At 45.7% G+C, this 121,851-nt stretch overlaps 11 protein-coding genes and 4 long non-coding RNA genes across 19 annotated transcripts; 8 read left to right on the top strand and 7 right to left on the bottom strand.

The window, feature by feature from the left end:
* Positions 1-3,868: 3,868 nt before the first annotated feature.
* On the top strand, positions 3,869-9,658 carry LOC100834119. Of its 2 annotated transcripts, XM_014901406.2 has the most exons (7): positions 3,869-4,340; positions 5,291-5,436; positions 6,823-6,906; positions 7,263-7,431; positions 7,568-7,666; positions 8,856-8,938; positions 9,064-9,658. In XM_014901406.2, the coding sequence occupies exons 1-7, from the start codon at positions 3,963-3,965 to the stop codon at positions 9,194-9,196; spliced, it is 1,092 nt and encodes a 363-aa protein (XP_014756892.1). In that variant the 5' UTR covers positions 3,869-3,962; the 3' UTR covers positions 9,197-9,658. The 2 variants fall into 2 exon arrangements, with proteins under 2 accessions (XP_014756892.1, XP_003573794.1); XM_003573746.3 differs by lacking the exon at positions 6,823-6,906 and having other exon boundaries at positions 3,872-4,340.
* Positions 9,659-9,811: 153 nt separating this feature from the next.
* LOC100833601 (cellulose synthase-like protein D3) lies at positions 9,812-13,725 on the bottom strand. Its single transcript, XM_003573744.4, has 3 exons — positions 11,167-13,725; positions 10,745-11,075; positions 9,812-10,645 (listed from the first exon to the last, which is right to left on the bottom strand). Exons 1-3 carry the CDS (start codon positions 13,723-13,725, stop codon positions 10,185-10,187), a joined length of 3,351 nt encoding a protein of 1,116 aa, XP_003573792.1. The 3' UTR covers positions 9,812-10,184.
* A 976-nt stretch (positions 13,726-14,701) lies between these two features.
* LOC104584105 (proline-rich receptor-like protein kinase PERK9) lies at positions 14,702-15,202 on the top strand. The gene has a single exon (XM_010238241.1). The coding sequence runs from the start codon at positions 14,702-14,704 to the stop codon at positions 15,200-15,202; it is 501 nt and encodes a 166-aa protein (XP_010236543.1).
* A 271-nt stretch (positions 15,203-15,473) lies between these two features.
* On the top strand, positions 15,474-16,414 carry LOC112272035. The gene is made up of 2 exons (XR_002965714.1): positions 15,474-15,542; positions 16,034-16,414. It is a non-coding gene; the product is annotated as an uncharacterized LOC112272035 (long non-coding RNA).
* Positions 16,415-22,002: 5,588 nt separating this feature from the next.
* LOC100833293 (pyrophosphate--fructose 6-phosphate 1-phosphotransferase subunit alpha) lies at positions 22,003-26,934 on the top strand. The gene is made up of 19 exons (XM_003573743.4): positions 22,003-22,234; positions 22,354-22,514; positions 22,601-22,713; positions 22,882-22,956; positions 23,053-23,166; positions 23,420-23,487; positions 23,576-23,659; positions 23,887-23,940; positions 24,158-24,238; positions 24,342-24,435; positions 24,584-24,657; positions 24,747-24,857; positions 24,944-24,988; positions 25,072-25,128; positions 25,206-25,310; positions 25,412-25,528; positions 25,848-25,951; positions 26,286-26,451; positions 26,541-26,934. Exons 1-19 carry the CDS (start codon positions 22,142-22,144, stop codon positions 26,676-26,678), a joined length of 1,854 nt encoding a protein of 617 aa, XP_003573791.1. The 5' UTR covers positions 22,003-22,141; the 3' UTR covers positions 26,679-26,934.
* A 56-nt stretch (positions 26,935-26,990) lies between these two features.
* LOC104583616 lies at positions 26,991-31,050 on the bottom strand. The gene is made up of 2 exons (XR_002965434.1): positions 30,631-31,050; positions 26,991-27,754 (listed from the first exon to the last, which is right to left on the bottom strand). It is a non-coding gene; the product is annotated as an uncharacterized LOC104583616 (long non-coding RNA).
* A 5,242-nt stretch (positions 31,051-36,292) lies between these two features.
* Positions 36,293-40,957, bottom strand: LOC100832788 (glucose-1-phosphate adenylyltransferase small subunit, chloroplastic/amyloplastic). Its single transcript, XM_003573741.4, has 10 exons — positions 40,586-40,957; positions 39,586-39,882; positions 38,605-38,874; positions 38,142-38,321; positions 37,846-37,949; positions 37,616-37,727; positions 37,296-37,394; positions 37,101-37,220; positions 36,747-36,864; positions 36,293-36,552 (listed from the first exon to the last, which is right to left on the bottom strand). The coding sequence occupies exons 1-9, from the start codon at positions 40,838-40,840 to the stop codon at positions 36,748-36,750; spliced, it is 1,554 nt and encodes a 517-aa protein (XP_003573789.1). The 5' UTR covers positions 40,841-40,957; the 3' UTR covers positions 36,293-36,552; position 36,747.
* Positions 40,958-43,623: 2,666 nt separating this feature from the next.
* On the bottom strand, positions 43,624-46,239 carry LOC100830831 (laccase-15). Its single transcript, XM_003571652.4, has 4 exons — positions 46,027-46,239; positions 45,268-45,661; positions 45,054-45,170; positions 43,624-44,946 (listed from the first exon to the last, which is right to left on the bottom strand). The coding sequence occupies exons 1-4, from the start codon at positions 46,126-46,128 to the stop codon at positions 43,760-43,762; spliced, it is 1,800 nt and encodes a 599-aa protein (XP_003571700.3). The 5' UTR covers positions 46,129-46,239; the 3' UTR covers positions 43,624-43,759.
* Positions 46,240-52,364: 6,125 nt separating this feature from the next.
* Positions 52,365-59,685, bottom strand: LOC100832475 (KH domain-containing protein At5g56140). Of its 3 annotated transcripts, XR_731468.3 has the most exons (8): positions 59,456-59,679; positions 57,198-57,283; positions 55,749-55,894; positions 54,634-54,753; positions 54,437-54,553; positions 53,363-53,506; positions 52,902-53,246; positions 52,365-52,800 (listed from the first exon to the last, which is right to left on the bottom strand). XR_731468.3 is itself a non-coding variant. In XM_003573740.4 (7 exons), the coding sequence occupies exons 1-7, from the start codon at positions 59,542-59,544 to the stop codon at positions 53,097-53,099; spliced, it is 852 nt and encodes a 283-aa protein (XP_003573788.1). In that variant the 5' UTR covers positions 59,545-59,679; the 3' UTR covers positions 52,822-53,096. The 3 variants fall into 3 exon arrangements, 2 of the variants coding, with proteins under 2 accessions (XP_003573788.1, XP_010234630.1); XM_003573740.4 differs by lacking the exon at positions 52,365-52,800 and having other exon boundaries at positions 52,822-53,246; XM_010236328.2 differs by lacking the exons at positions 52,365-52,800; positions 52,902-53,246 and adding an exon at positions 54,158-54,337 and having other exon boundaries at positions 53,357-53,506; positions 59,456-59,685.
* A 16,851-nt stretch (positions 59,686-76,536) lies between these two features.
* LOC100831869 (protein PHR1-LIKE 2) lies at positions 76,537-81,901 on the top strand. Its single transcript, XM_003573738.3, has 6 exons — positions 76,537-76,878; positions 78,860-78,936; positions 79,024-79,078; positions 80,057-80,126; positions 80,250-80,319; positions 81,402-81,901. The coding sequence occupies exons 1-6, from the start codon at positions 76,698-76,700 to the stop codon at positions 81,558-81,560; spliced, it is 612 nt and encodes a 203-aa protein (XP_003573786.1). The 5' UTR covers positions 76,537-76,697; the 3' UTR covers positions 81,561-81,901.
* An 873-nt stretch (positions 81,902-82,774) lies between these two features.
* Positions 82,775-88,911, top strand: LOC100832165 (myb family transcription factor PHL7). Of its 2 annotated transcripts, none has more exons than XM_003573739.4 (7): positions 82,775-82,935; positions 84,167-84,396; positions 85,633-85,709; positions 85,799-85,844; positions 85,938-85,995; positions 86,673-86,742; positions 88,169-88,911. In XM_003573739.4, the coding sequence occupies exons 2-7, from the start codon at positions 84,183-84,185 to the stop codon at positions 88,625-88,627; spliced, it is 924 nt and encodes a 307-aa protein (XP_003573787.1). In that variant the 5' UTR covers positions 82,775-82,935; positions 84,167-84,182; the 3' UTR covers positions 88,628-88,911. The 2 variants fall into 2 exon arrangements, with proteins under 2 accessions (XP_003573787.1, XP_024317461.1); XM_024461693.1 differs by having other exon boundaries at positions 82,930-83,044.
* Positions 88,912-90,228: 1,317 nt separating this feature from the next.
* Positions 90,229-91,416, bottom strand: LOC112271909 (translation initiation factor IF-2-like). Its single transcript, XM_024462156.1, has 4 exons — positions 91,316-91,416; positions 90,973-91,104; positions 90,752-90,827; positions 90,229-90,639 (listed from the first exon to the last, which is right to left on the bottom strand). The coding sequence occupies exons 1-4, from the start codon at positions 91,323-91,325 to the stop codon at positions 90,633-90,635; spliced, it is 225 nt and encodes a 74-aa protein (XP_024317924.1). The 5' UTR covers positions 91,326-91,416; the 3' UTR covers positions 90,229-90,632.
* Positions 91,417-99,827: 8,411 nt separating this feature from the next.
* LOC104584104 (leucine zipper putative tumor suppressor 2-like) lies at positions 99,828-105,555 on the top strand. The gene is made up of 4 exons (XM_010238240.1): positions 99,828-99,912; positions 104,051-104,394; positions 104,577-105,077; positions 105,463-105,555. Exons 1-4 carry the CDS (start codon positions 99,828-99,830, stop codon positions 105,553-105,555), a joined length of 1,023 nt encoding a protein of 340 aa, XP_010236542.1.
* Positions 105,556-116,342: 10,787 nt separating this feature from the next.
* Positions 116,343-117,325, bottom strand: LOC100830523. The gene is made up of 4 exons (XR_731467.3): positions 117,236-117,325; positions 117,044-117,148; positions 116,806-116,868; positions 116,343-116,674 (listed from the first exon to the last, which is right to left on the bottom strand). It is a non-coding gene; the product is annotated as an uncharacterized LOC100830523 (long non-coding RNA).
* Positions 117,326-120,074: 2,749 nt separating this feature from the next.
* LOC106866439 lies at positions 120,075-120,979 on the top strand. Its single transcript, XR_001406800.2, has 2 exons — positions 120,075-120,480; positions 120,576-120,979. It is a non-coding gene; the product is annotated as an uncharacterized LOC106866439 (long non-coding RNA).
* Positions 120,980-121,851: the final 872 nt, after the last annotated feature.

Below are 121,851 nucleotides of genomic sequence, written 5' to 3'. Positions count from 1 at the left end.
GGCAATGAAGGCAAAAGAGCCGATGATGGCAAGGAAGGGGATCCACAAAATGATGTTTGAACTATGTTTTGTTCTATGTTTGAACTATGCCTTTGTGATATGTTTGAACTATGTGTTGTGCTTGTGTGAACTACGTTTGTGAGTCGTTGATCTTTCATATGTGCTTCGGATGATGAAGCTATGATCTTGATTATGCTATTCATATGCTTGTGTGATTATTTGTCAACTATCTAGGTTCTTGTATGTGTGCGAATTTGCAAAGTGTCAAGTGTTGCCATATGTGGTGCCCTATTTTACATCATCTTGATTTTTGTGAGTGTCCTATTTTACATCATCTGAAATGGCTTTCCTATTTTAGGGCACGAAAAACTGCAAAAGTGGTGCCCTGTCCTAATTTTTCAGTGTCCTATTTTACATCATCTGTTGGAGATGCTCTAAAACTGGTGGTGTTGAATACTCTCCCTTGATTGTGAAAGAGTAAAATGCACCGGAAGTCCCAATTCTTTCGTAAATGTCCTAAGTTAGTCAGAATTTTTTGAAGCTAAACGTTTGAGTTCCAATTGTTTCATAAATGGTTCAGCACAGATCCTAATGTGGGTTGGACGCGTGCCTGCTGCCGACGTGGCTACTTGAGCCCACATGTCAGGTCACAAGGTTAACTCCCTTTTGTAAGAAACCCCTTGCCTCCTTCTCTTCTCTCCCCTGTGACCCCCCTCCTCTTTCTCCGCTGCTCCACCTTCTTCGGTCCTCCTCACCACCATTTCCCATCAGCTGCCAAGTCATGTCGAAGCAACTGGCGAGCCCCGTCGGGATGGCACCCGTGAAGTTGTTGACTCAGAGGTTGAGGTACACGAGCCCGCAGTGCCCGTTCCCGTCCCCGGCACCGGCGGACAAGATCCCGTCGAGGCGGTCAGCCATGGCTACGGAGAGCGAGTTGTTGCAGAGGTTGAGAACGCGTAGCCTGGTGTAGAGCGAGAGAGTCATGGGGAGCTAGCCGGCAAGGAGGTTGCTGGCGGCTGAGAAGTAGAGAAAGAGGAGAGAGGTTACGTGGGAGAGAAGAGAAGAAGTCAGGTTTTCTTTTTTTTTAAAAGAGTCCACCTTCTCACCAGCCATGTGGAACTAAATAGTCACGTCGGCAGCAGACACGTGCCTGAGCCACATTAGAACCTGTGCTGAACGACTTATGAAACAACTATGACTTAAACGTGCAGTTTCAAAAAATTAGAACTAACTTGAAACATTTACGAAAGAATTGGAACCTCGATGCATTTTACTCATTGTGAAATTCTGTGGAAAATAAAAGAACTAAATCTCCTGAAAACTGTAAGAGCAAATCCAGGAGAACCCCCGATAGCTAAATATATGGAATATGGGCTAAAAAAGCCCTCCAGCAGAGCCCCCATCTAGTTCCCTAACTTCAGCCACGACCCAAATCGCGCTCGGGATCCCCGAACTTCAGCAGAGCGCTCGTGATCCCGCATCGAGCAATCGCCGACGCTGAAGACTCCCTCGCGCCAAATCCTGCGCCCGGCACACCCCTGCCCTCGCCGTCGGCTGCCGCAATTGGAGGGATGGAGCCGCCACGGATCTCGAAAAAGGCGTCGCCGATCTGTTTGTTGGCGGTGCTAGACCAGCTGCCGTCGTCGATTGAGAGGGAGGGAGAGGTAGTGGGAGGGGGAGACGGAGGCGGCGTTGTGCCTGGGGCGAAGGAAGCGGCACGGTGCAGGGGAAGGGCAGCGGCGTAGGCGGTGCTGAGCATGGGGATGGGCGCAGACAGCGTCGATGTGCAGGAGCAGGGACGACGACTGTGGACGGGGATTGGAGCAGGGGGAGATGGCGTCGGCGCTAGGAAGGGGATGGGGGAGCAGAGGGCCGCGCTGGCAGGGCTCGGCCATGGGTGGCGGCGTTGCTTTGCTGGAGAGTTGGAGAGAATAAAAAGAGCCTAAGAGGTTCTGGAGTTGAGAGAGACAGGAAGCTGAGAAAATAGTGCAGAAGATGGTGCGCCCCCTGTCTCTGCTCAGGCGTGTGGAGATAGAGATGGAGAAGAGTGTACCGGCATTTGTTATTGATGCATATGATTTTGCAAATTGAGGCAAATTTTTGTAAAACTAGCTCTCAGGTTTGTTTTTATACCATAGAGAGATGTTGTGATGGATTTTTCTACTATTATAGTTTACTAGCAGGTGTGTCCGTGCGTTGCTACGGAACTTGGTAGCTGGAATCGGCTGCAAGGGGTGCGCAGGTGGTTGGTGGACGTTGGGAAGGCCGGGATGCTTAGGGTGTCGGGGGATGCGGTCATGCGGTTGCACCGGGTCGCGAGGTCTAGCGAGGAGTTGACGCGGCGGGCAGAAAGGGGTAGGAATCTCATGGTGCCGTCAAGGTCGGCCATCTCCCACGAGTCCGGCGGCGGCGTGGCGTCTTTCTCGGAGGCGGGCTGTCCCACGCATCGGGCTTGTGTGTGGAGTGGGGGGGGGGGGGAGAGAGAGACTCGGGCATGGGCTCATGCGGGCGCAGTGGCGTCGGTTGTAAGACGGATGAGGAATAGAGAATAAGATGGGAGGAAGAGAAAATAACGGGCAGTGGCATATTGATTGAAATTTTAACGAAATTGACCCACGGCGCCCAACCATCACCACCAACTCCAATTTGATAGATTGTACTCCCTCCGTTCCTAAATACTTGTCGTGGTTTTAGTGCAAAGTATTTAGGAACGGAGGAAGTAATAGATTAACTATAATAGTTTATTAACTATAATAATATGAATAAAATTAAACATTTTGATTTCAGTTATAAGTGTTCAAATATACGATTTCAAATCAACTCATTTGAAATATTGAAGTTTAGAAAGTCGGTTGAAAGATATGAGTATAATATAGTCAAGTGAATTATGGGGAAAATGATTTAGGAAATCTGTCGAAAAGAGTTGAGATTTGGGGGATATATGAGATAAGGGCCTCATATATGAGATTTTGGGATGAAATTTGGGGGCATCTTCTGTTGTTGCTCTAACGGTAGTCACCTTCTGCTGTCGGAGTATATTAAAATCTTCTGCGGAGAGCACGTGCAGGACGGCAAGAGTGGCCTGCCCTTGTATATCTGAATACTTTTTTTTTCTTTTGAGCGTGCCCTACTGGCAGTGTTTGGTTGGAGAACAAGGTAGAACGGAATCGAACGGTTCTATTCCTATAGGAATGAAATGTAATGGAATAGTTCTAGTTTGTTTTTTGGTTGTTGTTTGGTTCACGTAGAATACTGAAATGGAACCGTTTCATTTTGTGTTTGGTTTAAGAGATACAATGAGATGCCAATGATATAATCACCTATGGAGAGATGGCCAAGATCCGGTCAGGGCTATCAGCCGCGCCAGCAGCATGGCGAGATGAGATGATTTCTCGAAGAGAGCGGTGAGACTGCTTTCACGTGACGAGCGATTAGGAACAGGAACCGAGTGATACCTTGTTTTTCGAGGAATCGGTTGGTTTCGCATATGAGACGAATATTCCTCTTGGTGGAATCACTTCGTTCCATTCCAGATATCTAGATTTCACCGACCAAACACTGAAATGATGCCAATATGTGGAACCATTCCATTACATTCAACTTTGTTCCCTCAACCAAACAGAGCCTAAAAGTCATCTGTCATCAATATCCAAACACTAAACGCTCAAGTTTGCATTGATGGAAAACCTGCCATCAACTTCAGGCACTAGACGTTCAAGTTCCTGTAACAGCATATTGCATATTTGCATTGTGGGGATGCCATTATAGACAGTGACACATGGAATAAGGAGGTCAAGAAATCCCCTCTCTAATCACTAAACAGGCAAAGTCCTGCTGCTTAACTGCAACGTGCGTCCATCCTGACCGCTCGATTCCTAATCCAAAGAACGGGAAACGAGACCATATCCTCTCTCCCACCCTTGGCACTCCCTCCCTCTCGCGGGAGCTCGAACCTCACCACCATGGCTCTCGTGCTCACCTGCGCCCAAGCTCCCCTCCCCACGCTGCGCAAACCACCACGCCTCCTAATCGCGAGAATTGCCACCTTTACCAGAGCCAATGCCCCTCTCTTCGGCTCCGCGCGCGGGTGCGAAGGAGGAGCGGCGCGGCGTCGGGGCTGGGCCCAAATCTGCCGGGACTCCTCCCTCCAGGAACCGCCGGGCGTCGGTCCCCCGGAGCAGGAGAAAGAGAGCAAGGACGACATGGCAGCGGCGACCGTCCCCCAGATCGGAGGTGGCGGCGGCGGGCGGCTTAGCGACTGGACGACGTCGGTGCTGCTCTTCGGGTTCTGGGCGGGGATTATTTACTACGTCTTCCAGCTCGCGCCCAACCAGACGCCGGTACGTATGGCTGGGTGGGTATATTCACAATCCTTTGTTCCTCCATGGGAATTTATCGAGTGTCTGAGTGTCAGTTGCTTGCTTTACACTTTGGTGAATTTGAGTCCTTGGTTGTAGTGGCATCGGTGACAATCCTAGGCGACAGTCGCACGTGTTGTGACATCTTTACTCGTTAGGATCCTGTGCTGAGTCTTGACCACAGTATGCTAATTTGTCCAGTCGCACAACCTTTGGAGTTCGGAGTTAATTTTGAACCCAGTCACAATGTTTTTTTGGAAAACAAATCCTGGTGAATCACTGAACGTCTTTATCAATCACTTATACTTTCGTCAAATTACTGACGCCTGATGCCATAGTTGGCTTTCTAAATTGTGCCTTCTTCAGGAAGGGTCTCACTCTCAAGTTGTTATAGATAACTAGCACAATTCTGGTGTGTTGCTGCGGATTAGAGGAAAAATCATACCCGTCTAAGAAGAGTATATTATGATTTGTGCGATCAAATCACTCATACACGCTCTAATCCAAACATTTGTGTGAGATCCAGCATTTAGCTTGTCTCGGATTTGACGGACTGTCGCCACCAATTTACATTTTTATAGTATTAACGACCCGCATAGTACCCGTGCATGCGTTGCTATGGAGTAAAAAAAAATACACTGCATGTTTAAAGAGGACACCTCTAAATATGCTGTAATATCATTTATTACCTCAGATCAAATAATCCATATCAGCTCTCGTCTCAATGATTTGTGCAAAATCAATGAGTGACATAGTCTGAAGTTGATGGACCGCTACCACAAATTTAGATCTTTATAGGAGTAAAGAAAATCTCCCATTTCATTCGGTGACTGCTTGTGTTTTCAGCTCGAGGAACACAGGCACTCTTTGCATGACTAGTGTTACAGCACGTGACAATGGCTCACTAGTTCTTCACCCCATTTTGGTTGCAGTACAGAGACACATACTTCTTGCAAAAGCTTCTTTCTCTTAAAGGTGATGATGGCTTCCGAATGAATGGAGTTCTTGTGTCTCTATGGTACATAATGGGACTCTGGCCACTAGTGTACAGCATGTTGCTTCTTCCTACTGGCAGAAGGTAAATGGATCAGCAAATTTCTTTTCACGCACTTCCTTTTTGTTACCTCTACAGTTGCAGCAAAGAACCACATCATGTTTCATGTGCAGATTGATTTAAGCACCTTCTTAATGTATGTTTTAGCACATGTGTCTGTTTTATGATTAAACAAGAGTTGTCTTGAGGAACTTAAATGGTTATCTATGGACTTTCGTCAAGATGTACTGTACACATGGTGCTCATTATGCCTACATAATCATCTTCTAGTTCTCTTTAGATTTGAAGGTACACATAGGGTTGGAGAAAACTCAAATCTCACGAGCTTGAAGAGTATCGTTAGGTCTCGGCTTGAACTTGTGCCCTTAACAAGCCCACCTGAGCTGAGCATGATTTTTTTCTTGTTACACTAGCTAAAATACCTGTGACGATGCTACGGACAAAACAAATTAGACTACTCGGTGTAGACAAATTAAATTGAAAAACAATATTATAAGTTAGCGGAACTTGCTAACAATCTTATCTCAATTATCTTAATCATTTAATGGATTTAATTTTTTTTCTCGAAATCGCCAAGCAGCGTGTCATTTTCATTGAGAAGAAAGCGCAAGAAGCGCAGGCACAACGAGGCAACAAAAAACGGGACCCAACGGATCCCCAAACAAAAAAAGGACGAAAGAGAAACAAAGGCCAAAGGCAGAAATCGAAACCAAGTCCGGGGAACGCGCATGTAGGGGGAGGTGGTCTAGTGCCCGTGCGCCTGCGCACGCCACAAGTCCGCCTCGACAAGGATATCCTCGGCAAGCCGAGCCCCTACCGGTCTAACACCCTCGAAGATGCACGCATTCCGCAGCTTTCAAATGGATTTAATTGTATTAGAAGGCGGTGAGAAGTTTTTTACAATAAAAAAAGGTAGTGAAGTGACGGACCACCGTCAACAATTGCCTCTTTTATGAGTAAAGATAATGAGCCGAGCTGAGCTATTAGAATAGCTCGTAGAAAATGTGAGCCCCATGCCCCAGCACGGCAATGAAGCCCACTCACTAAGCCTACTCGGTGGCCCAAGGCCCACCGACCACATCACAAGCTCAAGCTCATTATAGAGTAGATTGTTCTCATCTCTCAAGATTGAGTCTGCCAGGTTCTGTTTTGTAGATTCAGTCGAGTAGCAATGGAGCATGTAATTGGCGGTTATTTACAGGTTTTGGTGCATTTTTGTCCATGTGAATTGTCTCATAGAGCATGAAGCTGTCCTTACAAGCTAACTCTAGTTTCTGCGTAAGCTAAGTCAAGCAATGAGGTTTGCTTTTTAAGCTAACAATCTGAGCCGATCATGGCCGAGCTGATTTGTTACGCACCCTATGTACACAAGTACACAACAGTCCATTTTCTGATAGAAAAACCTGGCAGGCACAACATTCACAGACCAACACAAGCGTGCTGGGCTCATGGATCACAGTTCAGTCTTTCAGTGAATCGCATCCAATACAATTAGTATGTTTTATAATCTTGGTATTTGTTATCTTCTTTATCTTTTGGAGTTACTGTAATCACAAACATGAGATATTTCTTTGTCAAAGAGAAGTGTTTCCTTCCTCGTTACGGTGGTTTTCAAAGACTACTATATGGACTGATTTCTTGAATTTTAAGAACTTACTAAACATATTTGCAAAACATAAGAAGTGCTTCTTCCTCTTTATATGTTCTAGTAATGACTTTGGACTAGCAATGATTTCTTGATCAACGTATCAAAACAAACATAACTAACATCATCTTTTCTCCTATGTACTGTATTGTTCTTTAGAATTACATGACTGTATTATTTATGTTACAGTAAAAACTTATTGCAGTTCACAAAGCAAGATTCCTGTCTGGCCATTTCTGGTTCTTTCATGCTTTGGAGGAGCATATGCTTTGATTCCTTACTTTGTTCTATGGAAACCTCCTCCACCTGCCATCGATGAAGACGAAATTGGACAATGGCCATTAAAATTTCTTGAATCAAAATTAACAGCAGGAGTATGTTCTAGTTTTACTGTTCTTTGCATTCTCAAACTCTTGATTTAGTATCTTGTGGTATCAGTTAGCCATCTTCAAACGCTAGCTAGTCCACTTTTGTAATTATTGAGAAGATTTCCTTCCAATTGTGTTACAGGTAATGTTTGCTGTGGGCCTTGGACTGATTATATATGCAGGCAAAGCTGGTGGTGATGATTGGCGCGAATTCTTTCAGTACTTTAGAGAGAGCAAGTTTGTAAGTTCTGCATTATTCAAATCTTGGCAAAATATGATTTTAAAAAGTTCACGTGGAAAATTAAGGGCCCCATTTAATAAATAACCATCAGTAACTACTAGTTAAAGTTGGTATTACCGTATTAGCAATACTAAGTGAGTGGTCATTTTTATTCAGTAGTCTGGGAAATTCTTACTGATTCACATACACTCTACATTCTCCTCATTTTCTTTTAGTTGCCACACAACTTTCAAACCCCACTTTTCTCCTCTATTGTTGTGAAATTAACTCATCCTTGATCTAGCTACAAAAACACATCTCTGTCGCTTCTACCTGAAAAAAACTGATCCCCTCATCTACCTAAATAGAAATCACCTATCTGAGACGGTGATGGTAAATTAGTACTCCAAGAATTCATTCGTATGAAAAACGTGGTCACCTACATATTCTAAAGATATCAAACAGTGAGATTTATTTTCGCAATACAACTACTGCATATAGAATCTTGTGGACTGTTGTAACAAATGTTTTTGAATAACATTAGAAGAATGGTGTTTTCTTATGTAAGCTAGAACTTGTATATTCCTCCGTCCAACAAAAGATGTCTTAACTTTGTCCAAATTTGAATGCATCTATACACTAAGTCATGTCTAGATACATTCAAATTTTGACAAACTTGAGACATCTTTTGTTGGACGGAGGGAGTACTTTATTTTCGGTAATCCTATTTTAATAGAACTTGCGAAATGATATTTTCATAATTAACCTCTTAAATGTACTTGAATCAACCAGATTTAGCACAGGGCCTCCGAAATGTCAGGTGCAGCCCTGTCATATTTCTAATTATATTAAATGCATTATACAATCTCAACACATGGAGTGATGTAGGCACATTAGAAAATGTAGAATATAGACAGGTTTAAAGTGGAGAAAGCACATATGGACATATGCAAAAAAAACAAGTAAAAATTAGCCCCTCATTGGGTTTTCTCAGTTTTCCACCATAGCTTGTGGAACATTTGTTCACTTGACCATGTCATGGTTTGACTTGATATGGTTGGTCCCTTGGTGGTTGCCATATATTGAAATGGAATGAATATCTGTTGTTTTAGAATTTTTTGTGGCCAAACTAATTTCCTGTCTGTTGTTTTTAAAAGTATGAAAGTTTTGAGGCCGAACTAATTTCCAGTGTTTCCATGAAATCTATCAGATCCATGCCACATGCCTTGATTTTTGTTTGCTCTCGACCTTCTCACCATTCTGGGTCTACAATGACATGACAGCAAGGCGATGGTAAGGGAGCTCGTTCCATTGCTCAACTTTATGTTAAAATCACAATAATAAAATTACACCTTGGCTGATGCAAACTTAACAAATACATGCATCAAATGTCATTTCTATTATCATTCTGTTTGCAGGAAAAATGGTTCCTGGGTTCTTCCGCTAGCACTTATCCCATTTCTGGGACCCTCATTGTATCTTCTGCTGCGTCCATCTCTCTCTTCTCTACTGGGAGCAAGTGCTGCATCATCTGATAAACCACAGAAATAACTGGAATCTAGCTAAGGACTAATTTTGGCCATGAGCAAACGATATAGATAAGAAGACCGGTTAAGAACTGATCCTGGAAATCGCATGCACCAGTTTGATCAGGAAAATTTCGCAGAGTTGGCCTTTAAGTACGGAGTTCGACTTGAAAAGGATTTCTGGGGAATGACACTGCATCGATTCAGCATGTGAACACCACAAAATGTTTTCAACAATTAAGTCAGATAATTAGCAGCATTTATAAACAAAAAAATATAAGGATATTATGCTGTGATATTCTGTCTCTGTATAAACAATTTTGATCTTTGTAAATAATATAGGTTACCATTCGTGGTTATGACCAAAGGAAGTGCTAATAGAAAGGCCTTTCCGGAGCAACTGCACAGCAGGGGTTTAATGTTCTCTACTTTAGTTTGTATTATACAAAGTTAACAATAGTAATGCCAAATTACTAAGATGGATGTATGGATTAACATTGCACCGCCAACTTTTTTGTTTCGCCCAAATGCTTGGGTTACTTACAATCAGTTAAGTTGCAGAGTTCCACTGGACACCAAAAGTTACTTTCTATTGTTCTAATCCCAACAACCAACAAGAAACATCTCAGAACTTTCAACATGAGTTCAAGGTCAAGCAGAATTAAATATACACTGAATGTTATATGATTATATCCAGGGGCACCAGGAGGATATAACTTATATCCTCTGTTCTTCAGTTCAGTTTGAGCTGTACAAAAGCCCATTTCTGTACAGAAACACTGACCAAATCCTTTGAAGCATTCAGAGCTTCAGTCTACGAGAGAACATCTGTTCAGAAGTCGACACCATCAACTTTCCTAACTCATCTATTGCACCGCACCATCTGGATCCCAGTTAAGCTTAATGGTAGCATGCCTGTATATGCATGCAGCACGTACCGACTTCGGACGGCACATACACCAACAACACCAGTAAGGAGGTAACATGTGAAGACTCTTCTAATATGTGGATCATCAAGGGAACTGGAAGCCGCCGCCGCTACGAACACCACCGCTGGAGTTGGCGTCCGGCGGGCTGATGGCGACCCAGAGGAGGGAGACGGTGATGGAGATGAGGCCTGACCAGACGAAGACGATGGTGGGTGTCTTGCCGCGGCGTCCCATGAGCCCCTTGGCGAACGGGTAGAGGTGCACCAGCACCCAGAAGCTGAAGAAGCCGCCGCCGATGAACTTGCCCCACCGCGGGTTGTCGCTGTAGACGGTGCGCGCGAAGGCGAAGGCGATGGCGATGATGTTGACCATGCCGATGGTGATGGGCGGGATGAGCAGTGAGGACCACTTGACGACGTAGAGGTCGGCATAGATGTCCTCGTTGTCCTCCGCGGCCGCCTTGGCCGTGAGCGTGAAGGAGATCTCGATCCCGGCCATCACCTTGAGCAGGCCCTGCACGACCGCGTACAGGTGCGCGCTTGTGCCTGCCATGGATCACCCACATATACATATCACGTTCATGTGTCCAAATTAACAACACATTTGAAACATGAGATGTAGCTTATAGATTGATGGAGTAGTGCCTGAGATGAGCCAGAACTGCTCGTTGCGCCACCAGTCCTCGAGCTCGATGCCGGACCACTTGACCTCGAGGACGCCGAGCGCGATGAGTGTGATGGTGATGGTGAGGAGGTAGAAGAGGAAAGCCACGTTGAGCGTCTGCACGATGAAGAAGCCGGAGAAGAGGGAGAGCGCCGGGATGAAGCAGTAGGTGAGCAGGAAGATGGATGTGAATGGGTAGATGCCCACGTTGAGGTACGCCACCCGCTGCAGGAACATGAGCTTCCGCGAAGCCAGGAACGCGTTGTTCCTCGAGAAGAAGATCTCCACCGACCCCGTCGCCCAACGCAGCACCTGCAGATCGTTGATCACCACCTCTAATCAACAAACAATTCTTTGTCGTTGATGAATCACACGGCTGGGAAAGGAATGATGAATGGTGAACCTGGTGGAGGCGGTCGGTCATGTTGATGGGGGCCGTGCCGAGAAATGCGTCGCGCTTGCTGATCCAGTAAACTGAGCGCCAGCCGCGGTTGTGCATCCGGTAGCCCGTCACCACATCCTCCGTGACGGAGCCATAGATCCAGCCCACTCGGTCGCCCCACTCGGTCTTGTCCTCGTACCAGCACGAGATGACTGACACGGCCTCGGCCACCGTGGGCGGGTCCAACGGCGGCCGCGGCACGGTGAGCGATCCCGGCGGCCGCCCGTGCAGCACGGCCGGGTGGTCGGCGATGGGCCGCGCCTGGAACTCTGCCACGGGGATCGACGCCAGCATCGCAGATGAGTTCCCAAAGCGCCGGGGCACCAGCTGCGCTGTAAGCTCGGTGTCGAAGTCCTCCGTCTTGAGCGACTGCGTGTCTGACTCCGGGTCCGCCCTGAACATGGTCACCTTCTTCTTCTTGAACAGCCACCCCGTGTATTCGGAGGTGCGCGGCGGGTCGAAGCCGTAGAGCGCAAACCGCCGGAACATGCAGCCCGTGCCGACATACATGGGCCCCTGGAGCCCATCCAAGGCGCGCATGTTGCCGTCGAAGAAGACGGTGTTGTGGTTGGCGTAGCGGTCCGAGGGGTCGATGCCCTCGAACCGCTGCGGGAACTGGATGTAGCAGATCCGTTCGCCACCACGGTCCATCATGAAGCACATGGCCTCCCGAACCGCCTGCGCGTTGTTGATGTAGTGGTCACAGTCGAAGTTGAGGATGAAGGGCCCGTTGGACATGACCGCCGAGCATCGCACCAGTGCGTTCATGGCCCCAGCTTTCTTGTTGTGGTCGTACCCCGGCCGCTTCTCTCTCGACATGTACACCAGCATCGGCAGCCGGATGTCCACGTCGCTGTAGTCAATCAACTGCTCCTCGTCGTGCAGCCCGTACAATGGGTCCGGCGAAGGCGGCCTCAGCATCACCTGCAGGATGCCGGCGTGGTTTCCTTTGGCGTGGTCGGGGGCGGACGCGGCCCAGGTGCCCGGCCAGTGTGTGCCGTCAGCCATCCAGGTCGCCTTCTTCACCTTGGGCTGCTCGGACGGGTCGGCACCTGTCTCGCGGAGGTGCTTGAGCATCTTCATGTCCTCGCGGGCGTTGAATGCGTCCGAGCGCCGGCGGATGGAGTCTGGGAGGCCATTCATGCGCACCTTGAACTCATCGTACTCCCGCTTCACCTTGCGCCGGTCCTTGACGAAGTCCGACCGTCGTTTCCCCTTGGTCGGGTCTCCCTTGATGCTGAAGTAGCTGTCCGGGTTGCGGGGCTCAATGTCATGCTTCTTGCAGAAGGGCACCCAGATGTTTGCGAAGCTCGCCGCCTCCGCCATGGCCTCGAAGGTGAGCAGCGCGCCGCCATCGTCAGAAACGTAGCACGCGAGCTTCTCCACCGGGTAGTCCACGGCCAAGATGGAGAGGATGGTGTTGGCCGTGGTGAGCACGGGCTCCTTCTCCGGGTCGGCCGTGGACACGAACACGTCGAGGCCGGGCAGGTCGGACCTGCCATGCGGGTTGGAAGGGGACGGCGTCTCGAACTTCTCCTTGAGCACGGCAAGGTCGGTGCTCCGGTTGATGGGGTTCACCTTGGGGAGAATGTCGAGCAGCCAGGAGAAGGCGAACCAGAGCTCGCAGACGATTGACATGCCCCACAGCCAGAGCGCCTCCATGTTTGGGTTGCGGATACGCCACGTGAGGTAGAAGAGGAGCACGAACATCCGGATGACGATGAAGATCCGGTAAGGGCTGATGATCGACATCGGCATGGGCATCTTACGTGTCAACGGCTTGAACGGCTTCTGGTTCAGGTCAGGGAGCCCGCCATCACCACCGCCGCCGCCGATGCCGTCTTCGTCAAGGTCGTCATCATACATCCCCCCCTTGGGCATGTAAGCGTTGCCATAGCCGTAGGTGCCAGAGCTCTCGAAGAGCCATCGGTTGTGGTCAAACTCCCCGTTCTGGTTCCGGGCAAGAAGTGACTTGTTATTATTGCTGTTGTGGCTCCCGGGCGCCGGGAGGTGGAGCTTGTTCATCCCGTCGCTAGGGTCGTCGTCGGCGTAGTCGCCGATCTTGTAGTGCTCCTTGCAACCCGGGCAGACGCAGCCGTCCTTCTGCGCGTCGATGTAGCAGTCGCGGCAGATCTTGAAGCGGCACTCGCAGGGGTCGATCTCGTCGCCGCGCTCGTCACGCATGGCCTTGCCGTCGCAGGCCGGCATGGCGCAGCCGGACGCCCTGGAGCCTGCCATCTGCGGGTGGGTGACCTCGGAGTCGATGACCTTGTCCATGAGGTGGGCGCGGGTGACGCTGTTGAAGCCGCCCGTGAAGAGCGAGCTGGACACGTACTGCTCCTCGGCCTTCATGGCCACGGAGGACGGATCGTTGTCGGCCATGCCGGGCTGGTTGTCGGGCGTCGGCGGGATGTGCACTGTGTAGTTGCCATATTCCGCCGCCAGCTCGCCCTCCATGTCGATGTCCTCACGGGACAGGCTCAGGTAACGCCCGCTCGCCGTCCGACGCGCGAACTTCATCCCGCCCTGCCCCTGCCCTTGCCCTTGCCCCTGCCCCGCTGCCGACCGGGGCGGCGCGCCGGCGCCGGAGCTCCTCATCCCTTTCTTCCCCTGGGTGTTCGACATCTTCTTCTTCTCCTAGCTAGCTCCTCTCACGCTCTCGGTAGATCCTCGGCGTTTTTACCTGTTAATTACGTGCATTGCTTATTTGGATGGGTCAATTGGGCGACGGCGCCACACATGCGCGTCCATGTCGAAACGGCGGTTTGCAAACCAGGAATGGAGGCGACAAGGGGGAGGAAGGATATGCACGGGCGTGCGGTGGTCGTTGCGAGGGAGACCTGGTCTCCTGCATGGAACGAGAGCTGCCTATATTAAGAGTCCAGGGGAGGGGAGCCGGGTTTAGTGGACAGCGTGCGGTGAAGGAGACCGGTGCGTGTGGTAGCTCAATTGTCTCAAGGCATAGCCAAAACATGCGAGTTTCCGTATGTCGTTGATAAATCAGGGAAACGGTGTAACAGGCCGAGAGCAATCCTTTTCCTTTTAAATCTTTTTGTACTGTTTTGTAATTTATTTATCATTATCGTGTTGTTATGCTCATGTCATCATTAACACGTTGTCATGTCATTAGCATCATTCCACATTTCGTTTGCATGAAACGTCACTTCTTTTGTGTTGTCGTGTGCTTGTCTTTTTGCTGTGTTTCTAAAAGCCTAAAATTATTTTATAAAAAAACTAATTGGGTTTGACAAATTAGTTCCGGTTTTAATTAGACATCACTCTTGTCTCTTATTTTTATTGTGAAAGCTAATCTTGCAAAATGTGTATTTTGGTTTGAAACTTTTGTTGAGCCAAAGGCCCATTAAACCAAAACCCTAGTTTTCCCCTTAATCCCCTTTTTCCTTTCTTTTCTTCCTCTCTTCCTCCGAGCCGCCGCCGCAGCCTTCTTTCTCCTTCTTCCTTCTCCACCCGATCTCTCCCTTCCCCGAGCTCCTCCATGGCTGGCTCCCTCTCTCACCTGCTGCTCCCCGTCGCCGTGCCTCCCCTTGCTCCCTCCATCTCCCCTCTCCACCTCGGCCGAGCCGCCTCTCCCGTCGCCGCGCACCTCCCCTCACTCCACGCAACCACCGTGCCGCCCAAGCTCCCCGCGCGCCTCCCGCTCCCCTCGCCGGCCCGCTCCGCCTCCCCTGCTCCAGCGCCACCACCTCGCCGGCCCGCTCCGCCTCTCTCTTCCCCGTCGCCGAGCTCGCCCCTCACCCGCGCCTCTGCTCCGGCCGCCTCGCCGCGCGCCTCCCCTCGCTCCCCGCGCAGCTTCGCCGCCGAGCCCGCTCTGTCTCCCCTTCTCCTTGCTGCCGCGCGCCTCCAGTGCACCGTGCCGCCCGAGCTCCCTGCTCCGCTCCACCTCCGCGCGAGCTCCGCCGCCAGCACCCACCTGCAGCGCTCCCCACCAGCCTCCTCTGCCTCCAGCGCGCTGCTGCCGCCCGGCGTGTTGGCCTAGCCCAGCCCGGACCAGGCCCGAGCAAGCCCGGCACGCCCAAGCCCAAGCCAGATCCAAGCCCAGGCCCGTGCTCTCTTTTCCTTTTTCTTCTTTTCCTGAAATTGTTAAACCTTGACGTGTGGGCCCTGCTTGTCAGTCTGTGTGCTACTGTTTGTTGCCGCTGCCTGCTACTGTGTTGCCGCTGCTCCGCGTCGAGCCGCCTTGCTGCTGCACTTCGTCGATGCCCACGAAAAACCACATCGCCTTGGAGATGAAGCCGCGCGACTACATCGCCTACGTGTACAACTACTTCCTCTACGACGACTACTTCGTCTACATCGCGACGCCGCACGTGTCCAAGGTATAACGTGCGACCGTTCCGTGAAGCTCACCGTTTCGTGTCATAGACCCGTACGTTGCGAATAGTGAAATGCATGTGTTGTATGAGATGCCGTGTATGTACCGATAATATCGATAGTTGCAGGTACCTCGTTGGTGTGTGCAACCCCGACCGAGTTGTTTGTTTGGTGTGTTGTTCTTGTTTTAAAGCATGCATCGCACTTATCCATGCCATTGTCATGCATCTTAATACAACTATAAGATTATTGTGTGTAATTAATCAATTAAACTCTATTCCTTGCATATGGAGTTGTATATGTGCTATGTGTAGTATTTTCGGACTCCATTTAACTTGGTGATCGTATATCGGATGATTTACTTTCGGAATCCTTAATATGTCATGCATCATCCCTATGTCACGCATCATTCCTTGATTGTGCATATTAATTACCATGTGTATCTTATATGCTTATACTTTTCTTTTATGTGGTGTATTTGCTTCTTCCTCGCTAGTCTTCGAGTCCTACGACGACGACTACGCTTGTGTTCTTTTTCTAGGATTCTTTCTCAATTCCGGGCAATTGAGTACTCCAGGCAAGCAGCCCTTCCGTGACCATGTTGACTTTACCTATTGCTTCTCCTTCAATCTTGCATTAAGTTATGATCTCAGTCTTGTCACGATGCTTCTAGGTTGCATAGCTTTTTAGTCAGCTCTACTTATTGCCCTATGTCTTGTTACTTGTCCTAATACCATGTCACATGTTTGCTTGTTGCCCTAGTTGGTCATTAGATGTCATGCTTAGACTGCTAGTCTAGTGTCCTTACTTGGGGTTAAACAATTGCTACATCCACATGCTACTTTCTGTATTTAAATACAATTATTAATCTGTGACATGTTATTACCTGCAAGGCAACGATGGGAGGCCGTGCTAACGCATTGCTGTTTTGTTCCATTGGCGCCGACCTAACGACTGAGTTTTCGTTTTCGCCGACCCAAGAAACTTCACGCTAACCGCTCGTGGGAGAATATATGAGTTCTCCCTCGGCTTAGTACTCGTTTCATAGCTCTTCCAGGGGCCACATAGTTCGGGCGTTTCATTTGGCATATCACATATACACTGGTGTTGTGTTTGGAGATTTGTTGGTACTTTACATACATATAGGATTGCGGCACTAGTCTGGAGTGGTCATTTTGCGAGCACTGAACCACTATCAGCTGTCCATGCAACTCTTAAGTCCGTACGACGCTTCGGCCGGGCTCTCGTTTCGGATTAGACTCAGTTGGGTGGTTCCCTGGATTAGTTGTGGGGCTTGGAAACGCCGTGTCCCCCAATCCTGCCGACACACATTCTTGTGTGTTCCTACTTGAGTGGCAATAAGGGTTGGACGAACGTGTACGGGTAAATTGGCACACCCTGCAGGGATAAATCTTTCGGAAAGCCGTGTCCGCGGTTATGGACGACTTGGTTGGTCATTACTTGATCATAGAGAACTTAATCACTTTAATTAACTTAATCTCATAAGCTTAAGTAGTAATTAGCCTTAATCATGGATATGCTCAAAACTGCTTAAGTGTGAGTGTTCTTTGGATTGCTTCCTCACGGGGTGTTGAGGGGGTGATATGAAGATTGTGTTGTTTGGTGTTTACTAAATAGGTTAATCACCTCACTTAGCAGACGCTTCTCATGCTCTCATTAGATGTGGTTATTAGAGTGTCTCCAGATATCTGCTGCTGCATAACCCCACTTTACCCTCCTTTGAGACTTGTTGCATAATTAGTTTAGTTCTCCCCGTAAGTCTTGCGAGTACTTTGTACTCAATTGCTTTGCAACGTTGTTTTCTTCAGAGGTTCCAGCAGAGTAGGTGAGCCGCTAGCTTCTTCGTGGAGCACGACGTTGGATTCGATGTTTAGCCAGGAGATCCAGATCAGGGTTCTGAGACTTGTGGCGGGTTTCCTTTTAGCTTCCAGCCTTTTCAGGCCATGCTGTATTCTTGTCCGTACTCGGGCATAATTCGACTTCCACTGATGTAATGTTGGGACATGTGTCCTCTCTTTGTAATATTTGATATTCTGCTCCCTGTATGAGCTTTCTAATTGCTCTCTTTTGTTTGGTAATGATATTCATGTTGCAAAATCCTGCGATGAGCACATTAATGCGTGTATGTATTAAGGTGTTTATCGTAGGTTAAGAACATGAGGCTTGAATTATGCAAAGGTTAGCAATTTGGGGCTAAATTGTATAATTCCGGTCTCGAGGTCTTACAAATGGCCAAATCGAATTTCTCTATTGCGTCCTAGAGAGATATATCTATCCTAGCTAGACCTAGCTAAATACCTATATATGCTCGTACATCGCTAAGGATAAAACAAATTATATTTTAGTGGTACTAGATAGTAATTTGACTTTAATGGCAAGCATTTTTACCATCTCAATGTTTTCAATAATTTAATTGTTTGTATTTGAAGGAGAGAGTTTTTTTAACAAGGTGAGGAGGTGACGGATCACTCCCACCGATTGGCTCCTTTTAGAAGTAAAGATATATGCCTCACATGCCTAATGGACATTGCTAAATTGTGGGCCTAAGCTATACATACAAGATATTCACATAATTAATCCGATGTATTTTAACACCCCCTTCAAACTGAAGGTGGATATGATACATTGAGTTTGAGGACATGAGCTTACGCTATTTATCATGTTTTATACTTGTTCCGATACATAATAAGTGTCTCAGATTTTGTACAAACTTAGTATTCCCTCCGTCCAACAAAAGATGTCTCAAGTTTGTTAAAATTTGGATGTATCTAGACATGACTTAGTGTATAGTTGCATTCGAATTTGATCAAAGTTGAGACATCCTTTGTTGGACGGAGAGAGTACAAAGTTTACTAAACCTGAGACACTTATTATGGATCGGAAGGAGTAGCTAGTTTGAACTTTTGTGAACAAATTTGCATGTTAAAGCTCTCGTGGAACATGTTTGAGCTGAATTGTTGATCAATTAATGGTGTTGGGTAATAATAATTCTCTTATATGATTTGTGCCGTAAATCTTATGTGTCAAAGATCGAGTCAATCATGAGGCTTCATCCCATCAAGGCGCCAATGAAGAGTGGGCAAGACACCTAAGCAAGTCAGCAAGACAAGAGAAGGGCCAATGTGAAAGAAAATTAATGGTCAAGCACAAGGGAAATGACCCCCCAAACATCAAAAGAAGAGGGATCCTTAAGTAATTTAGGAAATCTTCTCTTTCTACCCATCCAACAAAGAACACCCACGGTCATTTATCATGCACTATAGGCTATAAATACCCTCCAGTGGGTGTGTAACTTACTCATCATATCTTGAATCCATTCAAGGAGAGAGTTCCTTCTCTCGAGACCTTAGCTGGGTTTTGGGAAGGTTCCTTGTAAGAGATCTTGGGCGACTTCTGAGGACTCGCTCTTTGTCTGGAAACCTCGTTCGGGTCTCAGGAAAGTACCCTCTATGGTACCTTGATGGGTCCTGAGGGGTCGAGAGTCGCAGTCTCGCAAGGGCTTTGTGTCCTCCTCTTCATGTTCTCCTTACATCCCCGCTCTAAAAGACGACTAAGCCTATTTGAAAACCATCGACGCGTCTCTCTTATAGTGTACAACGACCGTCGCTAATAAGAATGGCATAAACACCCAATGAACATTTACATCTTAGTCCATTGACACCCCCTGATTCTAGTGTTGCCCATCAACAACCAAATTAGCACTGACCGTGGTGAACTCTCGCCATGCTTGAAGCCAAGGCTCTAGCTTTGATTCGTCCACTCAAATGGGCAAGCATGACACGGACCTTCAGAGAGAAGGATGGCGAGGGGATTCTCTTCCCTCATGATGAACCGCTATTTGTCACGTCCACCACCGCCGACTAGAAGTTAACTCAGATCCTCGTGGATGGAGAGAGCTCGACAGGTGGAGACACGAGGACACTATAAGGGTGGCCCTTTGGTGCCATCTCTCTATCCTCTCATTAGGTTCGTGCCTGGCAAATCCATCAAGCCTCTTGGACACGTAGAGATCCTCGTGACCTTTAGTGGCAAGGGCAACCATCGCATGGAGCTTGTGCGCTTCTAGTTGACATAGGATGCCTGTCATGGAATCAGATTATTGTACCATGAGTTATACTAAGCTTAACTTTATTTAGTTCTCCAGCTAAGGGAAAAAAACACAACGATGTACTCCCGCCGTCTCATAGTAAGTGATTTTCTATTATACATGTATTTAAACATATTTTAGTATATAGATACATCCATATTTAGACAAATGTGAATCACTTAATATGGGAAGGAGGGAGTACTCACTTTCCTAGGATCAAGCAAGTAAGTAACGCATATCCACTTGGAATCACATTGCAAGCATACATACATAAATACAAGCTTTAGGCTGGTCACATTGGGGAGTAACATAAGCTAATAACATGCATATGCTACTAGTCTATGTTACTACTTCAATAGTGGGTAGTAACATATTTTTGGTAACATAGAAGACTCATTTATTAGCTTTATAGACTCATTGTATCTTGGAAGTGTGATGTGATGGTAACATATCTAGTTACCCCAACCCTCTCTTTCTTCATTAATAATATGACACATCACCAAAATTGTTTAGTTGGCACTTTAGTTACCACCTTTGTTACTCCCACTATGACTAGTCTTAAGGTACCCACAGAGTTGAGTACATACCGAAGTAATACATCACAAAGTCATTGTAGCGACTAAGAAAAATGCACCACAAAACTTCGAGCTGACGTGGATAATTTTTTTCCCCACGACTAGAAGGCCGGATTCCATTGTCGAAATAACAGAACAACATTGTTCAAACCCACATAGTTTAGCACACACTTGCCGCCTAGAAGGCTAACAAGAACTCACACCAGGTTCCGAAACGTAAAACGATTACAGATATAGCGATATAACAGAGAACTAAAAGCAGTGTCTTCAGCCCACTCCTGTAGCCGGGAATAGACATTCGCGATCAACAACTAGCCGTTCTGCATCTTCGGGTTTTTTTGTTATCATCCGAGCTTGACTTGTCCATGATTCTTGCCACATCAGTCTTGACTTGCGTTGGATGCAGCCCCAGAGCTTCTTCCTGTAGCAGTGCAGCACCCTGTCTGAGCAGATCTCCCTCTCCCCCTTGTTGAAGTTCTGCCCAATAGTTCAGAAACGAACAAGCATAGCACACAATCTCAGCTGGTGATCGAATCAATTTATGTTCAAAGCATGCACGATTGCGGAGTTTCCAGATTGCCCAGCATACAGCTGCCAGGGCAACCACCTGAATGTTTCTACTCAAAGTAGTAAACTGTGCCATCCACCAGAAATATTTGGAAAAGTTCGTAGGCCTGGTATACACTCCTAGTGCTATGCCCACAACACTCCAGATATATTTTGCTGCCACACAAGTAAAGAAAAGATGATGAATAGTCTCAGGTTCCTGACAAAAACGACAAGTATAATCCTCTTCCCAATTCCTACGTTTCATATTATCTTTGGTAGCTATCGCATTATGCCAGATCAACCAAAGCCAGATCTTAATTTTCAAAGGAATCCTAGTTTTCCAGAGATGTTAAAAGGATCTATTAGGGCCAGTATTGGCTAGCATGTCATACATGGATTTTACAGTGAATCTTTCTGATTTAGACCACTTCCAGATGGATTTATCATGTTGATCATTTAGCCCCACCCCGATCAACTTATCTCTCATTCTCCTCCATTCTTCCTGGTATTGTTCATCCAGCCATTTTCGGAATGTAAGTTGCCAGCGTCTGTTTGCAAGAGCAGCAACCGTTGCCCCCACATCATTAGATATTTCAAATAGTCTGGGAAACTGTTGTGAGAAAGATATATGTCCACACCAAACATCACCCCAAAAGTCAGTGATACATCCATTACCAATCACAATTATTTTCCCCTGCAAGCATAGGTCTCTAATATGAAGCAAATCTTTCCAACAAAAGGAGTCAGAGGCCTTGCCAGGGATCCTGAAAATGCCCCCAGCTGACGTGGATAAACCGACTATTTTACTTGTCACAACACTTCCGGTCAGGATCGCCCTCCTGTAGAAGATGCGCCCAAATCACACGTTGGCACATGTAATATTCCCTGTGTTACATTCGGATTCCAACCCATTTGTGATAGTCCAATCACGGCAGTCCAACGGAACACTGGAATTATAGACGCTGTTATGAGCCAGCAGAAATATCTATATGCGACCCAAAAGCAAACCTTAATTACTATAGCCGCAGTCAAATCAACCCTACGGAAGTGGGTGTCACTTTCTGGCTGCCCCCTCGGTTAAGAAAGAGGCAGGCAAAATTTCAAGTTACAAAAAACAGCCCTCCCAGACTCCAGTGGGGGCCCGCCCACAGTGTCGAGAAAAAAAAGCACCGGTGGGTCACACACTTTTCCCTCCGTTTGACAAAACAGAGAGCCAAGAAAGCATGTCAAACCGCAGGCGCCGCAGCAAAGCATGCGAGAGTCGAGACTCATATATATTCCCTTTCTCCTCCTCCTTGAGCAGCAGAAGACAGAACTGCGACAAGTAATCTTATAGCTCTTGAAGAGAACCAGTAATCTTAGAGGAAGGAAGATGAACGCGGACTACGGCGCGAGCACGGAGCTCGAAGGGCCCCTGCAGCAGAGGAGGGCGCTCTACCAGCCCCGCCTCCCACCCTGCCTCCAGGTAGACAGTAAGCTGTAGCTTGGTTAATCAGTGGTTTCTGTTCTTGTAATAATACCAACACGGATGATTCAGTTGGTAATCTCTGGAAATTTGTTCATCTTCCTAATTTGTTGATCCAGGGAGCGACGGTGAGAGTGGAGTACGGCGATGCGACCACCACCATCGACCCAGCCGGCGCACCCGAGGTCGCCAGGGCCTTTCCCCGCACCTACGGCCAGCCGCTCGTCAACTTCCTCGCCGCTGCCGCTGACAAGGCAGCCGGCGAGCGCCCGCCGATCAGGTCAAGCTCGATTGCCCGGATCGTTTCATTCAATCCCAGGAATCTGCAGAGCTAGTTGTAAATGTAAAATGCTCTGCGTTTTGCAGGGTGGGTGTGGTGTTCTCCGGGAGGCAGTCACCTGGAGGGCACAACCTGGTCTGGGGCCTCCATGACGCTCTCAAGGCTCACAATCCTCACTGTGCTCTCTACGGATTCATCGGTACTCAATTTGATCGCCGGAGCCCTTTTACAGTGTTTATTTCCTTTTGATCAAGTGCGGCAAGCATCTGGATAGGAATAATTTTTATTCTCTACTATATAAAAGAACAAAGGAATGCCTTTTCTGTTTATTTATATAATCCTTTCATCCTTTGTGGTTTGTGTATAGGTGGGACTGAAGGGCTGTTTGCAAACAAGACATTGGAGATCACAAACGATGTTCTTGCTTCATACAAGAACCAAGGTGGGTAGTTTTTTTTGTTCCAATCGACTCTTGACACGCTTTTGTGGTTCTTAAGGCTGAAAGCCAAATTAATTTTGCCCCTGTTTTGCTTCCAAGGTGGTTTCGATTTACTTGGCAGGAGTATCGATCAGATCCGCACGTCTAAGCAACTGAGTGCTGCAATGACTACGTGCACCAATCTTAACTTGGATGGTCTGGTCATTGTTGGAGGTACTGATACGAAAATCTGACCAAAAAAAAAATGAAAGCCCATTCCCAAAATGCATTGTCATATTTGAGCATGCTCATAAGACATATGTGGTACTAATGTATGCTGTAATAAGACATATGTGGTACTAATCTATGTTGTAATAATGCAAGATATATTTTGAATCGTAATTTTGTATGGTCTAGTAATTTCAAACCATCAAATATGAAGCAAATATCTGGTTCAGTTAATATTTCTCTTATTCTTTATTCCTAGGAGTGACTTCCAATTCGGATGCTGCACAGCTTGCAGAGACCCTTGTCCAGAATAACTGTAAGACTAAGGTACCGTGTTACTTTAATCTGTTATTTCAGATGCTCGTATTCTTCATGGGTATCAGCAATCTCAGGAGCTGATATCTTTATTGAGCAGGTGGTTGGTGTCCCTGTTTCACTGAATGGCGATCTCAAAAACCAGTTTGTTGAGACAACTGTTGGATTCGATACCGTGTGCAAGGTAAACCACCAGTGGCCGTGAGAGTTTTTTGGTGAATGAATCAACTCTGTGGACACCTAAAAATGTCATCAGATTCTATGTACTCCCTCCGATCCATAAAAAGTATCGCCCATTTTAATTTAAATTAGTAAAAAAATGTACTAAGTGGGCGGCATTTTTTATGGATCGGAAAGAATACCATGCTTAGTCTGTTACTGATGCCTTTCTGTATGGGAATACCTTCACAGGTAAATTCTCAGCTTATAAGCAATGTTTGCCTGGATGCAATCTCAGCTGGAAAGGTACTGTATTGTCACCCATTTAAATTAATACTCCCTCCGTTTCATAATTCTTGTCGAAATATTGCATGTATCTAGACATTTTTTAGGAATAGATATATCCATTTTCGGTCAAATTTGAGACAATAATTATGGAACGGAGGAAGTATAAATTAAACAAGTGGGAATCCTAAATGCACATCACTGATACAGCTCTCGCTGATGTGTTGTTTCCTGACAGTATTACTATTTTGTCCGTTTGATGGGTCGAAAAGCATCGCATGTCGCCTTCGAATGTGCACTTCAGTCGCACCCAAACATGGTATGGATTATCAATCTTGTCATCACAACTCTTCTATATACGAAATAATTACATCATAATCATCTTTGTTTTTAATTTATTTGTTCAATTTATATCCATGTAGCTTATCATGGGAGAGGAGGTGGCATTGTCAAAACTCACTCTGATGGAAATTATAAACAAGATATGTGACGGGGTAGTAGCACGGGCAGAATTAGGTAAAACTATCCTTTTCGGCAAGGCAATGTTTACATTCCTTTGGTTGGTTCGTTGGCAGAACTTAATTCACGAACACATAGTAGATGGTTTTTAGGCCAGGTTTATATATTGTGAGTAATAGACTGACGCTCTGGTATCCATGTTCAGGAAAATACCATGGTGTGCTCCTCATTCCAGAAGGACTGATACAGAGCATTCCAGAAATGTACGCTCTCATTCAGGTATGATGGTTCTGGACCTTCTGGTTACCTGACAAGATGAACAACATAATTTTGGTTCCACCTTATTGGTTTCTGTTCAACCATTCCAGGAAATCAGTATCCTTCACAACAACAATGTTCCTGTAGCGGAGATGTCATCACAACTGTCTCCGTGGGCTGCTGCGTTATTTCAGTTCCTGCCACCATTTATCAGAAGAGAGGTGCTGCATTTCCTGCAAAGATGTTTTGCTCAATGTTTATGACATTAACATAGACTAAGTTCGAAATACTTCCATTTTGTACTCAGCTACTGCTCCATCAAGAATCCGACAACTCTGCCCAGTTGTCCCAGGTTTGTTACTCAGGATTCTCAAAACTATTAGTTGAAACCTATAGCATGCAAGTGCTGATATCACAATGTCCTTCTATCGACAGATCGACACCGAGCAACTGTTAGCTCATTTGGTAGAAACAGAAATGACAAAGAGAACAGTGAGTTTCTCTACTGCTTTTTTCTTGGAGTTGAATTTCTTGACCAGTCTCTTCTGATCATGTTGCTTAATTTTCAGAAAGAAGGCAGATACAAGGGAAGGAAGTTCAGTTCAGTCTGTCATTTCTTTGGATATCAAGCACGAGGGTCCCTACCGTCAAACTTTGACTGTGACTATGCCTATGTAAGGATGGTAAATTGTATGTTGAAGGTTTGAATGATCTGATGACAATCCTATGAATATTAGGCTCAAAAAGATAATCCTTTGAACATCGAACGACGCAGGCTCTTGGTCATATCTCTCTGCATATCATAGCAGCTGGTTTGACTGGTTACATGGCAACGGTGGCTAATTTGAAGGATTCTGTAGACAAGTGGCGATGTGCTGCAGCTCCACTAACTGTAAGATCTTTATTACCTTTCCTTTCTCTTTCCGGAACTTCTCTGCTTAAACTTGTATAAAAACATGGTCTCCACCAAAAACAAATCGTTTGTTTAACTTTTCCTTATGTTTATCCCCTGGCAGTCACTGTGATGAAATGAGAAATTCCTTTGATCAAATTTATTCTGGACCACTAGTCAACTAGACAACTCCTTCCAGTTCTCTAAAACTTAATGTTGTGTCAATGTGCTATCTGTTTCAAGTGCCAAAAGATTAGTATATTTTCTAATTATACTCCTACTGATCATTGACCCGGTAATATTTTGTTGTCATCACCAGGCAATGATGAGCGTCAAGAGGCATTTACGTGGCCCTGGTGCAATCCCTGTAGGAAAGCCTGCCATTCATCCGTCTCCTATCGACCTGAAAGGAAAGGCATACGAGTAAGTCTATGTGGTTATCATTTGCTTTTTTAAGGCAAAAAAGCAGTATCATGGAGGATAAAAGGTCGAGCCTGTTACACCAAAATATGCAATTTGGATATTTTACTACAGAAACCATTATACTTATTGGGAGAAACCTTTATACCCGTCTTTGTGGAACTTCTTAATTTATGAGATCACAGATATAACTTGATAAGAAAAAACGAAGGCATGGATTCATGTATTGAAATATCATTAAATTTGCAACCGAGTAGTAGTAACACTTAAGGGTGTTATTTTTATGTGGTTAGAATCTTATATATCATATAAACCGAACTGTTTCCTGTTGACTCAGGTTGCTGCGCGAGAAAGCCTCAAGCTTTCTCCTCGACGACTTCTACAGGACCCCTGGAGGTATTCAATATGAAGGACCTGGTTCGGACGCAAAGCCCATCACACTGACCATTGAAGACCAGGACTACATAGGAGACATTGAAATCCTAAAACAATATCTCGACAAGGTTCATGCCTGAAACCCAGTGCATTTTGGTTGCCTGACAGCAATTCATGTTCCTAACATTGCCAAACCTGTCGATGAATGTAAATTCAGGTGAAGGTAATTGTGAAGCCCGGGTGCTCGAGAGATATCCTCAAAGCGGCGATAAGCTCCATGGTCTCGGTGACGGACGTGCTGACAGTGATGTCCCACCCTCTCAATTGTGAGATGCCTCTCTTCCATTTCAACTGAGTGTGAAGCACTGCGTCGGAATTGTTGTAGGATGAATGAGCCCAGTTTTGTTAAGAGTACAGGAGGCAGGATTCTTGATCTATTCTGTTTTCCTTTCTGTTCCTTTTCTGAAGGACAGGCATGTGAAAGCTCTGCAGTTTATGTCAATAAACAATGCAATACCAGTTAATCCTGGGCAGTACTTACTGCAGGATTTGTGCCAAACCTTGTGTGACTGGATATGTTTGTGATGAGTAATCGGATACAGTTTGAATGAGCCAGAACGAGTTGTAGATGTTGTGTTGATAGATTTTTCTATAAATTTGGTCAGACTTTAAGAAGTTGACTTGGGAGCTAGAACATCTTATAAAAAGGAACATAGGGAGTAGTAGTTAAAACTTGTTCTTAGATTAATAGCTTGCCAAACACTATTAACGGAGAGTGGCTGCTCGGGGTCAGCTAGCACTTGATTGCTCTCTACCATCAACACCATCGTCTTGTTCGCTTTCTCCATCTTCAGCTTTGCCTCAGCTGCCTTCTCCTTCATAACATCTGCCTTCTTCTCCGCCTCAATCGCAACCACCTCAAAGATGGCGGTAGTATCTTGCTTCATCTCCGAGCTGTTCTATGGTACCCTGTATTGAATACAGGCCATCCATTTGTGAAAATCCAAAGGTCCACATTGGCACGCCGCAGTATACTACTGTAATCAAGGAAACACTATATGTGCACTGATGGGTCGGGTAGAACAGCATGAAGGGTAGTGTGGGAATATAATAATTTTTTGAGCCCATCCCTGTTCCTGCACGGGCCGCATGGCAGACCTACACATAACACTCACTGAGCTGCCGTCCCATGTCGTTCTCCTTCGTCTTATTTCCAGAGCAACCGCCACTAGGTCTAGGGTTCTGACCACCGCCGTAGAGCCAGTAGTTAGAATCTGAACATGTTAATATCGAACTACATAATATGGTAGAGTTAGTCTCATAGTCATACAAATAGGAATTAATCTTCATGTGGATGGCAGAGTTGTGTGTAATGCTTTGATAACCCGTCACCTGTCCATAGCTCCAGATAGAGAGAGCTCGCATGACTTGCTGCGATTGAAAAATAGCTCGTATCGTTATTCATATTCCAAATACCAATCCACGACGTATAGTGATGTGTATCATACCCATCTCGTTGTTGTGGTGCACTTTGTACAACTTCGAGTGTCCAATTATTGACATTATAAGAGGGACAATGTAGTAAAGGACATTACAATACAAATGTGTGTATCTCTTTAGCTTCACGACCATGCTTACCTAAAACAACACAGACTTTGTTCGCCTTCATTCCAATGTTGGACGAGGGGTTACTCGTGCCGACTGTAGTCTATGGTTCTATCTAGTCTGTCCACTCGAAACTTCTCTCAAAACTAAAGCTGCAACATGTAAATATTGGCAAGACGGTAGAATGTACATAGCTACAAGTCTAAAACCATGCGAACCAGTGTCATCCAACCTGAAGAAGTAGGAGGTTGCCCTGGAAGTTTATGTTCCCTTGAAAAAAATGTTCCACGGTATCATTTTACACCATATTGTATTGTTGTATGGCATGGATCAAATGATCACGTGTAAGTTTTGCGAAGTTTGTTCTTTATTGGTTCCTTTGCTGCAAACAATTCTCAAATATTCTTAGAAGACATATTGCTGCGTTGTTGGGCACAACAGACAGCCAATTTTATACAGAACAAAAGACCTAGGCATCATTGTTGTGAACACAACACTTCAAAAGTAACTCTTGGAAAACCTTTATCTTCAAACATGCTTCTCAATTTTGCTTTCGGAGGTTCGTGGATAACATATTTGTTCTGCATGTTAGTAGATGAGCCTCCAAAGCGTCAAAACATTGTAAACAATAATGATGCTCTTGGGTCTTTTGTTTTGTACACAATTGGTTGTCTGTTGTGCCCAACAATGCAGCTTTATGTCACTATGTCTCCTCAGAATATTTGAGAATTGTTGACAACAAAGAAAACAATAAGGCAAATTTTGCAAAGCTTACATGTGATCATTTGATCCATGCCATACAACGGTACAATATGGCGTAAAAAGATACTGAAGGAGCATTCTCTCAAAGAAACTTAAAGGTCCAGGGAAACCTCCAATTACTCCAGGTTGGGCGACACTTGTTCACATGGTTGTAAACATGTAGCTATGTACACTACACTTACTTGCCAATATTTACATGTTGTAGCTTCAGTTTTGGGAGGTGCTTTTAGTGGACATACTAGATAGAACCATAAACTATAGTGAGCATGACAAACCCCTGATGAAACACTGGAATGACGCGAAGGCAGTCTGTGTTGTTTTAGATAAGCATGGTTGTGAAGCTAGAGAGGTACACACATTAGTATTTGTAATGATCTTTACAACCTCTTATAAGTCCAATAGTTGGACTCAAAATTGTACAAAATGCACCACAACAACAAGATGGGTATGATACACATCACTATACATCGTAGATTGGGTATTGAATATGAATAAGAATAAATGGTTTTTTCAATTGCATCAAGTCATGCAACTCTGTGCGCTGCTGAACATGAAGTTATGGACACGCGACGGGTTATCAAAACAGTACACATAGGCATGCCATCCACACTAATTTCAACCACACAAAGATTCCTACTTGTACAACTATGAGGCTAACTCTACCATATTATGCAAGCGGATATTGACATGGTGTTTAGACAACAACTAACGACTCTCCTAGTAGAATTGTCGATGAACTCCATTGTGCGGGGTAACAAAAAAGAAATCAGTGCAATAGAAGAGACACAAATACAAACACATGGGGCACCATAAATAATTGATTCAAAAATATTGTTATAGTTTTCTGAAAGTCCAAATTTTATAATACGACATACTTTTTTTTTCTAAGTTGGCACTTTGCGAGTTTGCAACAAAAGAAAATCTCAGATTCATATAGTTGACATCCATGATTTCTCAAAGTTCATCTTTTCAGCACTTATGAGTAGATATTTCCCTTCTATTATTCTATTTCACTTTAGGAAGAGAAACATCCATCCAATGGTCCTAATATATTGTCTAGAAAATGAGATCATAGGATTTCGACAGTAACATTGATTAGAACTAACAATTTGTCCATTCCCATTGTTTTACATAGTAATGCTTGTAATCAATCGAAAGCCTTTCAATCAGATAAGTGTGTTCCTTTGTCTTGCACAGTTGCAGATATTATGTTTAACTGCCCTAATATCATTGCCATAGAATCTATAAGCTGGTAAAAGCATAATTTCTAGAGCACACAGCTCTGCCAGGTGCATAGAATTACTATCTGAAGACAAGTAAGCCCCAGAGCGTAGATAAATGCTAAGCTAAGCTAAGAGGAGTCAGCCTGAATAGGATGGATTTTACCACTAGTTTACATATATAAGCATATTAGGGAGCTATTTCTACTATCCCTACCAATGAATTATCATCATACTTGATGAATTGTGTAGACAACAACTTAGCACGCTTGGAACGTGATGTGATCCATTTAATTGTGGCTTATAAAAAAACGCCCTAGCTATTAGAATCATATGCAGAACTCTCCCAGTTCTTCAGATGCAAGGAAGAACAGAAAATTTGCTTTCGCACACTGGTTAAGACGTGTAGATGGATGGGGTTTCCGCTTGAGAATTCAATTCGTTCTGTTCATACTACTACTACTACTCCTCCCTCCGATCCTAAATTCTTGTTGTTGTTTTAGTTCAAGTTGTACTAAAACAACGACAACAATTTAAGATCGGAGCGAGCATTAACTATTAAATTGGCAACCAATTATCTCTTTTCTACCGCTGATTCAGCAATTTCCCCAAAAATATCTCAAGAACATGTCTAATCCTCACACTCCAAAAAAGAGAAAAGAATCAAAACTAAAATTAGGGACGCAAAAAAGAATAAGTGTCATCTCATCATGGACAGACCTGGCGATTGGACGTGGCGGGGTCGTGTTTGGCCAGAACGCCTCGCGCTGCTCCGCGCTGCAGCGGACGGCAGCGAATGTCCATGCGGCACCAGAGCTGGGCACGCCGCGCGCAGTGGAGCGTCCAGCGGAAGCTCCGTCCAGTCCGGGCACGCGCGTGGCGATGGCTGCCGGAAACCTGGCGAGGCCGCGAGGGGATGTGAGGGAGCAAGGAAGAAGAGGAAGGGGAAAAGAAAGCGGGTGGCGAGATGGCGGTGACAACTGGGGTGGGCGGCGACGGCCCGAAGCCTAGTGGCCACGCGCGCGGCGGCGGCTGCCGGAAACTTGACGCGGGAGCGAGAGCTATATGAGCCGGGGGTGTGCCGTGCGAAACAGGGGAACTCAAGCCGTGGGGGTGGTTTCAAACTGGAGTATTGTGTTTGGATTGAGCTCCAATTTGCACGACCCGAAAACTTCCGCTAACCAAAAGACTCCCTTATTCTCAATACGGAGTGTAGTTGTTTTCGCTAAAACAAGGAGTAGACCGGGAGTTATTTTATTAGGATGTGATTTTTAAGACATGAAATTTATATCAATAGATTCGTTATTAAATTTTTTGTTGATAATTAGTTTCCTCTCATATAAATACACTAATAAAGTTATTATTGTTCAAAGTCTTGTTTTAACGAAACTAAATAGACCAACTTATGGAAAGAAGGAAGTCTACTGTCTAAATCTTTTGCTTGGGGCTTACCAAGCCGAAAATCAAAGATTTTATGCCACTGCTTCCAACCCTTTTAGGTGATATCGTGCTACCAACGCATGGTACCGCTCCTAAAAAGTTTTCAAAAAATTCGAATTAAATTTAGTGTGGTCATAAGATATGTGTCCATCGCCTTGCAAAATTTCAAACCCAAATTCATTATATGCGTGGAGAAACAAAAAGGACAAATCCTGATGTGAATAGGTCGCAAAAACACAAAAACACAAAAGACAAAAATCTTGAGACTATTCATGATTGCATTTCTCTTTTTTTTTCTATATGCATATAATGAATTTGGGTTTGAAACTTTACAAGGTGATACACACACCTTATTATGAACACACTCAATTTGTTTTGAAATTTTTAAAAACTTTTTAAGAATGCTACCATGCGTTGATAGCAAGGTAGCACCTAAGGGGTTGGAAGCACCAGATATTCTCTTGAAAACAGGCTTACTTGCTTCTTAAATGTGCTCTCATATGGAGGTACCAATAAAACCCTCCCTTGATAGCATGGGAAATGGTTCGTAGACCTAACAAAGAGGGTGGATTGGGAGTTAGAACCTGAATTTTCAGAAGAAAACGCTTCTTCTACAAAACTTGCACAAGTTCTATAACAAACATGACATTCACTGGGTCAACTAGATCGGGGTTAGCATTATTTAGCAGGTCTACCACCCTCTTGCCGAGTCAACGCTTCATTCTGATGGAATGACATTTTAAAATTTCTTGAAAACTTCAAACAGCTGGCTATTTTTAGTCAGAACCGGGAGACACTGTGCTCTTCTGGAAAGACAATACGGAAGGCAATCTATAAACTCTATAAAGTTGAAGCCTACTGAGTGCAGTTAATTCACGTCGTCTCCTTCTGCATCCCCGCTAGATAATTTCTCTGAACAAATAGCGCCGGGTAGCACCAATTAACACACGTTCAGATTCTGAAACATCAACAGAAATTAACGCACATAACCCATCCACTTCCTAAGCCCCATTCATCTCCCTCCACTACACATTAATGCTCATGAAACCGAAGGAGGAATTCCAGGAATCAAGTAGTTGAGCAGCCAACTTGCCCCTTTAAAAGAAGGAGCTCGACGTTGCATCCTCGACTTCACCCGGAAGAGGGCCGACGATGAGAAGGCGCAACGGTCGGCGGTGGACGGAGGCGTTCCGGAGCGAGCGCGAGATCGCGAGGTCGGCGCGCTGGACCCCGTACGGCTCCTCCGGCCTCTCCGCCCAGACGCGCTGCTGCCCGCACCGACGACGTGCAGGCCCTTGCGGGAAGGAAGAAGAGGAGGCCACGACGCAGGACGCTCGGCAGTCTGAAGAGGCGGTCGTCGACCGTCACTCCTTGAAGAAGACGGGGGGAGCAGGACGCCCAAGAGGAGACCGTCGGCCGCCGGAAGCCCGCCGAGGCGGAGTCATGGAGAAGCAAAGGAGGTGGCGGTGATCTGGATTTAGGTAGAGCTTGTGGGATTTTTCTCTTTTCTTTTGGAAGCGACTGCGGGACTTGGGGAGAGAGATTCCTAGGAGATATGCGAGAGCTCGATTTCTGTCGATAGAAACGAGGAAACGGGATGAGATCATGAGAGAGGCCACGAGCGTAGTGGGCTGGGCTAGCTGGACCTTTTTTTTTTGCTACTCATTTTGACTCGGTTTGTTGATCTTTATGGTTAACCGAGATAAGAAAAACCGAGATAATAAACCTGTTTCGCTTAGGTTCTTTGGATCATTAAAAAACATAGGTTTTGGCTTTTGAAAACATGGGTCAGTAACTTTAACTATATATATTTAGTGTGTAAATAGTTTTCCACGGCAACGCGCCGGAATCTATAATATCTACACCCTCCATCCAAAAATAAGTGACGTCGATTTGTATAAGAATCTATACAGATTCACATCACTTATTTTGGGACGGAGGGTATAAAGTTCATCCCCACAAACATGCATTAAATATTTGCAAGCTTGGCTTCCATTTTCCTCATCCCTGATGATTTTTCAAATGCATTATTCTCTGAGAAATAACACGAGCACTAAATAATTATGCAAAGAATATGAAAAGCCAACCGATGGTTACTGTTCCGGCAGTAGTAAAATAAAAGTGGTTCCATTTTTTTAGTACATTATTGTTTGCTCTTGGAAGTCAAGATGGATACCATTTTGATGTGGATCGACACTGGCATTAGGTTTGAATGATAGTTTAGTTTATAATTTATTTATTTGAAAAAAAAGTGCAGCTGGAACATCTAAGAGTTGTACATTGGATTGTTCTTAAAAAATTTAGCTGTGCATTGCATCTGTTTGTCCATTTTGCATCGGTATTCTGTGGGTCTCTTTCACACGGTCATGCCAAGTGCATCAAATAAATATCATGAATGATTTTACTATAGCATCCAACGCAACGCGCGGGGTATCCACTAGTTCACTTGACACTCAATGGCCACAGCTCTTTTCATTTGTCAACGACCAGAATGTTTCATCCCAGAGGGTCTTTCGTACTGAGGATTTGACTGTCTCTTTCACTTGATGCAAGAGCTTTTGCCACTAACTCAACCCCTACCCAGATCAAAGATGTTTGGTCATATATATGGAACAAAGAGGTGTTCATACCTACTCAAGTATATCAAGCTCAGATCAACCACCTTGACATTCCAAACTCCATTAAATGGATGTGGGAAAGCTGCTCAGCTGATGCACAAATTTTTCTTCTGCCTCCTGCTCATTGATAGACTCAACACTAGAGGCATGCTACAAAAGAGTCAATTCCATGTTCCCATAACTGCATCACGTGTGATGATAATGTGCTGAAAAACCAGATATCATCTTTTCTTTCCCTGCAAATTTGCCAAGACTTGCTGGGAATACATCTGCCCTACTTTCTCTGCCAAGCACAATGTGCATGCTAATGTGATTCGTCTCGAAGAATAACTCAGGATCCCTTTCCATGTTGAAATTATGGTCCTGTGCACATGGAGTATCTGGAAAACCTGAAATGACTTCGTCTTCAACAATATAATTCCTAGCTTCTATCGATGCAGAAGGCTTTTCAAGGAGGAACTTAATCTTGTCTTTCATAAATCTAAGAGAAAGAAATATGTAAATTTTGAGAATTGGATCTCAACTTTTAGATAGCTTCTTTGAGGCTATTGCCTTTGTACATACATTTTACTTTTAATTTATGGCAGTAGATCTTTTGATCTACTGTCTTTTCCCTAAAAAAAAAATATCTTTCGCATTTCTATAAGTCGGTCAATTTTAACAGAAAAATATAGCAAAAGCGAAAATGGGAAGGAACAATTATCAGCTAGCTGATCTTTTTACAGATTTTTTTTTGTTGATAATTAGTTTCCTGTCATATGAATGACAAACCGGCTAGCTGACATTTAGCAAAAGTGTAATTCTTTCGTGCTTCACCCCAGGAGCTAGCGTCTACCTTATGTGAGTGCCATTAACCAAGCAGCCAACTCGGTGGACCCAAAAACTCGGTTAATGGCCTATTTGTACTACCTATTTTTCTGAACATGCAAATATGCCATCTTAGCAGGCCCATGACATTGTCGTGGTAAGCTACCTCATCAAGTCATGCATATCTTTTTTTCAAGCCATGTATGTATATATTCATTTATATTTTTTCATTAATCTATCAATTCAAACCCTACCATCTCATCAATTCAATCATGTCTTTTTTTTCCTGGACTTTTTTCTATTTTATAACTCCGATCCAAATTAATTGCTGCAGCTTTGTCTAAATACACATGTATCTAGACGTGTTTCGGTGTGTAGGTACATGTGTATCTAGTCAAAGCTGTGATAAATCAATTTGGATCAGAGGGTTTTTTCACATACTTCTTAGGTTTTATTATTTGTTTTTAATCCCCCAACTACCTATTTCTTTCAACATGCAAGCAGGCCCACCACATTGGCACACAAACAATGACACCTCATCAAGTCATGCATGTCTTTTTTCAAGTCATCATGTATTTATTTATATATTTGCATTAATTTATCAATTCAAACCATGCCATCTCATTAATTCAACCATGTTCTTTTTTATAAAAAAGTTTTTCTGTTTTCATCATTTTGTCACATACTCCCTCCATTCCTTAAATTAGGCGTATATTGTTTCCTTTGAACAAGCTTTTGATCAAGAATTAGTCTATTAATATATATTTTTGTGAATAAAATTGATATCATTACATTCGTATTCAGAAGTACTCGGTTATGGTTATGATTTGTATCACATAGTGACACGAGGATGGAGTAATCGTTGATCAAAGGCTCGGTCAAAGAAAACAATATACGCCCTAATTTAAGGAATGTAGGTAGTACTTCATAGGTTTTATTGTTTTTGAGTGTAAAAAAAGAGGAGAGATTGGTAAAACGGAAGCTAGAAAAGGTTGTTGGAATTTGAGGGCTACTGCTTCTACTTCTAGGCTTCTAGCTGAGTGATTAATGGTAAATTCACTCTGTTTTCACCATGTTTCTTCATGTTTAGAGTTTACTTTTGCTAAACCATATTTTGCTAGGAATAATCCTGATTTATGTTCCCTTTTCCAGCCAATCTTGAGGCCTGCGCATTAAAAAGAAGAAAAATGTCTCGAGCTGTTTACATGTGTGTGTAAGTGCTCTGGAGCATGAATTTCTTTGAACACCACATATGTATTCATTGTGAAGTAAAGTTTTCATGCGTCTGTATCAATGCACCTCTAAGTTTCTGAGCACATCTTTGAATTGTTCCGATTTTTCTTCACTGTAGCACTTAACAAAAATGACTGCAACCTTCATGAGGTGCTTATTATAATTTTGTTCGCAGATCTAACAGCTTTCTTCCATGTACTTTTCGTATACTGACCTTAATGCTCACCTTTCTTAGGTGATCTAAATTTAGGTGTTGACGAACAAAAACCGCATAACATATCCTCTAGAAAAACAGCGGCATAGCAAGTTGTTTACGCCTTTTGTTCCACATCGAAACATCCAAAATTTAAGCAGGTATTTCCGATTTCCACAACATCTGAAGGGAAGTTACTTGTACATTACAGATCCTAATACATCAAAGGAGAAAAAAAAGGAGGGGAAGGTGCCTTGCATGGCACTCCTTTTTATTGCTCTTATGGTCTCCTCGCGAGCTCATCGGTTGATTCCAGCTAACCCAGTGCCCGGTTACATACTGCGCATCATCCTGCAGGGCAACCCGAACAGAGTCAACTAACAAGGAAATGTGTGTTACAATCCAAGTGAATGTCAAGTGTATTAAGTTTATGGCTTCCAAGTTCCAGCTAATTTGCTGCATCTGGCCTATATGATTTACTATATGTTCCTATTTTCTGAAGCAAGGCTTTTTTATTCAACGTAGTTTAGGAGAAGAAAACTTACTTCATATGACTGTTCCACTAGGGAGCAAAGCATCCTTAATCACGGTAACGATGCCACTTTTGATGAAGTATCCATCTGTCTCCCTTGCGGCTTCTTGAACATTATCGACATTGATTATCTACAATACCAACGAGCAACTTAAGAAAGATCCTAAAACAATGTGGAGTATCATGTTTCCTGGAAATGGATATGCAATCATTGTAATGTGGTGGGCTAAAACGCAGAGAATGGAATCTGGATCACCATTTAATTTCCAATTGCATTCCCAGTATTATAATTTGTCACAAAAATAAAATAAAATACAAAAGTATACATGCTTAGCCATAACCATAACTCTGTATGTATTTGGAATACCTTCACATTGTCTCCAATACGAGCATTCTTGTCAATGATTGCTCTTTTGATGTGTGAGTTCTTTCCAATACCAATGGGAATCCCACCTTTTTCAGCAAGCAGTTGCTTGTCAGCTTCAGTCTGGCCAACATAAAACCGATGGATTAGTTCTCCCATTGCGCTACCAGCAGCATCTAACACCAGTACTTAATTTACCTCATAGTAGTCAGCACCCATGAGTAATGTGTCCTCTATTATTGCACCTTCAGATATGCAGGACCGGAGTCCAACTACTGAATGGTGTATCTTGCAGTTCTACACAGATGAAAAGGCAAGGCAGAGCGAACTTAGGAGCTTTTATTAGTTATTACAGCATGAAAAAAATACTTTAGAAGATATATAAAAATCATAGCACATAAAGGAGTATAGAAGGTTAGGAAACATGTTTGTGCAGCGGGGTTGTTAAATTTGTTACGATGAGACGAGACACTATGTACTCAATAAGAGTTCCGGATAGCCACCAAAAGGCTACTTACTTTAATAACACACCCTTCGCCGATGACACTGTCAGTCACGTCAGCATCAAGAACCTTTGAAGGAGGCAAGTGTCGAGGCTGTGTGTAAATTGGAGCAGAACGGTCATAGAAACTGCAACAATATTCAAGGTATACATTAAAGAGAACAGAGGGTAACTCTAATTCTAACACTTTGCATGCATTCAGTTTCATAATCTTCTGCCACGGCAAGGTGAAATGCGAAAGCATACCTGAAATCCGGAATTGGCTTTTTGGTAATTCCCAAATTTGCATTATAGAATGCCTCAATTGTACCAATATCTTCCCAGTAGCCATCATATAAGTAAGCTTGTACCTGCAGACAACAATACGACTCTTAAGCAGCATATATTGCAAATATCCATGCCAATGGACGTGCTCATATGGTAAATTATTATTGTATCGATGTGTCGAAGAAATATATGTATGGCTTGATATTTTGTAAGTTCAAATGATAAAAAGCAATAACTAAAGAAAACAAACTAGTAACTCAATGAGCTTTGCATACCCTCATTCCAGTACTTGTGGCACCAGGAATAACCTCACTTCCAAAGTCATTAGCTCCAGGAAATTGTTCACGGAGAAGCTGAAGCATTACATGTTTGCTAATAACGTAGATACCCATGCTAGCGATATAAGGCATTTCTTTTGCCCTCACATCATCAAGGCCAAGTATAGTTGTGTCAACCTGTAAGACAAAACAGCATTTTATAGAAATTTACTGGTGTAATAAATGATAGCTGGAGAACCAAGCATAGCTTGGGTGGTCAGCCAGCGAGGAAAAAAAATGCTGGCAGCCCACCAGAGTTCGATCCTCGAAGGTCACACTTTGGTGCCTCACTTTGTAAAATTATATATCTATATACTGTCGGACTACAATCGTGTAGCTCTTACAGTTTAACTTCAAAAAAAATGATATCTGACAACTGTATGTTGAAATTAGCTAGAAAGGCATAGTTAACAATGCATACCATCATTGCTTTCAACTGTTCTCCTTTAGGTTTCTCTGCGAATTCAATTATCCTCCCTTCTTCATCGATTTTCATAAGACCAAATGCAGTTGCACGTTCCTCATCCATCGGTAGGGCAGCAACAGTAATATCAGCATCTGTTTCTCTGTGTGCCTGAATAAACTTTTCATAGTCCATCCGGTACAGGTGATCTCCCGCAAGAATTAGATACTCCATAACATTATGCTCCTCAAATAGCCACAAGTACTGCCTTACAGCATCTGCAGTACCCTGAGATAAGATGAACGAAAATTAATACTCTACAAAACCTAGCAAGGAATCCTAGCAACACTTAATGCAGATGAGCATGGATTTGATAAACACTTTGTGATCATTTTTAGTAACCAACTGGAATGCCATGTATTAGATTAGGGTACAACAGTACAATCCGGAACAAATAAAATACAGATTTGAATGTGCAGTATAAAGTCAAATATATTATTTTTACAGATCATTACTGTAAAATTCTGGTGCAAAGAGTTGGACTTAACTTGTGAACATATTCTCTAGCAAAGTTAGCTATATAAAATTGGACAGGTCCGTGACAATTTGCTTATGTGCTCATGTCAATTGCCTGTATTTTCTATACTCTACGTAATTCATGGAAGGTTGGCCCTGACATTCATCCACAGTGACAAGAGAATATGATCACGAGTAATTTTACATAGGAATTATAAATTGGCCCTGTTTTAAATGCCAACATGAGACAATGAAATTAAAAGGAAATAAATGGGAACTACTATATTGAAGAATGAACACTACTCCCTCTGATCCTAAATTCTTGTCGTTGTTTAGGATCGGAGGGAGTACTACATAAATTTAATTGTATTCTTCTTATTATCGTAAGGGCTTTGAAGCGAATAATATAACCCAGATGTCCACAGGTAGATGAATGCCAATTTTCATGATTGATAAAACAAAAAGTAACATTGATCGAGATACCTGAAACCAGTTAGGATTATCTGGGCTCTGCTGTGCGGCAAGAACTTCAACAAATCCTTCGTTCTTATACCCTCCAATGTTGCTCCCGTAAGCTCGTGAAAGGTGACGATTAAGAGAAGCGGAGTTGAACTGTGTCAGCACATAGATCTTTGATATGTTGCTGTTCAGACAGTTGCTGACAGGAATATCAATAAGCCTGTAGTTGGCACCCAATGGCACTGCCGGCTTGGCACGCTTCTTTGTCAAGGGATACAGTCTAGTTCCCGCACCACCTCCAAGAATGATCCCAAGAACACTCTGCACAAACAAAAGAAGCACATCAATAGCTTATAGCGGAGTTAGTGCGACAAATAATGAGTAGAGCAAAGGAAGAAGACAGTTCTGAATTTTAAGTTAGGCACTCTCGAGAAAGGAACAGCATATGAAACCACAGAATGATTAAGTAACAAAGAACATTCAATAGCCATGATATGGATCATTGCAAACCATGAATCAAAAACCAACAACTAAAACAGTTTAAGGAAAAAAATTGAGTAAATGAGAAAGTATGATTCAAGTCTTCGATCTGATTGCCCGGTAGTGTTTAAGAGCCGCATGGCATGGACTGATGGACCATGACAAGTTCTTAATCATTTTCTTCCGGGCTCACACAATCACAGCCACAGCTAATTATTAAATGAGGCTCTAAACTATTCACACCCTGCAATTTCCATATTTATTGGATCCTAGTACAAAAAGAAAAGCCGAAACCATGAAAACGTCCAAATGATTCATGTCCCGTTCTCATTCCTTTTAATTGCCGACATGAAAACAGAAGGCACATTTGGGCGTCTAATCACCGACGAATCGGTAAAGGAGATAGCAATATTTTTCCCGCGCGTATCAGACTCTCATCAGGAAAGGCAAGGACACAACGGATCACGGGATCAGGCTAGCGAGCGTAAAGCGCCGCATTTCCCACTCCTGGCGCGAGGCGTGTCGGCGTTTGGCGCGTGCGTACCGTGCTAGCGTCGGGGTCGAGGCAGGTCTGGGAGCTCTTGGAGTCGGACACGGCGCGCGGGGAGAAGACGAACGGGCGCCGCGCCGGAGCCGGGGACGACGAAGCCACCCCGAGCGGCGTGCGCCTGCTGCTGCCCCGCGGCGCGCGGTGCAGGAGGAGGCGGAGGGAGTCGCAGGAGGTGGAAGCGGGCGCTGCGGAGGCGCGGTGCGGGGGGATCAGGGTCTTGGAAGGGGAACCGGCCGCGGCCATCGCCATTGGGGCGGTGGATGGCGAGCTCGGTTCACGGGGTCTCCGTGTCCGTGGCGAGAGAGATCAGAGAGGGGAGAGAATAGAGATAGTCTGCCACTGAGTGAGTGGCGCAGCCTCGTGTGGCTGTGTAAATTTAACTCATCTTTCCGGAGATCTTCTTTCCATTTCCCTTTCTTTGCCCTTTATTTTTGGAAGAGAAAGAGAGTGTGGGTGTCTGCAATGAGCAGGTGGCTCTTTTGGAATGATCTCCTTTGGGGGAGGACGTGGCCCTGATGGCTTTGGACGTTTTCGTTCAGACAAAGGCGTTAACTCATCAACTTCTGATCTTTTCACATAACTGAGCAGGCACACAGCCATGATGGTTCTGGCTTCTGGCAGTCTTACACTCCTCACTCGATCTCAAATGATTTTGCGGCAAAAAGGAAAAGTTTATGTTAATTTGATTTGATGATTGCATGGCACACAAAAAAAGGAATCCCAGTTGATTATTGTTATGCTAGATGATGCACTCTGCCAAGGAATTCTGTAAATATAATACGGAGTATTATAATTGAAATCGAAGCTTAGGAAGGAAAAAGGAAAGCATGATTAAGTATAGTAGCCGCTTACATCATTAGCATTGGGATTGAGATCTGCTGGCTTCGATAAGCGCTTCGGACCATCAACGGCGGGTTTTTCGGCCTTGGAATTGGAGGCAGGGGAGGGGAAGGCTTTGGATGCCAAAGGCACATCCATGGTTGATTGCAAACAATGGAATATTCTTGATATTTTCTGGCTGGCTCTGCGGGCTCACTTCGGTTCGGAGCGATGAATGATGGTTATGCAAACTCTTCTCCTCCTGATTTTATAGGCCAAGCAATGTACGTACGTCCAAATGAACTCACGCCTTGGCGTGACAAAATCAGTTTGCGGTTTGCGGTACAACAACCCCTTTGGCTGTAAAGTTTTTCTCTTGCTCAATGTCTTGTTGCCAAAAGGCTGTGCCTGTGCCGTGCCTTTACTGGCAAAAGCTTTTTAGCCTTTTTAAACAAGTGTACGTAGCCCGTTCCATGACGTGCCGAAATTAACAAGTGTTCTGTTCTCATGCAAAACTACATGCGGTTTGAGACGGTCGTACTGCGCGGCTCAACATGGCGAAGGTGGTTGTAGTACACTCCAAGGAAATACAGGCCATAAAGCATTTTTGGGACGATAGTAGCTAGGAAGCAAACGGACATGTGTTTAACACGTAACCAAATTAAACAATGTACGGTTATTGCTAAGCAAGGTGCCTTCACACATCTGGTTTTCTTGGTAATTGCGCCATCATCTTTGTACTCTCTATAGCTCGTCTGGCATCCATCCTTTCATTTCATTTGGTAAAAATAAAATAAAATTTAATTTTTTTATAAAAAATTTATTTGGTTGAATTTGAATTTCAGGTTCAAAAATCTTGTCTACCACATGAATTTGTAGAGTGAGAGACAATTTCAGAGAAATTATGGTTTTTAGAAAGTAATTGAAGTTAGTTATAGTGTGATTACATGAAATTTGAGATTGAATTCATGTGGTCAATTCCATGCCACCTAAATAAGTTGGTTTCTGAAATTCGAAATGAATTCCAGAATTTTAGACCCAAATGATGGGTGCCAAACGACAGAAAATAACTTATAATTTCCATAGATATAGTTTCGTGTAAAGTCCACAAAAACTAGCCAGCGTTTTGCACGTTGCATGGATCTGCAAATTTCGATCTTTAGATCTTGCCTCTATTTTTCAGCATTACCCGACAACGAATATTTGGAAACACGCTGTCCTGAAATAGACATTTCTAGTTTGTTGCCTGGATCAACTGCTACATGGTTCGAGTCAACGTATTAATTAGGCGCCCCAATCCAAGATTGACTTTTTAACTCAAATTTCTAGAGAGAAACATTTCTCGTTGGCTGCATAAATCAATTACCATGTGGTTCAAACAAACATCCGAGACACGCCAGACCTATGCAAGTAACCTACATTTTAGCAACGTCACTAGTCTTGTTCTGTTTTTTCTCCCTCCTGGCAGTGGAAGCCAGAACACTTCGGAAATATATATAGATGAAACAATTAAGGAATCAAGGCGGACACCTGAACCACATGGCGTCCCCGTGGCTCGGACGGTTGGCTTGATGCCCTGGTGAAGCATTTCCTGGCCGTGAGTTTTGCACGATATCTTCATCCTCGGACAGGAGGACAAGTGGTCAAGTCGGACAGAAGGGCAAGTGACTTGAAAAGCAAGTCGATGCATATGTTTTGCACAACTTTGTTGGATTCTTTCGTCACTGCATGTTAGAGATGATAGTATGAGTGGGGGTATCAATGCTATGCTTCAAATGTTTAAGTTTTCTAATTTTGTTTGTCCAAAAGAGTAGCTATCTCACCCTCTATCCTGGAGATGGCTATCACTGGGCAGAAAAAAGAAACCCGTCTCCCACGGTGTAGCCATTGAGATCTCCATATTTGTAGAACCTTCATATTATTCTCTCAATTCCTCTATACTCCGTATTTAGCTATTGTACTCCAAAAGAAACTAGTTGAAATTTGGCTAGTGAAATACTGAGGGTGAAATAATGATGTGCCATTTGGAGAGATGCCACTCAAGTTTGAATGGTCAAAACTTCCTGATATGACTACTCAAATTTGACTATTCTCTTGGACATGCTCTTGTGTTCTGATATCTTTGTTCTCAGTGGCATATTTTGTAATATTTGGGTTAAGTTTTAGCGGTTTCACTTGGATTGTGTAAAAGCTCAAAGTGCATTTCAGCGTTGTCTATGAAATTATTTCCACAATTCAAAAATGTTAATAACAAAACGAAACGTTGAACCCATAAAAAAACACATATACTCGCCTCGCAAATTCCAGAGTTATTCTATATAACCCTGGCTAGCTTTTTTTTAGGCTAGCTTATTCCTTGATATGTGAGCACTTTGGTAGATCCAAAGGCGGGGGTGGAAGAGTGGTGTCCAGTGTGGGCCCGTCGTCCACTTGGAACACCGTGGCCATGCCCGTGGCGATGTGGTACTCGAAGTGGCAATGCATGAACCACATCCCTGGATTGTCGGCGACGAAGCGTATGGCTGCCCACCCAAGCCTTGGCACCTGCACCGTGTTCTTCATCGGCGGGTCCACCAGGTTATACCTTCCGACGTCCCTAGCCGCGTCGTAGTTGCCCTTGCCCTGCGCAAGCACGAAGAAGTCGTGGCCATGGACGTGCATCGGGTTGGAGTCGCTCTGCAATGCCGCCGTGCTCTGGAAGACCACCTCCACGGTGGCGTTGTGCGCGAACCGCCGCACCGTCGTCGCCTTCCGCGTCGGCTCGAGCTCTTCCCCCTTCCCACCGGGGATCAGCGGGATCAGCGCCAGGTCCGTGAAGTTGAACACCCTCGCCGGCCTTCCGGGCAGCTCCTCCACCGTCACGTTTATCGTCGTCGTGTTCCGGCGGTGCCACCGTGCTTCGAGCAACGACACCGTCTTCTCCGAGAGGTGGAAGGACACGTTATTCATGTACGCCACTAGCATGGACTCGTTGCTCCCTCCTCTCTTGCACGATCCCTCTTGGTTTCCCCCTTTGCAGATGGAGCCCTGGCCAAGCGTGATGAACAGCCGCTCGTCGACACGGTCTCGGACTTGCCTCAACAATGATTGATGACCGGGCGGCAGGCTGCCGGTGAGGTTGCCGTGGAAGAAGAATGTCGTGGCCGTGTCGTGGCGGTCGGGCATCTTCGGCGTCAGAGCTTGTTCGCTGCAGACACGTGTCCTGTTGACGGCAACGTTCTTATACCGCACCAGGCCTCTGGACACGAACGTCTGGATCTGCGGGTCGGGCGCCGGCGCCTGGATTGACAGGGCGACCATGTTGTACCGGCACGGCGGCGCGTCGGCGACCATGAGGACGTCCATCGTCTCGCCCGGCGCGATCGCGAGGACGTCCGTGTCGTACGGCTTGACGTAGTTGGCGTCGACACCGACCACCGTGAACCTGTGGCCGGCGACCTTGTAGTAGTACTCGGAGAAGAGCGCGGCGTTCACCAGCCGCAGCATGTACGTCTTTCCCCGCTCCACTTCCAGAACGTAGCTGTTCTCTACTACACCTGCGTGCATTACATATATATGTGTGCAGATAGGTTTGATTCGTGAACTGATTACATGCCCACAATCTCTACAGAGATTAAAATTGTTCCCAAGATTAGTTACATACCGGAGCAGTTGTAGAGATCTCCAAGCTTCCCGTTGATGGCAGCCGCAGCAGGGTCGTTGTCGTTGCTGTTCAGGTACCCCTTCTCCACTTCTGTCAGGTCCTTCTGCCACCATTCACCTGGCAAGCAGCAGCATCGATTAGCTTAATTACATGATCAAAACATCGTGTTCTAGCAACGACGACGACAACAGAAGAAGGAAAAAAGAATCGGAACCTATGATGATGGGGACATCCATGTGAGGCTTTTGGAACGGGTAGGAGCCGGACTTTGGGCGGATGATGAGGATGCCGTGCAGGGTTGCACGGAGGCTGGCGACATGGGCGTGCCACCACAGGGTTCCTTCCTGCCCGGCCACCGTGAACCGGTACGTGAAGGCCGTGTTGGGCTGGATCGGGCACTGCGTGATCATCCCGGCCCCGTCGGCCCAGCAGGTTAACCGCTGTTTCACGCCGTGCCAGTGGATCGTGATTCCGTAGGGCGACTGGTTGATGACGTGGACAACCACGGTGTCCCCTTCCGTGGCCTCTACAGCTGGGCCTGGGAATTGCCCGTTCACCACCGTCACCAGCGTGTCCTTGCACAAGTGTTGCATATGCATCTGCCGTACCTGTAGTTTTTTTTTCGAAAAGGAAAAAAAAAGGAAAACACGGTTATTTTTGGCATAATTTTTTCTTCTAATTACATGTGCTCGGTTAATTCTTTTCTGTATGCCTTTGGGATCACTTAACAAAATACACATAATGCACAAGCATGACACTCATATAGCAATGATGCAATCTCGTGGTAAAACGTGTTTTCTTAGAGAGAGAGATCAACAAGGGGAAGAATCCCCGTCTGAATAAATTCTCAAAAGAAAGCCCGAGTGGCAACACATCTTGCCGGAGCAAGAAACAAAGAAAAAGAAAACAAAAAACCGAGTACAAAACATGTTTGTTGTCTCGGATAAAAAGGGAATCGATCGTTGTTACTCACAACAAATGTGTGCTCGACGATGGCCGCCAGGACTGTTGACACGGCCACGAGGAGGGCGAGGAAGAAGAAGGCGGTTGCTGCTGCCATGGGAAGCGTCATCATTCTTACCCACGCTGCTCGCTTGCTTAATTTCGCGTTCGCGTTGAGAGTGGAGCGCTCATTTTGCTGTTGTGCCGCCCAAGACCGGCCTTATATATTGCTAGCTATGTACACAGAGGTGACGCTATTGCATATATGCTGGGTGCCTGGATCCTTCCTTTGGTTCACTCGGTCGTGTAAAAAGGGACTCCCACAATCGAGACAGATCTGATCAGAAGCATACGTCCGCACTTGACAAACAGAGCACACGGTAAAAGATTTTCAGAGGCAAAGTCTAGAACAAAATACTGAAAAAAAAATTACGAAAAAAAATCATTGTTCAAGAAATCGGTAATCGGTAACTGCTCGGTCGGGTAGGGATTAGCGATTAATCGGTTTAATCGGTCGACCATTACACTATATAGTATATATAATTATATATTGGGCTACTTGCCGCACGAGAACCTTGGGAAGATGCAGCCATCTAAAACAAATCAAGAGAAGCAAAGGCATCAGTGAAAATGGGAGGAAGCAAAGGCATCATTGAAGCTCTTCAAGGCTTCAAGCAGGGGCTGGCCCGCGGATTAATCCCGATCAATAGGCCGATTAATCCCGATTAATCGGTTGTCAGACCGATTAATCGGCTTGGGTGATTAAGTGCGGCGATAAGTGTTAATCTGCACGGTGGTCTGCCGATCAGCGATTAATCGGCCGATTCCTGAATTGGCCGATGTCTTGAACAATGAAAAAAAATACTCCCTCCGATCGGTATTACTTGTCTCAAATTTGTTCAAATACGGATATATCCATGTATAAAAAACGTTTAGATACGTGTAATATTTCGAATAATTCTGACCGAAAGGAGTACTGTAATTTATTTCCGCATGGGTGTCGAACTAGGGATGCACGTTTGCCGACCGAATCCAGGAAGAAGAACAAATCTTCTGTCTGACTAGCTGCTTCAGTAGTAAAGCGAGCTAGGTCCATGATCCAGTTTTGGACTCTCTTTCATGAGCGGGGAGGCCACATATAGGAAATTTCATGGGAAGTCTGCAGGATTGACATTGCTGTGGAAGCTTAGACCAGCAGAACAACCGAGACACACGTCTGGCAAGTGGCAAGATTATGAGATAAAAATGAAGCAAGAGTGTGGCAACACAACGCCGTCCTTGACGCGTTTAAGAAAGTTGGCGTGCGGCAAACATACAGCCAAATTTACGATGCCACGTGGAGGAACATATAAAGGAAAGACAACGACTTGAGAAGAAAAAGAGAGGCTGGAAACTGCATGGAGTAACTTGGCGGTCAATGTGGGATGCGCACTCATCTTGACACGGCCAAAGTAAAACCTACGGCAGAGCAAAACTCCTTTTCCTCTTTTCGGAAAAAAGAACACGTCGAAACTATCTCCACTGTCCAGCACTGGTATATTAGGTCCAACGAGTCGCCGTCGCATCAAGGCTGAAACGGAGCGGAAATACCTCCGTCCTGAAATAAGTGTTGCAATTTCTTTTCAAAATGAATGGATCAACACACTACATGAAATTGTGACCATTACTTTGAGACGAAAGGAATATTATATTTATTTCTATGTTTTATTTCAGGAAAGTAGAGATGGAAACGGAAATCTCAAAAATGAATACGGAAGTAGATTATGCCACGAACCGATATGGGGCAAATATGGACATGATATAAAAGTGAATGTTTTATTTCCGGGGAAGAAAATGCATGTTTGTCAGAACACAAAAAAAGAGAAGAGGGTAGAGCGTCGTATCGTATGGGCGGGAGGACGGTGGCAGACAAAGAATACTAATGCTTTCTCGCCAGTGAAAATGCGTGGTCGTTGACAGTGGGTGCAACGGCGCCGCGGAACATGAAAGATGTAGGATCCGTTGATGGGGGTTTACTTTCTAGTTGACGTGGATGGACTTTTGGGTTGGCTAAACTAGATTGAACTATAAATGAAAATTCTGAAAATATGGATACCAAGTTCAGTTTCCGCAAGTGCTTCAGAAAACAGAATTCCTCCTCCGTTTCTGTTTCACAAAATCATGTTTGTATTTTCATGTTTTCACTTGTTTTCATTTTTCCTCTTCAAGAAACAATTTTTTTCTTTTCGGAAAGAAGGACATTTCCCCGGCCTCTGCATGCACCGATCGATGCGCGTAGCCATAATATTATGGAAATCGCATATGGAGAACAAATCTCAGTTATTACAACTCAAAATTGGCAACGAGCTAGGAAACCCTCCTAGCCTATCGCCCTCGAGCCACATGAGAACAAAGAGACCATCCTATGCCGCTTTCCCAACATGTCTTCATTGTCATACATCATAGCAGCAACAATGGTGATAGTAACATGCGGCATGACCATATCAGATGTGCCTCATTATCAGAAGCATCGTCAACAACAGATCCGCCTCAACACAAGTCGCTAATTGCAGTGCCATGACCTCTATGCCCGACCGCTGCAAACATCACCACCTCAACAGGCGTCTGGGACCGACTTGTAGCGGCTCCTCACCGGATAGACCGCTGCACCGCCCTCTCCTCCAACCGGATCCAAGCCGCATCTGCTCTTTCAGATAGATGAAACCTCAAGGGGACTGTCCTTGCCTACATGAGCCACCGGAGTCCCATACACCTGACAACGGCAACTCCGGCGCATCTTCCAATGGCGGCACCCTGCCCCAATCTCCGATGACGGTGGCAGCGGCCGCCTCTTCTCTGTCCCCGGCTAAGCAAGTCAGTGGCCTAGGGCGGCTCGTTTTCAGCCCTACTCATATCACATCTTCTGTACGTACACAGGTATGGTTGCTAACCAACCACTCATGTGGTAGCTAGTCATTGCACCCAGAAGCTTGGCCGTGATCATCTGGGCGCCATTATCATGATGGGATGGTGGCACATTTGGCTCGAGCGCAATCTCAGAGTTTTTCACTCCAAGCAGATATTTGTTGCTAATCTTTGTGAATTGTCTTTGGATGAGCTTCGATCCTGGCAGATGGCTGGATGTAAAGCAGTCGTCTCTTTTAGATAATTGATAGTATATGGTTTCATAGGATGTGCCCTCCGTAAAGGTGTTGTATTTCTTTCTCTCTTTGTTGGTTTCCTTTGTAAATTACATTTTTTTTTCTTAATATATGAAAGCAACGTTGTTGCGTTTCGTCTAAAAAATGTTAACTTCTCGCGTTTTATTTATTTACTTTTACTGCATTTGGCCATGGTGGCTGTGGGCATGTGGCAGCGGTTCTCAAGGACGGCCTGGGGCGGCTCCCGTGGTGATGTGCTTCGTGCAGGGACAGGGCAACCTCCCTTGGACATGCAGGTGATGTCCATCTCCATGGCCGGCAGCAACAGCTTCTCCAGTGATGGATGGTGCCATGGTGGCGAGGGCCGTGGATCTGGCTCTGGTCAGATCCATCGTCGATGTGGCTCACGGCCGGTCGGCGCCGTGTTGAGGGCCCAGTGAGGAGCCGTTGGAGCCCAATCTGCGTTCGGGCGGTTGTGTGCGTCTGCTTGCCGCGGCTCCAATGCATCAGGGTCTTGGTGACGGATGCTTGTTGCTGGACGCATGCAGGGAGGTGACGATGTCTGGCGTCGTGGCGATGTCGTGTCGATGGTAGGCTTGGCAAGGTCAATGCTTCGAGCCCTGTTCTGAAGATGGGTCGGTGAAAGACAGTGAGTGACGGCTTCTGGAGCATGTGCATACGGTGCGCGGTAAAATTTTGCTACACCGGTTCTGCCTCCAGTTTTGAATGATGTGCATTCGTCTGTGGTCAGGGTAGATGACTCTAATCATGGTCACCTCCTTCATTTTAAATGATGTGCGTTGGTGTGAGGTCGGGGCAGACGATCCCGATCGTGGTCCGCTCAGTAAGTTTGTATGTGTTGTCGACTGTTGTCGCTAGGAAGGTTTCTTTGAGTTGATTGATGTTTTCGCTTTGTCCGGTTTGTTGAATAATATAATGAAAAAGGATATGTGCACAGAGGCCGAAGGTTTCAATCTTCTTTTCGAAAGAAATAAAAAGTTTGAACATTATGTGAATCAAGTTGCATAAAAATTGATATCTATTTAAAATCTTCTGTTCAAATCATTGGTGCTTGTACATCACATAATTCATAATCCATCCATTCCAAAATATAGGGCCCATTATTATACATGCATATATAATGAAGTATATGGATTGTACAACTAAGAATTGTATTTACCCTACAAAATATTGCAAATACTTTTATGTCAAACTTAACGCACTGGAGGCATTAAAAATAAAATATGTACTCCCTCCATTTCTGAAATAAGTGACGTGGATTTGTATAAGAATCTATACAAATACATGTCACTTATTTCAGAACGAAGGAAGTAATATTTTTTTGAGAACCGAGGGTGTATACTGTTGAACTTGTCAGTCGACGATAGTTAAAACGTCTCCGTCTTACATTTCCAAACGCATGGCACCCTACGGAGTTTAAGAACAAAAATAACTTGGTCAATTACATGGCTTGCTTAAGCCGTAAGCACTCACAGGATCTAGCATGCTCTCCCACGAGATCTCGGTTTTCTTCTGCCGCTCGGTCAAGAAACGAAAGGACCAGAGGCATCAAAATGCCTTTCTGAAGAAAGAAACGAGAAAAATTGGACATGCACACACAGCTAAGATCAACCGGGAATTTCAGGACAGATCATCTCATTGGCGCCAGGAGCGATCCAACTGCTGACGACGACGACGTCTAAGCTGCTGAATTCTCACAGCTATTGTGAGATGAAATGTCACAGCCACTGTTCCAGATGTTACACAATACCCTCTGGTTCAAGATGTCATTTTAAACACCTATATGGTTCAACATGCTTCCCACTTTCCTGAAAAAAAGAAGTGCTCTTCCACAAGTATCTGATTGATTTCGTTCCAGCTGGATTCAAAAACTGATTTTCTCAATTCGTCACCGTTGTTTTCAATTTCATTGAGAAAAAGATAAAAAAGAAGGGTTTTTGAATCTTTCAATCCTAACCATCAGATCTCAAATAAACAAATCACATGAAAGGTATAACCTCTAATCACATAAACACATTTTATGAAACTGCCTACATGAGGTCTATGGGGCTTTCATAAAGTATGTACGTTTAGATGACAAATTAAAAAATTTATAGTACGGAGTATTATATTTCCTTCTGATCCATAATAAGTGTCTCGGTTTTTAAAAAAAATTGTATTAAATTTGTATTAAATCTGAGACACTTGTTATGAATCGGAGGGAGCAGTTTTTTTTGGACAAATTTACTATTATGATTTTCAAATATGCAATCTACTGTAATATGTTGGGCGACTGGCATATAAATTAAAAGCTTGACCTCAACTTAAACGACCATCACCGACTCATGTTTATTATATTACCTAAGATGCAGATTTTTTTTTAATGAGAAAAGCAAGAGCACTGCTATTGCATTAAGGAGAGAAGTAGTTTACAAGAAGGGTACAAAATAAGAACCAGGAAAAAAAAATCCAAATTACACCCTGTAACTAAGCTGTACATTAGCTAGGCTATCGGGCAAAAGCCTTCTAAAAAATGATCTGCCTCCGCCCGAATCAACCTAGACAGTGTTTGGCAATATGTGGACAATGGGAGTTTAAAAGGAGATTAGATGAGATTAGACACGAGTTTATGAGGAATTGGTTTAGGATAGATAAGATAAGTTATGAATAACGATAAGATCATCCCTACGAAACAATTTCCTCCTGATTCCCACCCCTCCCCTGTTATTAAAATTGCGGGAGTGGCCTCTCAACTCTCATACCCAATCTCTTTTAAACTCCCATTCCCTCTAACCAAACATATAAGAGTAAAATGAACCGTAGGTCCTAAAACTATTCGACGTGTGTCAAGTGAGTCCTAATTCTATCAAAGTGCATATTTGGACCCTTATTTTTTGTAAGTTGTTCACGCGTGGTTCTAATCGTGCCCGAGCGCGCTGCTGACCGGTCAGGTGGCAAGTTGACTGCTACGCTGACTAACTGTTGAGTCGCTGGAAATTGTAAATAGGCCTAACTGGAAATTGTAAATAGGCCTAACCTTTCCATTTTGCAATTTCAAGCGGGGTGGGGAGAATTGGGGAAAGGACCGCGGGATGAGTATGGAAAGGTTGGGCCTATTTGCACTTTTCATCGACCCCGCAGTTAGCCAGCGTGGCAGTCAACTTGCCACCTGGCTGGTTAGCAGTGACTCGGGCTCGATTAGGACCACAGGTGAACAACATACAAATAATTAGGATTCAAATATGCACTTCCATAGAATTAGGACTCACTTGACACACCCCGAATAGTTTTAGGACCTACAGTGCATTTACTCAACATATAATTTAGCATCACTTACCCCTTCAATTTCCTTTCCCTTTTCCTAATTCCCTCCAATCAAACGAGCTGAGAATACTTCTAGGCTGAAGGCATTTCTCTTCAAACATTCTGTGATTTCTCTGTTCCACAAAATGTATGAAGCCAAGGTAATCTCCTTTGCTGCTGGATTCTTACTTGAAGCCATTCTGATCTTGCTCTACCATTTCTGAATGTTCCCTTCTTTTGCTGCTTCCGAAATTCTTCCAGCCTGCGGCTGGCAAAGATGCCACACCCCCTTAGAAAAGGGACAGCAGTTTAGATGCAGATAAAGAAGCCAAATCCTGAGTTTCCTGGGCATGTTCCTTCTCCTAGGAGTGCAACAAATCCGATACAAAAATATCAATGTCACATCTAGAATAAGCTTGCTGATAATTTATGTGTTAAGGCCACACAAAAATTACGTTAGTACCATTCTGCCAATCATTTCCTTCTTTCATACAGAAGCATTGCACTTCCAAACGACCAACGCTTTGAGCTACACAAGTCTACCAAAATGGAGCACATTCTTCTTCCTAGATTAGAGCTAGTAAAGTAACATTCCTTTTGCAGGTGCAAACCCATTCTCATAAAGATGGTGAACCAAGACAACCAAGTGCCCATGTTCCTAATTAACCCTCTTGGCCCTCTTCATGCCCAAGTCGCCGCGGAATGGGGAAACCGATCCGGAATTCTGTGAGCCATCATCTATGAGGGTGCCATTGATCATAGCAAGCTCGCGAAGCTGCTGCGTCTTGAAGAATTCCATTGTTTCATCCTGGCAACAGTTCGCAATATACAAGTGAGTCATCCTGAGAACAGCGCATGTCCACCACATGGTCGAAAGTAACATGAAACTTTCTTTTAACATGAAGTGAGGCAATGGTATCATACCACCGGTTTCAGCATATCGTCGAGAATTTCTTGGGTCTGCATAAGACGGGCATCGATGATTTCAGCTGGCAGCTCAGCTTTGATCACGAGGTGGAGAGGCTCATCAAGGTGTTCATATCCTGGTCTCCCTCTCATAAAGTTTTCCTGCAAGGTTTGAGATTGATAACCTGACGACTGTTGTTTCAACATCAAACAGTAGTGTAACAATAAATAGCCAGACAAGATACCAAAGGAGGCCCTATTTTAATGCATAAGTTCGGTGAAGAATCCTTGCAAGAAATATAACCAAAATGATAATATCCTACAAGTCCACACGTCGCACAATTTTATGATTAAAGTTTGCTTATGCATGCAGATCTATAGCTTGTTCCAGGCAAAACTCTATCAAGTTCATGATATCAGGCATCAATTATCTCATAGCTTCCCTAAAGTAAGGTGTATAATTCTTTTTGCCAAAACCAATGTGAAAAACTGTTTCTTGCTTTGCTCCTATTAAATCTCCCACAACGCTTGATTCAATGCCACAGTAATCAAGCAGACACTGCATGACCGCACGGCCTCTGCATGCAGCTCTTCGATCTCTGTACCAGCTCATCAGCTACTCGCAAGATTCAGCTGTGCACCCACGGTCACATTTGTACACACCACGTCCAGCCTCTTCTTTTCAGAATTGCAGGAGAAATTTTCTTATGGAGGGAGTACTATTTAATCATACATCAAACAACCTAAGGGCAATTGCACCAAAGCACATCTTAACAGATAAAGCAAGAGACCATGAAGGCATGTAAACACCACCTAATAGCAGTAGTGTTAAAATCAGCACAAAGATTATGTCTCAACCAGAAGATGAGAAAAACTGAGACCAGCCAGCAACACATAGGTATAAGATACAACTCCTAAGGCCGAGGAGTTATTCAAGCTCTCAGCGCTCCACGAGTGCACGACCGCGGTTTCACTTTGATTTGGGTGGGGTTTCTGCCGATTAATACATCATAGTACAAGAAAACACTTGATTTAATAGGATGGGACAAATAGATACACAGGAAAACAGACACGACAAGTTGCAAACATTACCCGAGCAGGATCCTTTATGCTACCACGGCCTCGGATTAGGACACGACAGCTGGTGGCTGCCTCAACTCGTTTAAGAGAATTTCCCCTTGGACCAAGCAGTCGACCAACGATGTTGAACTGTAAAGCCCATATTTCAATCAGAAAAAGATCAGCTGAAATGACTGAAAGGGGAAAGAATGATTGTATCAGCATCTTACATTAGGATAGTTATTCGTAGGAATATCCATTCTCATCATTTTCTTCACAATGAAACCTGAGGAGTTCCCTTGTGCATTGAGCCCATTTTCAGATGGTGGGGAATCAAATATGCCTAACCTCTGCAACATAAAACAAATATGGCCCAAGAATAAACTGGTTGAAGCAAAACCATTTAATAACCTTGTTATCACCAATTGCATTACTAGATTCTAACTAAATTCGATGTAAATTCACCAGGTGCAACATTCAGTATAATTTTTGCTGTCAAGTTGCAATCAAATCCGAGACAAAACTGTACTTGAATTACATATAGGCTTTAACTTCTTTTTTTGCCATGGTCCCTTGAAGCATATTTGTATTAAGGACTATACCACATTATGCTACAGCGTGAAACAAATTTTCAGAGAATCTCCCATGGAATGTTACCTGATCAGCATCATCTTAGTTAAATTAAGCCCGCCAGTACAGCCTCATGACCCACCCGTCCCCAAAAGAAACAGATCTAAAACTAATTGATCAAAGCTTGGAATTGAGGTTATAAAGGGCCAAATTGTCAAGTACCAGTAGGTATTCCTCTAACCCTAAGAGTCCATTTGGTTGGAGGGATGAGGGTGAATTGGATATAGCGATCCACCTTTTTACCTTATCCCTGTGTTTGGTTGGAAGCATAGGGCAAAGTTAACTTTGGGAAATACTCCTCTAATATGCTGGAAGGAGCGAGACAGTTATTTTGGCCAGACAACAGCAACACCCTTGAGTAATTGAAATCATCAGTGATCATTAGTAATAATTAGCAATTGTTTGTTACCCTTGAGTAAGTCCCAAAATAACAGACAGATATGTATTTGTGAGGTTAATCAATCAACAAATCTAAAGCATTTGACTTAGGTGAGGGAACGAGGATTAATTTCTGCAACACAAAATAATTTTAATCATGTCCATCTATTCACAAACTCATATGGCCAGACAAACTAAGAAAAGTTACACCGTATTGACTACTGTGAGATGTAGACAAGAAGTCAAAAGCAGACAAATCAAACTGTTCATCAAGATATTTATTGTAATTTTCCTAAGAACAAACAGCGATAGCTATGTCATTGGTTAGTACTCATACTTCTGACGAAAATCGTGGCGCCCAACCATTCACGTCAGCTGGCCTTCCATTTGAGAATGCTCCTCCATTTAAAAGGGGGCTACCATGTTGAAACCCAGGTTGATCTAAGACATGAATCCCCAAGAGTGCAGACACATGCAATATTTCTGCTCAAATTTGAATAGAAATGAAAGCATGTACAAAATAAGTTAGCATCATAATTTCAAGACAGATTAGTCAGAAGTCCATGGACAGAACATCGACTTAAATATATGTGTGCATTGTGCATCGACAGCATTTTTTAAGTTTACTTCAGTACTTGACCTCATGAAATCACGATTATCACATAAAGGTAGTCAGAGCATTGTTTGCCTGACACTAGCCATAGCATAAGATCAGGTCAAGATTAGCAGTAACTATTGGCAAACAAGCTATGTATTCGTCAAAAAATACCCAGTGTAGTGTCAGCTCCAGGTCTAGCCAGAAGGTTGGCGAAAAAGAAGTCAGCTCTAAGCACCCCAGGCTTTAACCTTACCAAATCAAGAACCGTTACGTTTATTCAGCAACATATTAACCCATATGGTATTCATTGGTATAGGATAAGAAACGTTATCACAACATATTATTAGGAACTGGTTAAATAATATAACCATACACCATGTTAGGGAGTCTTGTTATATGTTTGCACACATAGATATCTCTATACATCGTTAGCGCAGTTGGAAGCTTTTCTTTCACAATCGTGTAAAGTTGATTACAGCACATGCAAATGGATAACATTGAAGTAACAACAGAAACTTCAATCCACTGGGTAGAATAGTTACAATTTGAACCCTAGTCTTCAATAGACTGAGTAACTAATTAAGCAAAAAGCCTACAATCAGTTCGCAGTCAGAGCACAACGAAGCATACACTCAACACAATTTTGAAAAAAGTTTTCTTTCTGTATCTAACCATGACTTGAGAAGCTAGGTAATGCAAAGATATGCAAATGCAAATGGATAACATTGAAGTAACAACAGATATGCAAAGAACTCATATCATGAAACTTCAATCCACTGGGTAGAATAGTTACAATTTGAACCCTAGTCTTCAATAGACTGAGTAACTAATTAAGCAAAAAGCCTACAATCAGTTTGCAGTCAGAGCACACCGAAGCATACACTCAACACAATTTTGAAAAAAGTTTTCTTCCTGTATCTAACCATGACTTGAGAAGCTAGGTAAAGTATGTCTGGAGTGTGACTGTATCTTTTTTTTTGCGGGTAAGGAGTGTGACTGTATCATGAAAGATCAGAGAAACAGGAAACCAACAAAGGAACATCTTTGCATCTTAGTTAAGTAACCGACTTTTGCTTTGTGTAAGATAGGAGCACAACATAGACATAGTAAATTTTCACTTAAGAAAATAACTCTTCCTTTTGCAGGAAGACAAAAAGTCCTCAAGTGAACATGTGGTTAAGACATTACCTTGATTCAACAAGCGAGCTGTGCATGGGAGAACTGGCACAAAAGGCCCAATCTTTTGTCTCTCTGCTAGCAATTCTGTAATGTACCTACAAAGAAAACAACCAGAAACCAATGAGCACATACATATAACAATCCAAAGATATTTTTCTCATTTATATTGATAAATGGTACAGCTCCCCAAGAACTAAACCAACATATATCCAACGTGCCAATTCCTTCCGCCTTCAGCTTGTGCAGAAACGAGCTTTAGCTCAACTTCCTGCAGGAGCTCTGGTGGAAAAAAAACCCTGAGAAGTTTGAGTTTATTGTCTGTGTTGACTAGTGCCAAGTGTGTAACACCCCTAGAGTTATTTGTTTGCTGTTTGATTGATAATATCATGTGTTTATTTGTTTGCTCACGGCCTACATTCTACTACATACATGCATACACATACAACATAATTTTCTTTTACTAATATATACAAATAGTGCATATATGCATATGGCAGTACACAAACGAAGATACATTCTCAACAGGGGACGCGATGGAAGGTGCCAGCCAATGCTGGGATACACATACACAGAGCGGGTGGCCGGCAGCATAGGGTGGCATGAGGCAGCAGAGCGTGGTGGTAGGCAGCGGCACACAATTACCCTAGGGAGGGGTTGGGGTCAGGGCATCAAGGACTGAGGCACAGTGGCATTTTAGCTGTAAAAACATGGTAAATTTGGGGTAGTCCTGGATAGGTAATATGAGAACTGGGGAAGCTACTCCAAGGCAGCTTTTTTCCACAAATGGGAAATCAGAGCTGGACTGCCCAGAAAAGCAACTCAAGTTTCCAATTCTTTTTGGCTTCAGCTGCTAGGGACCTACAAGCTGATAAAGTGATAAGAACTGGCCCGAAATAACTTACTGCTTACCTCCAGCATTCAGTTATCATGTTTAGGTTTGGTAGTTGGTACTACCACGTTTATGTTTAGATCACACAGTCCAGCAACAAAACATACAACGGATTTCATCTTCAGTCATGAACGCAGTCACAAATTAGCAAAGAAGGACCTGGTCACAATTATTGGCGTAATGCAACAGTGAGACAACCACACCAAACCAGTTTATTAAATGGATTGGCAACAACTATCAATAGGCATATACATAGATAGGTAATTGGAAACAAACTTTCTTTGTCCAGCGAAGTTTGTTAAAAAATGGTGAAATTTCCTTAGAGTTAGCTTTGAAAGAATTAAATGGATTTACCCAATCTGATCAGTTGATTTGAATCCTAAAATTTATGATCAAACTTGCGCAGTGTAGTACCTAGTGGCCTCGGTTCATTGTTTTTTCAGTCCGCAATACGATTTAATTATGATCACAGTCCTTCAACAAAACATAAAACCGATTTCAACTACATTCACAAATCCACCAGAAAACTGGCAGGTCAAAATGGACTGAATACTCAGTCAATGGCACCAAAACCACACCAACCCTGTTATGTAAGTTACAAAAATGGTGGAAAACTCTCAAAACGGGGGAAAGCTGTGCACAAGGATCAATTCACTACTTAACAACCTACAAATGATAAGAAGTTAGTAATTCCCCGCAAAAGAAAACAGGAACCAGGCATTGCATTAGTTCATCAAAAGAACTTGTCTAAAACCAACAATTTTGTCCTCGTATCAACACGAAAACAACCACCAACGCCTCAATGAGCAGAAAAGCGTAAAAAATCATAAGATCCAAAAGAGCTGACAACCTCCTTTAGTTATGACAGTAGTTCAAGTCCAACCCGATTGCACAAAATTTTGCTGAAAACCTTCTCTCTCCTATACCTAAAACCAAATATAGGTAACCAAATTTGAGTAAGCTGGTGGAGATTCTCTTATAAACACATAAAGAGTACGCGTGACGGCGTGAGTCATGACAGTAGTTCAAGTCCAACCCGATTGCTACGGTTGAGCCACCATTCCCCATAAAGCTCCAGTCTTTATCAGAAAATAAAACGCGCTACTTGAATCGTGACCATATAGAAAGAAAAAAGATCTCTGGGGAGACCCATTTGGAAACGTGATCAGCAGCATCCTTCAGCAGAAAGAACACACTACAGTGTCAATTTCATCTTAGGTCTTAACTCTAACTAACAAACACATTATTTCTCGCAAAATCATTCTAAGATCCTATATTTTCGAGGTATCAGTCTACCGATTAGGCCCTAGCCTGCGGTACTAGACCCAAGAAATCTCCTAAATAAACAGAGGCGGAGAGGTGAGGGATCGGAAAGTACTGCTCATGCTCGTAGAGGGGAAGGTGAGGGGAGTGCGGGCCAGTGGATGGCGACGGTGAGCAGACCATGTAGCGGTCGCTGGATGGCATATCGGCCGGCGGCGATCACTGCGGCAGGGAGGTGGACTGGTGGAGGATCTAACCCGAGCAGACGACGAGTTGGGAGTCTTCTTTTTACCAGAAGGAAGGACTGCCAAAATGCCAACTCATTAAGGGGCTGTTTGGATGAACGCCAACGATGACCCTGCCAATTACTCTTTAATTCACGGTTACTTAACTTCGGAGAAATTACATGTTCGTACCACGGCCCGTGCTGCCAATTCCTTTCGTTTTTCTCCTCTTTTCTTTTTTCGCGTCTCACCCAGCCCGATGCCCGCATGCCACCTGCTCCTTCCCGCCCTGCGCGTCGCCGACGCCATGGGGTGCGGCGCTGCCGGTTCCCATGGACGCCGCCATGGGACGCAGCGCCTCCTGCGCCAGTTCCCGCCGCCGAGGACGGACGCCCGAGGAGAGCGCCGCCGGCCTCCGCCCGCTGCCCCTGCCCCCGCCCTCCTCATCCTCATCCAGTCGTCCGCCGCCCCCATCCCTGCCCTCCTTATCGAGCCGCCGCTGGCGGCGGCCTCCGCCTGCTACCCCTGCCCCTGCCGGTCACCGCTAATGGAGGGACTTCGAGCGAGTCCACCTCCACCAGCCAAGCCGCTTCCAGTGCGACGGCATCCCTCTTCTTTGACAGTAACTAGGGATTTCGCAGGTACAAATTATTTGTCTGATTAGTTAGTTGTATAATAAATCTTATACTCTATCCGTCCAACATAGGATGTCTCAACTTTGACTAAATTTGAATGCATCTATACACTAAGTCATGTCTACGCACATCCAAATTTTGACAAACTTGAGACATCCTTTGTTGGACAGAGGGAATATTTGATATGTGTCTTATTTTACTTGCAACCAAGAAATTGCCAGAGCAATGCATCAAGCACGGTTCATCTACTAGGTATGTGAAAAGGAGGCAGGTGGGTGTTTTAATCCCAGATGATCCGATATGTCACACAATACTACAAAATCTGGAAGAACCATTGATCTGCGCAAGGTTGGTTGTGGGCTTACACCTCCAATTTTCTCACAGAATTTTTTTTCATGCTCTTGACGATGTGGCCTATAACCAAAGGTTTGGTTTGCGCAAAGTTATTTTCTCATTTTTCCTTTATGTACAGTGTCAAATATCTGTCAGAGGATGAATGGATACTTTTGACCCAGTAACCATTGCCGATATTTATGAGCCACTGGTATGTTCATTCCTTTTTGCTACTCCACCTGAAACTTTGCACAATGTAACTTTTAAAAGACATTTTTTCTTGTTGTACCAATACCGTTAAAGTTTGCACTATTCGGTAATGTTCTATTGAGAGTGTCACTTGCTCTTCACGTACAGAATTCTTGGTCATAGTTATATTTACCATTTGATGTCATTTTGTATAGTGAGTAGTGGATACCACAGGTCAGGCTATGTCATATACCAACTGCTAAGTAGTCTGAAGAAAAGAATAGAGAAAATTACTTAAAACCACCACATTTGGGGCACGTGTCTAGGAAAACCACCTTTTTTTTTAATTTTTGACAAATTACCACCACTTTCTCCGTTAGTTGTACTCCCGCGCACTGATTTTGCCTCTGATCACGTTTTGACATGAAAACTGACAAGAGGGCCCACACGTCAGGTCCACATAGGCTCCACGCTGGCCCCGGTCGTCCACCATGTCCGGACCCGACCGAGCCCGAGCCGGACCGAACCGGACCAAACCCAAGGGGGACACAGATTTTGAAGACATTTATGACCCAGAACCTCAACTTGTTTCAGACATTGAGGTTGAGGATGGGCAACCAGTGCTTAATCCAGAAAGGAAGAAACCAACAAGGAAAGGCCCCACTACCAGATCACATGCAGGGCTTGGGCTCGGTCCGGTTCGGTTCGGCTCGGGCTCGATCGGGTCCGGACACGGTGGACGGCCTGGGCCAGCGTGGAGCCTGTTGGGGAACCAGGTATGCCTCCTCCACTTATATAGACCTTCCTGGTGGGCTTCAACACTTGAGGCCCGTTAGGAGTCTAAGCCCGATACGAGTTGGATCCAATCCAATTCGGTCCCATCCCCTTAAGTGTGCGACCCTACAGGTTCGCGGTCAGACGGACACGACTACGAGTCCGAACACAGGTTCCGACCCAAGTCGATAGTCAGTAGCGGCGCCTAGCATCATGTGCTGGCTCCCGAATAACCACAAAGTATATTGACGAACCATACAATGTGTCCACATGCAACATTTATTTTGCCTCACGATATGTGTGTCGAGCTCAAGGCGAGTACTTGTCATCCTTTTGTGTATAGCTCGACTCTCTTCTCGATCTCGTGATTCAGATTCCCGAACGGGTTAACGCTTAACCCAAGTCGCATGGCCATGCTTTCCGAATCTGATCACTCGAGAGGGCCCAGAGATATCTCTCCCAAAGGGAGGGGCAAATCCCATCTTGATCAACTACCATGACTTGCAGCATGCTTCTCAGCAAACCCGAAAGCTACCTTTATAACTACCCAGTTACGGAGTAGCGTTTGGTAACCCCTAAGTAAGCCGATTCACATCCAAAACTCATGCGATGACCTCAGGTCTAGAACTGGCATAAACATCGTACTTGAGACTAACAAATGGCAATCATCTCGTTGTGTCTCAGTGCGGGTTTGTCCGACTCGGCAATCTCATTGTCGAGTCCAATGCTATCAGTTGGCAACACCTTGCCCTATGACTTGTGAAACATAGTCATCATACTGAATCACATTGCTAGTCTAGGTTGTGTGTCCGCATAACCTCAATGACTAGGGACCATTAGAACAACGTCATATAATATATAGTCTCACAAACAAATCACATATTTATTGATACATATCAGTGATGATGTTCAAGGACAATAACATTAACTCATGAATACATAGCAAATAACATCATCACATGATTTCCTCTAGGGCATATCTCCAACAGTCTCCCACTTGCACTAGAGTCAATCATGAAAGTATCGCATACCCATGGCTCGTACATGCGCTTCATGCTTTGAGATCCGTGTGTACCTTGCATATCTTAACGTCACCTCTCTCCACGAATTCCCGTATGAGATGATAACACCTGAGTATTTGTTTGGATTTTTGGTGATGGCGTGGTTCTTTGGCTTGTGCGATAGCACCACTATTGTCATAGTAGAGGTCCATGGGATTGGACGCGCCCTGAACCACTCCAAGCTCAGAAACAAACTTTCTGATCCAAACGCCTTCTTTCGCAGCTTCCGAGGCCGCGATATACTCGGCTTCTGTTGTAGAGTCGGCCACCGTTTCTTGCTTAGAGCTCTTCCAGCTCACCGCACCTCCGTTCAAGATGAACACATATCCAGATTGAGACCGATAATCGTCCTTGTCGGTTTGGAAACTAGCATCGGTGTAACCCTTTACAACGAGCTCATCTTCACTGCCATAAACCAGAAACATGTCCTTAGTCCTTCTCAAGTACTTAAGGATATTCTTCACGGTTGTCTAGTGATTTTCAACCGGGATCAGCTTGATACCTGCTCGTAACACTTAGAGCATAGGAAGCATCCAGTCGAGTACATAACATGGCGTACATGATGGATTCGACTGCCGAAGCATACGGAATCGCACTCATTCGAGTTCGCTCATCAGAAGTCGAAGGACTGAGTCTTGCTTAGAATTATACCATGCAACATGGGCAAGAACCCTTTCTTTGCCTCATCCATGTTGAATCTCTTCAACACTTTGTCCACATATGTACTCTGGCTTAAACCAATAAGCCTTCTTGATCTATCTCTATAGATCCTGATTCCCAAAATATAAGCCGCTTCTCCCAAGTCCTTCATTGAAAAACTTTTCTTCAATGAGTCCTTGGCGGCTTCCAGCATCAGAATGTCATTTCCAATCAATAATATGTCATCCACATACAAGATTAGAAATACGACAGAGTTCTCACTAAACTTCTTGTATACACAAGGTTCTTCTTCATTTTTGATGAAGCCAAACCCTTTGACTACCTCATCAAAACGAATGTTCCAGCTCCGAGATGCTTGCTTCAATCCATAAATGGATCTCTGAAGTTTGCATATTTTTCCGGCATTCTTTGGATCGACAAAACCCTCGGGCTATATCATATACACGTCCTCGGTTAAATTTCCATTAAGGAAAGCCGTCTTGACATCCATCTGCCATATCTCGTAATTGAAATATGCAGCAATAGCTAGAATGATCCGAACTGATTTAAGCATTGCTACCGGCGTGAAAGTCTCGTCGTAGCCAACTCCTTGAACTTGTCAAAAACTCTTTGCGACAAATCGAGCTTTATGGATTTGAACATTTCCATCGATATCAGTTTTCCTTTTAAATATCCATTTGCACTCAATGGTTTTTACACCCTCTGGCGGATCTACCAAGTTCCAAACTTGATTTTCATCCATGGACTTTAATTCGGATCTCATGGACTCAAGCCACAACTCAGACTCTGGACCCACCATCGCTTCTACATAAGTAGTCGGCTCGTCATTGTCCAACAACAACACGTTGCTTACGTTGTTACGCAGCCTTTCCAACCTTCGTGGAATCGGCGTTACATTGGCCATGGGTACGCTGACCGGCTCAGTCACTTGGACATTGCTTGCTGAGCTATCCCCAACTGGCCCATCTCGAACTTCTTCGAGTTGCACCGACCTCCCACTTGCCTCCCGACTGAGAAACTCTTTCTCAAGGAAGACACTGTTCCGAGCGACAAACACTTTGCCCTCTTCTCGGTTGTAGAAGTAATATCCTAAGGTTTCCCTTGGATATCCCACAAATATGCACTTGTCCGACTTGGGAGTGAGCTTGTCCGACTGAAGTCGTTTGACAAATGCATCACGACCCCAAATCTTTAGAAAAGACAAACTGGGACGCTTCCCAGTCCATATCTCATATGGTGTCTTATCTACAGACTTTGATGGTACTCTGTTTAGTGTGAACGCTGCGGTTTCTAGAGCATAACCCCAAAATGACAAGGGAAGATCTGACTGACTCATCATTGACCGAACCATGTCCAACAAGGTTCGGTTCCACCGTTCCGATACACCGTTTCTCTGTGGTGTACCCGGCGGTGTGAGCTGTGGAACAATTTCACAACTCTTCAGATGTTTGTCGAACTCGCGGCTCAAGTATTCGCCTCCATGATCATATCGTAGAAGCTTTATTTTCTTGCCACATTGGTTCTCTACTTCTTTCTGGAACTCTTTGAACTTTTCAAAGGTTTCTAACTTATGTTTCATCAAGTAGACGTATCCATATCTACTCAAATCAACAGTGGATGTTATTAAGTATTGATAACCTCCTCTAACTGTCGTGCCCATTGGTCCACACACATCAGTATGTATGAGTTCCAACAAGTCGGTCGCCCTCTCGCAACTCTTTGCAAAAGGTGACTTGGTCATCTTGCAAGACCCGCATGTCTCAAATGATTCATAATCAAACGAAGTTAAAAGTCCATCTCCATGAAGCTTCTTCATGCGTTTTTCACTTATGTGACCCAAACGACAATGCCAGAAATAGGTTTGATTCAGATCATTAGGCTTGCACCTCTTGACATTAATATTATAGACAGATTCTCCTTCAAGATTAAGGATGAACAACCCGTTCACAATGGTTGCAAAGCCGTAAAACATATCCTTCGAATAAAAGGAACAACCATTGCCCTTAATATTGAATTCATAACCTTGACTCAACAAGTTTGAGACAGATATAATGTTTTGACTTAAAGCAGGAACATAATAACAATTATTTAATTTCATAATAAATCCAGAAGGTAAATGAAGTTGCATAGTCCCGGTGGCCAACGCTGCAACTCTTGCTTTATTGCCAACCCTTGTGTCAACCTCTCCACTTGCGACGCTCCTAGTCCTTACCAGCCCATGCATCGAGTTGCAAATGTGAACAACCGATCCGGTATCCAATACCCAAGAGCTGTTAATAGGTGCATCAGCAAGATAAATGTCTATAACACAAACAACAACCGTACCTGAAGTAGAAGTCACACTTCCACCCTTCTTTGCCATGTGGGCCTGGTACTTGCTGCAGTTTCTCTTCCAATGACCGGAGCCTTTGCAGAAAAAGCACACGGTCTCTGCGTTCGGTCCAGCCTTACGCGCAGGAGGAGGGGTCGGGATCACATCCTTCGCCTTTCCCTTCTTTGCCTTCTTCTTAGCCCAAGAATTCTTCTTGAACTTTGGCTTTCCCTATACCAGCAACACTTGCTTGGTATTTTTCTTGATATCCTCCTCTGCCGTTTTAAGCATCCCATGCAATTCAGTGACTTTCTTTTCCATGATGTGCATATGGTAGTTCAGAAGGAACTGCGCATAGCTCGGAGGAAGAGATGCCAGAATTGTATTCGTGGCCAACTCTTGGTTCAACGGAAATCCCAGCTTCTCCAAGCTTTGCGTGTAACCAACCAACTTGATTACATGAGGGCTCAAGGGTTCGCCTTCCTTCAGCTTAGTCTCCAGGAAGGACCTCCAGACATTAAATCTTTCAGTCCTAGCCTGAGTCTGAAACATGCCTTTGAGATTTTGGATCATATCGAAAACCTCAACATTCTCAAACTGGTGCTGCAGTTCGGGCTCCATATATGCAAGCATGAGACAGCTGATCTCAATCAACTCATCACATGAGCGTTGATAGGCGTTTCTAACAGTAGCAGTGGCATTATCAGCCGGTGCAGCCAGAAGTGGAGATATGCCCTAGAGGCAATCATGTGATGATGTTATTTCCTATGTATTCATGAGTTATTGTTATTGTCCTTGAACATCATCACTGATATGTATCAATAAATACGTGATTTGTTTGTGAGACTATGTATTCTATGATGTTGTTCTAATGGTCCCTAGTCATTGAGGTTATGCGGACACATAACCTAGACTAGGAATATGAATCAGTATGATGACTATGTTTCACAAATCATAGGGCAAGGTGTTGCCGACTGATAGCATGGACTCGACAATGAGATTGTTGAGTCGGACAGACCCGCACTGAGACACAACGAGATGATTGTCATTTGTTAGTCTCAAGTACGATGTATATGCCAGTCCTAGACCTGAGGTCATCGCATGAGCTTGGGATGTGAATGGCCTACTTAGGGGTTGCCAAACGCTACTCCGTAACTGGGTGGTTATAAAGGTAGCTTTCGGGTTTGCTGAGAAGCATGCTGCGAGTCATGGTTGATCAAGATGGGATTTGCCCCTCCTATTCAGGGAGAAATCTCTGGGCCCTCTCGAGTGATCAGATTCAGAAAGCATGGCCATGTGACTTGGGTTAAGTGTTAACCCGTTCGGGAATCTGTATCACAGGAATGAGAAGAGTCAAGCTATCCACAAGGATGAGAAGCACTCGCCTTGAGCTCGACACACATATCGTGAGGCAAAAGGAATGTTGCATATGACACATTGTATGGTTCGTCAATATACCTTGTGGTCAGTCGGGAGTTGGCACGTGCTGCTAGGCGCCGCTACCAACTATCGACTTGAGTCGGTGCCAGTGGACGAGTAAGGTGTTACTCGGGCCCGCAGTCCGAGCTCGTAGTCGTGTCCGACTGACCGCGAACCTGAAGGGTCACACGCTTAAGGGGTGGGGACCGAGTTGGATCGGATCCAACTCGTATCGGGCTTAGACTCCTAACGGGCGTCAAGTGTTGAGCCCACTAGGGACGTCTATATAAGTGGAGGAGATCAACCCGGCTAGGGACACACCAGTCCAGACGCAAGTTATACTCGGCCATCACACCTCCACGCCCAAAACCTTGTGATCGGACTTAGCAGTCCGCCGCACGGAGTTCCTCCCTGTACGTGTGGATACCTCGGAGGCGCTGCACCTGCGGCGCTTGGACGAACTGCTTGTGGGATCGGCGAGGAGGAGCAGGCCGAACGACTACTCGGCATCGACACGCATCATCGACTCTACTTCTGCTACGGGTTTGCGCGTCTAGTGGTAATCTCGTGATCCATTATCTACAGCATTGATCCGGGCGGAATCGGTAGAATATTTATTTTGTGCTAGTGTAGCCTACCGCGTTCCCCAACAGCTATTGGGGAGGTAAATAAACTTGACATTCTTTGAGGGATCATTCTACTCTAATACAATAATATGCATAGGAGTAAACAAAGCAATAACCATCTCAGATAATTAAATAAACATGTGAAATAGTATGGCTCTGTTTCTTCATGGTGATCTCCATCTCCATGAACCTGTTCATCAAGCCGCCGGGTGCTCGTCTCCTCCAAATCCACACTAGGGTAGTACACCTAATAATGAAATTACAAGGAGGAAGACATCACACGTTGACACGCAGGTCGTTATATAATTATAAAGACAACACCTTGGCTCCAGCCTGGCTGACAAACTCATGACACGCAGGTCATGCAAATATTACACACATGCATCACATACATATGAGCCCTACTATTCACATCAATCCTGCAAAAACAAGTTAAGCGTAGAATCCTATTCTACCGAACAGATGTGAACTCGTAACGACAACTAAGGCGCTACGACTAGATAGCACGGCGATCCCGATTAGATAGAAAATTTTCAGATCCAATCCAAAATTTCCTTCATGGATTTCTATTCCGATTTGATCAATCACATTGATCTCATGAATCGTATCCGGGTTTACGTTTCACTGTTTACCCCGATGGCGGAAATCCGACCGGTAGGAGTAGGTTGTGTCACGACCATCAACATCACGATTATCATAATTAAATATCCATTATCCCTGAGTACAACCGATCCAATCGATTGAGTACAAAACCGATCTACCACTTAGATCGACCACCAAGATAGCAATAGATCACATCTACCACTATCGTATAACACTTATGCACGTAATCCGAATCCAAAATAGACATCATCCGCTCTAATACCACTTTTGGGGAACACGGTAGGCTACGCGAGCACAAAATAAAATTTTCTGCCGATTCCATCCGGATCAATGCTGTAGATAATGGATCACGAGATTACCACTAGACGCGCAGACCCATAGCAGAAGTAGAGTCGGTGATGCGTGTCGATGCCGAGTAGTCGATCGGCCTGTTCCTCCTCGCCGATCCCACGAACAGTTCGTCCAAGCGCCGTAGGTGCAGCGCCTCCGAGGTATCCACACGTACAGAGAGGAACTCCGTGCAGCAGACTGCTAGATCCGATCGCAAGGTTTGGGCGTGGAGATGTGACGGCCGAGTCTGACTCGTACCACGAACTGGGGGTAACCCTAACCGGGTATGCCTCCTCCACTTATATAGACCTCCCTGGTGGGCTTCAACACTTGAGGCCCATTAGGAGTCTAAGCCCGATACGAGTTGGATCCAATCCAATTCGGTCCCATCCCCTTAAGTGTGCGACCCTACAGGTTCACGGTCAGACGGACACGACTACGAGTCCGAACATAGGTTCCGACCCAAGTCGATAGTCAGTAGCGGCGCCTAGCAGCACTTGCTGGCTCCCAAATAACCACAAAGAATATTGACGAACCATACAATGTGTCCACATGAAACATTCATTTTGCCTCACGATATGTGTGTCGAGCTCAAGGCGAGTACTTGTCATCCTTTTGTGTATAGCTCGACTCTCTTCTCGATCTCGTGATTCAGATTCCCGAACGGGTTAACGCTTAACCCAAGTCGCATGGCCATGCTTTCCGAATCTGATCACTCGAGAGGGCCCAGAGATATCTCTCCCAAAGGGAGGGGCAAATCCCATCTTGATCAACTACCATGACTTGCAGCATGCTTTTCAGCAAACCCGAAAGCTACCTTTATAACTACCCAGTTACGGAGTAGCGTTTGGTAACCCCTAAGTAAGCCGATTCACATCCCAAGCTCATGCGATGACCTCAGGTCTAGAACTGGCATAAACATCCTACTTGAGACTAACAAATGGCAATCATCTCGTTGTGTCTCACCGCTTGTCCAACTCGGCAATCTCATTGTCGAGTCCAATGCTATCAGTTGGCAACACCTTGCCCTATGACTTGTGAAACATAGTCATCATACTGAATCACATTACTAGTCTAGGTTGTGTGTCCGCATAACCTCAATGACTAGGGACCATTAGAACAACGTCATAGAATATATAGTCTCACAAACAAATCACATATTTATTGATACATATCAGTGATGATGTTCAAGGACAATAACAATAACTCATGAATACATAGGAATAACATTATCACATGATTGCCTCTAGGGCATATCTCCACTTTACAGCTGAAGAATGAAGAACTATTCAAATAAAAGAAAGCATGTAGGTACAAAATACTACAGATGACAACATTGCTTTGGTAAGATATTTGCCCATAGTGTACGTGCTAATACTGATTGATCAAAAGTGGAGGTGAAGTTCCAACAACTACAGATGATGACATTGCTTTGGTAAGATATTTGCCCATGGAAATAAAATATAAGGAAAATGTATTATTCGCCCAAAATATGTCTCTGTAGGCTTCTTTTTCCTTCGTAATACCATCCACTTTTTTGTAATGCATGCATTTTCTCCTGGTCGTTTTGTCCTGCCTCACGTGTTTTGGAATAATCTGACGTCGAGGTAAAATAGAATTAGAAGACATACTCTTCAGGCAAGACATGGATGTATGCATAGACTTAAAATATTGTATGTAAAATTTATTTTGGAACAGGATGCCCTCTCATTCATTCATGTCTTATTTTCTCATATTTCTTTTTTTAAATATGTGCTGCTTCTAACTTTTTTTTATGTGTGAAGTGAGGTAGTGGAGAGAACTAAAAGGAGTGAAGCTATTTAGTCCCAATACTATTTTTGATCGGGTGATACTATATAATTTTAAGAAGGAAAGGTATCATTGTCTTTTGAGAAAGTAGAGTATAGAAACAAAATCTTAGGAAAAAATTTATTTAAGGGATATTTAGTGGTTGTCAAAGAAGACCAAAGAGATAATGTTTTGATACATGTTTTAGAACTTATCATTTTATTTGTTATGCCGTTGCAAAGAGAGAATGTTTTTTTATGTATCTTTAGCTTTTCTCTAACCCATCTATTGTTCACCAATGTCCCTCCTTTTTTAGTTCTGCTACTGCATTAGGCCATTGGCTACACCTTTGTGTGGCTTTGTTCTGATTTTCCTTCGTATATTGCATGAATAGAATTTGGACAGTTGAGGCTGAGGTCTGTTATTTGAATGCAATCAAAATTTTCTTAAACAACCATGAACTAAGAACACTAAACAAGACCCCAAAGCGGCTAAAGCATGAGCCGGCCGAGGAAAAAACACGACCGAAGAATACACGAAGGACATATGGAGAATATACTTGGCTTCTCTGAACAATTGAACATCGCTCCCAGCGGCATCGCATCATAATCCGACGTAGATAGCGCCCTTTGCAGGACTTGACAATCTATCGAGAAAACAATGTTGAGAAACATATCTTCGACATTAAATGGACGCGTACTTAAGTCTCACATGTATCATTTTTTTTATTCCATTGCAACGCACGGGCACTTAACTAGTATTGGCCGTGCCCTGGACTTTTGGCCTGTGTTTGGGAGGGAACCAAATTTGGCACGCCCTGGCGAACTTGGCCGCGTGCCAACGCAGTTTTCACCGTCGCGCGGGCGAGAAGACGGCGCGAAAATCGTCTGCCAAAATATTAGCGAGCCTTTTGCGCGCGGTACATCGTGTTTTCCCCCTGGTAGTTTCTCAGTTTAACACACGCGAAGCAAATCTGGATCAAGAGCTGGTCGGCGGCAATCCGGCATCAAGCAGCACTGCTCCGGCGGCCGGCTAACTGACTAATCGATATTGTGATTTTATTTTATTTTTTCATAAGAGGTAATTGCACCACCGGTCCAACACCTTGAGAGATTGGAGCATTTTAGTCCACTTTCTTGTGAATTGAGCAAAACTAATCCTGAAACTTGAGATGCGGGAGCATTTTAGTCCAATAAATCTGAATTGGACATGTGTCACATGCAGGGACTGTTTTCAGGCCCGACATAGTTTGCAAAAAGCCCCCATACTGAAACATTTTGTATAAAAATCCTCATACAAAGGCTTTGAGGGCTGGTGTGAAAACATCAACAATTTATCTATTCGGAGAACGTTCCGTACCTACCGCTGCTGACGAACGTTCCGTATCAATCATGTTCTCTTCTTCATTCGGCTCCACAAACCTCTGTACCTATCCCATGCTCATTTCCTTATCCCCTTCTCTTCTTCCTCCTTTTCCGTCGATGCCGCCCCGCGTCATCCGCCGTCGGTCACCACCGGCGTACTCCGCCGCATGTGCATCCGCAGATTCCACCTCCGCACTCCTCTCTGTGTCGCCTTCCATGCACGGAGGATCTTGCATGGCCTGGCCCGGCTCTCGGTGAGCGAGGTGACATGTGGGGAGATTATCGACCGGCGCTGCGATCCACCACAGAGGCATCTCTGGAATTTTGATTACCATAAAGCTTTGTTTGTTACTAGAGTTTTTGGAGTGTTTTTTAGGGTATTATCCACTCCAAATTGAAAAACACTAGAAATCCCAAATAGTTGTTTGCTAGGAAAGATTTAGAGGGATTATCCTTAGTTTACCCCCACAAAACTCCATTTTTGTACCAAAATTAAAACACTTCTCATACTAGTGTTTTGGGTGAACACCCAAACCCCTCAAATACCAAAACACTAGTGAGTAAAAATACACTAACACCAAACAAGGCCTAAGTGGGAAGGGCATGGCTAGCTCTGCAAGGAAGGTGTCGGCTACGCGTGTTGCTACTTGCTAATGCTTGCTTTACTGATTAGCCGCTAACAGAGAAGTAATGCAACAACTATGGCTAGGGCTATGGCTTCCCTTGCACTGGAACAACAGCTAGAGCTACGTGATGACAAAAGGCTGCACTCCCGCAACTAGTCTGTCAACGAAACGCAGCTTGGCGTGGGGGAGGACGACGTGCCGTGTGGTGTTTGCGGGCGAGCACGGCCGGCACTTCAACAACTTCCGCCACCGTTGTGCCTAATGCATTGTCGTCTTGTTCCTGCCACCGTCGCTGCCGGCTGCGCCTATAGCATCGTCGCCGCGTTCCCAGGGAAGCGCCGCACAGCTCCTGTGCGAAGCGTCGGGTTGCTGCTGAAAGTGCATGTTGCCCCATGTGTGGTTTTGGTAATTAATGACAATCCCTATGCACTAACGTTTTATTTTAAATATGTTTGAAGGAATTGTTCATAGGCAATGCATGAAGACCAAGTGGTGAATTCAATGATAAATGTCACGGACATAAATATATACATTGAGATTTGACAATTGGATTGGTGGTTTTTGTAACCGATGAGAATCAACTATGGATAAGTGTTTTGCATTGAGCTATATATGAAGATTGAGAATTGAACAAGATATGATTCTAAGGTGGAACTTGAACGTGGTCATATTTGGGCTCATGAGTTGAGCCATAGAAGATAAAGATGTTGAGAGGATGAATACTAGAGAAGGATTCAAGATATGACTTCATGGTAAGGTTATTGTTTGCATGAGTTGAGCCATGGTTGACCAAGTCATGGAGCAAGACGCAAGTGAAGAAACCATTATGTGTCTCAAGATATTGTTATAAAGAATGAAGAAAACCAAAGTGATATTCATGGTGAATCCCAAGTATGGTCATGAGGGAGCATTTGGTAATCCAGTCTTGAAGCAATGAAGATTAAGTGAAGAGTTCACTATTGGCTTCAAAATATAATAGACATGCAGAGTAAAGGAAAGATGAAGGTTGACCAAGATGAAGTGCAACGTTTGGATTCAAGTTGGTCAACACACAAGCGTAAATGATGTACCGCATGGGATCTAGTGATCTAGTGATCTAGTGGTATGGTAAGCATTTGTCAATTGTGTTTGGGAACTAACCCATAAGCTATGTGTTTCCTTTCTATGTGGGTTAGGTACAACTCATGGGTTTGGATTAACAGAGAAGAATTCACATGGATCATGAGGGATAACATCAAGTTGAGATGATCATGAAGGTTGAGAAGGGCAAGCTCAAGATAAGCATCCCGAGAAGATACATGCTTGAAGCTTGTCATCCATTTGGAGATAATGGACACGTGAAGATGTGTTTAAAGTGAAGGGATCCCACATTGGAGCATGGGGGAGCAAATTGAGAATCTTCACCAAGTGTTAGTGGTGAAGCGAAGGATTGCAACTTAAGACGAGCATGAACGGCTACATCAACCTCAAGTGGATTGCACAAGGCAAAGGTATATTCTAGTTAGGTTTTTCTAGTTTTACCGGTCTCAAGGAATTTGGTGGAAGACCGGTTTATAGGTTCGATAGCCATTCTATCAAGAGGGGCTTTCGGGCATGCTCCTTAAACTTGTCATGCATAGAGTGCTCAAACATTTGCATATTTTGCATCATCTGTTTTGGTTGATATTTTCTGGTTTTCCTCGTGAGTTCGTAGAGCTCGTTGTTATCTTCGAAACAAGACCAAGTACATCAAAAACGGAGTTCGTATGCAAAAGTTATTGACATTTTTGTGTGAGTGGTTTCTGCTGTTTTTGCTGCTGCTGTGCATCCGGATTTTGGTCCAGAATTCCGGATTTTGTCCGGATTGGTTCCAAAACGTGGCCTCGAGAGTCCAATAGCCTCCAGTTGCTACAGTGCCAGAATCCGGATTCTCACCCCGAATTCCGGACGAGATTCCGGATTCACCCAGACTAGCTGCAACGGGCAGATTTGTGGGGGCCCTATATAAAGGGGTCTTCTTCCCCACGGGAGAGGCACCTCTTGGATATGAAAATACCCCACCTTTGAGAGCTTTCTCCACCTCCCCTAAGCCCCAAATCTCCCATCTAATTGAAGGCATTTTGTGGATCTAGTTGGAGAAATCATTTTTTTAGTTCCTCCCCTTGTTCCTCCTCTCTAATTTCTCCCTAGCATTTGTTGCTTTGGGTGGGATTTGAGAGAGAGAGGGATTTGAGCATTTCTTGTGTTCTTGCTTTGCATTTGGTGCATTGGTTTGAGCTCTCCATCTTGATTTGTTCGGTGAGAGTCTGTGAGCTTGTTTCTCTTGGAGGTTCACCTCCTAGACGGCTTAGAGATTGTTGTCCGGTGACTTCTTCGTGGAGATTGTGAAGAGGCCCGAGGTTCCCCTTTGTGGGATTTGTAAAGTGGCATTGGAGCTTGCCATCTTCGGAGTGGAGGAAGAAGCTAGCCGAAGTGAATGAGCCCCAACATCGTGGAAGAGGCTCAAGGAGAATAAGGTGAGCCTTTCGAGTATTCGCCCCGCACCTCTCCAATGGTGATTAGCTTCCTAGGAAGTGAACATCGGGATAAATCAACGTCTCCGCGTGCCTCGGGTATTCCTAAACCGAGTTCATTCACTTGTGCTTTAATTTGTGATAGTCATCGTGCTTGAAGTCATATATTATCTTATATGTGCTTTGTGCTATCTTATATCTTGTGCTAGCTTGTTGTTTATTAAGTGCTCATCTTGTTATAGTATAAGTTGTTGGTGCACTATAGTTGGAGATAGCATATTTATGATTTGTGCTCTAAGTCAAATCTTTTATAGTTTGACAAATTTATAAAAATAATAATATCTACAACATCAATAAATATATTATGAAAATATGATGGATTCGATAAAAAAATCACATGTATATATCATCTATTGATGGATGTGTATTACATGTCTGTACCCATGAGCTACGCGAAAAGTACATACTCCCACCGTTTCGTGATGCAAGGTATATAACTTTTGTTAGTGATACATGTGTGTTTGTTTACCCGTTGGGTAACAAATTCTATGCATGTCGCGAACTGAGCCTAACTCAGGTGGTTGGTTTCTTGTGGTGGAACCAGCCCATCCAGGTTCAAGTCTCAGACTTGGCATGGGTGCTCGCATTTTTTGAATTTATTCCAGACTTAAACCGGCGTTGTGCTTTCAGTGGGAGTGACCTACCCGTCAACTACGAGACGCCTGTGATGATTTTGTCAATCTCAAGATGATCGGCCGGTGGCTCAGTCTCTCAGAGGTGCTCATAGGGATAGGGTGTGCGTGCGTGCGTTCATAGGGTGAGTGTAACGTGCGTGTGTGTGAGTGCTTGCGTCTGTACCGTGTTTCCTCAAAAGAAAAAAAATTCTATGCATCTCCGTAAAACGAGAGGAAGAGAAGATACATCCATTTTTATCAATTTGAGACAAGAATTATATGACGGAAGGAGTAATATAAGAAGGGACAGAGAAAATATGGTTATTAAAGGTGGCCAAAGCATAAAATTACTTAGTTTATACTCTCTGCGTCCCAAGGTCCCCATATTAGACTCAAATTTGTCTAAATATAACCGTATCTATATACTAAAATTAGCATGGATACCTGTAATATTTGACATTTAATATGAGACGGAAGGAGTATAAATATAACCCACAAGTTGAATTGGTATGCGTGCGACGTAGAAAAACATCAGCATGCATGACGTTTCCAGAAAGAATAGATTTTGTTAAATTTTAAACATGGGTTTAAATGCTTCTTCAAGCTAACAATTATTCTTACCTGACGGCACCCTTTGCGCTTACGGAAATTGTGCTTAAACGGCAGCATGAAACACAACCGCACAACCTGTTGGGTTGCCGCTGTGGGCGTGTTCATGTGATCTATTTATTTTTATACGCGAAAAATGTTATTTTCTTGGATCCATATTAATTGTCTCAAATTTTTCTAAATATAGACGTATTCATAATTAAAAAACGTCGGAATACATTCAACTAATATAAATCTTATGAGTATTTATTTATTTTTAGGTTGAACGGAGAGGAAGGAAAACAGCTCAAAGTTATTTCTGCACCATCATTTGTTCCGAAAGGTTGCAGCTGTTGTGCTCGGAACAGTAAGTTTGTAAGTTTGGTGATGATTGCTTTCCTGCGGCACTGCTATAGCGACGGTGTAAAGCTGTCGCGACGCGCCCGTCCGTGAGCGCGAGCCACCGAATATACAAAAAGGCAGACAAAGACTAATAAATCGAGAGCGGCAGCGCAACTGCACAAATATGGAGAGGAGAACAGGAAAGGCGTAGAGGGTACTACTAGAGCGGAGCAGAGTCAGAGAGAAGCTTTCCCTCCAATTAATCTTCTCTCGCTTTTTCTGGAGGGGACGCCTCCCGGCGAGCACACAGGCGAGGAGATGTTTCCTGGTCTGATCCACCACCACCACCAGCACGCCGCGGACGACGCGCCGCGCGGGCATGGCGGCGGCAGCGCGCCCAGCCTGGTGCTCACGGCCGACCCCAAGCCCCGGCTCCGCTGGACGGCAGACCTCCACGACCGCTTCGTCGACGCCATCGCCCAGCTCGGCGGGCCAGACAGTGAGAAACTCCTCCATCTCTATTCCCTCTGCCCGCCCTGCCTCCTTCTTGGTCCATGCCCTCGCCGGCTACTTCTTAATTTGTTGGCATGTAAAGACGCTAGTTTGTTGGGGAAAAGAATTGCGGATTAATGGGCCTTTTCTTGGTAGGACCTCGTTGACTTGACTTCAATTGAATGTGCGGCTCACATAGAAAAGGGGGTTGCTAATTTGCTATGGCGACAGATTTCATATTTTCTCGTGCTAGCCAGGGATCATTAGGATTTATTGAGTTGAAATGTGCACTCGCGTCCCCTGAAATCGTTGGAACTTCGCGTTCTTTCTTACTATAAACACTGTATCTGTGCGTGTCATTTCTTCTATGCTCAAAACGAAAACGCTCGCCTGTCTTTTGAAAGTGACGGTTCTTATGGTTTAGGACCGTTGTTCAAGCAGGCCAACTGAGAGCGATTAGGCACTTTTCCTTCAAAACATTCCCGACCTGTAGGCGCTGTAGTTCCTTTCTTATGGGTTGCTGTCTTGTCCTTGTACTACTTGCAAAAACTTGTGTCTTTTTACTGTCGCCTCCACGTTTATGTTTGAGATTCTTGAGTCGGATACTCTCGATGTGGCTTCTAGTGGATTAAAGTGATTTTTGTGTTTGTGATGCATAATTGGTGCACCTATGAGCTATGACCATATATGAACCCCATGGTATGGAGATAGTTCACATGAATAATTACAAAAAAAAAATCCCCCAAAAAGTTCATAATACTAGAACATGTTATTGTACTTATACTTGTAGCATGGGCAAAAAGACACTTATGTGTGCTCTGTGAAGAAAAAGAATATGAATAATCTTTTGTACTACCAGGGTACTTTGTTTTATCCTTTTTGTTCTGTGCACAGAAATACAAATACGTTTTTTTAATTGTAAAAGTACCTAAACCGAAATTGGTTAATGTGGTCATAGGTGTGCAAGTTCATTTTACCATGCATTTCCCACATTACCTCCCCAAACTGTTTATATGTGTAATTCTGTCTTCTTTCTTCTTCTTCTTCTCCTTCTTGAAAGAGGATTCTGATAAACTTGTTGTGGTTCATTAATAATTTCCCTCAGTATATTGAATATTTGTTGTAACTTGTGGTAGATTTCATAAAAATATATTTTACATTCTGGGCTGTTGACAGGAGTGGAAGAAATTATAGCCTATGAAGCTAAATATTTCTTCAATGTTCACAATTGTTATATCGATCTCTCTACATAAACTCAAGCATACAGGAAATGTCATATGCTGTGATTGGTTTGACAAACTGAATAAAGCTGTTGCTTTATCTTGATCATTCTAGGCAAGTAGGCATGCTAGTCTTGATTTTTCAGTTCTAGTTAAGTTTGATGGTTTCTCCATTTTGGAGGCAGGTTATGCTTTTCTATGGAAGGATTGGAGTTTATATTAATTGATTAGTATTAGCTTGTGTCACTTACATGCTGCACTTTGTGCCGCAGTTGTGCGTGTTTCCTAACAATGAGATAGTCGATTTATGTGTTAATTACTGGAAGCTGTGCAGTTTAATAATATTCATTGACTTGATCAGATCGTTACTCGCATAGTATGGAAAACTGATATATTTGTATTTTAGTCGAGATTTTCTTTCCCCCTTGAGCTTATATTTCACTAAACTATGTGTTTACCAAAATAAGATGATTGCATTTTCACTATATTCTACTATATTTCCTATGGCTTTTACTTATATGCTAAATTATATGAATGCCACATATGACCAACACCACATTATCAACCTAAACTGCAGGATTAACAGTAGTCCTTACAAGTTATGACCTGCTAGCATGAATATTTTAGGATGCTGACTAGTATCACTATTTATTGGATTTTTAATATCGCCACCGTGCGATAATGCCATATGCTGTGCATTTATGGTTTATCTTTGATATCTGGATAAAGCATGCAATTGTTAGACTGATTGTGATGTTGATCCCACAGAAGCAACGCCAAAAACTATCTTGAGGACAATGGGTGTGAAAGGGCTCACTCTTTTTCATTTGAAAAGTCATCTCCAGGTATTTTCACTGGCTCGCGCAAATGTTTCCTGCAGTAAAAGAAAACTCAACTACGTTCTTATGTTTGTTAGTTTTTCGACTTACCAGAAATACAGATTGGGAAAGCAGTCTGGCAAGGAGATTACTGAGCAATCAAAAGATGGTAAGTTACACAAAGTTATTGATGACCTCAGCATGAATTAGCATACAATTCCTTGCTGGAGTTCCTATTTTCTTAGGCAAGTCCTTTGTGTAGACAGACTCTGACCGCTTATCCACTTTTGACTTGTATACTTGTTGCATCAAGTTCAACTGTCTCTTACTAAATTGGCGGCTTCATCGGATCCATTGAATTGATCATTCATCAACACATGTTTGGCATCAATAAAATAGGTGGAGTCAATTCTGTGATGGAACACTAGAATAGATCTTTTTTTTCAGGAACGCGTGAGAAAGCATGCATTTTTTCATTAGAAGGAGAAGAACCAACTGAGCAACGACAACAAACTGAGGTCCACCACAACACAAACGAAAAGAAAACAAACACAGAATCTCTATTCTCTCAAAATTCCTACGAGCTTCCACTTTTCTGCCTGAACCCTAATAGAGTCTGGGATGTTGTCGCACGAAATAAGGTACCAACCTGAAATAGATAAACTGAGGTCAGCTGGGAGTTCTATGGATTGAAAATAGTACCTGTAGCTACCAGCTTGAAGTGAAGACTTAGGTTTCGGCACATGCTGGAAGTTGTGGGAAATGGGAAAATACTTTTCTTGTTAGGTGCTGTGCGAAGTTTCGTACATGAACATCTCACCAAAAAAGTAACTAGTAAGTATTGGAAAGTATTATTTTTATTCTCAGCCACATTGTTAGCATTCAGGGTCTCAATTGTGGTGAACTCAAACACAGCAGGTCCTTACACAGATTGCTTATACTTGCTAATCATAATATTCTCAATAAAGTCATCCACCTCTTTTATGAGATTGTGCTGTACCATTGATACCAAAATATGTTTAGAGCATTCTGTGCATATTTGTTCATCTGTTTTGTGTATAACTTCTCATCAGTCCAGAAGAACAGTAGTTTTCTTGCAATTCATACTTGACAACTGACTTTCTATTGCCTTTTTGAATGATTGCAGGTTCTTACCTTATGGAAGCTCAAAGTGGAATAAATTTGTCTCCTAGAATTCCTATACCAGATGTGGAAGAGTAAGCTTCATCAACTAATTATCAACCATAGTCTTGACTTTAGACAAATCTGTCCAAATTTAGGTTTATTGTCCAACTTGTGATATTTCAGAGAAATTACATTGTATGATTATTGTTTTATAGAAGTCAAGAAGTCAAAGAAGCACTCAGAGAACAAATGGAAGTGCAACGAAGATTGCATGAACAAGTGAAGGTAACAACAACACTCTTTTCTTTTTTTGCTTATTATGACATCAGCATTACTATATTTGCTGCAATAGTTTTGAGTTTTGGGATGAGTTTGCTTGTAGTTCTTACTCCTATGGAACATATAGTACGTTTTGGCACGGTCAGTGCTTCCTGGCTAAGGGTAAACATTGTACTGTCCAAGAAATGAACAATGCATTCTGGCCTTTTGATCGAATAAGGGTGAATTGAAGGTTTAGAGTAGAAAACAAATAAAGTTCTTTCTAGTGGAATTAGGCTACATCTCCCTTATTCTAGTGGACTTTGTTTAGAGACAAAATGAACAATGCATTCTGGCCTTTTGATCGAATAAGGGTGAATTGAAGGTTTAGAGTAGAAAACAAATAAAGTTCTTTCTAGTGGAATTAGGCTACATCTCCCTTATTCTAGTGGACTTTGTTTAGAGACAAGATATCTGGAAGTGTTTGGTGTTCCTACAGACAATGCAACATCCTTATGTGTAGCTGGTTGAACAACAAACTATCGAATTGGAATGCCCTAGCTATTCCCCTGGTGACAGCATCTTCATCACCATGGAAACAATTAAGCAAGAACTTCATGTGCCTTTCTCCATGGAAATTACACTGGCAACATGGAGCATCTGGAAGACGAGAAATGACTGCATCTTCAATGGGATCACTCCATCACTGTACCGCTGTAGAAGAACTTTCAAGGACGAACTCAATCTTGCTTTTCATAGAGCTAGAAGAGAGACATATAATGGCCTAAAGGTCTGGAGAGACAACTTCATGTAATTACTATGTAAATACTCTTTTTTTGATAATATATGCAATAGGCCTTATGGCCTAAAGCTTTCCGTCAAAAAAAATTGGAATAACTGTCTTGATGGTTATTCTGTCTACAGCTGTTTTCGTTATACAGTACTATAGTTCACAGCTGAATAACTTAATCCATGACGGGATCCTGTCAGTTTCATTGGAATTAGGGCCAGTACGATGTTGCGATAACTCAACTAGTTTATCCTGGACATACCCCTCTGGGTAGTATAGTTTCCAGTATTTGACTGTTTGCACTTGTTTCGTTTATCAGGTCCAGGAGTGTGTGAAGATCCGAAGAGAAGCACATCAGACCTACATCGACAGCCTACTGGAGAAGGCATGCATGCTAGTATCGGAACAACTAAGTGGCTTCAGCATCTCTGACTATGACCTGCCAGATCTAGCATCTGCTGGGTTCCAGATCCCTTGAGCTCCTCCTCCCGCCGACTATACCAGGCTGTGCAAACCTGGAACTGGCAAAGCCTAATTGTCGTTATGACCCCGGTAACTGTTTAGTGTTAGTTGAAGAACAAAGTTGGTCTATCTCAGTATGTCTAAAACTGACTTTTGTTAATGTCCAATACCTAGTAGACTTTCTTAATGCTGTGTTAACATGGAATTCAGAATTCCAACATCCGATTCAATGCATTTTGGTTAGCTGTGCCACTGCAAAGATGGACTTATCTGTGCAAATTCCAGGCTCCGTTTGGAACACGTGAATCTGTCGTCGATGTCTTGTTGAGAATGCATGGAACTTGTTGGTGTCTTTCATGAATAGTGAACGGAAATTGTTTGTTCTTGTGAAAATACACATGAATTCTCTCCTAATATTTGTATTATAACAAAATTGCTCGTTCCCTATCACTACATCCATACCAATCTCTATAATGCCTCAACCAGAAGTTTGTCTTTTCAACATTGAAATTTTTCGATCTCGCCAATGGACTATGATCCATTGGTTCAACGAAGTCCGCATTCCAACATTTTGGAATTGCTTCCCTAGTTCACAAAGTTGAAAACGTATCGCCTGTACCATCCATCAGGACACCCTGCATTAAGGGCACAATAAAATTCATATACTCCGTATTTGATTAAGCTGTACCAACAAAGAGTAGCAGTAACATCAAGCACAACATACCAAACAAGAAATAGTTTCTTTCATCAAACACTAGCGGTAGTAACATGCATAATTTTTCTCATCTATCTCCCCCAAACATATCCGTCTGGACCCATCAAGATCTCTCCCGAGCTCTCCCAAATCCCAAACCCACCCTTGTCGCTTTGCTCGCCCCTTTGCCGAAGGGCAAGAACCTACCTGAGCCTTTCATGACGGCGCGGGAGGAAAGAAGCGGGAAGGTTGTTGCTCAATTGGCGATGTCTGTCAAGGCGCTTTTTACAAGTACTTAGATCTAGAGAAGATATTGGTCGATCGCTAAACACACATGATACTGGATTGATGGCGTTATTTTTTGATGGACTGCAAATAGAATTTCATGTCACTTATTTTGGGCGGAAGAGTATAATCGATGGAGGTCGTTTTTATTAATCGTGAACTTCTCTGAAAGGGCTGGGAAAGGAAATAAAATGAAATGAACAAACCCCTCCCTACCCTCAGTTTTTTTTTTCGAAAAGGGAGCTCCCCTACCCCTCGCTTTTTTTTTCCGAAAAGGGGGCTCCCCGGCCTCTGCACCCTACCCCTCACTTGGTCTTCCTCCATGTTCCCTCTCGCCGAGAGAGACTGAGAGAATCAGAGAAAAGGAGTGACAGACGAACGAGCATCCTCCTTCAGTTCTTCTCCCTTCTTGGTTAGTAGCTTCCTCTCCCTTCTCGTCTTCCTCCCCCACGCGTTCCGCATTTCCAGGGATCCACCCACCTGTTCTCCATCCATGGATTGCTGCTTCTTCAAGTTTCTTGGTGAGCTGGTTTGCCGGTAGATTTCGACTTTCTCCGATTAGTTCAACCCACGAGCTCCTGCGGGCTAGGGTATTTGGCGGGGGTTCCCCCCTGGTCGACCGTATTGGCACCTAAGGTCTGAGGAGGCAGTCGGCAGTCCCCTTCGGTTTCAAGAATGGGGGTTTCTCTGTGGGGAAGCTTCTTTCCAACTTTTGTTCCTGGCCGTCCAATTTTAAGAAACTGCCAATTTGTTTGTTTTTCAAAAAAAACTTAATGCTTTCTTAGGCTGCTTACAAAAACACCCATGACAAGACAACAACTGCCCCCTAGATGCACATTGCAACAGATATAACCATTGATGCCATCCTGCATGCTCCCAGGACGCTGCAGACCAACCAAAATCTTCACCACTAGTATTCAGGATCCAGCACTACAAAGAAGTTCAGAGTTTTCTGGTTTGCAGAAGGAGGTGGCTCAATAACGGCCTTGCCAACCTTCCACCACCCCCAAAGAAGACCCTGCAGTGCTGGGATAACTTCGCACCTTAGCCCTGACCGCCTATTGCCAGATCCGGTATGAGGTGATAACCCTGGTAGGATAGAGAGACATCCTCTCGTGGTCGTAGCTGCCGTTTGCTTCCTGAATGCTGAGATGCCACACATTGATAAGCCCCATGGACTTGTTTGTCACGCTTTGTATTTCGTTGTTATGTGTGGTTGAATAAATGCTGTCACCTATAGTGAATTAAGTAGGTTCTTGTGTAGCCAGTTAGTTTTTTTTTTCTGAGACCATGCTAGCATATGTTAATTGGATCGTTTAATTCTTGCCGCATTTGGCATGAAACTGTGAATCAGCATACAAGTGTTCCTCTGCAGTCCCCAGCTACAGTAAACTGTGAATCAAGGCATCAGGCTTAGTTCAAAGTATGTTTGTTGGTGTCATTCACATATTTAGGCACAAATCTACTAGTAAACGACAGGCTGAGCCTCGTGGAAAATGATAGTTATGGCGTTCTTTTGCATTCGTGGGCTTTATGGTGGATGAAATGTTGAATGAGCCTATAAGATTTGACTGTCTTGCCAAATTGCCCTTTTGTTTAATCATGGCATGCCGTATTATTTTCTTAAGTCGTCTGTATTTCAGGCGACGAGCAAGTGCAATGTATCAGCCAAATCAAATTTCTAGCATTGGTCATAATCATGGCAGTCCTGCTGCTCATGAACAAATGGAGCTAGGGGGCACCAGTATGAGTATGGTGCCTTGTAATGGGGGAAATGATAACCCTAACATGGCATCAAGGCAACGGTTACGTTGGACAAACGAGCTGCATGACCGATTTGTGGAGGCTGTTACTCAGCTTGGTGGGCCGGATAGTACGTACTTGATTCTTCAACTTCTCTATTCACTTTTTATTGCTTCTCTTATTATTTAGTGTGAATTCCATTTTCTTACCCCTAGCTGTGACTTTGTGACAGTTTTTACCCCATTAAGAAAATACTACCCTTTAGTTCTGATTTCGTGACAGCCTGTACTCTGTTTTATTATTTTCCCCAAACAAACTTGACCCACATATTAGGATGACATGACAGCTAACTGGGCAGACGACTTGAACGCATAATCCTTGTGGCACATCAAATATGTTAGATTCTGCCATATTATGTGAAGTTTGATCAAATTTTGTTAAAATTTGTGACTTTGGTGTCAGATTTTGACAGAATGTAGCAGAATTTAGAAGGATTTGACAGAACTGAACATAATTTAATGATTGTGTGTCTGAGTTGTCTGCCAGTCAGTTACCGACTTGCCGCGTTATATATGTTGATTTGGGGTCTGGGGTAAAAGTTCTCAGTATTTTTAACGAAAGGGTAAAATGTAGAAGTATTTTTAAATGGGGTAAAAGCTGTCGCAAAGTCACAGCTAGGGGGTAAAAAGTTGAATTCACTATTATTTCTCGTTGAGTATATTTTTAATCCACAGAAGATTTGTTTATCATTTCATTGATAGGTAGAGAATGATACAACGTGCTGCATGGAATACATAGATTGTGACCCTGCGGGTTTGGCATAGACATGCTATATAAAGACATGCTCGCGCTTCTCTGGCAAAATATTTGCATGTTTGCTAAATAGGGTGGACTTTTTCTACTTCAGTGATCTGCATTATTGTACTGTGGTACAGAACTATGAATACTAAAACTCACTGTTGAGGGAAAGTGGATAGCCATACTTGGTCATGTGAAACCAAAGTTGTAACATCACCATGGTCATGAAAAGTCAAAACACAACTTTGATCACAATTTTGTTGTAACTGTCCTCAGCCCAGCATGCACTCGGACGAAGAAAACACTAAATCTAAGAAAGAGTTAGCACTTAGCAAGCAATGACCATGGATGTGCTGCCTATTAAAATTTAAATGACATCCTACACTATTGATTCCTACAATAGATAATTATTTTAAAACAGATACTTCCGAGGCCCTGGAAAGTCATGGTGAAACAGAGGAATACTTTATTAGCTTATGATCTACATATTTAATTGAACCGTTTTCTTAATTACTTGGCTAGTTTGAGTAACTGCATCGTGAATAATATAATTGTTGAAATGTGGCAGGAGCCACTCCGAAAGGAGTTCTGAAAATTATGGGTGTGCCAGGACTCACAATATACCATGTGAAAAGTCACCTACAGGTATATTGTTTTTTTTATTTACAAATAACCCTTTACCAGCTTGACTATCTTTGTTGTTTCTCCCTAACCATTGTCCTTTCTTTATCTAGAAATACCGTCTTGCGAAGTACATTCCAGACCCATCAGCCAGTGATGGTAGGCAATCATTTTCATCTTGTTATATCTACATTCTAGAAAGAGTGGTAGTCTATTAATGTTAAACTTCACTAATTTATATTCCTTATGTAGACAACAAAGCTGAAGAAAGAGATCCAGGGGATTTGCTTGCAGCACTTGAAGGTTCCTCGTAAGTTAAATGATTTACCCTTTTTATGTCCAGTTTAATAGGCCATATTGTTTGTACTTGAATTTTTTAAAGCAACAACGGGTCTGAAGTTCAATCGTTTCTTGCGATTTCCGTTTAAGCATCTAGATACATGTAATAGAAAGTCACTTAACATGGGACGGAGGGAGTACAATTTACAGCATTATAACAAATATTTCATAAATACCGAAATATAATTCTGGACTCTTTATTATTGAAGGAAATGAATGAAGTACTAAACAACTTATGTATTGATGCTGTTGCAATTTTATTTTGCCACGATAAACATTGCGTTGTTAGTACTAGTTGCAATGCTGTTGCAATGAAGTCAACAGACCTAATTTTGTTGAATTTCCTTGAACCTGAAAGTGTTGCTTGATTGCTTGCTTACTACCCATCCGAGGCTTAGTAGTCAATAGCATGTAGCATCCGAGTGCATAAATAGTTAAATAACTTTGGGAACTAAATTAAAGTTAGTCAAAATAAACTGATTATAGTAGATAAACCACTTTATTAATTTAAACATCTGCATGTTGCGATTGTTCAGTACACATTACTTCATTATATAGTGTGGTCTTTTTATTAGTTTTCCCTCTTATTTATTTTTACCAGGTTCCTAGGAAACTGTTATTGATATCATTTATGTTATGTTATTGCAGTGGAATGCCAATATCTGAAGCCTTGAAGCTCCAGATGGAGGTCCAGAAGCGGTTGCATGAACAATTAGAGGTAAGCTAAGGCTTTTGCCATTTCTTTTGAAGTTAAAGTTGTGATATGAAACTCACAGCTATTGTTGTTTCCAGTTCCGAGCATTTTTTTACTGTGCAATCACTTAGACTAGTGGTAAAATGGTTGAAAACCATCAGGTACAAAAACTTGTGATAAAAATTGTGTTAGAGAAAATTTGCGGCTTTGTCTTTTAGTAGGCTCACAATTTCAAAAGATAAGAGAAAATTGAGTTTTTTTTTTACAGTTTTAGCTGAGCACGCGCGGGGTGAGATGCTTGCGCTTTCTCCTTTAATTGGCTCACGTGTTGAAATGAAAGACTAAATGCTTCAATCGGCGATCTCCTACAATGTGTATTGTCCAGCTAAGTGAGTCAGTTTGGATATCTTATTCTAACCCTGCACTAAGCGCCTAAGCCTCCTTGGTATGCGGGAAAAAGACTATCAGCATATAAATGTTTGCATTATATGCCTTCATCTCTGACTAATATACCCTAGTAGAAAAGTTTTACGATTTTTATAGATGTTAGTTAAGAATTCACAAGTTACGACCATTGATAGGTATATAGTGATAAGAGTCAAAATCAGACCATGAAGGAAGTTTTAGTGCTAGTAGTGCCACCAAGCCTTGTGGTGCTGCTACTACCAAAGTTGTAATATTATCTATCATACTACTACAAAATTTCAAATCAAAATGCAACACATGTAAAAAGCAAGAAAAAAAATTCTGCAGTGAGTAGTATTTCATCCTCTCTCTCTCTCTCTCTCTGTTGATACTATTTACAGCAAAATTGTCTTTTTTTTAACTCACTGCTTAGATTAAATTTGAAATTTTTGTCATGATAGATACATAGAGGCTCAATGTTACCAAAAAGTTTCTGTTCTTTTTAGTAACATTTTGGTACTGCTACAGCTGCACTGCCACGCATTGGTAACACTAGAACTCCTCTCATCGGACCAATTCATATATTTTTCAAACTGAAAGACTTCAATAATTTATGAGAAGAAATCTCGCTATGCCATTATCCTACTCTATTTTGCTAGCCTGCGGTACCCTTCCACTTGGTTACCCAAAATATAAGTCATAAAAGTTTTGTCCTAAGTTTGACCAAGTTTATAGAAAAAATATGAACATCTAGAATACCAAATCAATATCAATAGATCCATCATGAAATACATTTTCATATTTATGTATTTGGCATTGTAGATGTTGATTTTGTTTTTGGTATAAACTTGACCAAACTTTTATTTGACTTAGGATAAAACTTATATGACTCGTATTTTGGGGAGGGAGTACTGTTTAAAAATATGTTTAAGAGTTTGTTTACATTTACATATGTAGACTGTATAAATATGTGCAATCTTCCGTTTACTTAAGAAACCAACAGTAAATTATGGTTCTAATGTGAGCTGGCAAACATCTCTTGCAGGTGCAAAGGCAGCTGCAGCTACGAATCGAGGCACAGGGCAAGTATCTCCAGAAGATCATTGAAGAGCAGCAGCGCATCACTGCTGCAGGACCTTCCAGAGCCACATCAAGTGATCAAATGCCTGATTCCGAGAGAACTAACCCATCAACTCCCGGACTGACATCTGAATCTCGAGTTCACGGTTCCACCAAGAACAACAAAAATCAAATTGAGCTAACAAAGAGCTCTCCTAACGATGATCCTCTCGCGTGTCGTCAACCACTAACCCCTGACTGTAGCCGGCCTAGTTCCCCAACTCTCAGTCCAGAGCATGAACGTCCAGTTAAGAGGCAGAGAGGCAGTGACCCCGTCGATGATACATCATTTGATGATGACCAGTTTGTCCTTCCACGCACCATTTTTGAATCGAGCACAGCCACAGAGTTCCAAGACTGCTCGTCGCCTTATTCAGGCCATTAGAATTTGGTGCTTTGCCAGGATAGATATACATGCTTTCATCTGTTGCTGTCAGTAGTTTTTGCCTTCTCAACATCAATGCTGTTGTTAGACACGAGTTTAGTTATGAGAGACTGAAGAGGAGGTTGATTAGACATGCCTGGTAGCTGTAACTCTCTAATGATGTCATCAGATGTTACCATGTCGTTAGATGTTACCATGCTGTTTAGTTCTGAGTGGTATCTAAATTGAGATTGTTTTAGAACGGCTTATTTCATGCTTCATGCCAATTTATTTTTGTTGCCATAGTCCTTTCTTTGGACAGTTCTTGCCATGGTCTCAACACTCTGGTGTTGCACTTAGTTTAGATCCAATATAGTGATGACGGACGAGATCTATGGGCTATTCAAGTTCCAGTTATTTTGTGCTCATCTTCGTCATCTACAGTATTGGTATGTGCAAGCACAAAGTTTATTAATGTAACAAATTTCATGTAAATTTATTCGTCATCTACAATTTCATTGTAGGACTTACAATGGTGACGGATGGAGATCAAGGTGGTGAAGTGGAGGGGGTTCACTTGCCACAGAAACTCACGTTTCCACCATAACAAGCAAAACCAAGATCTAATATAAGCAATTTTTTACCAACCCTGCAAAACTACGGTGGGTACCTAAAATCTACAGCAGTAAAACAGTAAACTGTACTCTTTCCGATCCTAAATTGTTGTCGAAATATTACATGTATCTAGACGCTTTTTTAAGAATAGATATATCCATATTTGGGCAAATTTGAGTCAAAAATTTAGGATCAGAGTATAATTTTTTACCAATCCTACTGAAATTGTACCGTCTACTTGCAACAAGGATTCCTGAACAAATATAACCAATACTACATTAGCAACCCCCTAAATATCAGGGTTGATAAGCTCTTATTTTCAAAACGTGGAATGGGTCCTGGCCCCTTCGTCAATCGATCCACACATATCAGGGGTAATAGGCTAGAAAAATGGATCCGTTAAACAAATATTAACAAAATACGAATAAACAAAAAAATAATACTGAAACATATTTGCACCTAGTTCAAATTATACTCTAGATTTTGAAAACCACGGCACCTGTAGGTAGCGTCCTGATGACATCGCAGTAATAATCCTAGAGGCCTTGATTTGTGGTCACCGGAGACTGGTCGTTGACGGTGATGCCTTGGCCGGTAAAGGACGGTCTCCAGCGAAGGTGACGGCCGTAACGAACGTATCCTGCTGCTGTTGGGTGCTTGAATCCTTGAATTGAGTCGTGGACGGGATTATATTTGGCGTTTTTATGTTGGGGAGAAACGGTCGATTGATGCAGAATCAAAGCGCGGTGGAGCTGCTCGGACTCCCTATATATCCTCATGCAAAATTATTTCCGAAAACATATAAAATTAATTTAGGAAACTCTAATTTAGACATTTTATTAACATCTGTACATGTTGAACCTCCCTTGCATTTTTTTTAACTCTTGAAAATCGGAATGTACGCTTACATCGATCCTTCCTTAATTAAGTCAAGTCTAGCTGCTCAACTGATGACCCGTAGGGCTCGTGTTTGTTTTGTCGGCATCGCCAGTTACAGTACTCGTTAACGTACGTATTCAGTTGGAAGTATCCAAGCACTGCATGCGTCTTTGGACTGAAGTTCGTTAACGCGCATGCGTGTTGAGTAAGAAAATAAACACCGGATAGATCGAATATTTATTCAATACAATTGAACAATTCATATATTTACATGTTATATGTACATATGTGTTATAGAAAAATATTAACATACATGAACAAATGAAATACTCCTACTTGATTGGAATTTGTAGCTACGTCTGTGATCTACTTTTGCTGGTTACACACTTCATACACACATAAATTTTCTCAACAGGGAATATATAATACGCGGTAGTAATTGACAGACGAATTGAACCGTGTGATGGTTTTCTTGGCCAAGGCCTATGCATGCGTAGACGATCATGCATGCATCACCACTTAGATATGCGCGCTATCGCCTGAAAAGAAAGGGAACTTTTCAGTGCTTTCGTAGCCAATCACAATCAATTCGAAGTATAAATTCGTTAACATGAATGTTTGATGGACAGATTGGTACTTGTGTTGACTCACTTTTTGGTCTGACCCCCACCACGAGCTTCATCAGGTTTGTTCCCGCGGGTGGGCACGGAAGCGTTCAACCCTTTGCCTTAATTTATGAACCGCACGAATGCAAAAGGTGTCCATAAAAGGTGCAACGAATCATCAGAGACAAGAAAGAAAGATAGATAGAAAGGTGCAAATACAGAGTAGTTAAGAAAGGGATCGATGGAGAGTTGCCCATGCACAAGTACCTGCTGCAGACGGCGACGGCGCCTTTTTCCCGGACTCCGGCGGCGCAGGATACGCTGGGCCTGGGCATCGATCATCATAGGGACCGGGTGCCGGTGGTGGCCGTGAAAGTGCAGGCACAGGTTTATTCATCGCTGCATGTATATATGTAATGAAGATAAGAGTATACGAAACGAAATGCATCAGAGAAAATATACTAAGTAGGTAGTAGCTAGCTAACTTGTGTACTCACTCCGTCTAACAAAAAGTTGAGACATCTTTTGTTGGACGGAGAGAGTATATGATATGTTGACACGTATATGGATGAAAAACATGCGAAATGGATGGAGGCTCGCTCTCACGTACCCTTCGCCATGTTCAGTACGTCTTGGAGGCCTTGGATCGATCGTGTTTTTGGGCGTCTACAGCTGCTAGCTAGTTTTGAGTTTTCTCTTGCTAAATGCTTGATGGATGAATTCATGTGGCCGGCCGTGTGGGTTATATATATAGGGATACCGGATACGGATACGTGTACGTACGTGAACGCACTGCAAAATTTCTGGAAATTTCATCTGCCATAAGGTCTGTTGAGAAGCAGTGTCATGTACCCATTATTGTTGAAAGCGATTGTATTTCTTTGATTCAGGTCCTCACTTTTTCCTCACAGAACCGTTCTGCTTTCTGTTCAGTTGTGGGTGATATCCTTCGTTTCACCACTTCCGATCGTAGTATCCGTTTTATTTTTCACTAAGAGAGAGAACAACTCTGTAGCCCATGAGCTCGCTAGTTTCTGTAGTAAGGTGTGCGTTGAAGGTGTGTTATGTAACTTTGTGCCGTCCTGCATGATGTGCCAGGTTACGAATGATTGCATGTAACTTGTCTCTCGATTAATTTACACACCTTCTCTCAAAAATAAATAAAAAATGTGCAGGTTGTATTCACTCCTCGGAAGAACTGCTCCAGTGTGGTACTGGGTCTTCCGACTAATTAACCGTGCTTTCCTGGATCTTCCCTGCAAAGAAAATACGTCAAAACATACATATGTAACCGTAATTCAAATGGCGTTGCTTAATTCCTTGAAGAATGCACTCTGGAAATAAGTCCTCTCAACATGACAAACACATACATACGGTTCCTAACTAAGGGCCCCTGAGTGAACTTTCCATCATCTTTCCCCCAGAACCCTGTCTGATCTTCAACTAATTAATGTTATAAATCTTGCTGTCAGAGATCCTTCGCTCTAGAAAATGGCATGAATTGTACAGATGGTTAACACAATGTACGTTAGTTTCCCCAAGTCGTAAGCGTGTGGAAATTTAGGCAATATATATACGTATCATTATCAATTAGGCTGAGCAATAAAAATTATATTGATCGCCTCTTGAGAAGAGGCACCTGACCTACAGCGAGGCACAGGCGCACAGCCATGGCTTGTCCCACGTAGAATATTATAGTACTCCGTTTGGATCTTTTCTGAGTATTGTGCTGAGGTGCGCGCCGTGAATAACATATTCTCCGTTTGGATCTTTTCTGAGTATTGTGTTAGTAGAATCTTAGACCCCATCCATCAACATCGATCCGGTATACGGTGGACCGTGTGGAAAGCGCGGCGCTCTCGACCGGGTGACCGTAGATCGTGTGGCATGCAGCGGACCGCGAGTTGCCTACCCTGCAACTTCTCCTCCCATTAATTAACATCCTCACATCACATGACAAGGCCCGATCGGTTCAAATGCAGACCGATTAAGATTGACTTGGATCGATCAAATGGCTAGCTGCAGGCCTGCAGGTGTATAGTCACTGCAACAAAAATTGACTGCAGAGACATTATTTTTGTTCGTAGAGACAGTGTAATTGTCTCTACATAACTCTAAACACATTTGGTGCAGTGTCACAAAACTGTCTTCACGGGCAGTGTCGTTATGTGAAATGAGACACTAACATAGTGTCTCTACATTGAATACGACATTTTGTAAAGACACTTCATCGTGTTTTTATAGTTTTTAGACATTTTATAGAGACACTATATTGTCTCTACATTCAATGTGACATTTTGTAAACATGTTACATTGTGTCTCTATACTCAGGTACTAGAAAATATACATTGAAAAAATCATGTTGAAACCAATCATCGAACTCAAGACCTTAAAAAAAACTACACACTCACCTAACCATTTCAACCTGGTACCAATTCTTGCTCATACTTGTAGTGAAATTATTATGAGTAGTCTAAGAATGTCTCTACACAACATAAGATTTGTCTCAAATAGTGTATCTAACCATACCATAAAGTCATTTCATCAAATATCTCAAAACAATGACCCTATATGAATTTTGCCACAATCTGTTAAATGCCTCAAAAAATGTCTCTACACCATAATGTCTCAACTAGTGTCTCTATATTTAGAACATTTTCTACAACGCCTCATATGACTGCCTCTACATGAAACTCTGTCTCATAATCGTCTCTACAGCAAATTAGTAGAGACGAAGAGTGTACACCTGATGAACTCAAAGAAAATGTCTCTACAAGACATTTGTGTCGTAGTTGTTGCCTCGGGGTCAATATATTGATCATCTCCATGCAACTTCGATCTCACGGCTGTACTTATTTGGGGGATCGAGCAAAAAACGTGCCGCCCGTATGTGCTTGCATGCATATCTGTCGTAGCTAGGGGCTTAGACACCGGGGATGCTAGGCACCCCCTTTTAGGTTCGGCAGTGAGCGATGGGGATCGCTCCGGCGATCGCCGGCGAGGCCAATGACGAGCGTTGCAATGTTTAAGCCAGTTTACCCAGGTTCGGGCCACCCGGAGGTGTAAACCCTACGTCCTGCTTCTGAGTATGTATTAGCCAATGAACAAGTGTTTACAGGTTGCCGGAGGAGTCCCCGGGCGCTCTCTTCCTTTCTGCTAAATGGCTGCTTACTACTTCTGGACTAAATCTCTAGGGATCGTAACCTAGCTTGAGTCCAACCCTTTGACCAGTGGCCTCGGTCCTCCTTTTATAGCCAAGGGGATACCACAGGTGTCTCGGTCTGCATGGGGGACGTGCTTTTGGACACGCGCTGAACAAAGACTCAAGGCAGCTTGCCTTTTTGCTGCGCTGGCATGCATGCACGGTAAAACGCACTGTAGCTGGGGCGATAGGTGTCCTAGATTCACTGCGAGCTACTCACTGTAGGTTGACTAGACAGGAAACCACCTCCCTGTCGGAGCATTTAATGCTCAGCTTGTGCCACACTCCACGCTCCGACCAGCCCTGCACAAAAGGAGCCTGCCGGGGCGGCCATGTGGCGCCGATACTCTGCCTGCACTGGGCACCGGCCCTGTTGTAAGTGCCTGTGTCAGGAGACACCCTCCCCGGCAAGTGAGCTTCCCGGGGGGAGTCCTGACGGGGATCTTCACGCTGTCATCCGGTGTAACCCCCGCAGCCTGGCTAGTTCTGCTCCAGGGCAGCCCCCTTCCAAGGCTCCTACCGGGCTGGTGGCTTCCCGGGCAGCTCGCACTGTGCTGCCCCGGGTGCCGTCCTTGCGGGGAGCAAGCGAGGCGACCCACGCATTGAGCAACGGTGGTACCCCAGGTGCCACTGGTGCGACAGTAGCCCCCAGGCATGGGCTGGCAACGCCTGTTCCCGGGCGAAATCATCCTTGGTCGGTTGCCGGGCTACGCCCTAACCGACGCGTGGGTCCCAAGTCATTTCGGGTTCCTGACCATGTACTGCTCTAGGGACTCCGCCGTTACGGGCAGAGTGGTGGGGGCGAGATTTCCGCCCTAGTCTTCCCCTTAACTGCGGGTAGTTAAGGCCACGTCGCGCATTCCCCTCTTAAAACGCAGTTATCCCCAGCTCACCCGTAGGGTGCGGATGTGACTGTTGCTCAGCGCTAGGGTGCCATAAAACCCCATCGCTGTGCTGTGGGGCAATCACTTAGACCCCAGTCCTTCCTCCTCATCCCCATTCCTCCTTGCGCCCCTCATCATGCTAATCGCCACCCACATTCCCCATGGCGCCCAAGGTCCCCAAGAGGGGGGGGGGGGGATGTGATTTTGTACTATCTTAAGTATAAGCACGTGGGATGAATACGCCTTGGCGTGAGAAACTCTTGTATTTTATCTTGACTACAAAAGAGGCAAAATAAAATACAGTAAGCAACTACATGCAAAGGAAGGCAATGGCATGCAGAGGTGCACAACTATGCATAGACTTTCATACTTATGCTAAATAGGTCAAGTACAAATACATGAGCTAGGTAATGTTGGATCGATCAGGCAGGTCGATCGTCCTGTTTAGTGCGGGTCGAACCATCGACGTATGGCCGTCCGCGTATGAGCGCTGCGCGCCGACTCGAACTGGACAAACAACATACATCACAAGAAAACTGCAAGGAAGTACCGGATCCTGATCGTAGGATAATTTCCATCCAAATATCGACAGCCAATCAAGCAAGGTAATCATGTCTTTATAAAACGGCTTTACGACCTTCCTAATGCCTGCGCATGATGCCCTACATGCTGCCTATATAAACAAACCAAGGGATCCATTGAAAGGGGGGCAGAGAAGAGAGGAGGCGCCCCGAGGCGGCAGCACTGCACAGCAGCCTCGAGCATCAGGTAAGGGCAGCCGCGCGTGTCCTAGGCAGAGGGCAGCGAGACACCGTGCCCAAGGCGGCGGCAAGCAAAGAATGCCCCCGACTCGCCTAAGGCATCAGCCGGCCAGAGGTAGAAGAATCACTTGTACTCATACATGCATCCAAGATCCAAACACATACCAAAGAGCACACACGTACAAGAGGAAGGAGAAGCAGCCGGCCAGGAGCAGCTGGATATAGACAACAGCAAGCATGCATCGATGGCTTCTTTCTCCAGTGGTAAGGACCACGGTAGATTTCTCTCTTACGCTCTTGTTTTCTCTGTGCAGTGCGTCTCTCGGTACGACTGACTGCTTTGTTGATCACGGCCAACATGCCGAGGCTGCCGACGTGCGGTACCTATCGGCAGGCTCCTCGGTCCTCACCGATGCGGGCGCTGCTGAGTTGCCAGGCCTGCTAACACACATCCCGCCGGTGCCGGCGCGTTGAGGTCACCAAGATCTGCTGGTGCAGAAGGCGACACTCCATGTGTTTCTTGACACTTCCGATGGCAACGGAGGTGCCGTGGTTGGCTGCTCGGCGGCCTTGCGCAGCTGTGACGTCGTCTTGTCACGCTCGCCAGCAGCCAAGGCGCCGGCCTCAGGGAGGCGCCATCAACATTCAGACACCTCATGCTGGAGGTGACATCTTGCTCAGCTACCACACAGCTTTGGCGTGCTCTTTGCTCAGAGCACTGCCGACGACACTACGTGACGGCATCAAGCATTTCCTGCGTGTGTCCTTGTTGGACATGCACATGACTCTTGAGAACCTCTAACTATTTTCTAAGCAGATAAGAGTCACCCTTCTTGTGCGCATATATATATCCACAGGGAGTACGGCGACATGTCACCGCAGGCTTGCGGACAGTTTCCTCTTCACGTTCCGCCATGCGTGGAACCCGGGTTGGCGCATTCTTCACCGACATGGTATCCTTCTAGACGCCACTGCTCAGGGCGTCCCTCTACGTGGTGTCCATCGTGACACCGCCATACACGGCGTCCACCATGGCACATCGCAGTCTACACCGCCACCGATATCTACTCCGACAGTCATCCCCAACATCGTCCAAGTGCCTACGAGGCGAGGCTTTACTCCACCGACTAGTCCTTCTTCGATGAAGTAAGTATGTTACTTGGTTGCACCGATGAGGTGATGGCAAGTCATCCCGTCCACACCATGACATCACCAGGCCCAGCACCGACAAGGCGAAGGCCGCCCACTCGTCTAAGCCGAAGAGGCTTAGACATCTCTTCATCATCGGACAACGACAAGCCGGAGGTCTACGGCTAAGCATCACCGGGGCGCGGCATACCGCTCCACCCTTCCAACTCACCTCCACATCACCACCGTCTACGTCAAGCACACGGAGAAGATGAGACTTGAAGATGACGACCATTTCAGCAGCTTAATCGGAGGTGTCTCGCGGCTCGATCCGCGGGAGTAATTAAGCAGGAGTTTTACGAGGCCCCGTGAACCAAGACACCACAATCGGCCAAGTCATATTGGCCGCGCTGGCAGGCCACGGAGAGCCCTCCATCAAGGGAAATTGTAATTTGTTTCTCTAAGTGAGATAATAAAATGCATATTTTCCTATATTTTATTTGTGTATTTAGGTGCACTGGCACGCCCGCATTTTATTTCCACCGGGCATGAGAGATACTTTTTTAAGTATTTTTCGTGTCAAACAAATTGGCACGCCCGGTGGGACATGGTTCTCCTCCCATCTTTGCTGCGCAACAGTGGTCGTCTTCTTCTTCTTCAAGCTTCTCCTACGTATGAGATGGTGAGTGAAATCCATGGTTGGGTGATGAGGCCATGAGGATTGAGCCTCTAGGGGCCTTCTCTAAGTCCCCGTGATCCATCTTGGGTCGCTCGTCCGGGTGACATCCATGATGGCATCTACATGTCTCGACTACGTACCATGAAGCGGTGGAGCTCTTTAGGGGCAGGTAACTCCAGTTTGCAAGGAGACACGCCGGCTTCATCGACATTGACTAGGAGTCCAACGTGCCGGGGGCATGTTCTACCCTCCAAAGTCCACACGCGAAGGGTGATGCTTCAACTCTCCACCATCATCAAGCGTCGAGTCTCCTCGACATGATAAAATCTCCCGATCCTCGGGCATGTGTCTGCGACGACAATTGCCATCACCATCGGTACTATGTGAATGTTCGGTGAGATACAGGTAAGCAAAAGATCAAGATAGCATATATTTTCACATAGAGCTTGTTCAATTCCTGCTCTAAATGAAGGGTTACATGCAAACATGCTGGCCTTCTCTCTATATCTCTGTCCTATATATACGCATGCTGCATGCATGCATGTGTCTGCGATGCATTAATCTTTTTCTCCCTCAAGCTCGTACGGTAATAAGCACCTACTCGTACTGGCCAGCTTGACCAACATGGAGCGGCAAAAATCCATACGTACATGCAGGCTACTAGTTGCTGGTCCTCAAGACCGATGCTAGGCGATGTCAACTGCCTAAAACTAAGTGATGGTGTCTCCACTCTCCACAGGCGGCAACCAGAAGCTCGTCAAGTGTGCATCCACCGATGTGCCGTTATGCTTGGGGGTGGCCGTTACCACGCGCTCAATGTATGGCTTACATGCAAGCAGCGAGAGCGTTGCCTCATGCTGGCCGGAGGAGCTCTCCGACACGCCGCCAAGAAATCGAGAACTCACCGTGGTGCACCGGTTACATCACTGGAGTTGGCATGGCCATAGTCACGCATGTCCGGCATGCGTCTATGCCGACACTTGCAATGCTCGCCCGGAGGCCTTCCTGCTTGGAGGCATGGAGGGTCAACATGTAATGGTGTATATCCTTTTCCGTTTTCTTATCCCTCTTTCCAGACTTGCAGCATGCAGAATAGAACAAGGCCACGGTTGCTCGTCAGACCAAAGGCGCGCCTGATCCATCGATCACGGGCAAGCGCCTGCTGGGTACATCTGGCCTAGCTTGGCCAGACGCGGGGGTCGACCACGTCAATGAGGAAACGGCTCCAAGAAGCTGCTACGGCATGCGCTCTGCAGCCTCACACGTGCTCCACGGCATCGTCGAGGCAGTCATCATCAACGCTGACTTCACCAAACCGATGCCCAAGGTTCCACCAAGAAGCCCTGCAACTGCATGCATGCAGGTTGACGTGCTTAGTCGACCACGCCGTCGACAATTCCACATCTCCACCCCTTTGCTCGCATCTGGCTCGCCAGCTTCGAGCAATCGGTCGTGAGGCCTCCACCGAGAGCTGTCGGTAGCCGGCTCAAATCCACGAGGTCGGTCGACAACCCTGGTGTCTATTGGCATGGCTAGCCGTTTGCACATGCATACATGATGCATGCTTGTTTGCATGTATCCATCTACGCCAACACAGATACATGCATGCATGAATCAATCACCTGTCATGGTCAGCTAGAGCAACAACGAGCTAATGTATGCAGGCTAGGACTCACCGGTAATCTTTGGAGCAAGGTATAACAGCCTCATCCATGGCCGCGAGACGGCGCGCCCAAGGCGGCGGCAAGACCGCAACGCTGCTCGTATGAGGCAAGATGCAAGGACGCGTAGTGTGCCGATCGGAGACGGCCACACGCGCCACTGGCCGCCGTTGCATTGCACATCGAGCGGAGGCAACGCGCGAGGCCGGGTGTTAATGAATCTCCTTTATCCTTCATGTTTTTTTTCTCCTTCAGGTCGGCCACGAAGATCGGCTGATGAACGACCGGGACGAACGAGGCATACGTCAAGATCAACCAATGGCATGCCTCTCGTCCGTCTCGCTCACGGAGGCGCCGTCGCCGTGCGGGGACCTCGCTAGCTTCTGCCTCCTCCTATGACGTGAAGTTTAATTCCGTCAATTCACTGGAGGTCATGGCCTAGCCATGACGTCGGCCGAGCATGCTTGTCGTTCTTGGCAAAGAGAATCGCCGACCCCGATGCCTAGCTACCTGGTTGGGCCAGAGCATCGCTTCATCATGCTTGTTCACCTGGCCCCGCTACGATGACGGTCGACTGCTAGCCACGCTAGTCGTTGGGGGTGCCGTCGATGCTCGGCTACTTCGCACTCGTCATCTCGTTTGGCCGGGGCATCCCTTTGTGATGCTTGGCCGTACTCCGACCGGCCAAGGTGTATGTCGGCCTGACGTAGTTGTCGTCGATAATGGGCTATCTCGCACTCTTCACCTCATTTGGCCAGGCATCTCTTTTTGAGGCTCAGACATTCCACGCCCGACGAAGGCGCCTGCATGACGTACCTCACGCAGGGGTTGTGCCGCCTCTTCACACTTGTTGGCGGAGGCGCCATCTCGCTCGACATCCAAGACGTCATCGGTGAGCCGCATCCCGTGACATTTCACGGTGATAGTTGTCCGCGCCCACGCCGCCAGCTAGTCATGCTCGTCGGTGCTAGGGATGGCAGCGCATCTCACCGGCAGCATCCAGCTGTTTGCCGGCCATGGAGAACCGGCTCCTTAATTTGTTTCTATTTTCTTTGTCGTGACTAGGAGTCCAGGTCGCATGCATGCGGGAAGGTGCATGCATGCATGCACACATGCAACAGACGTATCAGCATCCTGTGGCACAGGTAAGGCCAACGAAGCACATCGGACTTTTCCAACTCTCCCGAGGACGACATCGCCAGGGAGAACTGCGTCGCCACATGGTCCATCGACGCGTTCCTCGAAGGGGGCCGCGGGTCACCATGCTGGCTCGTCATGCATTCTCCACGTCAGGACCTGCGTCCAAAGCTCGTCGGAGTACGCGAGCGGACTCAACGGTGCACTGCTCGTTGCTTGTGCCGCCGGCCGGCAATGACTGCGATTGGCTGGCTAACAAGCTAGCGAACATCTGTGGGTGCCTCGGCATTTACTGTGGGAGAGGACATCCGTCCTTGGATCGAGTCGCACTCGTGTGCGATATATCTTCACCAGGCACAGGTTCCACGGGAAGAGCTATGTCTAACATAGCCTTCGCAATTGCATTTTTTTAAATCAACATAACATGCATTGCATTATTTCACCTATGTGCATAAACCGGAATTAATTCCTTACAAAGATAGGCCTCTCCCGCATCACACCAGCTAACGATTGAAGATTATGCTGCTCCGGGACTTGACCAAAGGAGGAAACAAGTAAAAAAAAATACACAAGATCGATGGAGCGGCAACTGTGCCCACAACATATGGCACGTACCAAGTGTGTGCTTTCAAAGGACACGGAAAAAAATACTTGGGATACTTCAATGCATCGAGGTCCCACGCATCTCATGTCTCCTGACGTGTCTCGAGTTCCCGGGGGCAACGCGCCCTGGGGTAAACTATAGGAAAAGGAGCAAAGAAGGCTACCTGACCCTTCACAAGAGGGGCACAGTGTGTAGCTTCTGACGCCCCCAGGGTGTGCATTTCACGAGCCAAAAAAAATGTCTATGAGGGTTGCCTAGTCCACATAGATGGATGGCCGCCTTCCCAATTTTGAAGGTGGATCCCCCAACCATGCAAAGAAGCATTCCTCAAGAAAGTTCAAGCGAGCAGTCCTCACAAAAAAAATCAAGATCAACAAGTTGAAGAAACCCTCAAAGAGGGAAAAGCAAAAGAAAGTTCAAGCAAAGCACTCCTAACAAATGGAGAAAGTCACAACACCAAGTCCGATGGCCTGAAAGACAAGGGATCCACCAGAAAAAGGACGAGGGTGGCTGTCTATCAGAAAATTGCCTAGCCGTTTCCCATAACCACTCCACTAAACACCCCTACATAGGTTTCTGGGTTCTTGAGGCACTGATGGGTCCGTGAGGTAGCTGTGGGTTTAGTCGATGCTGTGAAGTCTAGGGTATGAATTCCCGCAGTACTCTAGAGGCACCATGGAAGTGCGGTGTCTTCACACGAGCACACACACAAAAAAAGCTTGATTATTGTCGTCATGGTTTTGTGACGACTCCCAACGAGCAAGTCCTTGGGCAGCCTTTTCTAATGTCACACATATAGCTGGTGATTAGCGAAAGGGCCAACATATGCATAAAAAAAGCTACAAAAATTAATGCATATTTTTATTACATAATATCATACACATGCTTGCATATATTAATTTCTCACCCTTAGTGCAGTCACTACCATCATGCATGCATATGTTTTTCTCACCCTTGGTGCAGCCAACATCGTCATTTTGGTGCACCCGTGGAACCTGCTCCAAGGTTACATCTCCCTCTGACTGCAACATCACGGCGTCCATGTCATCACCGATGGCTTCCCGGCATCCAACTCTCCACAACAACGTACACCAAGAACGTCGGGGTCAATAACATTCATGCACCGGGGGAATATCGTCGATGGCTTCTCGGCACCTCATCTTCAACAACAATAAAGGGGGCAACACCACCCTCTTTTAATCAAGTCCACTAAAGGTATCCCAGTGTACATCCACCCGCCAAGGGCCTTCCGGCACTTCTGCTACATTGATGCATCTTGTTTTTATGGGAGCAGTGCAACGAGCCAGTGCGGCAAGCGTGAATCTGTGAAACCCTTCAATCTAGTCGGTTGGCATCGTGGCAGCCAAACGGTCGTGGCTAAATTGATAAAATTCCTAAAAAAAACGTGGCATGGTATTTCGCCACGGGATTTAAAAAAAGACTAAGGTTAATTTGTTGTCTGGTGCCGTAGCTGCTACACGGCCCAACAAATTACCTCAATATCCATACCAGCTTTCATCTAATTTACCAAGCTATCATGAAAGTAAATCAAGGTAGCAATAAATATTTGCATCAAGATTGGTTAGTGGAATTATTTTCACCAAGTCGAGTCTGATCTGCTTCGCGCTCACACTCATCCCCAGTCCTTTCTCCTCATCCCCATTCCTCCTTGCGCCCCTCATCATGCTAATCGCCACCCACATTCCCCATGGCGCCCAAGGTCCCCAAGAGGGGGGGGATGTGATTTTGTACTATCTTAAGTATAGGCACGTGGGATGAATACGCCTTGGCGTGAGAAACTCTTGTATTTTATCTTGACTACAAAAGAGGCAAAATAAAATACAATAAGCAGCTACATGCAAAGGAAGGCAATGGCGTACAGAGGTGCACAACTATGCATAGACTTTCATACTTATGCTAAACAGGTCAAGTACAAATACATGAGCTAGGTAATGCTGGATCGATCAGGCAGGTCGATCGTCCTGTTTAGTGCGGGTCGAACCATCGGCGTATGGCCGTCCGCGTATGAGCGCCACGTGCCGACTCAAACTGGACAGAAAACATACATCACAAGAAAACTGCAAGGAAGTACCGGATCCTGATCGTAGGATAATTTCCATCCAAATATCAACAGCCAATCAAGCAAGGTAATCATGTCTTTCTAAAATGGCTTTGCGACCTTCCTGATGCCTGCGCATGATGCCCTACATGCTGCCTATATAAACAAACCATGGGATCCATTGAAAGGGGGGCAGAGAAGAGAGGAGGCGCCCCGAGGCGGCAGCACTGCACAGCAGCCTCGAGCATCAGGTAAGGGCTGCCGTGTGTGTCCTAGGCAGAGGGCAGCGAGACGCTGTGCCCAAGGCGGCGGCAAGCGAAGAACGCCCCCGACTCGCCTAAGGCATCAGCGGCCAGAGGTAGAAGAATTACTTGTACTCATACATGCATCCAAGATCCAAACACGTACCAAAGAGCATGCACGTACAAGAGGAAGGAGAAGCAGCCGGCCAGGAGCAGTTGGATATAGACAACAGCAAGCATGCATCGATGGCTTCTTTCTCCAGTGGTAAGGACCACGGTAGATTTCTCTCTTACTCTCTTGTTTTCTCTGTGCAGTGCGTCTCTCGGTATGGCTGACTGCTTTGTCGATCACGGCCAACGTGCCGAGGCTGCCGACGTGCGGTACCTGTCGGCAGGCTCGTCGGTCCTCACTGACGTGCAGTCCTGTCCAAGCGGGGGATCTTCACGGGCTACTCGCTCAAGCTCAACCCCCCTAGTTAAGCTGACATTTTTCTCCCCCTTTTATTTACAAGTTTGTGCTTCCCTTGATTCATTCGCTTCTTTGTTAATGCCTTGCAGGGACGGCGCCTCGGGGGGAGCCGGCAAGAGGGGGAGAACCGACACTACACCCGCTGCGCCAAGCAAGAAGCCGCGCATCCGGGCCAGCATTAGTGCCAGTCAGATCGGCACGAGGGCCAGAGGCGCCGCCACTACGCCTGCTGCCGACCCGGTCCCAGAGGAGGCGGAGCCCGCAGTAGGTACACACCCCATTCCTGACTCCACTGTTCATGCTCCTTCTGCATGTTAACCCTTAACCGTGCGATTACCTTGGCTTGCCGGCGAAACCCAGCCTGCAGGGGGCAGCCCGGCAGCAGAAGCCGGGGCAGGGGGAAACAAATCTCCCCCCGCAAGCGCGGCGACCCCGCAAGGTACACAACCCGAACTCCCTTGCGCTTGTCGCCAGGTGCCTCAGCTTGGCTTGAAGTAACTTATTTTGCTCTTGTCGCAGGTCCCAATGGGCCCACCACGGGGGCGGATGGTACGGTGATCGACCTCCCCTCTGACGCCGAGGACGTTGAGTTGGAGGACGAGCCGGAGGTGGCTCCCGCGCCAAGCCCCGCCGTCCCAGACACAACGGTGGTGGCGCCCACCGCCGCTACCGGAGTGGGGCTCGGCGGCACGCCCCCGGCCTCGCAGGCCGGGGGCGCGGGTCCCGCGGCTGCCCCGCAGGAGACGACTCCTGCCGGGGGCGCGGCCCCTCCACCAGACCCGCAACCCACGGGCGCAGGTGTGGAGGAAGACGTGGTAGTGGAGCAGCAGGCGGCCACCTGCAAGGGGAAGATGCTCTACATGGCCAGACCATGGCAGCGGGGGTCTCATCGTCGTCCGCCGCTACCTCCTGCCCAGACCTCGACATCCTTGCCAGGGCGACTTGGGACCCAATCACCTGGCACCCAAGTATCTACGATCCGGGGCACCAGTTCCTCGATGCCATCAAGGAGCAGCAACTGGCGTTCGTCACCTCGTTCAACAAGGTGAGGGAGCACCATGAGCTCGCGAAGCTTCAGCTGGGTGAAGTGCGGGACGTCGAGAGGGAGCGGCAAGAGCTCTCCCGGCAAAGGGAGGAGACCCAGCAGGCCAGGGACGAGGCCACAACGCCAGTCATCCCCGAGGCGGAGCTCCACCGGCAGTTGGAAGCCCAACGCGCCGAGCACCAGCAAGTATTGGACTTGCTGGCCGCGGCACGGGAGAAGGCCAACAAGGAGCATGAGGACGTGCTAGCAACAGCTCAAGCTCGCCTCAACGAGAAGTGCGAGCTGGTCAGCGGCTACTCCTCCCAACTCCAGGCGTTGCGTGTGAAGCTGGAGGAGCAGGCCAAGGCCGCGGAGGACGCAGCAGCGGCGTCGACACGGCGGGAGAAGGAGCTGCAGGAGCAGTTCCGGACCCGGGAGCTTGAACTCGAGGGGGAGCTCAATTTCGCCAAGGAAAGGAGCGCCCGTCTCGAGTCCGAGCCGACCACCGCCCAGGGCGAGCTCGTCAAGACTGGCGAGGACAACGTGAGGAAGGCCAAGGAGATCGTGTGGCTGACGGAACTCCTCCGGAAGGCCAAGCTTGCGGTGGTGTCCTCGCAGCAATCACGACAAGTTGGCGGAGTAGCGGCAGAAGGAGACCGAGAAGCTGCTTGAAATCGCCCAGGCTGTGTGCGAGCTGTTGCCGAGGTTCGAGCTGCAGGCGGCGAAGGTGGACGGCACGGATGTCAGCACCCTGATCCCATTCTTCTCTGACATGGTGGGGAAGCTTGGGGCGCTGGACGTGTGGATCACCAAGTTTTGCGACGGGGAGATAGCATCGTGCGCCAGGGAGATCGTCGAGACGATCCTCCCCCGGGTGCACTACTACCATCCCGACTTCCCTTTCGAGGCGCTGCTGGACACGTGGTCGGACAGCGAGGACGGTCTCTCCCACACCAAGGCAGTGGGCAAGTTCATCGATGAAGTGGTGGAGCGGATGTAGAGGAAGCCGGAGCCGCAGCCCTCAGCGGAAGACCCCGGCAACCAGTCGTCGTAGTCACCTGCTAGCCTTTGTTTTACCTTTGTTTCCTGCAAGTGGCGCTTGGCGCCGTTGAACAATTATGGTTTTATTAGCCCATATAATCATTCGCTACTTTTAGAAATTTTGCTTTCTGGTTCTACTTGGTACTTGTTCCTGAAGTTGACTCGTGGGGTGGACCTTCCTGTCCTTATGTGTTATGCTTTGTGTTGTTGGGGACTCACACGCTACTCACTTAACCAGACCAGGGACCCGGGATGGACCCGCAGTGCTAACCTAGGGTTAAGTAGCAGCGGCGAGCCACTCCACTTGCGGGTTAGGTACTCCCAAGCACGCGTCTACGGGACGGACCCGCAAACCACATGAGGAGCGCACTCCCCCCGCAAGCATCCTTCTAACACTCCAGCCGCACGCAAGACCCGACCCACACCAACGAGCCAGCGTCGAGATTAGTAAGCTAGGCGCCTAAGATAATGCACTTAGCTGTCTGTTCTCTTGTCGAACGTATCGGTTCCGCACTTGGAACGCCTGCTGGAGGGATGCGGAAAGGGCGCTGTGGCAGTGCACCCGTTGTCACTGAGCACTAATGGCATGCACCACCACAGCGTCTCTGCGGCAACCCTTGCCTTGGAAATGCCCAGAGGAGTGATGTAGCACTTGGGACGCCTGCTGGAGGGATGCGGCAAGGAGCACGATGGCAATGCACCCATCGACGATAAGCACTGATGGCATGCACCACCATCGCGTCTCTGCGGCAACCCTCGCCTTGGAAATGCCTGGAGGAGTGATGTAGCAGGGAAGCGATGGTGGGAACACCTTTGGCGGTTGCGCGCAGAGGAATGCACCACCACCGCTTCTCTACTGCGTCACTCTCCATCCTCTTAGCTTTGTCTTGAGTTGCCCCGTGGCCACCATGTCCTTTTATAGGCACAGTGGAGAATCCCGTCGCCACGCGCGCCGAGCTACCGCGGCACACGCGGCGACACCCTCTTGTGGTAAGAGCCTTGAAGCGGTCGCCACGCACCAGTGGCTACCCGCTAGACGACACGGCCCGTGAGTACTCCACGAGTATCACAATGCGTCTAATTTCTATTCTCATCCTGCATGTCAGATTCTTACCAAGCCCGAGATGCTGCAAAAAAAAATTCAAAATGCACGAAAAAAGGTACAGCACAGATAGCCCTCCTGTCTCTCAGCCCTCGGGCACAGAAGAGTCGATACCAAACTTGGGTGTGAGCACTCTTTCATTCCCAAGACGCAGCTGTTGCGTGGTGCGCGTTGCGGGGAACCCGGCAACGGCACGGCCCCGTGCCGGAGTGATCCGGCAACGGATTTTTGTTTTCGAGGCTCCGACAGCCCTTTACTCACAGCCAAGGATGGAAAGAAACTTCTGTGCACCTAGAGCAGGAGACAGAAGAAAGAACATGCAATAACGAGACAACTTGAAATGCAGAGGAAATACTTAACTTTATTCATAGAAACTAGCAGATTACAATAAGGGGTTGCCCGGCTACACTAGTTCGAGAGGCATGTTGCAGCAACATCACCCGTGGGTCAGGCTCCGCCGCTTCACGGGTAGAACTTGCGCAAGTGCTCAAGATTCCAACTGTTTTGCACCGGCAAGCCCTCTTCGGTTTCCAGCCGGACAGCCCCCGGCCTGGTCACCTACACTACCCGGAAGGGGCCCTCCCATTTCGGAGTCAACTTCTTCTCGGCCTTCGTTCCTTGTATCCGGTGCAGGACAAGGTCTCCGACCTCGAGCTCCCGGTTACGGACTCGCCTGTCGTGATAAGGGCGGAGCCCCTGTTGATAGCGTGCAGCTCGTCAGCAGCCCGGCATCGAAGTTCTTCGATGAAGTGAAGATCGTCAACCCTCTTCTCGTGTTGGCTATGCTTGAGCTCGAGGGGCAGCACCGCTTCTGCCCCGTAGACAAGGGCGCACGGAGTTTCACCTGTTGCCCGGCTAGGTGTGGTCCTGATCGACCACAGAACGGGCTGGAGTTCTTCAATCCAGTGCTTCCCGTGGCCTTTGAACTTGTCAAAGGTTCTCGTCTTGAGCCCCCACAGCACATCTGCGTTGGCCCTCTCCGCTTGTCCGTTGGTCCTCGGGTGAGCAACAGAGGCGAAGTGGATCTTGGTGCCCATGTCCTCACAGTAGGCTTGGAACACGGCGCTCGTAAATTGTGTGCCATTATCAGTGATGATGCCGTTAGGCACACCGAACCGGCACATAATGCCCTTGAAGAACTTGATGCCCGCCTGAGCGGTCACCTTCCGCACTGGTTCCACTTCCACCCACTTGGAGAACTTGTCAACGGCCACGAGCAAGTACTCATAGCCGCCAACTGCTCTCGGCAACTTGCCGACGATGTCCAGCCCCCAGACCATGAACGGCCAGGAGGATGGAATGACTTGCAGGGCTTGCGCCAGCTGATTACTCTTCTTTGCATGGAATTGGCACGCCTCGCATGTCTTGACTAGTTGTTCGGCATCGGCTAGTGCTGTAGGCCAGTGGGAGCCGTGCCGAAAAGCCTCGTCGGCCAGAGCCCGGGAGGCCACGTGGTGCGAGCATGTGCCTCGGTGTATATCTCCCAGAAGTGCGCGCCCTTCGTCTTGGGGTACGCAGAGGAGTTTTACTCCGTTTGCACACCTCCGATAGAGATTCACGTCTATCAGAGCGTACATCTTGGCTTCCCAGGCTATGCGCTCTGCGGCAACATCGTCTTCAGCGAGGGCTTCCCCCTTGAGGTAGAGGGCGATGTCCACCACCCAAGGCGGGGTTTCCCTACTCATGCATGCTACCACATCGGCAGCACGGACCTCCGCTGTTGCGGGGTTTTCCTTCGGTTGCCGGGGGGGCTTCCCGGGCAGCCCGCTTGGGAGTGACTGAAGGCGTTGTCCGCCAGAACACTCCCGCCAGGACTTTCCGGCGCTCTGCTGCCCACTTGGACAGTTCATCAGCCGCGAAGTTATCCTTGCGCTTGATGTGCCGAATCGCAAACCCTTGAACTTGCGTCCTAGCTTGTGGACTTCATCCACGTATGCTGCCATCTGCGGGCAGTCGTAGTCCTTGTTAACCTGGTTGATCACGAGTTGGGAATCTACGCGGACAACCAGGCGCATAATATCAAGGGCGATTGCCGCCCGCAACTCGACGAGCAACCCCTCGTACTCAGCCGTGTTGTTGGTGGAGTTGGGGAAGTCGAGTTGGATGGCAAATTTCAACTGGTCTCCCGTGGGTGACTCGATGACGACACCGGCGCCAGCCCTTTGCAGGCTTAACGCGCCGTCGAAGTACATGATCCAGTGGCCTTCGTCCAGCTTGCCGGGCAGGCTGGTCTCCAGCTCCTCTTCTTCTATGCCTGTCGAGGTCAACTCTACAACGAAATCAGCCAAAGCGGCACTCTTGATACTCTTGGTGTTCGTGAAGTGCAGATCAAACTCCGACAACTCCATCCTCCACTCGAGGGCCCGCTCGAGGCAGAACCCTGACACCACCGTGATGCGGTGCGCCTGAAAGTAATGGCGCAGCTTGCAGGATGTAAGCAGAATCCCCAGCAAGAGCTTCCGCACTTGCGGGTACCGTACGCGGGCGTCGCGCAACACCATGCTGACGAAGTACACAGGGTGCTGCACGAGCCGCTTGAGTGGTATCGACGCCGTCGGCTCGTTGGCGGTTCTCGGGTTCGAGGCGGTTGCCTGGGCTGGCTCAGCCCCCTGCCCCGCAACCCCAGCCCCCAGGAGATCTTCTTCTCTCTCAGCAACCAGCACCGAGCTGACCACTAGGTCAGTCGCCGTTAGGTAGAGTAGCAGTGGCTCGCCCGGCTTGGGGGCGATGAGGATCGGCGGCGATTTCAGGTACTGCTTCAGGTCCTGGAACGCCGCCTCAGCCTCGGGGGTCCAATCAATTGGGCCCTTCTTCTTCATTACCTTGAAAAAAGGCAAGGCGCGCTCGCCCAGCCTTGAAATGAAACGCCCCAGGGTGGCAACACAGCCGTTGAGGCGCTGGACGTCCTTCACCTTGCGGGGAGCCTCCATCTTCTCAATAACTTCTATCTTCTTTGGGTTGTCCAGAATCCCCTTGTGTGAAACCAAGAAGCTCAGAAGCTGCTTCGAGTCTACACCAAAAGTGCATTTCTCAGGGTTCAACTTGAGCTTGATCCTGCGGAGATTATTGAACGTCTCCCGCAAGTCATCAATAAGCGAGTCCCCGCGCTTTGACTTGATGACGATATCATCCATGTAGGCCTCAACGTTTCGGCCTAGCTGGGGTCCCAAACACTCGCGTAAGGCACGTTAGAATGTTGAGCCCGCGTTCTTCAACCCAAAAGGCATGCACGTGTAACAGTAGCAGCGAACCGGGGTGATGAACGCCGTTTTCTTTTCGTCCTCGACTACCATCTTATAATTTGATGGTAGCCGGAAAAAGCATCCAAAAAACACAACAAATCGCAACCGACAGTGGAATCTACTATTTGATCTATGCGGGGTACAGGAAAGGGGTCTTTGGGACATGCATGGTTTAGATCAGTAAAATCTACACACATGCGCAGTTTGTTTTCCCCCTTGGGTACTACAACTGGGTTAGCTAACCAAGTAGGGTACAGTACTTCCCTGATAGCCCCCGCAGCTTTTAGCTTGTCCACTTCTTGCTTGATGAAGTCTTTACGCTCCTGCGCTTGCCGGCGGACCTTCTGCTTGACGGGGCGGGCGTCTGGACGCACCGCAAGTCGATGCTCGATCACCTCCCTAGGGACTCCGGGAAGATCCGATGGTTCCCAAGTGAACACGTCGGCGTTCTTCGGGAGGAAAGTGATGAGTGTGCTTTCCTATTCGGCATCGAGGTTCGCACCGACGGTGACGGTGTGCTCCTCGTTGCCGCCTTGGAGGGGCAGCTTCTTCACCTTGGTGGCCTCCTCCTTGAGCTTCTGGCCCTTGCCGGGGCGTGAGCTCGAGCTTGTGCTTCCCCCGGCAAGTTGCAGCGGGGTAACACGAGCCTTCTTCGCTGTGGGGCGATCGCCCGGCAACGAGTCTTCGCTTCCAACGACGCCTTCATCACCAGAATCGGCTGCGGCGGCGGCCTTGATGACCTCGCCAACACACCAAGCCGCGTCCTTGAGATCGCACTTGATGGATAGGACTCCATACGTGGACTGCATCTTCACCACGCCATAGGCGTTGCCGCCATGAACTTGATCAGCGCTGGCCGACCAAAGATCCCGTTGTACGGCAATGAAGTATGGGCCACATCGAAAATGAGGTGCTCAGTCCTAAACGCTTCCCGGGACTCGAAGGTAACCGGCAGCGGGATGCGCCCCGGGGGCGCACGATCCCGGGGTTCACTCCTCGGAACTGGTCGGTGGGCTTCATTTGCTCCAGCGGTAGCTGAAGCTTCTCCACCAACTTGGCGGATAGGAGGTTTAACCCCGCTCCGTTGTCCACCAGCACCTTGGTCACTATCATGTTGTTGATGATCGGCGAGACCACGAAGGGCAAAACCCCTGACCCCAGCTGCCGGGCTGGGTGATCGTCAGAGTTGAAGGTGCTCGACACGTGCGACCACTTTAACGGCTGCTGCGTCTCCGAGTCCGGCAACAGCGCACACACCTCCCGGGTGAGGCGCATTACCGCGCTATAGGATGAGAGAGTATAAGCTGCAGGCGACGCCGCGGGGCTCCTGGAAGCCGGGCTTGTTGCCCTCGCTGTAATCGGACTCGCGCTGCTCCTCAGCACGAGCCTTGTCTCGTCCCCGGGGAGGCCGCTCCTTGGCAGCGCGGGCATGGGCTCAACCCCCCTGGGCTTCCTCTCTGCCGGCATCTCCGCCGGCAGGCTTCACTCCAGCTCTGGGGTCATTCGGGCAGTCGCGGGAGAGATGCCTGATATCTTCGCAGTTGAAGCAGGCGCCGGCTGCTCGGCGCTCCTCGTGGCACTGCTCGTGCCTCTGCTTGATACCCTGCAGGATGCGGCAATCCTGTGCGTCATGGGTGGCGTTGGCGTGGATCGGGCAGCGGGGCGCGTCGCCCGGCTTGCCGCCAGACCCGCCAGCGGATGAGGCCTTTTTCGCAGGCCTCGAGGTAGCCCCCGGTTCCGTGGCAAGCACTTGCTTCCTGCCGTGCTTCCGTGAACCCTTCTTCTGTGAGCCCTCAGCAGGACTCGCGGCAGCCTTAGCTGCAAGTTCGGGCGCCAAGCGCCCTTCCTCGGCTATGGCACACTTGTGCGCCAAGGCGTAGAGCTCATGCGTCGTCCGGATCTGGTGCGTGTTCAGCTTCTCACGCATCTTGGTGTCACGGACGTTGATGGCGAAGGTGTTGATGATGGCGGCAGCCTCCGCCTCAGGAATGGAGTAGGAGAGACTGGAGAAGCGGTTGATGAAGCTCTGCAATGTCTCCCCTGGCTTCTGCACCACGGTGTGCAGCTCCGCCATCGTTCCCGGGCGCTTGTAGCCGCCCTGGAACGCACTGACAAAATGCTCGCGCAAATCATCCCACGAGGAGATGGATCCTGCCGGCAAGTTGAGAACCAAGTTCTCGCCGATCCTTTCAGGACCATGGGAACCAGTTGGCCCTAACCTTCTCGTCGGCACCCACGGAGTTCATGCCCATCGAGTAGGTTAGGAGGAAATCCTTGGGGTTCGTGGTCCCGTCGTACATCCAGAGCGTTGGCGGGGCTCGGAACTTGCGGGGCCACTCCACCTGCCGCAGTTCACGGGTGAACATGGGCCAACCATCGTCAGCCCCCCGGAGCACTTCGCCTTGGCCTCCGGGCTTGGCGCGGTCACGTGCAAGTTGGCGACGCCGCTCAAGGCGCTCACGTAGATCCTCTTGCTGACGTGCGTTGAGTATCCCCCGCACGTCCGCAGGCAGGACTGTTGATGACGAGTTGACGGAGTCGTCGCCGGGCACCCCACGCTCCGGGTGGGGGTTAGGGCTTGCACCAAGCCCCGCGACCGGGTCGGTGTCAGCCCTAGACTGGCCGCGCGATCCTCCTGACCGGCGGTTGGCTGCAGTGAGGAGGGCCGAGCTCCGCCGTCACGCCTCGTGCGTCGGTGTTCCCTGCGGCGGCTCGTAGCGCATGATGGCCTGAGCCGCCACGAGGGCTTCTGACCTAGTTCGGACAGGAGGTACCGCGTGCTCCTGCCCGACGCTGCCATCTGTGATGGCTCTGGTGCCTCGCGGATGATCCCGCGAGCCGAGGGAGTTGCTTGGGAAGCAACAGAAGGATGCTGAGATGGACGCGGTTCGTCGTTGGCCCGCGGCTGTTCCACGTGCGGCTCGTGAGCACGAGCGATGACTCGGCTATGACTGGCCCCAGCGCTAGGCTGCGGGGCTAGCTTGGGCCGGTCTCCAACGGAGCGCGGCGGAGGCGGAGGTAGTATCACTTGCTGCTGCTGCTGTACCCGGGCAGGCGCACGTCGTGCGACCGCGTCTTCGCCGTTGGGGCACCACGCGGCTCGATTTGAGAGTCGCCAGCCCGCTTAGGAGGCATAGCGACGAGTACTGTCGTCGGAGAAGGCGAAGCTGATGTAGTTGAAGACGATGGCACCGGCGGTCACCGGCGAGCTCTCCGCATGTGCCCCCTACCTGGTGCGCCAGATGTCGTAGCCCGGGGTTTAGACACCGAGGATGCTAGGCACCCCTTTTAGGTTCAGCAGTGGGCGATGGGGATCGCTCCGGCGATCGCCAGCGAGGCCAATGACGAGTGTTGCAATGTACAAGCCAGTTTACCCAGGTTCGGGCCACCGAAGGTGTAAAACCCTACGTCCTGCTTCTGAGTGTGTATTAGCCAATGAACAAGTGTTTACAGGTTGCCAGGGGAGTCCCTGGGCGCTCTCTTCCTTTCTGCTAAATGGCTACTTACTACTTCTGGACTAAATCTCTAGGGAACGTAACCCAGCTTGAGTCCAACCCTTTGACCAGTGGCCTCGGTCTTCCTTTTATAGTTAAGGGGATACCACAGGTGCCTTGGTCTGCATGGGGACGCGCTTTTGGACACGCGCCGAACAAAGACTCAAGGCAGCTTGCCTTTGCTGCGCTGGCATGCATGCACGGTAAAACGCACTATAGCTGGGGCGATACGTGCTCTAGATTCACTGCGAGCTACTCACTGTAGGTTGACTAGACAGAAAACCACCTCCCTGTCGGAGCATTTAATGCTCGACTTGTGCCACACTCCACGCTCCGACCAGCCTGCACTAGGCACCGGCCCTGTTGTAAGCGCCTGTGTCAGGAGACACCCTCCCCGGCAGGTGAGCTTCCCGGGGGGCGTCCTGATGGGGATCTTCACGCTGTCATCTGGGGTAACCCCTGGAACCCGGCTAGTCCTGCTCCAGGGCAGCCCCTTTCCCATGCTCCTGCCGGTCTGGTGGCTTCCCGGGCAGCTCGCACTGTGCTGCCAAGGGTGCCGTCCTTGCGGGGAGCAAGCGAGGCGACCCACGCGTTGAGCAACGGCGGTACCCCGAGTGCCACTGGTGCGACAATATCCAAGACCGGACGGGTGGATTTGGTTGCTGAATGCATTCATGCATGGCGTGGATGAGAGAAAGTGCATTCTATTTAATTAAAAAGTGTCAAGTTAATTCTTAAACTTTGAAAATGCAACTTTGGGTCCTAATCCTTTTTTAGTTGTTCATTCATTAAAGTCCTATTTAGGACCGCCAACGTGCATTTTCAAAGTTTAGGGACTAATATGGCATCTTTAAAATAGAAAATTAGGATCACTATTTTATTTTACACAAGAAAGAACAGGCTGGTATTATATCATCTACTCTGTCTATCCACAAATAAGTGTATTTCAGTTTTGTCCTAAGTCAAACATTTTTAGATTTGACCAACTTTTATTGAAAAGAATAACACATAAGCCATCAAGTTGGTATATTATGAAACTTCATTTCCACTCGTTACAGGCATGGAAGAAACTATTTTAGTAATATGGACAACCGGATAACATCGTACAATCTCAATATATGTAGCCGTATTTTTTCGAGGTATGTGAAACTCAATTGAAAAAGGAGATTAATTTAATTACTGCATATATATATATATATATTCCTTTTCCACCCTGTAAGTACGAATTAAATAATTTGGACGATCATGACACTGTTGGGGAGCTATTGTATATATACGAGTCCATTCTATTTACAATAGACTTAATTACAGTGATGTATACATCTATCTCCGTGAGTGTAACAATGTCATTGCATCGTACATATCTCGAATTTGACATAGCTTGCTTTTCCGGGATTTGCCAAGTCATGCGAATGGTTGTGGTGTATGCATGCATTGAGTTCAGACGTCCACGGATTATTGGAAAACAAATTCAATTTTTTTTTCGTCCAATGCACCATTGAGTTATGCTATTTGAACACGACAACACAAACATAGGAAAAATATTGTTTATTTCAGAGAGTATGCACATTCATATGACTTGTGTTTATGTCGTTTTAGTTGTAGTTAGTTTGAGCTTTATTTATACTACAGTTGTACTGTAATCAAGTGCCATAAAAAAATAGTTTGAGCTTTTGTTGTTCTCCTGTTTGTTGCCTGTAATTAACTGTTCTCTTTCGTCTCAAGTAATCAAAAACAGCGTTGTTGCTTTTTTTTCAAAATAAATAAATGAAAAGCACAAAAATGATTCTCCCTCCGTTTGCTGACGTTTGTACTAATCGAAGACACTTATTATGGATAGGATGGAGTACTACTCGCTCCAATCCTAAATTTAGAAGAGGGAGTATATAATTTGATTTCTAATATTAACTCTAGGTGTTAAACTGCTCAAAACGTCCTATGTGATAGTCCTCTGAAGGTGTAAAACATGATCGATCATGTATATCTCGCCAAAGATCGAGTCTAATCGTGTATATTTTGTCGGTCCTTCCATTCAATTAACATGTACTACTACAAGTCTTGCAACAGAGTTAATGTAGTACCTCTGGCTAGACAGGTATAGTAGATTTGGTAGTCCTCCCTTTCAAATTAACACATATTCTACGCAAACAGCTAGCTACGTACGTCTATACATATGGTATAGCTGTCATACATGCGGAAATATTCTTGATTGGACAAGCTGATGTAAGCGTGCATAGTAGTTTTTTCATTGGTAGTCCACGTCGCAATAAAATTTACGTGTTGTAGACTTTGTACTGTATATGGCAAGTAGGCCACGGGCCGCCATTTTCGTCAGAGGTCGTTTTCCTTTGCCGTAGGCCTTTGCATATGTTTCTCGTAAGCCTAAGCTCGACTTTGCCATTGGCCTTGGCTTTGTCTTGTGGTTTCGAGAGGAGAGCAGTCAACACTCTTAGGTCTTTGCCGAGGGCCTGACACATAAATTAAACACAACAAATAACTTAATTAATTATTGGTGACGAAATAGGGACGGTGAGGAGTCGTGGGCTCGTGGCCAGGCCTGGTTAATTTGGAGTTTTTGTTTTGGGGGAGAAATGGTCGTTTGATGGAGAATGAAGGCAGTGGAGCTGCTCGGTCGGTCGCTCCAGCCGAGCGATGTTTACAGGAGATAGTAACACATGATAAATTATGGAAACCCATTCCTCCGGCCTTTCTTAATCAGTAGCACATGCCCTTGATTAGTCAAGTCAAGTCTAGCTGCTCCGCCGATGACGTACGTAGGGCTCGTGTTTGTTAGTTACAGTACTCGTTAACGTATTCAATTGGAAGTATCCAAGAACTGCGCCTTTGGACTGAAGCTAAATTAACTTCACTCGTTAACGCGCATGCGTGTTCAGTAAGGAAATAAACATTGGATAGATCGAATATTTATTCAATACAATTTCCATTACATGTTGACGAATACAACAATATATGTATAGAAAAATATTAACAGCATGAAACAAATGAGATACTTGATTCTTTTCTAGCTACGTCTGTATCTACTTTTGCTGATTACACACCCTTCATATACATACGAATATTCTCGAACACTACGGACGCGGTAGTATTTTCTTTTGTGAAAATATACGTGCATGGTAGTAATCGACAGACAAACTGATACGATGGTTTTCTTGGCCAAGGCCTACGTAGACTCGCGATCATCCAGCACTTAGATGTACCCCTACTTGGTTGTGCCCTTGCCTGAAAAGAAGGGAATTTTTCAGCGTTTTGGTTTGTTTATCATGCACAATTAATTATAATTCGACCTATGTAAAAATCCGTTAACATGAATGATGAACAGAGATTGGCAGTATATACTTGTGTTGACTCACTTTTTGCTGGTCCTGTGGTCTGACCACCACTAGGTTGGGGCACAGGAGCTATCAACCCTTTTTCTTTACGAACCGCACGGATGCAAAAGGTGTCCACAAAAGGTAGAACGAATCATGAGAGACCACAACCGTTGGAGACAAAGAAGGAAAGGTGAAATCGACCGAGAGTTGCCCATGCATGCATGGGCGTACGTATATATGAGACCTAATCTAATTAAGTGATAAATAAGCTGTGTACCAGCAGTTGTAGACGACGGCGCCGGCTTCTTCCCGGCCTCCGACGCACTATACGCTGGATTGGGACCAGGTGGCCTTGGAAGTGCAGGCACAGGCCTATTCATCCCTGCATGTATGGACGACGATCATCAGCTTTGTGTACTTGATACACATATATGCGCATGCAAACTGATATGTGCGGTAGCTCGCTCACCCTTCGCCATGTCCAGTCTTGGAGAGCCTTCGATCGTGTTAATTTGGGCGTCTTAGCTAGCTAGCACAGCTAGTTTTGAGTTGCTGCTAAATGTTTGATGAATTAATGTGGCCATGTGGGGGTTTATATAGGAATACCGGATATGTACGTAGGGAACAGACAGCAAGATTCCTGGACATTTCATCGGTTTGAATCGACCATATAGTCTGTTGATGAAATGTATTTATTTATTGTTTTGTTTCCTAAAAAAATGTGCAGGTTGTGTTCATCTATTCACTCCTACGACGAAGAAAGTCCGGTGTAACTGGGTCTTCCGACGAATTAATTAACTGTGTTTTCCTGGATCTTCCCTACCAAGAAATTAGGTCAAAACATACACATTTAACTGTAATTCAAATCCTTGAAGACACTGTATCCCAAATTGCAATCTGGAAATAAGTCCTCTCAACATGACAAAACATATATACATACGTTTCCTAACTAAGGGCGGTGCACTTTCCAGCACCTTTCCCCCAGAACCCCTGTCTGTCTGATGTTCAACTAATGTTATAGCTAGATCTTGTTGACAGATCCTTTGCTCTAGAAAATGGTATGCATTGTACAGATGGTTAACACAATGTAGGTTAGTTCTCCAAGTCGTAAGCGTGTGGAATTTGGGGCCATATACGTGTTCATTATGAATTAGCTAGGCTGAGCATTAATAAAAATTATGCATCGTTTTGAGAAGAAGCACCTGAACTACACAGGTACAGCCATGGCTTGTCCGACGTACTAGTGGACAAGCTAGTGTTCAACAGTTCGTACAGCATGAAAATCAACCATTTTATTTACTTCAATATACATTGCAATCGATAACGCGGGGCCGCTAATTAACATGTCGTTTGAGACCAAGAAGCTGTTTTTCAATAAGAATTTCGGCTGAACTTTCTAACAATTTTCTGTGTGGATCGATGAGTGTCACTCGCTCCTTACTCAGTGGCTCTGCTACGTGCCACATGTGGAAACAAACACTGTACTGCAGTACTGCGTGCATGTCGTCGTACTACTTGTTGCGAAACATGCATGCATGAAATTTCTTAGAGGCCTCCATGTATATAGGTAGCTTGACGGTGTATGTAAGATACGCGTCCAAGAATTTGTACACGCGGCCGGTGGACGCCGTAATACTCCGGCCGGTTGGATCTTTGGTTTTCCTAGAATTTACGCATTCATCGATCGATCGTACTAAATGTTTAATTATGTGCCTGAATATATGATGTGTTCCTGTCATGGTTGGCCTAAAAAAAGAGAGAATTTAGAGATAGGAGCAAAAATGACACTTAGTTAAACAAAGAAAAGTTAATATTCAGCAAGTATAGTAGAATTACATATACACATGTACTCCCTTAGTTTCATATTAAGTGACATTATAGTACATGTATCTAGACGCTTTTTGTGTACAGATACATCCATATTTATGCAAATTTGAGTCACTTAATATGACAGAGGGAGTACGAAATAGACAACAAAATTCCTGGAAATTTCATCGGTTTGAATTAATCGACCATATAGTCTGTTGAAGCAATGTATTTATTTATCGTTTTGTTTCCTAAAAAATGTGCAGGTTGTGTTCATCTATTCACTCCCTCGTACGAAGAAAGTCCCGTGTTACTGGATCTTCCGACCAATTAACTGTGTTTTCCTGGATCTTCCCTACCAAGAAAATAGGTCAAAACATACACATTGAACAGTAATTCAAATCCTTGAAGACACTGTATCCCATATTTAACTAAGGGCAGTGCACTTTCCAGCACCTTTCCCGCAGAAACCCTGTCTGTCTGATGTTCAACTAATGTTATAGATCTTGTTGACAGATCCTTTCCTCCAGAAAACGGCATGAATTGTACAGATGGTTAACACAATGTAGGTTAGTATTATCTCCAAGTCGTAAGCGTGTGGAATTTGGGCATGATACGTGTTAGCTATCAACAGATCGATAAAAATTGTCCATCATTTTGAGAAGAAACACCTGACCTACAGCCAGTTTGTACCACGTACTATAACGGACAAGCTAGTGTTCAACGGTTTGTACGGTCACTGCTACAAAACAGTGCATATGTGACCAGCCCGTCGCTGATGACCATCATTAGTAACTGGCCTACCTTGGGTCATCAGCGACGGTCGCGTGCTCGTCCACCACTGATGACCCCTCATCAGTGACGGGCGTGGTATGCCCGCCACTGATGACCACTCATCAGTGACGGGTACGCAGGGCCCGTCACTGATGAAGGGTCATCAGTGACGGGCGCGTGAGGTCCGTCACTAATGGTTTAATGTGAAAAATAGCAAAATTCACACAAACACACATTAGTGGCGGTCACTTCATTTAGGCCCGCAACTGATGACTAATTCATAAAAAATCATAAAAATGTGATTCTTTTTGTTGAAGTCTTATTTTTTCTCGCTTAACATGATGGAACAATAATATCATATTTTAGCATTTGAAAAATGAAATGTAGTACAAACTTGTTATTTTGCACACTTGAAGTTTATGGTTTTATGCCAAATGACAAAAGTATGGTTCCAAAATGAGATATTTTGTTAAGCAACTTGCAATTAACATGGTTCCAAATGAAACCTATCCATTTTTCACATAAAGTAGACCGTATTTATAATTTATAGACCAACATAGTTATCTAAAATACTTTACATTGTATGAAATATGGAAAATACAAAAAAAATTGTCTGGCCTCAGCACTGTCGGGCCTCACAGTTATACCTGCCAGTGATGTCATTTTTTGGGCCGGCCAACCCATCTGAGGCCAAAAAAGCCTGGCCTATAAAACCTCCTCGGCTCACCCTAACCCCCACCTTCTCTTCTCTCTCTCCCATTCCCTTCATCCCTCCGGCCGCCACCTCTTTCCCCCCTCCCGATCAATCTCTCCACCTCGTCCCTCTCTCTGCTCTCCCATTGTACCTCCACCTCGCACGCCCCTCTCTCTGCTCTCCCTCTCCTCTCCGCGAGCCCGCCGCCACCCTCACCATGGCGTCGTCCCCCACCGCCAGCAGCCGGGATCCGGCCTCCCTCGCACAGCAGTGGCGGGCCTCACAGTTGCATCCCAGCGGGATCCGGCCTCCCCTGCCCCTCGCCACCCGCCAGCCGCCGGATATCAAGTACGGCGCCGCCTACCCCGACCGGCCCGCGCGCCGCTTGACCTGACCCCGCGCACGCGCCGTCGGGTCCCGCGCCCCCGATTCCTCTCCCGGTTAGTTTCGATCGGTTCTCTCTCTACCTCTCCGGATTTCTGTTTTCTCGATCTGTTTTCTCTCTCAATCTCTCGATCTATTTTCTCTCTCACAGCTCGCGGGTAGAGAGGAGGAGCTTGCCGCTGCCGTCGTGGAGACGCTGGGCTGTCGCTGCTTGACGAGGATTCCGTGTGGAGCTGACGCTGGACTGCCGTGCCGTGGGTTCGGTGCGTGGCCATGGAGGGCGGCACGCCGGTTCTCGATTTTGTGGTTTTAGGTTTCTGTTTATGTGATTCGTTTCTGTGGTGAGATGTGTAATCCTGTGAGTTTCCGTTTTGTGATTTGTGAATTGTTGAATGGACGACCAAAATTTGCAGGCCCGTGGCCTGTTTTAACGAAAATGTTATCAGTGGCGGGCGCAAAATGTAACCGACAGCGATAGGTGCATCATTACTAAGGGGCGTAGCACCCACCAGTGATGTACCACGTCACTGGCAACAAGTTTGTAACTGACGGCCCGCCCGTCACTGATGTGCCTTTTTATAGTAGGGAGTACGCAAAATCAACCATCTTTACCTTAACGTAGTAATTAATCAAGCCGGGACGCTAACTAAATATGCATGTCGTTGGAGAAGATCAGCGCCGTGTTAATTTGTCAGTTAGAAAATTCGGTTGTGGAGTACTTCCTCCGTCCCATATTAAGTGACTTTCTATTATATGTATCTTACATTCATATTTGCACAATTTTGAGCCACTTAATATGGTACTGAGACGGAGGGGGTACTACGTTCTAACATTTTTCTGTGGCGATTGATAAGTCAGCACTACTACAAAACGGTCTATATGTCATGGCACATCAGTAACGGGTCTGGCGCGACCGTTACTGATGATTAACATCAGTGTCGGTCGCTGTCGCGACCGTTACAGATGAACAGATCGGGGTCTGCCCGTCCCCGCCCAGCCATACATCAGTGACGGTCGCGCGAGGCGACCGTCACTGATGTACCATCATACCTCGCGAAAGACATCAGTGGCGGTCGATTAGATGTACCACACATCAGTAACGGTCTCCCTAACATGCCCGTCACTGATGTGTGGTACATATCAGTAACGGGCGGCCTCGGCCTGACCGTTACTAATGTGTGATACATCAGTAACGGGCCAAACTAAAGTGACCGTTACTGATGTATCCCCTATTATCAGTAACGGTTGCCGAAGTCCCGACCGCCACTGATCATTGTCGCGTTTTAAGTACGTGGGGCAGAGCCGCAGCTGGTCGCGCTGCGCGTCGTAACGGACAAGCTGCAGCCCTTCTTCCCCAGCGACGGCGAAGCGCTGCCAAAACCGGCCGCCATGGCCGCCGGCGACCCCAGGTAGCCCCTTCTCCTCCC

This window comes from Brachypodium distachyon, chromosome 3 (genome assembly GCF_000005505.3).
Source record: "Brachypodium distachyon strain Bd21 chromosome 3, Brachypodium_distachyon_v3.0, whole genome shotgun sequence".
In the NCBI taxonomy this organism is placed as follows: domain Eukaryota; kingdom Viridiplantae; phylum Streptophyta; class Magnoliopsida; order Poales; family Poaceae; genus Brachypodium; species Brachypodium distachyon.
The sequence above is the reverse complement of the archived record's forward strand: the minus strand, read 5'-3'. Positions and strand labels throughout refer to the sequence as shown.

Bases quoted from the DNA above. Each gene is read 5' to 3' on its own strand.
- LOC104584104 (XM_010238240.1), top strand. From the start codon at position 99,828: ATGACGTACCTCACGCAGGGGTTGTGCCGCCTCTTCACACTTGTTGGC. The intron at 104,395-104,576 runs GCCAGACCATGG...TCGTTCAACAAG, and splicing joins AGGGGAAGATGCTCTACATG to GTGAGGGAGCACCATGAGCT. The intron at 105,078-105,462 runs GTCAAGACTGGC...TTCCCTTTCGAG, and splicing joins CCACCGCCCAGGGCGAGCTC to GCGCTGCTGGACACGTGGTC.
- LOC104584105 (XM_010238241.1), top strand. From the start codon at position 14,702: ATGGCTGGCTCCCTCTCTCACCTGCTGCTCCCCGTCGCCGTGCCTCCC.
- LOC100832165 (XM_003573739.4), top strand. From the start codon at position 84,183: ATGTATCAGCCAAATCAAATTTCTAGCATTGGTCATAATCATGGCAGT. The intron at 85,845-85,937 runs GTAGGCAATCAT...TTCCTTATGTAG, and splicing joins AGACCCATCAGCCAGTGATG to ACAACAAAGCTGAAGAAAGA. The intron at 85,996-86,672 runs GTAAGTTAAATG...ATGTTATTGCAG, and splicing joins GCAGCACTTGAAGGTTCCTC to TGGAATGCCAATATCTGAAG.
- LOC100830831 (XM_003571652.4), bottom strand. From the start codon at position 46,128: ATGATGACGCTTCCCATGGCAGCAGCAACCGCCTTCTTCTTCCTCGCC. The intron at 45,171-45,267 runs GTTCCGATTCTT...GCTGCTTGCCAG, and splicing joins GGATGTCCCCATCATCATAG to GTGAATGGTGGCAGAAGGAC. The intron at 44,947-45,053 runs GTATGTAACTAA...TAATGCACGCAG, and splicing joins AGATCTCTACAACTGCTCCG to GTGTAGTAGAGAACAGCTAC.
- LOC100831869 (XM_003573738.3), top strand. From the start codon at position 76,698: ATGTTTCCTGGTCTGATCCACCACCACCACCAGCACGCCGCGGACGAC. The intron at 76,879-78,859 runs GTGAGAAACTCC...TTGATCCCACAG, and splicing joins CCAGCTCGGCGGGCCAGACA to AAGCAACGCCAAAAACTATC. The intron at 80,320-81,401 runs GTAACAACAACA...TTCGTTTATCAG, and splicing joins GATTGCATGAACAAGTGAAG to GTCCAGGAGTGTGTGAAGAT.
- LOC100834119 (XM_014901406.2), top strand. From the start codon at position 3,963: ATGGCTCTCGTGCTCACCTGCGCCCAAGCTCCCCTCCCCACGCTGCGC. The intron at 6,907-7,262 runs GTATGTTTTATA...AACTTATTGCAG, and splicing joins AATCGCATCCAATACAATTA to TTCACAAAGCAAGATTCCTG. The intron at 7,432-7,567 runs GTATGTTCTAGT...ATTGTGTTACAG, and splicing joins AATCAAAATTAACAGCAGGA to GTAATGTTTGCTGTGGGCCT.
- LOC100832475 (XM_003573740.4), bottom strand. From the start codon at position 59,544: ATGCCATCCAGCGACCGCTACATGGTCTGCTCACCGTCGCCATCCACT. The intron at 57,284-59,455 runs GTACTTTCCGAT...TTTTCTTTGTAG, and splicing joins CCCCTCTACGAGCATGAGCA to GTACATTACAGAATTGCTAG. The intron at 53,507-54,436 runs GTAATGTTTGCA...CAAACCTTGCAG, and splicing joins GCATAAAGGATCCTGCTCGG to GAAAACTTTATGAGAGGGAG.
- LOC112271909 (XM_024462156.1), bottom strand. The intron at 90,828-90,972 runs GTACTTGTGCAT...TCATAAATTAAG, and splicing joins GCCGTCGCCGTCTGCAGCAG to GCAAAGGGTTGAACGCTTCC.
- LOC100832788 (XM_003573741.4), bottom strand. From the start codon at position 40,840: ATGGCGATGGCCGCGGCCGGTTCCCCTTCCAAGACCCTGATCCCCCCG. The intron at 38,875-39,585 runs GTATCTCGATCA...ATCTTATCTCAG, and splicing joins ATAATCCTAACTGGTTTCAG to GGTACTGCAGATGCTGTAAG. The intron at 38,322-38,604 runs GTATGCATTGTT...TTTGTCTTACAG, and splicing joins AACAGTTGAAAGCAATGATG to GTTGACACAACTATACTTGG.
- LOC100833601 (XM_003573744.4), bottom strand. From the start codon at position 13,725: ATGAAGTTCGCGCGTCGGACGGCGAGCGGGCGTTACCTGAGCCTGTCC. The intron at 11,076-11,166 runs GTTCACCATTCA...AACGATCTGCAG, and splicing joins TGACCGACCGCCTCCACCAG to GTGCTGCGTTGGGCGACGGG. The intron at 10,646-10,744 runs GCACTACTCCAT...GATCCATGGCAG, and splicing joins GCAGTTCTGGCTCATCTCAG to GCACAAGCGCGCACCTGTAC.
- LOC100833293 (XM_003573743.4), top strand. From the start codon at position 22,142: ATGAACGCGGACTACGGCGCGAGCACGGAGCTCGAAGGGCCCCTGCAG. The intron at 22,515-22,600 runs GTCAAGCTCGAT...TGCGTTTTGCAG, and splicing joins GGCGAGCGCCCGCCGATCAG to GGTGGGTGTGGTGTTCTCCG. The intron at 24,989-25,071 runs GTTTGTTACTCA...TTCTATCGACAG, and splicing joins ACTCTGCCCAGTTGTCCCAG to ATCGACACCGAGCAACTGTT.